At 38.8% G+C, this 135,573-nt stretch overlaps 4 protein-coding genes and 1 non-coding gene across 11 annotated transcripts; all 5 read right to left on the bottom strand.

The window, feature by feature from the left end:
* Positions 1-1,186: 1,186 nt before the first annotated feature.
* Positions 1,187-21,762, bottom strand: gpr155a (G protein-coupled receptor 155a). Of its 2 annotated transcripts, XM_088930305.1 has the most exons (16): positions 21,695-21,762; positions 18,274-18,787; positions 15,775-16,174; positions 14,564-14,729; positions 13,258-13,413; positions 12,278-12,361; positions 10,526-10,646; positions 9,613-9,697; positions 9,438-9,528; positions 8,874-9,075; positions 8,436-8,543; positions 6,273-6,403; positions 5,772-5,867; positions 5,596-5,660; positions 4,943-5,080; positions 1,187-4,182 (listed from the first exon to the last, which is right to left on the bottom strand). In XM_088930305.1, the coding sequence occupies exons 2-16, from the start codon at positions 18,695-18,697 to the stop codon at positions 3,987-3,989; spliced, it is 2,463 nt and encodes an 820-aa protein (XP_088786431.1). In that variant the 5' UTR covers positions 18,698-18,787; positions 21,695-21,762; the 3' UTR covers positions 1,187-3,986. The 2 variants fall into 2 exon arrangements, with proteins under 2 accessions (XP_088786431.1, XP_088786432.1); XM_088930306.1 differs by lacking the exon at positions 1,187-4,182 and having other exon boundaries at positions 4,982-5,080; positions 5,596-5,689.
* Positions 21,763-26,043: 4,281 nt separating this feature from the next.
* On the bottom strand, positions 26,044-50,227 carry LOC148821972 (WAS/WASL-interacting protein family member 1-like). 6 transcript variants are annotated; one of them, XM_088930300.1, is made up of 9 exons: positions 50,069-50,206; positions 48,985-49,055; positions 35,806-35,896; positions 33,419-33,548; positions 32,070-32,225; positions 30,904-31,677; positions 30,544-30,735; positions 29,134-29,247; positions 26,044-26,885 (listed from the first exon to the last, which is right to left on the bottom strand). In XM_088930300.1, exons 3-9 carry the CDS (start codon positions 35,857-35,859, stop codon positions 26,833-26,835), a joined length of 1,473 nt encoding a protein of 490 aa, XP_088786426.1. In that variant the 5' UTR covers positions 35,860-35,896; positions 48,985-49,055; positions 50,069-50,206; the 3' UTR covers positions 26,044-26,832. The 6 variants fall into 6 exon arrangements, with proteins under 6 accessions (XP_088786426.1, XP_088786429.1, XP_088786425.1 ...); XM_088930303.1 differs by lacking the exon at positions 50,069-50,206 and adding an exon at positions 49,680-49,781; XM_088930299.1 differs by lacking the exon at positions 48,985-49,055 and having other exon boundaries at positions 50,069-50,227.
* A 926-nt stretch (positions 50,228-51,153) lies between these two features.
* Positions 51,154-67,748, bottom strand: chrna1 (cholinergic receptor nicotinic alpha 1 subunit). Its single transcript, XM_088931166.1, has 9 exons — positions 67,529-67,748; positions 63,226-63,368; positions 63,092-63,136; positions 61,392-61,501; positions 60,345-60,540; positions 59,667-59,904; positions 55,456-55,679; positions 53,291-53,530; positions 51,154-52,013 (listed from the first exon to the last, which is right to left on the bottom strand). The coding sequence occupies exons 1-9, from the start codon at positions 67,581-67,583 to the stop codon at positions 51,882-51,884; spliced, it is 1,383 nt and encodes a 460-aa protein (XP_088787292.1). The 5' UTR covers positions 67,584-67,748; the 3' UTR covers positions 51,154-51,881.
* Positions 67,749-67,974: 226 nt separating this feature from the next.
* trnam-cau (transfer RNA methionine (anticodon CAU)) lies at positions 67,975-68,047 on the bottom strand. Its single transcript has one exon. It is a non-coding gene; the product is annotated as a tRNA-Met (tRNA).
* Positions 68,048-73,198: 5,151 nt separating this feature from the next.
* chn1 (chimerin 1) lies at positions 73,199-130,875 on the bottom strand. Its single transcript, XM_088930266.1, has 14 exons — positions 130,809-130,875; positions 130,417-130,543; positions 119,142-119,180; positions 118,890-118,945; positions 109,469-109,500; positions 109,219-109,332; positions 103,282-103,570; positions 85,751-85,828; positions 83,960-84,044; positions 78,008-78,181; positions 77,008-77,085; positions 75,917-76,054; positions 75,274-75,379; positions 73,199-74,062 (listed from the first exon to the last, which is right to left on the bottom strand). The coding sequence occupies exons 2-14, from the start codon at positions 130,433-130,435 to the stop codon at positions 73,891-73,893; spliced, it is 1,380 nt and encodes a 459-aa protein (XP_088786392.1). The 5' UTR covers positions 130,436-130,543; positions 130,809-130,875; the 3' UTR covers positions 73,199-73,890.
* Positions 130,876-135,573: the final 4,698 nt, after the last annotated feature.

The raw sequence follows: 135,573 nt of genomic DNA, 5'->3' as shown, positions 1-135,573 counted from the left end.
ACTGACCAAATTCCCAGATCTTTTTTTCCACAAGTCTGGGAGCACAACTACCAAACTTCTTTCAATTACACCCGATTGTAAATGACATTTCACACTAAATCACACATTGTACAAGTTGCAGGGGTTAAAATCTGCAGAGGCAATACATAACACAGCAATTTGGCAAGGGTTACCCATTATCTAAATCATCTTGTGATGTAACCATGTAAAATTGAGCAATTCTGCTTGCCAAAGCAGTACCAATGACTCATATCGGCATCATTTAGGTCCCAAGACCAGAAGGACAGAGACTGTTGTTTATAATAACATAGTCAGCAGCTTGTACAAAATCACTAGAATGTTGCACAATAAGAATTTTATATTAAACCATGTAGAAAGTCAACAAAAATTGTTCGTTTTTCTGGCGTTTTTTATATTTTACCAGGAAAATATCTGAATGGAATATTTTAAGCAAAACCATCTCACACATTCATCTTCTTTGAAGAGTATGCTCAACTAAAACAAAACAAAAGTTGAATGCCAAACAATGTAGGAATATAACATATTATCCATTTTCCATTAGGCAAAATCTAGTTATGTCTCGAGTACATATTGGGAAAGAAAGCTTTGAAAGTACAGTAGAAAACTTTCTACACCCCCAGTATGCCCCCATATTATTCTATATTGCCATACCAAAATATATGAGCTATTCTCTACATAAGTTAATTACCAGACATCAGGCCTTTTCCTCACTGCGCTGTGCTATGGAATATAAGTGACTTTACAAGGACATGATTGTTGGTCACATGCCTGTAGTCTCAAAGCCCCTATCCATCAGGTTTTATGTACGACATATAATAATTTAACAGTGGTCAGTTAATTTAGAGTTCTAGTCAGGGTGGGATGCGATTCAGAATATCCTTCAGCCCTCAAGGTCCATCGTTTCCTCAACTGAGAAATTTTCATGCTTAGATAATACATTTTAAAAAGTACACTTGAAGAAGGACTGCAAATGTAGGACTTAATGCCTTATGTAACACCTTATTTTTTGTTATGATTGAACTATTTCATAAATAGTTTAAGTATTTATTTGCAGTAAATATTTTTAATTAAAATGAATACTGTAAACTTAAAACAAAGCATTGTTTTCCCCTTTACTTCAAGTGAATTATAGCAATACTGTTATTATATTATAGTTTACACTGAGTTTGTTTTTTTCGTTATTAGTAGAATGCATTTTCTTTACTTTTCACATCCCATTTAAATTGCTATTAGAAGTGCAGCACTACTGTACCGCACTAAAGTTTATTACAGCCCAGTAATAACAGACTGGAAAGTAATTAAGCACGCTCGCTCAACCAACTCACTCTCCTGCAGTCTGTCTAATTCTCTTTCTTCGTCTCATTTCTTTTGTTATGCTTTTCTGCTAAGACACACAACAACCAAGACTGTGATGACCAAAGAGGTTTTGGTTTTGATATTTAACACTTCTTTTACTTTGCAGCACAACACTCCCATACAGGCAATTTAATCATAACAGGTCTACACACAACCTAATATACTGTAAGTCTAATGCTCTCATGATGAAACTCAATAACTAAAGCATAACCCATATTTAATACAAGTGCATCATGTTAGCTCTTTGTTAATCAAGCTGTGCTTTTACTATAGAGACCAGTGCAGGTCTTTAAAGTAAATCTGCATGAAGATGTGCCTGCATTTACCGTCCTACTGCACAGCCTGTGAATAAGCAAATTTGGTCAGCGAATGCAGATTAAGTGGTCACTAAAAATTTCGCGTGAATAGACAAAATCACGATTGGAGGACTCACAAAATATCAAGGCTGTATTGTATATCGGTGTTGAAGCTGTAATTGTTGCTGTAGGTGGATAAACCTGCCCTCAGTAATATTTTCTAATAGCCTGGTACTTTCTAAGTAGTATCATTTTAGAAAAGGGCCTCCTCAGTGGATAAACTACAACAAAAACATGAATCCAGCCTAAGTGTTGTCACTTTCCTTGTACAAAGGCTCTGTAGGCGATGTCGTTTAACTCATTCTTCAGGTAGCAGATGCTACAGGTTTCTGTGCTACAATGGGAGATTTTGCAGAGCTAAAGCACTTCCAGTTTCTGGTAGATGTACAGTTTTCTTTAAAATAATACAATTTCATTAAATGATTTTCACTATAAGAAAAATCTAGTTGGCTAACTCTACCACTTTTTGGTGGGAGAAGGCAAATGTTGAAAGTTATATTAAATACCCATTCACCATTAAAAATTAAAACTCATTTAAATGAAAAGCCATTACAAGACTTACTGTACAACAGCAGAAACTAAGCAGTGATACTTTATGTCTTGTAATTGCTGAATGTTAACTGAAGGAAATACAAACTACAGCTGGCAAAATCAAATCAAACTCCTAAGTTATATCAATGGATGTCACTTCCCCCTGGTCTTCAATACTGCAGTTCTCTTTGTGTCTACAGATGACTTTTACTCTAACAGCAAGAGATGAAAAACTAGACTAAAATCTGTAATTATAGATATTTAAATATAGCACTCTCCTGTCAAGACATCTCAAAACACTCTACAGTGGAGGTAACAAATAAGAGAGAGGAGAGAATATGTTGAGACAGAAGATAATGGAACACTTCTGTATTCAGAAGCACTAGGCTGAAGACATGTTACAAAATGGCTTTTTAAGACAGAAACCTACCCTGAAAAGCAGAAATATTAAAAAAATAATCGTTTTCAGCTTTAGTAATCCATTAACAAAATGACACTTGTTGGCTTTCACTTTCCCTCTTTATAACTAACCTTTAAGCACTCTGTCCCAGCTTAATTATTTATGACTGAACAAAAATAACACCCTGAAGACAAACAGACTTAAACAAAAACTACCAAAATGAAACAATCCAATACAAAACATCAGACATGTCAGTAGTAAAGCAAGTCAGTAAACCACTAAAGCTTTAAAAAGTACATATACCTGTTCACGTATCTGCCCTCATTTAATAACTACTGTCCGGTTTTAGTGAATTTAGAGAAGGAGCTCTGACTCCAGCTCCAAGTAGACCTTGAAAAGGCAAGGAAATCCCAAGGCATGTCCTCTACATTGGAGAGCGCTTTTCTAAGGATTAAGCAACTCGAATTCAAAATTCAAATACAACCCTTTTCTGAAGGCCCCCTCCGGGACCACGCACATTTACAGATCTTGTGGGAAAGAAGCAGGACTCATCAGAAAGGTTAACAGTGAGCGAGAACGTAACAGATCAGGGCATCATTTCCTCCCTCACCGCTTCTGGCTGATGAGGTCGAAAAGCGAGGTTGTTCTTTTTGCCTTAATATGTGGTATTGTCAAGATAAGTCCAGTTTTTAACAGAGGTTCTGGGAAGGGGGGGGGACTGGGAAAAACCCAGTAAAAAAAGGTATAAAGAAGGTACATTGAAATCCTAAGGACAATATGGGTCAGACCCTGTGTTTCAGTTGCTGACGAGTCGTGAAGGAGGATTGTTGGCTGAACCCGTCGACCAAAGAACGTGCGTATTGTAGCGCCCTTGAACAACACTGTACAGAACGACAGGTGACTGTCTGCTTCTCCGAGCAGCAAAGCTTCATCATCGTCCCCGCATCCGCCCAGTTGTGAAGGCAGCGCCGTTCAGACGGATCTCACTAAACAGTACGCTGCTTCCATCTTTTTGTTTTGCACATGACCTCAAAAAGGAGACGTAAAAAAAAAACAACACATTTTCTAAGGAGTATTCTCCTTGTCACTTGTCACTTTCTAGGCATTCAGTCCCAACTGTCAAAGGAGTAACAAAGGCAGCTAAGATGAAGTGAAAGTGCTGCGGCAAGTCTCAGTTCCAGCCCCTTTTGCTTTTCATGCAAAAAAAAAATATATATATATATTCCCGGAGGTTAATTTTGCAAGCAGTTTGGGCTGCAAGGGGCGGCTGAAACCAGAAGTGTCTCGGAAAGCTGGTCTTCACTACCGCCCCGGCCCTGCCCTCACTTCACGAAACGGTAGTGCAGGGTCTCGTCCCGGAACTCGTGCTCGCCGGTGATGTGCCGGAGCACCCCGCCCTGCAGCAGCTGCTCCCCGTACAGCACTGCCTCGCCGCGGTCGTGCGCCAGGCCCACGCGGAGGAGCCACTCCACCAGGTCGCTGCCGAAAAAGACGCCTGCCAAAGTCTTCTCTCCACACCTGTGTATCAAAGGAAGGATTCACCCACTTGTCCTGCTAAGCTTTCACCAGCACTGCTAGGCACAGAAGGGGAAAAGGCCGGGGGGGCAGGAGAGGTGGGAAAGACAGAAGATTAAAAGAAGCAAGAAGAGTTGCTCAACAAAGCCAGAGAATCAGCGGGTGTACAAAAACAACAACAGATCGTCGTTATCGTTTGCATGCACTGTCATTGCATCGTTCGTCGCAAAAGTACAACATTCTAAAATACAGAGAGAAATACCATACTGATTACATCATTAAAGTGCTTTGAAAAGTCTTTAATATTGTACATTTGCTCCAGATGCAAACGAGACCTCATTTAGAAGCAATGAGGGTGTGAAGACAGTCTGAAAAATTTGCACAATGCCCCAAGTCTGAGAGAAAAACAAAGTTTCTGTAGCTTTAGTTCATACAATACAGATACGTGAGGGCAGAAAAGCAAAACAGAGTTAGTTCAGTTTTGTGATTCAAAATGGAAAAGTTAAAAGGGCAGAACAAAGTATATGAGAAGATAAAACTACGCAATAAACAGTCAAGCTGATACAGTACATTTCTTGTTTGATCAATACCAATATTTTAATGCACCTGTCCACCTCAGAATTAATAAATAAACAAAAAATGAACTGCAGCATCAGAGATACAAAAGATGCTACTGCAGAAAGAATTTATGTTATGTATCGATCTCACCTCCAGTTAAATGGCAGGGAATTTCCCAAAACATACAATATGGAGGATTGGATACCTTCTCTTCTGTACAATGTCCTTGACACACTGGTCCTGATGATATCTGACAAACTGTGTGCAGGTCATCCTAATCTCCTCTGGAACATCAGAGTCCTGCTGTTCAACCCTGTCTCTACTTTGCCACAGGCTTGCAAGCCTGAAAAGAAAAAACAACAACAACAAATTCACCACCAAAACCACACAAACTCAAAATTGGTCACTTCTATGTGGTGCCACACGTCTGCATTTTAATTCAACGAGCGTACTTCCCTTTCAAGTATGTCTCTTCTCTCGGTACAATTAATGCTTGATACACATTCTTATTTAGCCAAATGTACTATGAATAAAGTTTTTAGTTCATGTTCAATAGTAGTTCAATAACGTAAATCTTCTCTTTTACTCAGATACTCCTTCCATTAGTGGTCAGGACTCCAAATTGTTGAGGAATGAACCTCCTGAAAAGGTAATTTAATTTTAGTCCACAGGAGATATGACTGTAGACACAGGCTGCAGGAAAATGTCTGAAGCATTCCCATTATTGTTCTTGCGCTGAGGCAGGAAAGATAGTTTGATTTTTTTTGTTTTTCCAACCTTTCTATTACAATGGGCCCTCAAGTTGAAATTTTATTCACAAAAAAAAAACAGTATTTTTTCTTTACACAACACACTCACCTCTTTTTGAAGGGTAAGATTATCAGATGCTTATCCAACCCAAAAATACCAAAAGAAATAAAGCCCTGGGAAGAGAGAAAAACAAAACCACAAACTTCCCCATTAGATGCATTTTTATTAGTTCTGCAAGTACGCTGAATGAGTTCTTTGAGAGGATTAGAGGACAACGGTAATACCTGTGCATAATTGAAAATGGCACAGAAGAACTGTAGCTCAACGTAAAGCCTTCCGGGTTCCTGGTTAACAAGCCACCACAGGCAACTGGACAAGTTCTGAAACACAATTCCATCAAATTAGGTAGGAAGCAAAATGGTTATTAAAGGCCACTCTCTAGAACGGATGTGAGCACTTTGCCTCAATTACAGGAACACTGGCTATACTGCGCACGCATTCCTGTGCCAATTAAAAATAATCATCCCAACGAGATGAAGAAGCTGGGAGTCTGGTGTGACTCAAGAGACAGAATTGATACCTGCTTTGAAACCGTTATGTTTGGCATTTACAAGAGTCTGCTGTCAATTACCGAGCTGTGCACCAGTCTTAAAACTGCAGCAGGTGTCATGTAATGATAAACAGGCTTTGTATGCAGGATTGCTCAATGCAAGCCAGCTGCCAGGAAAGCTACCCGCTAAAGGGCTTGTCTGCCTGTAAAAAAAAGTGCGATGACAGCCACTCACAGCAAGCAAGCCCACAATGAGGAGAAGGCACAGCAGCACATGTCTGGCCAGCTGGCGATCTGCGTTTTGCAGCAGCTGCTCCTCCTGCGCCAGTATGCAGCTGGCAGACTCACAGTGACTCACGCACTGACCTGGGGAAAACAAGCACACAGACGCAAAAGGTCAGACGCACAAAGACATCCTGTGTGTCTGTGCTGACGCACATGTGAGACCTCTTTAAAAACATGTTTAACATCATACAGTAACACAAAATAATAATACCTTCTAATTAGTCTGAAATCTACTTGTAAAACATGCTCCTTTTTCATTTACATTGTTCTTTCTCACCCAAAATATATATTGTCCTACTCCATTCTTATTTTCCATGTATTTTTATTTTTCTCTTTTATTAAGGTACTGAATGTTTCTTATGCATTTACAGTAGCTGTGGTTATTGGAGGAGCGCCACAGTGGTTATCACTGCTGCTTCATCGTGCCAGGGCCCTGGGTTCGATTCCAGACCTGGGCTGCTGTAAGTGTGGAGTTTGCATGTTCTCTCTGTGATCATTCTTCCTTGTGCTCTGGTTTCCTCCCACAGTCCAAAAACATACTGGTAGGATAACTGGCTTTTAGGAAAATGGGAAGCATGCACTATATGTTGTTACTACTTGGGGGGCGGTGCGGAGGCTCTGTGGCTAAGGATCTGCGCCTGTGGCTGGAAGGTTGCCGGTTTGTATCCCACAGCCAGCAGAGGAATCCGTTGGGCCCCTAAGCAAGGCCCTTAATCCCAACTGCTCCAGGGGCGCCGTATAAATGGCTGACCCTGCGCTCTGACCCCAAGCTTCTCTCCCTGTCCGTGTGTCTCATGGAGAGCAAGCTGGGGTATGCGAAAAAAGACAAATTCCCAATACAAGAAATTGTATATGGCTAATAAAGTGATGTTATCTTACCTACTTTAAAATGTTCTGTTTCTGACTAATTTTCCTATATTCTGTGTAATTCTTAAAAAAGCTTTCTGGCTGTGGCCTCTATACTGTTTTTTGAGTCTAAACAAGAAATTCATCTAAAAGGGGCAAAGTATCCTACAGAGTTAAATGTAAGTTTGACCCTCAACATATCAATAATATACTGTACAGCTGTAGAACAGAAAATCACATAATCAGAATTTTTATGGCCCTTGAGAAGCTTAACCCGTTTCTGAGAGCTGAGGATTTGCTTCAGTCCAGACCCTGATGGTTTATGTATGGACTAAGCCACTCGCAGGCCAGAATTCCTCACTCTGCGACACGTCATTAACCAGGTACTGCAAGGGGATCCTCAGCTCGGCATGCAGCAGTAACAGCAGAGGGCAGACTGATGCCAACCCTGCTGATGACACTGTGGGACTGTGCGGGTGAAACACTGCAGAGGGCTCGAACAGTGCGATTTTCAGAGGAAACATCCATGCTTCATATCCCTCCCATTTCAGTACACAATAAATCAGAGTTATTTAACAACTCAGGATTAGAGTTTAAAGGTGTTCAAGAAGAAACACAACTGTAGATTATAAAACTTCACAGACTGCAGGAGGAAATCAGAATGCTTCTATATACTAACAGGTGCCCCTCAAAATGAAGCATGAGAAATCTGCCACATGGATGTAAGCTCTGTACCATGAATACGTGTACCTTTGTCAAAAGAGCTGCCAATGATTGTTACTCAGCAGGTCATTAAGCCCATCAATATCCCACAGGCTAGATGGGTCAAAGGGCTTGCTCTCAATTGTAACCATTTTTATATTCATTACAGTAGAAAACAACAAACATGCACATCTAGATCGGAGATTTTACAAAAGAATAAAAGCCACATTGCAATTGGCTAATCCTTACATTAGCCTTTATAAAAACACTGTACTGGTTTACATGCAATGAACTACCACTGTTTGACATGAAATACTTGAAAAGAAGCAGCGTTCTCTAATTTACCTGGTTTAACAGAGGTGGCACACAAACATTTTAAAAGAGTGAGCTCTATTAAGAAATGAGGATCAGTATTTATCTTTTCACAAAATCATGCAAAATACATAGCAAGTGAAAACCTCAGCTACTGCCCACTGTTCTAATTGTAATATGTTAGCTTCCCAGAAACTTGGTACTTTTAATTACGCATTTATTAAACCACCTTTCCCCTGCCTTGAAACTGTACCTGATGGCACAGGGCGGGGTTCACTCTCCTGAGTGCTGGCAATCATGTCAGGCATGGGCTGCGCTGGGCAACAGTTCCCTCTCCTAGCCTGCTCACAAGCACAATAGTCTATTGGGGAACAAGGACACTGCAGGTCAAGATCTTCAGAATCAATCAATACAGTTAGGCGAATACAGGAAGATCCTTTGGATTTATCAAGTCAATTATAAAAATATTTCTTTCATATTTCCTAGCATCAAATTGATAAGCATTATACAGCACTAATGGCCAAACAGGCCAAGAAGAACTCTGACCCTTCAACTTTACTCCGGACGTGGTTATTTGGACAAAAAACTCCGAAAACCCTCCATTTCCAAAAGCTCCGTTTAGCACACTATCAGTCAGATATTCATCATTCTGTATTGCACTAGCAGGCCTTAGAGAGGTTTGCGCCCTTACTAATGCTGGCGTCTGTCTGGGCTGGGTGCTCGTTTGTCGTGCTCTCCTGACTGTTCTGGGTCCTCACGTCCTCCACGGTTCCCAGCATGGAGCTCTGGTCTAGAACCTCATAGCCAGGACTCTGTGTGCCTCGACTGAGGCCCATGAGTGAGGCTCCTGCAAGCAGGATGCTGCAGGAAAGGACCACGGTAGTGCTGATGATCTAGAACCGAGATGTACAATCAGCTCTCATCAGTTTTTGACAGACATCTTCGGTTTATCTCTGCCAAGGCCATTCATTTTCCAGGGACATCATTGTCAGGTCAAAGGAAAAAGTTAGCAGAGAAAGGAGAAGTTTTTTAAATAACCTTAAGGGAGTCAGAGGAGTCGGTTAATGGTTTTCATCAGCACCGTTGGCTTGATCTGACGGTTCAACAAAATCTAACCAAGGTAAAAAAAAAATCTGAAAAGGGACTCAACTCAAAACCAACAGTAATTACCGAAAACCCGTCTGAACTCCACCTGCACTTCCAGTCCAGTAGAGTTTGTCAAAATTATTTTTGTTGTTAGTGCTGTAGTTCTTACCTGCGCTCTTCCATAAAAGAAAGCCGAGTCAATGTTGTCGGGCATCTTCTCCCCAGCAATCAGAAGGATTCCAACTATGAACGCTGGAATTCTGTTGAATAATTGTACAGGGAATAAGCAGAGGAACAGAGTCTTCAGCTCAAAACATTACTGCCGGAAAATCAGACGGACTTACCCCCAGCCTGCTATCATGAAAATCGCTGGCTGAACCTTAAGTTCATCATCCTTTTTCATTAGCACCAGAGAAAGGGCAATAAGGCCTGGAATAAAAGAATCAATTCTGTTTTAAAAAATCTATTTTACGTTTTTACTATTAAAAAAAACAGAAATATCAGTGTGCATTAGTTCTCAAAATGAGATCCTGTATCCTTCTGTGCTTAACAAGTCAAATACCCAATCACTTTCTGGGTTAAAGAGCTACAGAATGCTTTATTTTTGACAGAGCTTTATCTTGGGGAAAATTAAACTTATTTAAAAGGGCTTGTTCAATATTCCCATGAGGCTGACATAGTGCCCTCGACCATGAAGATCAAAACATTCTCCCAAAACAAAGGTCACTGTTTAAGCCTGTCTAAAATTAAGAAATAAAAGTAACAGTCTGTTGTATTTAAATAGCATTTTCATCGAAAAGGATCTCAAAGCACTTTACCTTTTAGACGGGATTCAATTTGTCGACTACTGAAGCACCTACCAAGCCATGATGTGCCAGAAGCCGATCAGGTGGAGAAGAGAGAAGTTACTTCTCCAACAGAATCAAAATTGAAATCTAGGAAGGGCCTATAGTGCAAGCCAAAAGTGCCGCAAGATCTTCAACGGCCTTGCAGTCAGTTAAACTTCTCATCTGTAGGACCACCCTCCTACAGCACGGGGCACTGGTTAGGTGGAAGAGTGCCACATACTGGTCCACCAACACTAACAGGAGCCATAAGGCTTTCCTAGGAGGCTGCCCATTCCAAGACTAACTAGGCCCAGCCTTGTTTAGCTTCCGAGGTCTGACAAGACCAAGCAACAAGGTGGCGATGCAGCTGCCAAATGAATTCTAATTGGACTTCAAGGCATTATTGTGTGAGAAGTGGCAAACAACTCACCTGTCCACAGGTAAGTACTGTAGAGGGAGCTGTAGAGTAATATGAATGACAGGACATGGCCAATGGTATTGTCTTGCTTTATGATGAAATTCCACAAAATCATCCCAATGCAGACAAGAAACTGGAAAAGAGAGATGATGTTTCGTAGATTTGTTCTCAAACTTTAAGACAACTCAGGAAGAGCACAACAATCAATTCTTATTATGAATGAAGAGCTGCACCAAATAGATGTTTCTGTGCAGTCTTTTTCTAGAAAGATGTTTTTCCAATTCAAACTGTAATACGCTTTCAAACTGTGTAATTGGCCACCGATGTATCTACTATCGCAACCTTTTTAATTCAAAGTTGATTAAAATCGTCCCTATCATAACCAGCTGTGCGTAACCTCAGCCTAGTGCACAAAGACTTTTGAAGCAGACTGATGATAGCCTTTATCAGGAACTGGGAGAGAATTTGAACATTTTCATGATGCCGTAACAGATGAGTATTCTATTCAGAACATTTGTTACAAGACTCGACCACATAATTAGAAACATCATTAACCTGCTTGTGGTCATCACAAAATTAGCAAAATGCTACCCAGAATTCCTAGTGATGGCAACTAGAATCTCTATCAGTGTGTCGATTCGAAAGCTTCAGACAACAGACAAGCACGTTTTTTTGCTGGGATGTTTAATGGAATTTAACATTGACCAAATGTCAGGAGAGAACAGACATCAGTGCCTAATTACTCAGCTCAGAGTTTCCCACAGTTGTATACAGGACAGGCGTGCTGTCTGGACAAACAAATGCATGAGCATCGACCAAAATGTACACAAGAATCCATAATGAAATCCTGATTCCTAGTAATACACTCATTTATCATAATATCATTTTAACATGATACTCGTGTATCACTTGCCTGTCAGCAGCCGCGATGTACAGTACGTAATCGCACAGCTCTGACGTCTCATGCATTGGGACAAAATCTCGCGGTCTCGCGCCTTGGTCTGAAAATTTCACGTATCTGCACCAAGTCTAGGTTGATTACGAAAGAAGAAGTAATAAACGTAAAATGTTTAAATTAATTCCTGACACTTGTGATTCTGTTAATCAATCAATGTGTGGTTTGTATATGAACGAAATAAACTGTCGATACAAATAATAAGCAATCGCAATTTTTGACGGAGAGGGTTGACTTTGAGAGCTAAATTTGTAATTGGTGAAAAAAACGCTGGGTTTCCTTGCAGCTGAATCAACTGGTCACAGGCAAATACTGTGTCCCTTCGTTGCTTGCTACTTAATTTTCTAAGACTTACTGCCTCAATGAGCACAACATAATACGCAGCGCCTCAATAACAAAAAAAGATTAACATCATGAAGGTTTGACATAAAATCGCAATACGTTTCAAGCACAAAGCTCTTCCTCGGGTAGCATCATGGGTAACCTACAGTACATCTCTGATGACTAAATGTTGTGGTCAAATAACATCTTGCTCATGATATTGTTTAGTTACAATAATAGGATAGTGAGTCCGCATACTAGTACAGTAATCTAGCTGTGCGGGTTACCAGCTGACCTAAGCTTTTTCCTGCGGGCAATCCTGAAACGTAATGTCAGCGACAAAAACAATTACCAGAAATACAGCAGAGCCAGGATATCTGTTCAACACAGGGCTGTGGAAATATTTACAAAAAAAATCACAAGCTGTAGAAATATCAACAAGAAAACAAACTGGATTCATGAATCAGGACACCATTCCTCAGTTCTACCTGTGCCAGAAGCAGGTTCATCATGAAAAGATGTGGGAGCCTCTTAAATTTCTTACTGAGAAACATGACAGTCACAGTCCAAACCTGAAAATACACGGGCAAACAAGTGAGACCAGCTCCTGGTTTTTCATTCCTGAGATTACAGCCTCTCAAGGGAGATGCTGACACAGAATTCTTAGAAAGGGAGTTTTCAACTAAACAATAACTTACCCTTAAAATAGATGTATCTAAACTGAAGTTACTGAATAGTGCAGCCAAACATATGTAATGTAAAACAAATGGGGGGAGAATTTGCTTAATGCAAATTCAGAGTTTCAGGAACATGTCAACATTACAAAGTTTTGCAACTTTAAAACAGACATGAAAATGAAGTCTTAGTGGTGTGTCACCAGTGAGAACAAACTCATGACTGTTTACCACAGAAGAGTAAAAAGTTGTTATACCAGATTTTTAAGACTGTAATGTTGTCAGAAATAGCAACAGGGATCTTTCGTAAGCCTAAGATCCCTGTGCTGTATCCGTAATGATGTTTCAACACGTTCCTTCAGAAACTGAAATCAGTAATCTCCCCAGCTGCTGAAACCTTCACTTCAGTTTTTTTCTGACCAGCTCTCAGTACACTGGCAGTACAAACACTTTTCCCCCACATACTGAAACAAGTGTCTGGCATTGCTGGCTTTTCTCGTGAAGGGCTCAGACAAAATAGATTTGAACTAAATAAAAAAAAAACACAACTGTTGCCTCAAAATAAGGGTTACCCTTAATCAAGCAGCTTGCATTCTTCTTTAAAAATTCATTTAATTATGTAGTCTTTTTTTAAAAAAGTGAAGGATTATTTGGAAGAAAAACGAATTATCCAAAGCTGTAGAGAACACGTAAATACATACTGGTACACATAAAATAAAACCCCACAGCCATTTCCTGAGCAAGCTGATGGGAATGAATAACTTTTCTAGGAAAAGAAAAAAAAAAAGACTTACCAGAGCAATTAAACTGACTACGCTTATGTCAAAACTGACATTTTGAAGTGCAGCAGCTAATGGCTTTGAATCCATCCATGGTATTGTCAGTAACCAAGCAGAAACATACATAATTGGAGCAGACACAAATGTACTTATTACCATCCCTGAGGTAACCTACAAAAAAAACAACATCTATTAATATGAACTAAAGACAATGTGTTCAACATCAAAATACAGCATTTCACATGTTTATTTTTAATCCTTCAGTATTTAAATATGCTATTCTTGCAAGGGGAAGTGAACCTAAGACTCATTTAAGCTCAGATTAACTAAAAATAATGTATTAAATACACATGACATTTTTCATATATATGTACAGTATATACGGTAAGGCGTGGCTCAAAGGCAATGTGTTTAAAACTGACAAAATCACAAAGGAAAGACAGCTGCCCTTTGGTCCACTGTGCTCATGCAGATTTGTCTAAGAAGCTTGTCAAACGGCTTCTTGAATAACATCAAACATATTTTAAAAACCTTACCTGGCATGTTGTTTCATAATACCACAGTTCTGTGCATACAACTCTACCTCTTACTCCAAGTGCTGAAACTCCTTCCAGTTTAACTAAATTGGAAATTATTTTATAGAACGTACTGTACTGTATGTAGAAGGGGTTTCTCCAATTGAACAAATCTAAATCTCTTCAAGATTTTGTTCTTTTGTTTTATTAAACCCAGCTCCAGACAGACAGGGATCTGGTGTATGGAGCCATCACTGAATAAATATGATACAAGCTACAATCATATTAAGCAAGTGAGACTGGTATCTTTCTTTAATTGCCTCAACTTAAAGAGCAATTATTACTGTTCCAAAATGCTTTAGCCTGCGATTCCATTCATTGTACTCCTGTGATTCGTTAATTTTTCTACTAATTCCATTTGCTGGTTTAAGTAGCACTCCTGTGACATACACTTCTAGTTTGATCTGGAACTTGTTTCTTATTGCACACCTTACTTGTAGCACGTACAGTATATATGACATATACTTTCAATAATGATACTTTCGTTCTTTATGTAAGTGACATGAATTATGAAAGTGCAACTTTTCAACAAAAGGGAGATTTTCATTAATGTAGTGTTGTTGATGCTGTGATGTTTAATTGTAATTAAGGAATGAAAGTGTTTCTATTATCGGAAGTTTTAGTCCTGACATTAGTGCAATTTTAAACTCCATCTCTACTCAGAGCAGCACTCAGAATTCCAGCAGGAGAATTACAGTAAAACCCTGCACTGCTACTGAGCATCACGGAAGGGCTCTAGGACTTACAATTTCAAGTTCCATGTTGTATTGGGCTGCATAGATAGCTACACTTGGTGCAGTAGGGAAGACTCCATACAGAAATGCATAATTTGAGAGACTGGTATGATTCACTGAAACGTTGGTCTTGTCCAACAGTTCAACCATGCCTCTGCAGATCAGTGGCATCAACAACCTGTATAACAGAAAAGCATTAGGCCTATATTAACTAGTGGAAATAATTATTCTTTAACTGAAGTATCAGCCAGCAGAATGTGAAATACCCTACCCACACAACAAAAATGACTAAAGAGTAAAATAACTAAATAACTTTGTCACTGTGTCCTGACCAAATTTCCCCCTGGCCTTCACCAATCATAGCCTTCTAATAATCCCCATCTCCCTCTGAATTGGCTTCATCACTCTGTCCTCCTCCCCACTGAGAGCTGATGTGAGATGAGTATACTGGCGCACTTTGGCTGCCATCACATCATCCAGGTGGGGGGCTACACATTGGTGGCAGTGGAGGGGAGTCCCCATTATCTGTAAAGCACTCTGAGTGGAATTAATTCTGTCTGCAATTAAATTCAAAAGACAAGCATCGAAAAACATACCAGGAAAATGTCACTTTGCAATCATCCTTGCAAATGCAAAAGCTACTGGAAAGACCAGCAGCTCACAAAGTTATACACTGTTTGGTTATGCCAGAGAAAAAAAATATTTACTAATCAAAATTAAACAACATTTGAAGCCGTTTTACATTTGTCTTTTACCACTAAATTAGGGTGACTGCAGTTTTTCCAAATGAATCAAGTCCTTTTAGTCTTTTTTGTTGTGTGGGTAGGGTTTTCCACATTCTACTGGCTGATACTTCAGTTAAAGAATTATTATTTGCAATGTCGTAATCAGCTACGTGATTGCGTTTAGCTAATGTGTAGATATGACCAAGAGCAAGGTGAACAGCATTTCTTATTCAACCAAATGACAACTTAAACATTTTCTGAAGTCCTACTCTAAAAACAAACAGGAACATGAAAAGTGAAGTCTGGGTTTTCATACAGATGCCATTACATTCAACTCAAGACCCTGTCAAGGATGATTACACATGCACTGTAAGAGTTAGACTGCAGCCCTCAAAACAAAAGACGCGCTCCCACAGGCAGTGATTTCCGAATCAAGACGCCAACAGAATAAAGAAATACACGTTCCCATGGGTCCCGAGGAGCGACGGCTGTACTTACAGCTTGGCCGTTATGAGCAGAATTAGTGCGACAAAGGTGGACTTGGTGAGCTTCCTGAGCTGTCCGACCATGGAGAGGCCGAGGTAGAACAGAGCTGACCCACTGAAGGAGTTAGCCAGGCCGTCCAAAAATTGGGCCATGAAAACGGGGATCTGGCGGCTCAGGATGAAGTGCGAGGCGATGCCGATGACCACCATGAAAACGATGGGATTCTTCAGGACCTGAAGTATCACCGTCCCCACGATCTTCAGCTTGCTCTGCTGCGGGGAGGGGCTGTCCCTCCACTTCTGGACCTCGCAGAACACGAACCCTACCGGATTCAGGATCATGAGGGACACCGGGGCCACCAGGTAAATGTACTGCAGGTATTCTGGGTAAGTATTCTTGTACAAGGCGTCCACTGCAAGGCAAAGAGGGACAGCATAAAACACACACGCTTCAACGCCAAGCACATTGCTTTCAATCCCAATGAAACAACCTCCTGAAAGAAGGAACACAAAAAAATGCCTATACATTCTTCAAAAACAACAGTAACAGTAATAAGGAGACACAATGGACCCGACTAAATTTGGGAAATAATCTCTTTGCAAAAAACCATTGGTGTATACTGAAGTAATACTTGACAGACAGCTTGGGTGTCTTTGCATATATGGCCTCAGTTTGTTAAATTTTAAAATCACTGCAATTTCAACATAGAAAACCAATCCTTCATGCATTGAAATAATGTTGATGTTTTGACAAACCCAGCAATTTTGAGAACATCAGTACAGATTAATTCTGATTATGATTATTAACCTCAGAGACGACCAAATCTAATTTAATGAGTAGAGGAAGGGAAAGAGATCTTAACAGTCAGTGTACATTAAGCAGAATATTAATACCTCGAAAAAGGACCTGCTTCTATGGAACAATATTTCCATAGAAACATTATTTTAAAATACATTTGATAAATTATTAATTTAACAATGAAGATGATTTTTTTTTAACTTGGCCCAGTGCCTTTAACGGCTCCAATGAAAGAAATTGCAAAAAAAAAAACTATACACAAATTTGAAGTGTCCTGGCAAAATGAGAGCTAAATGAACAGAAACATTTCAGAGGCCATTACAAATGTGCTTCAATATTAGATTAAAGGTCAAGTTCAAAGTTTCTACTACAGTATATATTATCACTTGCATGTGATCTTTGATTACTTTCATGGTCTGCCTAAGGGCAAAGGTAAATAAGACTAAAAATGACTTAGATTTAATTGAAATGGTTAAATTACAAATCCTTACATTTTGCAAATAGAAATATACAAATATCCGCAGCACAAATTCTTCCAAATAAGTGGGTCATGGCAAGAAATGTGACAAACATTTTAATTGTAGTACAGTAAATCTCTCTGACAATCATATATTACTGAATAAAACCTGAAAGAAAATGTATTTTCTCCCTAACAAACCAAGGTTTCAGAAACTCAATCCATTTCATCCCGTTTAATTTACAGCATTATATGTACTTGCGTAAGAAGGTAAAATAGCTAAGGTTTTAAGCCCTTTATCATTAAAAAAAGGTACAAATGAAAGCAGAAGGACAGCCGGCCTAGACGACCAGATCTCGATACGAAAGTGTACAGTTTACGCTTCATTTGCTTATTCTGAGAAACTCTAGGTGGGCATTGAACCTCGGAAACAGATGTGCGAGAAAACTGGCCGTGCCTAAATGTTTGTAAGACTCACTTGACTGCATCTTTTGCTTTTGAAAGACCCATCTCCTAAAGCAATTAACAGAGCAGGGGTCTCCAATCCTGGTCCTGGAGAGCCCCAATCCAGTTATTATTGTAACCTACCCCAGATCACCTATTATTTAAAGATTGAAAGCTCTTGTTAAAGCATTTTATCAATTACCTTAGCAGCATTTCAATGAAGGAAATGCAGATCCCTTGAAGACTGAGGGATTTTCTGATTTTTGTTCCAAATGATCACTATATTACTTAATTAAACACCACCTGTGCATTATTATTACTTTTTCACAAGACGTATAATTTAAAATCAAAGGAACAAGTAATCGGTTTATTCCATGCTGAAAAGAGACGAAAGAAAACACGACGTTTCGGCTGCAGAGCCTTCTTCGGGTGTCAAACCAAATTTAAAATTAATGTCCCCTTTTTAAGAAACAAAGCCTTAACTTCGTTTCGAATCACTGCAGCACAATGAGAAAACCCATCTGAATTTTAGAAATAAATGTGCTATAAATGATTATTAACTTCACTATGTTATTATAAAATAACTAAAAATTACGGCACATGTCCTTTTAAGTAATCTGAGACTCCTTTTTACCAAGTATTATCAAAAGGGAAGCAGTGAAATTAAAACGTGAAATGGAAAAAGCAGAACAAACTAAAAATAACCTCCCATTCTTGCTTAGGATAAGCAGTTTAGAAACCAAATTGAGAACAGTTGCGTTGAGATTACAATCTGTCATATTAATGGAAATATAAGAGGTGACTGTACTCACCGATAGGGTACCCCAATGCAAAGTCGTTGCTCTGGGTAGCAAAAATGGAGAAGAGCCCCGCTTTGCTGAAACGGCTCTCTGGACTGGCAACCAGTAGTGTTAAAATGCAGACGACCGCAAACACCACCACTTTGGCAACTAGAACACTCCAAAGAAAGGACCAGATAACATTGGCAAAATCCAGCAACACCATGTTCTTAAACAGTAAGGCTGGCAGTGCAAATTTCGAGACAAAGTTCCCCAGGCCTTTGGCCTGAGAGGATGTTATAATGTTTCCCCTCCCAGCAATATATCCACACAGGATAATCCCAAAACATTCCAGTAAAGCCGGGAAAAGTTGATCTATAGACATAGAAGGCGAAGAAGGCGTGGAGGAGTTGTGGGACACGTTCAGCCCATATTGGTCCAGAGGAGAGCTCGTCATGTTTGCTGCGATAGTGATTCCAGACTCCTTTAAGTTGAACTTCAGGAGATCTTCGACCCACCTGCGGGTGTCAGTTTAGCTTACAAAATGCTGAAAAAAAAATTAATCAGAAAAACAGTAAATGAAAGCAAAAGGAAATGTTTTCTTCTGCCGTGGGTAAATCGGCTACAAGACCTATTGCCCAAATGAAGAACATTTTCAAAACCCATGGGACTTTTCCAACAATTCCTATCTACATATTTTTTTTTAAAAAAACTTTGTTTTTTTTTAAAAAAAACACAGGCTTAATTTCTCTTCAGCACAACTGCCCCATTGTTTCTTTTGAAAACAATACTGAGTAACTCGAGAACACAAAAAAACCTTTTACATAGGAAATAAGAATTTGTGTCTAGACAAGTGCAGGTCACTTAAGGCCAGTTCCAGACCGTCTGTGCCAAATCCCTCTAAAGGAAAGGATGACAATTGTTCAAGCTAAAACATACTTCACCCATCTCACACAGTTTTAATTCAGCCCTAAACAGCTGTAATCACTCTTTTGCAAAAGAGGTCTTATCACCATCTCTAACCTTCCGGTAAACAATTATTGACACGTATTTCTGCTTGCACTACTTCCTGTCCTCACTCTGAGAGTGCTGAAGTTGAGTATACACTGTATGTTAACTGTGTATGTTACATGTAATAACGCAGAATATACAAAGAACCAGGACAATCTGAGAAGACTCAAGAATATCTATATACATCATTGTTAGAGATGAACAGATAACTAAAAGTTTTTACATGTGCTTAGAATAATTTTGCATGCAATAAAACTTCTCAACAGTGCTTTCCTGTTGACTGACAGAAGATTAAGTTGTATTTGAAACCTCAAACTCCCCAAGCCTTTTAATCTTAAAAAAAAATGAAGCCAGGTATCTTTTTTATCAAGCTTTCCATACACTGTAGTACAGCTAATCTAAAAATTGCAGCTTGCAGAAGCCACCCTAAATATTGACCATCTTACACACCCACTAAGATGTCATGTTATAGCTAAAAGGAGAAAAGTGTCTGGGAATGTGAATGAATTTAGCGTCACAATGGTGTACCGTACTTTCTAAAACCTTAAAAAAAAGGCAGAGCAGTACTGTAAAAAAAATAAGCAGGATTTCGATTGTCCCTTTTCATTACTTCATCATAAATCACACAAGCCTACTGTACCTCTCTCTCAGCAATGCAGATCAGTGCCCTTCGCTCTGCTGATCCATTCTGAATCTGCCCGTGTAGCAAGCACATGGTACCTCCTGTGTGTTTGTGCGCCATTCTGTGGGCTGTGTGCCATACTGGATTAGACAAGCATCAGAGCCGCTTATTAATGTGTATTTGCATACAAAGACAATGGCTAATGTGTTCCTAGGAACAGGTAAAGATTTACTCCATGCTGTAAAGAGAAGAAAGGAAACTCAATGTTTCGGCTGTGGAGCCTTCTTCAGGTGTGGATTTGGTAACATTGTATTTATTTTTTCTCGTTTCAGCGTGGAATAAACCTTTAATTGTTGCTTTGCAGCCTACGCATGCTGACACAGCTACCTATTTGAACTGCGAATGTGTTCCTAGATCATTATCAGGATGAAGCACTCATGGTATGGAATGAAGGCCTCTTATGTGCACCTCAAAAACATCTATCGTTGCTTTAATGAGTGGACGCTATAACAATGAACTGTAAAGTACCTCAATTTAGAATAACAGATCTTGGCTCAATTTGTTCCGGTGAAGATTATAAGCACTGTTTTCGTGTATATGCATGAAAGCTCCTGGTGAACAGGCGCACCCAACACTGTTAGTTAAAAAAACTCAAAAAGTGAGTTAGTTTTACTCAGAAATTTTCTGTTTGGTTGCATTTTTTTAATGTGATATTATAAAATATGCTTCACTATTACCTAATGAACCACAGGAGCATTGTAACTACCTCACGTTGTACTGCCACAATCAAGAAGAGATTAAAAACATAAGAAAAACATTTTTTTTTTTCAGAATAAGTTAATTCTTTTTTACTTATTAGTGTATTCTGGGGGCACACTCTTTATTAAAACTAAAATATAATCAGATATCAAAGACTATAGTACAGAATACAGTTATTACACATTTAAAACTGCATAGTACTTTAGTTTATTTTGCAGATAACTTTTAATTGTTGATCGTTTGTCCTAGTATCGTTTCTAGTATTATGAAATGAAACTCCGTCCTCCGTTTTTGTACAGAATGTCTAGGTATTCATGGGCTTCAGAGACAGTGATACTGATTAGCAAGTTTTCATACAGTTCTAAAAGCTCTGCAATTGGTCAAAAATTAACTGTTGTTTACTGTATTATTCTGTGCACAATAAAATAATTGTTTGCGTTCGCTCCCTTCCCCAGTTTTGCTTCCTTTCAGTCTAAGCAATAATTACACATTCTAATAATCATGACGAGATGTTACGTACAAACTTGTACTTGAGGTTTTTATACTGTATATAAATCAAATATTTACAGCTAAAGTTTTGTCGTCGTGTTAGCTACAGCTACACTGACTCAGGTCATGAACTGTTAAACAGGCTCAAGAAAGTTGTTCAGTATCACGAAATGAAATGGAAAAAAACAGCAGTGCCACTCAGAATCGTGCATCAGCTCTGTTTAAAAAATCGCAATGTAATTTAGTTTCTGTGCAGAATGCAGCTTTACGTAAGTTTGAATTTTACAGCGAAGATCAGTGAACGGGGTAACAAGCAGAATCAGGTCACCTGACAAACGGATTTGAAATAAATAAGAAACGCTATTAAAAACGTTCATAGAAAAACGGCAGGGGTCTCAAGCTTGTACAGTCCGAGGCTGAATGACCGCATAAACAACACCAGATATGACAGGCTGAAACCGGAAGAAGAGCTTTACATTTATTTCATTCCCTGCGATTATGAGTAGACACCATTCCGGCAGCTAATCTCTACCTCACTTCGTATCCTTTGAACGACAGATAAAACGCACTCACCTTAACCCTCCTGCTATTACAGCGTTCATTCTCAACTTCCCCGTTTTCGCCTGCTGTGTACTTACAGCGGGGCCTACCCGTGCTCTGATTGACATTCACTCCAACCAATCGGTGGTGGCAACGCTATGAGGGCCGAGCACAATCCTTCCAATCAGTAGCGTTAGAGGGAAGAGGAAGGGGGGGGGGCTCGAAAATATTCACATGTTTTTTTCACGTGGTTTCATTCCACTCGGCTGCAATGGTTACTGTTTAAATCACGTCGCTCCTGTTACTCCCTTAGGAGTGTTTGACACCGTTTATATTTCCGCAAACAGTGTAGTTCAGCACTTGCAAAGACATCCAGTTACATCCAACTTTATACGTATTTGTACATACTTTTACAACCTAAATTGAGAATATGATACAGAATTGCATATAAGGAGCTATTTTATCTAGAATATCAAATTTAACACATCTTCGTCGAATCATGTATTTGTCAACGTTTCTCCTGCACATCGCCTTTGTGAGGGAATTCGACATTTCAGAAACGAAAGATCAGTTCAATAAAAAATAAATTACAAACAAAATGTGTGCTATATAGATTTTGTTTTGCTCAATGATATGGGCAGTTTAGTGTAACTGGTCTACTACCTGATAGGTTTCTGTCTGCCAATAAACAATCCCAAAAGTGAAGATTCTGTACTGCTGAAACTTCCATTTGACTTTGATCTTTTATTCACTTATTTGCTGTCAATGAATTGGCAGAAAACCCAGCCGCTAACGTCAAGCCCCATCTCGGGGTTCAGACTCCCTGTCTCCACAAGATTGGAGGCTTCTTATCTTGTCATATGATACGCTTTAAGAGGCATGTGATATATTCTGACCGAAGAAAAGTAACTTAATCACGTTGCCCAAAGTGACTTGACTGCGACAAGATTGCTGACCTTCAAATGGTTGTAGATCATCATTCATAAGCCTTTGAGATCTATAATGAAGACTTCAGATCCCCACTACTATGGAAAATACATCCTGTTTTTCTCCTCTTAATGCTATAAACACAACTTCTTTTCAATGCATTTTAATACAGCATTTTACATCTAGCAAGCTTCTGCGAGATAACTTACCCAAATATTCTTGGAATGACATATTTCAAAATATTGTTTCAGCGATTCAGTAAATTGATTATTGCACAAAGAAGTAACGGGATTTAAAAGTGTATGTCCTGAACTTTCCGGCCACATTATGTTTATGGATACGCTGCGTTTACACAGACAACACAGGCGTCACAGTTCAATAGTAGGTGCGACCTATAAAAAGCTGAAGCAGTGTCGCGTTGCGGTGCCTCTGTGCTCTAGTGCTGTGGTCTGAAGTGTGCAGATCTCACAGAATAGCGCTGAAAGCAACGGGAAATTATCTGAGAGGCTTAAAACGCTATAATACTTTTCAGCACCTAATGCGCAAAGTTTCTTCATTTTTAAAAGTGTTAATAAAACATCTGCTGGGAGGATAAAATCTGGAGTCCATATACGATACGTTTTTTTTATGGGAAGTCAAAATAAAAAAAATGAATTGTGGATGTGAGTTGAATGAGTTGAACTTAATGCCTGTGATTTGATGTACACACGAACCCACGAAGAACATTAATACTTTAAATCACTGAAATGTTCAACTTCAAATGTTTAAAACCACCGAATAAACCATACTGTACAGTATTAACGTCTCCTTTCTAAATACGTTCTCCATTCTTTACGCTTGTAGGGTTAACTTATTTTAACAGGGTCAGTATATACAGTATACGATAGGCTCAATGGAACTTACTGCTGTATGGTACAAAATAAATAATAAAAAATAATATTGATTAATATCGAATAAAATTCTGTGAAGCATCATATGATCTCTAAGGTAATTGTTTTAGCTTTATTTAAACTAGATCTTGTAGGGTACACTCAATAAGCTTGCACAGAGCGCTTGTCGAAAGCACTCAGGTGTCGTATCCAATTCAGTATCCCTTGGAAATCTGTATCCCCTTCATTTCCAGGGGATATTGAATTGGGTACGTCACGGTATGCTGTGTTTTCATTGCGTGGAAATGTCCCATACGTATTTACATCCATGTACGACCCATTTCATACATAATGTGACATATTCATGGTCCTTGAGCTCATGTTGCAGTTATAGAATAGCTTAACCTTAGGGCACCTACATAATGTATGTACTATATAAGCATGTTGTAATGCAGTCTGTACTGTATCTCCCCTAGTAATATATTTCTAAACCTTTTTAGTTATGCTTATTAAAGTAAGATTAACCAGTATGTGTTGAACTCTTAAGTTGCATACTTTACATATTAACATAAATTATGTTACATATACTGCGGATGTGTTTTGAATTGTCTGTGTCTATTCAGAATAAACTGCAGTGCATCAAATCCACAGATACTGTATCTATAAATCCATAGATCCAAAGAAATAACAGAGATTTATATGCGTAGCTGGGGAAAAGCTGAATTACTCAACCATATTAATTTGTTCTTCTTATGCACAGCAGTACAGCAGCAGCTATAAAAGAAACTATGCCAACTCAAATGTAACTCAGACAATGTACTTTAAACGATCCCCAAGATCTAGCTGCGGGTACCCCGAGTCAGAATAAAAGAAAAATGAGACCCTTCCCTTAACAACAGCTTTGCTCGGTACCTCATCAGCATACAATACGAAAGAATGCTGTTGGTGCTGTAGCTTTCCAGCTGTGAATTCGGAGATTTCTATAAGCACAATTACATAATACATTTTATACAAGCATTAGTGCAAGCCTGCTGTTAGCATTCACTACGGTCATTTGCAGCCTCTGTATTTCATGCAGTCTTTGCCAATTAAGACATAAGCTTGTGATTACACATTTTAGTGGTCAAGTGAGGATGATGTTTCCCATTAACAAAAAAACGTGTACAGGTGTAGTTTAATAATAATAACAATAATAATAATAATAATAATAATAATAATAATCACTCAAGCGCTTTACAGTTAACGGGGACTCCACTCCACCACCACCACCAATGTGTAGCCCCCACCTGGATGATGCGACGGCAGCCATAGTGCGCCAGTACGCTCACCGCACATCAGCTGTCAGTGGGGAGGAGAACAGAGTGATGGGAATTATTAGGAGGCCATCATTGGTAAATTTCCAATGGGAATTTTGGCCAGGACGCCGGGGTAACACCCCTATTTTTAAAACCTATTTAACGTTTCACATTTAAGAGTACCTGCTTCATCAACGCAGCGTGAAAAAACTTTCAAAAAGCTATTTTTTTAAAAACTAAACATGTAAAATCTCGTCGGGCAATACAGATTACTAAGAAAGCTTAACATAAACAATTAAGTTTAACGTTTAACTACATTGTGTATTAATTACTTCATAACAAATTACATTCACAAAACATAAAAGATGTCTAATTCCTGACTTTTCTCAGTTACATTGCAAATGTGCTGTCCTATACCTATTTTTATCTCCTAATTCTCTGTGAATATGTTTTTGCAGACAACTCTGATGTAGGTTGCAGCAAAGCCTATGTTCTTGCAGCAAAATCATGTCTTAAACACCTGCAATCATCTTGATTGTTAACTTGACGAGAATTGTTGTCATGTGTGCCAAGCTGGCAAAATAAAATGTCAAAATTCCTATACCTTAAAATTAATCTTTTCATAGGATTATGAATGTATTATCAGGTGACTGCCCAAGTTTGATGTTGTATAGCATGGTGTAGACCACTTTTTAAGGTACATAATAATACTATTCCAAATTATAATGCAGAAAGATCAGGCCTCCTAAATGGGGTGCTGTATTTCTATTGCAACTTAGGCCTGGATAAGATTTTGTTTTTACCTTTAATTTGATCTAAATGTACATAAAGTAACTAAAATACTGTTTGCTTGCTTTTTAACTAACTTTCTATTTAAATAAGTAGCGATTATAAACAAAGTTGTTTTTCTTTCAATCATTACAATATAATAATTTCCAAAAAAAGGAGTACTGTGCATTAAAACAGGAATTCTGTGTCATTAACGCCGAAAACCTCTGCATCTGCAACTTTGGCCATTTCAAAATGGAGAGGTCCATGATGCATGATCATTTTATTATACAGAATTAGTCTTAAACACTTAATGAAATAAAAATTACTGGTAAAGCATTTCTGTGTACAGCTTATAGACTGTAACGCATAAACAAATAAAAAAAATATTTTTTGAAGAACTTACTGGTTTTTGAAACTGTTTTTTACATAATCAATGCATTACAATACTTTGTGCTGAAAAACATTGTCTGATTATTTTTGGCTTAAATGGGTGCAATTAATTCAAATACTGACAAAGCTCAGCTGTAGCATTCTCATTTATTTGTCCATTTATTGCTACTTCTGACAAAATTGTTATTGGTATGCTTAATAATCCCAGGTTTTGTTTGTTTCATCCCATTTCAAATATCTAAAAAATTCAAGGACCTTTTTATAGATAAAATAAGTAGGACACTTACAGAGACACCATTAACTTTATATACTGTAAATATTTCTCCACCAGGGAGAGTTCACTAGCCGTTTATTCACATACAAAATAAAGGTAAGACATGAAAGAAAGGCCAAATTCAAAATGTAACACTGGCACTATTTAGGCTCCGAAGAATAAAGTCAGCTCCTTTAACGCTACGTTTTTTTAAGATTACATGAGAATAGACTGGCTGTATATTGCTTCATTGAAATCCTGTAAATTCTAGCGCAATGCTTTAAGGCACCGAAAACAACATCTTTCGATGTTTGGGGAATAAATTGTTCTTACAGAATTATCATGGCTGCTTAAAACGGTCTTCTCCTGATAGCGGAGCTCACCAGGACATTAGAAACCCCACCCACAAGGACCCCCAAGTCTTATAACTTTGTAAACAATATTAGAAATGTAAGGCACTCGTATTGGTAAGTCAAACATAATTAAAAATCGTGGGCTGTAGACCTGAGCATTGCACATCACTGTAGCACAAACGCGCTTTTCGTGTTCTCGCTGCAGAAAACTATGGAAGTATTAAGCCGAAAGAGATAACCGCAGACAGTGTCTTTGGGATGGAAACAGGAAGTGCTCCCAGGACGTTCAGTGCGGCTCACAGGAAGTCTTGTTTCACCTGGGGATGGGAGGAAGTGGGGGGGCCCCCCTTTCTTTTCGTCCTGAGCCTGTAAGAAACAAACACAAAACAATACATTGATGGTCTGCAGAAAAGGTACAGAAACCACTTCGTCCATTTTTTTTTTCATATTTTGTTAATTGCTGTAAAACTACTCCGGAGAATTAAAGCAAACTTCAAAACCTAACTCATGGCAACTTTATAAACACGTATTCTGACAGGAAAAGAGATGAAATAACTCTTGCTTCTCACAGTATTACTTCTTTTTTTAACTCTGGTATTATTCACACAAACTGTTGTACAGAGGGATGTTCTTCGTTGGCAGGCTTCCTGTGTGGTGTGCATCGATTCTCATTAACAAAGTAACGGAAATGTCTTCACCTTCATATAGACAATCATCAGATTTTGCTAAGATACCTTTAGCAAATCTTAAACAAAGGCTAAGGCTATAAATGTGGCTTTAGATACTGAAGGATGAAATAAACAAAGAGCTGCGTACTGTCAACACAAGTTACCACTGAAACATCGGCTTACATAAGGTTTAAAAAAAATCAGAAATGTTACAAATTAAACACTAAACAATACTGGATTTCGCTTTTATTCCAGGCTTAGCCTCTCAACCCTTGTTCTATTTTTTTACCACTTATAATACTTTTTGCTTTTACTGTATTTTCAAGAAAAAAAAAAGACGCAAGTGAAAAGTGAATTGCACAACAAATCTTATGCTTCTCAAGTAGCCAGTCAAATATACATTTAATTGTATTGACTGTTAATCCTAGCTGAGAAAACCACTCTGGCACTAACAGAAACTCTACAGGTACTGTACTATTTATCAATTAACACTCCAACAGCTGTTATCTCAGAAGTAATGTCAGAATATTATAGAGTAGGACATGCTGTTACCATTATATATAGTAATTAAAAATTAACTCCTTAGACTTATATAGCACTTTTCTGGACACTCCACTCAAAGCACTCCACCACCACCAATGTGCAGCACCCACTTGGATGATGCAACGGCAGCCATAGTGCACCAGTACGCTCACCACACATCAGCTATCAGTGGGGAGGAGAGCAGAGTGATGAAGCCAATCCATAGATGGGGATTATTAGGAGGCCATGATTGGTAAAGGCCAATGGGAAATTTGGACAGGATGCCGGGGTTACACCCCTACTCTTTTTACTCAGGGTTATACCCTGGGATTTTTAATGACCACAGAGAGTCAGGACCTTGGTTTTATATTTCATCTTTAGGACAGTGCCTTTTTACAGTATAATATCCCTGTCACTATACGGCAACATTGGGACCCACACCTCTTCCAGCAGCAACCTTAGTTTTCCTAGGAGGTCACCCATCCAGGTACTGACCAGGCTCACACCTGCTGAGCTTCACTGGGTTGCCATAAACCAATATATTGTACTATTGCATTTTATAGGAAGGATGCAATCTAGAGTTTATTCAATGTTTTGTTTTCTTTAACAACATGCTGCTCATGTACAGTAGCTCTGGAACATGAAGTCATCTCTCTCTCTGTTCTTTACTACAAACCATCTCATTGTGCCATCCTTCTGATTTCAGACATCGGAAAAACAATGTCAAAAACCACTTCAGTCTATTAATGTGCCTACTTTGATTCCATCCATCCACTTTAAAGCTGTGCTATCCAATACAGATTCTCTGGAGTGCCAGAGCCTATCCCAGCAAGCAACGAGTGCAAGGTGGGATACACTCTGGAAAGGATGCTAGTCCACAGGGCTAACACAGACACAAATACAAATACTCACAAACATTTTCCAAAAAGTAAATTAACCTACCAATAAGTCTCTGGACTGTGAGTGGAAACTGAATGACCCAGAGGAAACACATGACACAGGGAGAACATATAAACTCCACACAGATGGGAAACCATGAATTGAACCCATGGCCCCAATGCTGTGAGGATACAATGCTAACCACTATGCCACTGTGCCACCCTGATACCAAACCTCTATTTTTAATGCCTACAATAAGACATTGTATCTCAAAAAGGCCATTTCCCCAGGTTTCTGCACATGATAATTTTTTGTAACACGTGATATGGGAAATTTCTTTGCTGCTCTTTCCCAGGGAACACAAAAAAGACCCTTAAGAAAGCACGGTTCCTCATTTAAGACTCTGCCCTTAAATGTCATCCTATGGAGAATTTCAAACGGCAATACGAGGTTCAAAAAAGGAAGGAGGGAGGACGCAATGCAGCTCAGCCAGAGGAAAAGTGCTTCTCATATCCACTCCCAAGTTCTGGGCTGGTCAGTCTCACCTCTGGTCTCGCTCTTTGCCAGCTTGCTGGGGTAGGTCTTTGGGGAGGGCACATAGGGCTCAGGAGGGGGCAAATCTGACAGAGGGTGGAAGAAAAACCGGCCTTCCCAGTCATCTGTTGAAAACAGAAAAACTATTGCTAATGGTTGGAATATAAGAATTTCTTCTTTCCTTTTCAATTTTAACTTCAATCTTCTTGCACACATTCATAGTGCCCAGTTACAACATTCTGAACATTTTTTTTTTTAACGATGATGACTTTTCTCACACTCTGACTCCATCTTAAAGCAGTGGTGTTGAGATGGGTTCAGCAACACCAAAGCAACCCTTTCTCTTTTCTCGGAGCTCCAAAATATATTCAGGTGAATTCAAAATGCTTTCAAAGGTTCATCCAAAATATATTTTTGAACGGACCACCAGATGGCAGTGTGCTTACAAATGTACTAATGCCAAAGACTAAAAAAAGAATAGTCAACTAAATTGTATGTTAGAAAACACAAGTAATTTATACATACAAATTTGACAGAATTTAACTTAATCTCTAACATTTGTGATCTTGAGGCTGCCAGTTAAACACCAAAATTATACCTTAATTTGTGAAACTTGATTTTGTGTGGTGTCTGAACAGGGCTTGGTATCTATCTACAGTGAATATTTTTACAAATTAGAAAATTGTTCTTTGAGTTATTTGCAAGATATTGGAACCTAATTGGCAAAAACACAGAGTTGAAAAAAAAGGTTGTTCTTATTGTCAGCTATAACAGTGCTAATACTTTTGAAAGTTAAAAAAATAATGTGCTGCTCTTTTAATTAAAAATTAAAAATAGCAGGTTTAATTAAAAATAGTAATTAAATCCAGTGACTCTAAGAACATTAAAAACAAATGAGAGGAGGTAATTCAGTCCATTAAGCCTGTCTGGCAGCTAGTATGTAGTTAATTGATCCAAGGAACTCATTTTGAAAGTAGCCAAGGTATAGGCTTCAACTACACAGCTGGGTAGATTGTTCCACACTCCCACAACCCTCTGTGTAAAGAGGTGTCTCCCGTTCTCAGTCTAAACTTTAAGAACATTATAGGACATATACTATGCAGTATAAACCAACATTTTTTACTATTGGAAGGATGTCATCTAGAGTTTATTCAATGTTTTGTTTTCTTTAACAAAATGCTGTTCATGTAGCTTTGGAAAGAAGCCTTGGTACTGGCTTCAGATAAACAGCTGGGTAGCTTGTTCCACACACTCCCACAACCCTCTGTGTAAAGAGGTGCCTTCTGTTCTCAGTCTAGACTTTAAGGTAGTATGCTGTGAAAAAGTGAATGAATATTTTGAATGGATTTTTTCTAGGGAGGGTGTCTCCAGTCATTAATGTCAGCAGCCTCACTCCTCAGGAACGTCAGAAGTGGTAGTACCTCCACCCGCTGGATGTGGGGAGTCCTGGTAGCCATTCCTCATGGGTGGAAGGGGAGCCCCAGGCCTGTCAGGGGGCAGAGGTGGTCTGTGCCCTCCTCTGGGAGGCTCCGCTCCTGGTCTGTTGGGCGGCGGGGGGGCTGGCGATGACCTCATACTCCCTCCGTTTCTGCCTGGGGGAGGTGGCAGGGGTCCTGTGTGGAATTAGGAGGCCGCAAGGAACAGGCGACGTTAGAGTGTGTTTTCTGAAACAGGGCACTGCGCACACAGCACAGTTAATTCAGGCCAGGCCTTCAAGGTGATGGCCTTTCAAAATCTCGCCATCCCGACGCGCAAGGTGACTGCATTCCATCTCTTCCTACCTGTGCGTCCCGGCGGGTCTCGGACAGGAGGCGGGGGTCTCTCAATGGGAGGTGGTGGGAGGGGGCCGGTCCGGCCTGGTGGGGGTGCAGGAGCATGGGAATTCAAGGACAGGTTCCTCTGAGGGAGCCTGGGAGTTTCCTCGTCCGCGCCTGTTGTTGGAGGCAAGGGCGGCGGGCCCGGTCTGCCGGGCGGCAGTGGGGGCGCCCCGGAGGACAGGGGTGGACGAGGAGCCGAGGAGACGGGGGGCTTGTTGTTCTGAGAGGGGAGGGGAGGGGGTCCGTCCCTGTGCAGGGAGGGCCTGCTTCCCAGGGGCACAGCTGGGGGCCGGTCATCCGACAGCCTGCCAGGTGCAGGGGGCAGGGGGGGCCGGCCTGAGCTGGGCACAGGAGGGCTGGACAGAGATGGCTGCCGGGAGAAGGGGGAGCCTCCCGGCACAGGAGGAGGAGGCCCCTGGTTTCGGTTAGGCAACGCCGGTGGCGGAGGACCGGGGCTAGAGCCCGGGGGCCGGCCGCCTCCAGGCACGGGCAGGGGGCCCCTGTTCTGGAAGCCCCCCTGAGAGGGCCGAGGGGTGTTGGGCACAGGGGGCGGCCCACCGCCAGGCTCCGGCCGGGGCGGAGCCCCACGTCCTCTGGACAGCTCAGGACCGCTGCTCCTTGGGGCGGAGGGGGGTGCGCCAGGGAGCCTGGGGGGGGCGCCGGAGCTCCCTCCAAAGGGCTTGGGAGCAGCTGCTCGTCCTCCAGGGGGCAGCAATGGAGATCTGCCCCCGCCAGAGTCTGCGAGGAAAAATAAAAACAGAGATAAACTGCAGAGCAGAGCATTCAATTCATTATTTCAGGTATTTCTTCACAGTTTCAGACCGTCAACATTTTCTTCAGCAGCGTACACAAGCAGGCCTGTGTGACACATCTTTCTTCAGCTTCATCTTACTTTGCAAGGCTTCAATCCAAAACATCTACGATGCCTTCGGGGTGATTTCCTGCTTGTGACAGAGATATTTTGCTTCTGTCTGGTGGTCAGATTGCCAGATGAATGATATGAGTTTAGCACGGGTTTAAAGTACACGGCAACTAGAAATGCGTTGCCAAGACTTTTCTGGGAAAAAAAACAACACATTCCAGGCTGTTAAGTTCCTAGGCCTGAAAAACAATTTTCTAATTCCACTTACCGTTACTGTCTCTGTTTCCTGCAGACCTCAATTTCGGCATCCCTCCTTGGAACAGACCCCCGAGTCCTCCAGGGGCTCCTCCCCCAAATCCGCCCCCTCCTCCGCCGCCGCCGCCGCCTCCTCCTCCTCCTCCACCACCTCCTGACCCCTTGGGTTCTGAAAAAAAATACCAGGGCTTTACCTGGACAGATCACCACCACCGACTGATAACCACAGCATAGGCCTGCAATGGCCACCACTGTCCAAACTAGAACTCATTGTTATAAACAGGAGATTTCACTGTGCCTGCAACAAACGATTGAGAAACCAGTGTCGTTGCACTGGTATCCATCATCACACACACTTTGGCATTTGTTGCAGGATGATATTTACTGCTTCCTTACACAAGCCACCTACTCTTTCTGAAAAGAACATTTACAGATGGTGCTTGACAGATCTGGGCAGTAACTGGAATTCCTAATGTTAAGTATGCTTCCATAATTGCATGACAAATCTTTGATTTAATAGCAGGGAAGGAGTGGAATATTTTATCCAATAATTTGAAATAAATAGCAGTAATCATAGGACGACGCATTATTCAACCAAGAACACCTACAAATACTTTGCAGCATAAAATCATAGACTGGAGCTTTACTAATTACTAATTGGATTTATGTGACTGTGAAGTTTTTAAGGCACAGTACTTTTTTTTACACAATTCACCTTTTGGAAGTCACAATTAGAGTAGGGTCCTCAACTTATCTTCTGCAATTTGGGAACATTTTCCAATAACATCTCAGACAAGAATGAGTGTTACAGGAAGACGGTATAAAGACACACTGAGCTAGCTGACTTGGAGCAGTCGTGCAACCTTTGTAAACCTGTTTCCCAGCAGTTATAGCTATAATTGTCTGGAACTGCAGCAATAACTACAGAATTCACCATGAATGAATGGGTTTAAGAATTCTGAATGATGTCTGCTGGAGGTAAAAATGCAATTCTCCTCCTACGATTATCTTTCCAAATGCTGTGCTTGATTGTGCAAAAATAATTATTGACTACAGCTGGCCTCCTCAGGTATCACTGCATAATCATCTAAACAGGTTTCCTTCAGGGCAGGCCTTGCTTTTAAACCATTTAATCGGTTTTCTACACTTCACTGAGTGGTTTAAGGCCAAGTTGGCTCACACAGAAATTTGATGTAATAGGTGATAAATACTATGTACGGTAGGATGCCACTGTATCTGCATCTAAAAAGAAAAAGTATTTTAGCCAATGTCTTGCAAATTTATGCGGGAAATGTATTTTCTTTTCCTTTATTAATGCCATCACAGCCACACAGGGGCTTTCAACAGTATCATTTTACTTACTGTCAAATACTGGAGCACTTCGGTCATTAGTAACGGCCTTCTTTAATTTAGCTCCTTTTGTTATATCTGATAGGAGAGCATTTCTTCCTTGCTGTTCAGACCTGTTGAGAGCAGGCTTTTCTGTATTGGCCTAGGACACAAAATAAAAATGACTCTTGATTGTGAACACTAGCAGTATTAAATAAATTACATAGACATACTTCAGATAGAAACCTATAATCACCAGCTCTCTGATATTCACCTTAATTTTCCTCAGGCAAAAAAGAAAAGATTCAAAACTAGAAAGAAAGAGTACAGTTTTACCAGCCACAGCTGAAATTAAATATTTGAGCCAAACACTTACAATTGCAAGGTCTCTAATTTGTAAACTTCCAATACAATGAATGGCAACAGTAACCATTCCCTCACACACTCACTACTAGCTGGAAAAAAAAGAAAAATGTTATTCAGTGCTGCATTACGTATAAACCCATGTGTCTGCTGGATTAAGTTGGCAGTGATATGGAGCAGCAGGGAGTGGCGTTTTGGAAAGGTAGTAGCACAATTCGGAGGAAGAGCGTCTGTCGCTCTGTCAGAATTAAAGAGCGAATTCGGCCAGATCTACCACCAGATGGCGCTGTAAAGAAAAGGAGGAGTCTTTTTACCAACCAAGCACGCCATACACAAGTACAGTCGGTAGGAAAGTATATCACACAGAACAAAAAATTCTTTCTTCATTTTTAGGAAGAAAACAACTGCAAATCAAAATGTTCAAATCTATGCTTTGATGTCCTACATACATAGAAAGGATAAAATCTGGTACTATTTATGCTAACGTTTCTACTTAATGCTCAAATACTGAGTTATATCTACTCATTATGGGGTCCTAATTAAGAGGACTTCTTAAAGGATGACACATGGAATGAAGGAAAAAACTTGAATATAACTTTCACATATACAACCCAAAAGAAGTAACCAAATTAATTGATTAGGATAAATGCAGTTAAAATCAGTTTTAATACTGGGGTGCCAGCCATTCTGAATTTACACTTTTTGTTTGAGAATGAAGCTTGTATAAAGCTTAATTTTGCCCCTAAATGCTCTGATCCTTAGAAAGATTATGTCCGTGTTGAGAATACAAACGTTTCCTGAAATTCCAAACCAATAAACTGTGAAGAAGCAGTTTATGTGCAACAGTTTCTAAGTCCAAAGGCTCAGACCTGTATAGAGGCCATTGATTGTGCTGTGCCAAATAAATGCATATTCAAATGAATATGTATTTACATTTGATTTAAACATTTATTTTAACACTTTTTTATTTCTCAGGCTTAAATCACTTAATTGTCTTGGAGTGTTGGAGAACTTTCAGATTAAGAAATGTGTCATTCACATTACCGGAAACCTTGATACAGCTCGTTTGTCTTATAATTAAACTATTTCTTGCAAGTTGGACATCTTCAGCTGCCTTGCATTTCCTTAAAAAAAAATCAAGACAAGATTTTCCACTGGAACACAGCAGCTGTGTAAATACAGCCTGCAATTGTGGTGACCACAGCAACATTTTTAACTCGCAAACATAAATGCAAAGATAACCTAAAACTGGGATTTTGTTTCTTAGTTTTCAACATGTTAAAAAAAACAATAAGTGTGGGGTCGATGAGTGGTTTAATCTGCAAAAGCATTCAGACTGACCTCTATGGGTCAGATATCACAAAGCCAGACATGGGTCGTGTCACTTGCCAGCTGTAACTAAGATTTCCCAGGTGGCAGTATACACTGGACTCCACAACACGAGGGCAGAGCTGGCCAGAGGTTTCTCAGCTCCCCATACGATAACAGTTCCTGCAGGTCGTCAGGGACCCACAGGTGTGAGAGACAGATGCAGGAGCGCGGAGAAGTGGTTAGTGCTCTTAACCCATAGCTGGAAAGCTGTGACTTGGAACCCCAGGCAGTCGTGTTGTGCTGTACTCAAGGGCACTTCTCTCTGATGGTTTCAGTAAAATGCCCAGCTGTGTAAACTGGTACAAATATAAGTCACTTTGCATGAAAGCATCAGCCAAACATAAATAATAATGCCCCCCTCTTCCAGTAGGTACATGTCAAAGTTTGACTAGATCAGCAGGTTGGCGTGTTGGATGAACACGTCTAAGCGTTTTAATTCTCGCTGTTTCAGATACAGGGGTTGTTGCCATGGAGATAATGCTTAAATCAACTGGCAATGTCAGCCTGTAGTTCTGCAACATGAAAATGGTGATCGGCGGTTCTAAACGAGTAAAGCTTCAAAGTGAACAAATGAGGGGAGAGGCCAAGGAAAAAACAATCTACAAGAACAACAGTCCCATAGTTTTGTCTCATGACGATGCCCTAAAAAGCTTAATATCTGCATGTTGAATGTGACAACGTCTTACCACAGCAAATGTGGGGGGAGGGGGGGCGGCCGGTGGAGGGGGGGGGACAGGCATCTTCTCTCCTCAGTATTCCTTCTGAAGCTTCTTACACCTGCCAGGCAGAAAACACAAGGGTAACCTGTCCATTCCTCATCTGGGAAATTCGCACCTGCTGGAGCTGAGCTGTGGTCCCACTTTAGTTTTCATGGTGGGGGGGGAATCGGAATTTCTTACGGAAATCTTTTCCACAGGTATTAAGCAATCTGATTTATTCTTCTAAAAAAACCTAATTGTGTCATTTGGATTAATGAAAAAAATTCTAGTGTAGGTTACTTGTTCCTTTGGGAATAATGTTCTGATGACATCTGATGCATATTTTGGGGATATAATAAGCAAGCGTTGATCATTAGCAAATTTGAATAGCCTGATAAAGACTTGCAATATAAGAGAAGACAATTTGTCTACTCCTCTCGTCATTAACGGTGTTGCAGAAGCACGCAAAGACCTTTCATTTCTAAATTAAAATAAAGCCATTACAATCAATCTTGTTTTGTGATCCACTTCCTGAAAGTGGGCTCTTGCAATGGTGCCTGAAGTTCCGTAAGGTTCTGAATACTTTTTGTTGCATGCGTGTTAACAAACATTACTCGCGCTTTGAACTCTATAGTGTGTATTCACAAGGAAATGATAATGTAGCTACAGCCTTACAAAAACTGGTTTTTGAAAGAAAAATGAGAAATAAGCAACCAAAACCTCATTTCACTTGTTTGATCTTGCTCCTGTCCTGGATTTAACCATTATAAAAAGCCTACTATAAAACAGCCAAAAGAAGCCAAAGTTGTATACAAAAAAAATTCATATTTTGGCCTAGGGAAGGGACCTAGCCAGTACTGCCTCATGTAATTCTTAAATTATTTTCAACAGACAAATCAGGATTCCTGAAAGACTACTTTGCATAGAAATGAATTTAAATTGTACTGTTTTTGTAATTCCTGTCTGCAGTACAAGCATTAATAAGAGCTCACAAGACAAGAGTATTGGATTTGCATGTCAAACTGAAACGAATTAGACTGGTTTAACTTAGGCCTCTGACTTCCTGTGAAACTGGTCAACAGGAAGATCTGTGCTTCAACCAAACCCACAAGCCATCCTGCCGCTTAACGATTCTGCTTCGCAGCACTGCTGCTCTGTACTACAGAGAAATGCCTACTGCGAGTCGCTGTAGCACAAAAAAGCCAAACAAAAAACACCTCATAGTAACAATATTAAGTGTTTTAACCAATAGACGGAAATTGCATGCCTTCATCTTAAGAGGCATTAAACTCTTCCTTAAAATGACCATGTTTTTTAATGACAGTGTATGCCCACGTAGAGAATCCTGCATTTTATTTACATCTCCTACAAAAGTGTTCTGCCTTCAATATAAAAGAGGTTTGTGTTGACAAATGACATTTAAATATGGTGGATGTTTTCCCACCTTTCAGAATTAACACATCTCCTGCATTAGTGCACTTAGTTATTTTTACTTCACAAAGCTCTCTCTGTCCAGTCTTCAAACTTCCTCTGCCACCTAAGTAGAAGTAGCTGCCTGTACGGGTCCCTATCGTCCAGTGACAAATTGGCACTTGGCCAGAAAATTATGAAATATTTTAACTAAAATAAACCCTGGAGACAAAGAACCGGCATATGGGTGTAAGCATATATTGAAAAGATGGCAGAAAGATGAATTTTGAAGGTGGATACAATGTTTGCTTAAGTATTTTAAATATTTTATTGAAGACATTTTGAAAATGTTTAGCTAACATACAAAAGCACAAACAAAAAACAAACAGCAAAAAGGGAGCAACTTACTTGTCCCTTTTTACTGTTTTCTTGTTGAGATAAGAAAAAGTCCAAATCTGGGGATGTAAGTAATCACAAAATGAATGGATGTGTCAAACAACTAAAATTATGAACAGACCTCAGTCATTTTCAAAACATTCAAGAAACAGACCCCAGTACTTACAAAATCACTATAGAAATGAATCCTCTCCAATGTACTTGAGGAGATCATCTCATTAAACCAGCTCTCAGGGTACAGTGATTTCCATTCTTTAAGGCCACATCCATTCTGAACAACAGTACTAACTGTTCTGCCTTTGTTACAATCGAAGAGTGAAATTCTTCCCAAACACTTTTGAGTACCAAACAGAATTATTCTACCTACAATTCATTAAACCTCAGTTAAATTCAGAGTTCTCCACTATTATAACCTACTTACTATAATCAGCCTGGAATGTCTACATGTATCCATAGTAAAACACCACCCTGAACTCGGCTCCTCTCTCAGAACTGAGACAGCTGCAGTCAGTGAGCCACAGTTTGAAAGCTGCTCTCTTTTTACAAAAATAAACCTGCAACTGCTGCAACTGCTCTGGGATACCATTTGTCTCATTTGAATGTGTACTGAGCCCAGCCAGATAATTGGACATAACTATTTGCTAACCGCCTTTTGGAACTCTCCCAAGCTTCCTTTCAAAAAGTAGTGTGTGAAGAAGCCATGCCTACGACCACACATGACATACTGTATAAAAAAAGCTTGTTTTTCCATGTAGAGGCACTTTCTCACAAACCTCAACTGACACGTAACTAAATCAGGGGAGATACCAGAAAATGTCTACACCTGAATATCCAAAAGAACGAGAGGTCAGGAAAAACAAAGCAATGGTGTGCCTTCACCTTTTTAAAATCTCCTTTTATGTATTTTTCTGGAATAATCATTTCATATTGCAATACAGACAAGATTTTGAGACCCTTAGACCTGATGATCAACTACCCCTTTTTCCAGCAACATATTTATTTTTGTAGTGTTAATTGTCTGTGATATAAATCATACCAAGCTTCGACAGTGATGAAAAGAATCTGTCTCTAAATCCTGTGTGCTGACGTGGAAGGACTGTCTTGACTTCAATATTCTTGTCTGTCCGAGTCTTATTTTTAGCTCCTGAATGTCTTTCTTCAGAGCTGAAACTCAGTCCCTGAGGCCAGACTCCGCATGACATATCGAGTATTGTGAGGAACGCCTGCACTACTGACACACATGCTGCTTGCTAACATTAGCAGAATATCTAGAACAATAGGTCTTTTCATGCATTACCATGAAAGATGGTGCTCGATAATTCAGCAGAGTGGAGTCAATCTGGAGCCCATCCGTACTGTTTTCCTTCGTCAGATTTTCAATAAAAGTACTTGCAAGGCATGTTTTGCTGAATTTATTTTTAAAAAAGTCATCCAGGACTATCCACCACAAAGCCTGCATAGAAATTCCCTTACTTTGCGGAGATGCTAGAATTACACCGAATGCTCCAAATTTAGCGTAAAAGGCTACTTGCACTACTGAAGCACTTTCCCCCTATAATTGTTTCCTAATGTTCTTCAAGAAATGTGGCTCTGACAGAAAGTGCCTCAGCTGCTAAGGCTCTTGGTGTTGAATTAAGGGGAAAGTGTCTGAGCATCATGCTGGCACTGCCTTTCACGCTGAGCTGCCCTTTGAAGCATCTTGCTTGAGACTCTCAGACTGCAGTTTACACTCTCTTAAAATGTCTGCCTTTCATCTTCCTTTTCCACCCTCAAGGCAAACGGGAAGAGAGTAGCATTGCTCACAAACAACCAAACACATTGCAGGAGCAGACGAAGCCTCAATTAATATTATTTCAATTACTGTTAAAACAACTCGATGTGTTTATTTTTTTAACAGAACGCAATATTCCAGTGCAGCAAAAGATGATGCTTTCTTCAAATCTGTTGGTATCAAATTCAGTGAACTAAGCTGTGGATATCAGATCAAAAAGTTTCCAGACACCGTGACTGTATATGAGAGACAAGGAGAGCCATACAACAGATACATATTGTGTATATATTCTCAAAAAATAAAGGTGTACATAAATGACTCTCTATATTGCAAAAAGAACATGCAATATGCCCCCAGTAAAGATTCCAAATAGTTCTTAAATTTCTGTCTATTCAATACGTGTAATACAATTCCAGTAACCATACTATTTTCTGATTTTTATAGTTACTGATACATAATTTAATACTACAGAAATGTTGAAAATTTGAAGACAGGGACTTCCTTTGGATAAGAAGTAGATCTCTTAACTTCTCTTCTCTTTAGTTTTTCTCTCACCACAAGGCGACAGGCCGCTCAGCCCCAGGACAAGAGCTGTGATGACCTGCAGGCCATTTTACAGGTGTAAACATCAGCAAGACAGGTACTGCCTGTGTCGGAAACATCCAAACCCCTTTAGTACAAAAGAAAATTAGCCACCATACTAGTGGCATGACCACAAACCGGCTATTAATTCAAAAAGAAATTATGAAATGATGTTTTTGTGGGGAAAGAAGAACAGAACAAAAACCACAACAGAATCGTTCAGCAGGGTCTGTTTCATTATTGCTCTGACAGCTGTGCTCCTCATCTAACCAGCTGCCAGCGGCACCACTTGTTTTCAGGACTGCTGGACGTCTCCTCTGCATACTGTTCACGCAGCACTGTTAACGTCAAAACAAATCAGGTCAGCAATGCATGCAGGTCGGAATCTGTTTTTTTTTTTCGGGAAACATAGAATTCGTAGGCTAGAATGCTGGAGATAGAACTCGATTTAAAGAAAGAGAGATCAGAGCTCTTTGTCAGTTTTTTCAAGAATGGAGACTTTACAATCCACTTCTAAAGGGCAGATCACAGGGTCGAGGTAATGTTTCAGGTAATACCTTAAGTGTGTAGATGATCCTCTGTGATGCCACTCATGATGGGATAGCTGTACGACACCAGCCAATAATTCAAAATCTTGCCAATTACAAAAGTAAAAAATTCTATTCCCTCTTTTCTTGCTAACGATTTCATTAGCTGCTTTTAACAGGCTGAGTCATAATCCATCTGGACGCAGACCTTCTACTGCCAAAATACTGCACAAGCTGTTGCTAAGGGATACTTTTTGTATAATCATAAATCCAACACTAAGGTCAGTTTTTTTTTAGCTTGAAAAGGAAAGTTTTGCAATGATGTTCTGCGGGTGCATCACTATTTCCGAGCGATCGAGCATGCATTACAAACCTGCTCGCCTGAAGACTATAAATCAGAGCGAAAGAGAGCTGCTCAGTAGAATCTGTAAGCTCAGGGGAGGACTAGTATGCAAACTGTAAAAGGCTACCTCACCTACAAAGACTTGCACTTGCTATCGACAAACTGACACCGGAATATTTCAATCACCTTAACATCATTGCTCAGGTCATTATATATTGATCATTTTCATGTATTTCAGGAAATAGCTTATGTCAAGGGGGCAGTTCTTTAGCAATGCCACTGTTATTTCACTTCTTATTAGTATGCATCATGACACTATGTAAAAACAGCAGGTTCGTCTCAAACAAGAGCTACGGAGCACTAGCTGGGGTTTTAGAAAAGGCTTGTGGGCTGTGTGTAGTCGTGTGGAAGCATCACTGAGTAAACGTACAGGTAGTATCCCACATAGCTTGCTTTCACAAAAATAAGCCATTAAGATCAGTCTTAAAAATAGGATGTCACGAAGACAAACATGGTCTGAAGTTTTCTATTTTGGCGACATGCGGGTTCACAACATCTTGGGTGAGGGCTGTTGAGCACGTGCGAGATACTGGTGGAATGTGAAGTGCTGTGTATTGTCTTATACACTTGGTTTCCTCCATCGATTCGTCCGGCATATTTCTCAGATGCTTTTCAGAACTGCCCCAAATATCATTCGAAGACCATAAAAAGAACAAAGACGAGGTCCCGATAATAATCCCCTCCAGGCCTGGAAGAGGTTACACGACACAGCCTGCATGTGAAGTTACACTGGAGAAAGTGATGTTGCAGATGAAGGCTGATGCCATTCTCACAGAAACTCTCCTCATGTTACAGTAGCACCTTGCCCTTCTTCTGTTTGGTTTGAGTTATTTAATGGAAGCCGCAATGGTCTGAATTGACACCATTTTTTTCCCATTGTATTGCAGTTCTCAGGTGCAAAAAAATACGAAGCTTCAATTGCTCTGCCTCAAACGAATCTCGACGAAATCGTCTGTGGGTGGACGTGCAGTTTAAAGCCTTGGGTTTCTATTATGCTACGTTCCTTGCTAAGCGATGGATGGGATGCAGCGTGTCATATAGCTTTTTGTTTCCCCCCCGTACATGGCAGTTAGTCAGACAGCACGGTCAAAATCTTTGCTGACTGGTTCAAATAACATCCTGTATGAGAACAACCAAAAAAAAAAGCATTCCCTCGGATACAGCGCATTCAAAATGAAAAGGCATTCTCAGAGCTTACAGTCTGGGGGATGTGAATAAACATTTCTCTATTTTTCTGCCAACAAGAAAATGCTGGCAGTTTGTCTGGTTGTACATCTGTCTCCGATCTGCTGTCTCTAACGCAGGTACTCTGCAGGCCTTAGGCAGACTAAGGACGGTTTATTCCTGTCACCAGAGCAAAAAAACAGTCCCGTTCCAACCAAAGTGCAAGTTCTAAGTTCTAAATTGTGGAGCTTTTGCCCGACAGTTTTGAAATGATTCTTGTATCAAACGCTTAGATCTTATAAATTACATTACGGACATGTAGGTGACCAGGCTTACTCAAACTTTCCAGAGACTGAATACAAAGCCCCCCACCTATGTATGTGCAGCTTTCTCAGCTCGAAAGTTAGAATTTTGCCATTGTGGAATGGTTGTCTTTTTAAAGTATGTTTTTTTTATTTGAAATACTTCTGTAAAACAAAAACAAAAAACCATCAAGCAGTGGGACATACAGCAGAACTTCTGCAGATGGTCATGGAAACAGAACATGGGATTTCCCATAGGAGGTGCTTCCCCTTTGGGACATATTTAAGAAGTTTTTTCGTTCAATGGTCTGTTGCTTGCACACTTAAAATGAGTTAAATGGCAGCTGTTTAACATACATTACATAAAAATAAAGCAACATGGAAGCACTTTACTCCTATGGCAGAGTTTTACTAATCTATATCTATAAGGATTTACTGTACTAGAACTCACACATGCAACGCTTTATGTCAAATGTTTTTGCTTTTTTCACAATGCTATATATTAATAATAGTTTTCCTCTTAAATGAAATCACCTACTCATTTTCATATGAAAAGTCACAAAAAGAGCCTATTTTGTTCTATTCAATAAAATACTTTTATTATACTATATACTACATTACAGTTTCCTATCAAAAGGGCAAAACCGATATCTCTAGTTACAAATATTGTCTTGCCTTCACTAACCTATGACCAAACAAACCTGTTTCCCTTAAAACAAAGTTTTATTTTGTATAGGTCCTACAGTTAGCAAATGTATTAAATATTTCAAATGGTTATGTTTTTACACACTAATCAGGTAGAGATTAAAACTTTGAATTAAATTTTTGCTGTCCAATGTTACTGTATATTTGCTGAGGTGTGGCACACCAAAGCTGGTACTGTATGTCATTTTGTATCCCTGTCACCCCCTTTGTTACTGCAGAATCTGAGAAGTCTACAACATGACTGTTCCTGGCATATCCCTTATTATGTTTTGTGGGCGTTGTCGACCATTTAACCTGCTCGTTTAAAGATCCCATGGCAGTTCAAGGGCTCCCTAAGCAATGCAGTAGTGTCCAGCTAAATTCATTTTACAGCAGTTAGTACAGAATCTGCAAGTAATGCACCTGAGGATGTGCCTCTGAGATTTCACAATCCCTTTCAGTAATAAAACTGCATGAAACAGCAAAAGAGTTGTGTTTTCAAGCACAAAGGTATACTACTTAACATGCTTTAGTGGCCGTTCTGAAAAAAAAATCCTAATAACGCAAACAAATGAAATGATGCAAATCAGTGGGTCGAACAGTTTCACCATCCGTTTCAACCTCTTGGTCCTGCATGCTACCCCAGACCAAAAGGAATACGTTTTTATGGTTTGAAGACAGCGGAAGTTAACAAGCTGGCTGTTTATGTCTGTTGGTTTTCCCCACACCATGTTCGAACAAAAGAGACCGATTCGCAAAACAGTAGGTACTCCATAAACCAGGAAGCTAATCCAGTTTGGTCTAACGACACAAGAGTGTATTGGCAAACAATTAAATAAGGCAAATAACTAAGAATGCCTATAATTTATTATGTATTTAATATATATTCGAATATATTCAATCAATTAGCAATGAACTGCTGCATACTGCTCAAACAAAACCTTAAGAGTATTGGGATTCTTTTTGGTTCACCGATACTTTAGTTCACTGATGGCCAAACAGTTTTATTTCAGAATTCATTTTAAACTATAAAAATAAACAGCATGATTAAAGAGAACTAACTCACTATCTTGATACCGCTTTACATTTCCTTGTTCTCTTTCATAGTACAAGTCAAAGTTCCACTTTCTGGTGGACTGCTATATTTCAGTTCCTCCTGTGGTTAGGGTTCAAACACCATGACTGTGAGACAAAGAGTAACTAGCTATTAAATAAAAGAATCATGATAATATAAACTAAAATACTTGCGTTATTATAGGAGAGTCCAGTACCGGCCGCAGGAAAATTAAAAACAAGGCCTTTTCTTTTCTTTTTGCATGCTGATTATTCGCGTGACACACAAAAAAAAAAATCTTAGAAATGCTCACCTCAGTGCTCTCAGCAGCTTTCGCTAACATCAGTTCCTTCGTCGGTGAAGGCTTCCTGTAACCAGCAGACCTCGTGCCACACTTCCTCACTGTGCTCTCTTCTCTCGGAGCTCTGCTCACAGTCATGCGCCGCTTAGAATCACCTTCCCCTGCTACTGATCTCCAGCCAGTCTAGGGCATCCTTCTACACTTAAGATTCATGGCTAGATTTCTACTCCAGTTCACCACCGCTTGCACCTAGATGCTTCTGTGACCAGGAATCCTTATAGATCGGACCAAGGAGAACATAGAAACCCTTACAAGAAGCTCTTTGGTTTCTCTACAGGTTGCAAAAAATAATCAGATTTCTTTCTCCTTGAAGGTAAAACAACCCCACTAAACCAAGGCTAAGAAAATATTATAGAAGATTTCCAAGGACCTTTTGCAACCAGAATATTACCTTTTTAGATAGGATGGTAAAAGCACTTCCACTAGGTTTTCTATAGTTAATAGCCTCTGAGGATTGTAATCAAATTGCCATCAGCCACACATTCATTACCAGTGAAGTACAGAAGATTTTTTGTCTGGGAGAAGCTCCATCATATAGAGACCTTTTCATTACTATTTGTGCGCTTAATGGCTAAAAAGATGTTATTTTCTTCCTTGCAGTCAGTGAGTAAGCAATAATGAATTCAAGCACTACAATGGACCAGTCACAATTCACAGAAAGGACAGCCTACTTGGTTGCCTTCAGCATTACTATTGCCCTTTACCAGAACTGATTGTCTGACCCTGCCTCTTTTACAGTTCTACAGGAAGTTTGAACAAGATTTCACTCCGTTCACCGATAGTATCGTGTTCATAAAACTGGTGTGGCTTGCAGGTCATGGGACTAACAAAGAAAACAGAAAGCATGCTTTCAATGCTGGATCTCAATGTACTGTACAGAGCAAGGCAGAGGTTGGAGCTGACCTGGCAGGCAGTGCAATACATTTACCCAGATCTAGCAGAAAAATCAAACATGTACACAAAAAATATCAATATTCAAAAGTGTTTTTCTCCTCACAACGGCAAAAGCTAAAAAATTCATTCATTTTTACCCAAATTAAAATTCTGTTCTGACTGAGAGTCCCTCTCTGTATTAAAAGCAATATATTTAGGTTGTGCCAACAGGTGAAACTCTTTCTATTTAAAAAAGTGATAATCTTGAGGCAAACCTAGAATTCCCATTTGGTCCAAGAGGGATTGTAGACTGAAGTAGAGTAGTTTTATATTCGGTTGCAAAAATTGAGATCAGTTTTGGCTAAGAGGCACTTTTTTGTACCCTTGGCCTCTGACAATAAATACATATACATTTCCCAATTTATCAAAACACTGCTGTAGCACAAAGCTTAACTGCTTTCCTTTACACATTCCTGTACTTGTTAATAACCTCAGTAACCTTTAGTTAGTAAAAATACTATTATCATTCAGTGGCTTTAAGAGCACTTGGAATTCCATCATTAATAATTTTCGCACTTTTGATGTTACAAAATATTATTCGTTTCTTTAGCTTCTTATCTAAAGGAACTTGAATTTGTGTCATTTAGACCTTGGATTTGAACCCATAACCATCAAGTGGCAAGTCAAGAGCCCTGACCGCTACTACCTTAAAGTACTTCTGCAAAGCCAAAAGAGAAGTCCAAAGACAAAAAACTGCTTCTTTAAAGAACTCAAGGTAAAACCACGAAACATAGTTCTTATTTTTCAATCTGGGGTTAACATTAACACTATCCCAATATGTCCTTCATTATGACGCACCACAAAATTAACAAAGCAGCAATTTAGGGAACTCATCACTAAAGGACTTAATTCTGCAAGAGGAAGGTCTCTAGTAAGGTAACCCACTTCATTTCACTCTTGTCACAAATAAGAGGCGGTCTCTTCGAGATCAAATTACCAAGAGGTCCATTCGCTTATTAAATCCCAGATCTCACCCAGACTCTTCCTGAAGCACTCCAATCCAATAATTCTGCTTTCATTACATGGCTGGGAGGGGCATTCTAACTAAGAAGATCATAACCAACACATAATTGATGCCATTAACGTCCAATTACACATAGATGTGCAACTAAAAATTATTCTACAAACGCTCTACTAGTTTGCGGAGCAAAATACAGAGCAGCAAAAATTCTCTTTTTTTTTAACCTCTCAAATTATGACATAACTGAGAGGAAAAAAAAAAACTCTTTCAGTTCAGTCCACATAGATCAAGCACTTTTTGCATAACAATAACCAGTGAATTCAATCACCAGAATACACCGGTACAGGCCTTTCAGTATACCTCTCTTTAATCACACAAGCACACTGAAACAGAATCAAGATGGTCTACAGGATTTTAAAAATTCAGATGAATTGGTTCACTTACTATGTGTGTAGCGGTATGTTCTCTAATTACAAGACAGCGCAAGGTTATTGTCTTACCTAGTGTGATGAAATTGCACTTTTTACAGTTTTGCATAAAGACAGCTTCAGTAAAGAGAAGAGTGCATTCGGTGATTGGCAAGATCACAATTGGTTACCAACTGACACTATTATGTAACGGATTCAGATAGCAAGGGAATCCCATTGTTTTTAAAATTCTTTCAATATTAGCGGGCTCGGGTGAATTTTTAGAGCAGAATCAAGAGATCTTAATGTTTTTAGCCTTCCCATAACCAACCAATATTCCCTTAACCAACCAAAGACAGAAAATAGGCTGAAGAGAGCTTTTAGGTATGGAAGATCAATGCGTTCCACCCTTAGCTCAGGTGTCTCACACTTGGTTTTTGGAGGGTTTTGCATCTTCTAGGCTTCGTTACACCTGAGCTCTCAGTTACATAGTGGGCCCGGTTATTTAACTAATTATCTATTTCTAAGTAGACTCCGAAATGTTTGCATAGAAGTCTGCACTTCATAAAGATCTGCATAACTGTTCCTTTAATGAGATGAAGCAAATATTTTGAATAATCAACTGTGTAAGGCATGAAGAAAATCCTTTATATGTCTCACCAGGAAAATGATTAGGTAAACGGACCACTACTACCTGAAAGCATGTTTGCAAAGCTGACAGAGCAGTCAAAAGCTGGAAAATGTCAGAAACCGTAAACATGGTCTTCACTAAAGAAATCAAGGTAAAACCACTAACATTCTTACATAGTGTTTAGTTGACTACCCAGGCTTAAAGAAAAATAAAAAACAGAAGATGCTAACATTTCCTGGAACTGAATTTAAGACTCCTGCCCTAGTCTCTTTCACATTCTCTGCCTAAACTTACACTTTTGTAACTTCCTGTTTACTTCATAAAAGAAAAAAAAATTGAACAGTTTGGCCTGAACAATATTGCTCTGTGGGAAATGCCCACAGTACCTCTTTATCCCATTGAAGCTTCTTTATCTTTTACCAATTATACACTGATCAGCTGGAGCAGGTAAATTAACAACTTGCCTTGTACCTGTCAATCTAAGAAAGATAAAACATTGCTGATGAACAACCACTGTATGGCTAACAGCTATTACATCTTTTTCTCTTTTGATGCAATATACCGTGATAATAATCCTGTAATCCAAGTCACTGATTGAACCTGGACCAGCAGAGATAGTGTAGGCCTGTAATGTACTGTAGCCTGGTAAAAGCAGCAGAGAGATGTTAATGTGCTTAAACAGGACACACACACACACACAACACTGGTACAGACAGTATTTCCTTTGTGAGCATTTATAGTAACATTGTCATATTAGTACAGTAAAACAGACAAAGGGGAACAAAAATTAAAAAGTAAGTGAATATACTTATAATACGATATCTACAAGGCATCAGCAGAACTTTTACTGTTACACTGCTTTTGTAATCCTGTTTTAAGTGTGAAAGTCAAGAGGTGTAAGATTATACAAGGCAAATTCTAAGCCTATTTTTTTCCAATAGAAAATTTGTCTTATAAACACGTTTCAAAACATCAAATGAAACACTGAATTCTTGACTATGCGAGTTCAAGGACCTTGTGTTTCACATTCTGTATCTACAGGTATATAATATCATTCAGAAAAGGAGGCAAGGTTGTAACTCAGAACACTGCGCTACACGGCCTGTATCAAAACAGAAATACGCTATAGACTTTCTCCAGTCTTTCACTACACAACAGATGCAAATGATAAAAAAGACAAAGGTACCAATGGAGCAACATAACCACCAAACATCAAGACCTATTCAAATAAACATGGCTTTACAAACATTGCAAGGGTTATCATAGATGTTAAACTTGTCACCTATTGGACCTGCTACAAAATGAAACTTAATACAGTGATCAAACTCCTTCCTATATCCTTATTAAAAAGGAGAACACAAAGCATGAAGCTGTTTTACTGTGTAGGGAGATTGTGGCCAATGTCAGCTAACCAACTGGATTGAATATTTTGCTATAAACAGTCTCCACCCCTCCTGCTGTTCCCTAATTTAACTGAATTCCACAACATCATTACATTTAAAAACATTTATGTGCATCCTACAATTTGTTATGTCAGTGTTGGGAAAAGTTACATTTCCAAGAGTAATAGGTTATAGTTACAAGTAATTCAGGTGGGTAGCTGAGTCTGCATGGGTAGGCTGCAAAGGAACAGGTAATAGGTTTATTCCATGCTGAAAAGAGAAGAAAGAAAACACAACATTTCAGCCGTGGAGCCTTCTTCAGCTCACACCTGAAAAAGTCTCCACGGCCGAAACGTTGTGTTTTCTATAGTTACAAGTTACTGCCAAAAGGGTAAAATTGTGTAAAAATTAATAAGAATATGGAAGAACATGCATTCAGAAATAAACTCCTTTACAAAGTAACTACATTTTCCCAAAACTACACATTGTAGTATATTTTTGTCAAAGCTAACATGATCAGAATATAAAAAAATTACATTATTAGAATCATTAGACAGATGTATCAACTATAATCTGTAAACAATATACAACAAGATAGATGTAAACAACCATAATATCATTGCTCAGATATTTTTGTCATTTTTTAACTCATTCCGTTATATGTCGTATATAATATCAACAAATGCAAATAACTGTTTAAATCAGCTCTAATTACACTGAAATATGGCATCCTTGCAACAATCTACAAATTCCTAGATGCCAATTTAAAAAAGTGGTAACAAAAAAGCCGGTGAATTCCGAAGAAACGCTGAGGGGAGCCCAAAACGGCCGAATCCTACAGTTGTCACAGACATTAAGTCCTTTAACAGTTGCATTGCATCATTCAGAACTTACACGAAGGGAACAAAAACATTAAATTCGTGCAAAAATGGAATTTGGTAAAAATCCTACACATGTCTACTCCACTTCTCGCTTTGGTCTTTACAGTGAATATTTCCAACTTGTGTAGCGGTTTCTGCACACCGTGTGCCTCTTTTATTAATATACTTTTTTAATGCAAACAATGTCTCGGTTTTCATAACGTTCTGGATTCAGTTTTTTGAAATCATTTCCCGTTTTGGTACGACTATCTACAGGGTTACGACTTCACGTCTCTTTAAACTACTTCTGTTGCCACTCCTTTCACTATAAAAACACAAGTTATTTTTTATTTCCGTTCAACACGTTGCGTCCGTGAAAAGGAGAGATGCGTTTTGGAGTAGAAACTTTTGTCTTGTACCTACCTGTCACTTTCTTTTGTTTTCAGTTTTCTTACATCACTCTTTGTTGTTTAATTGTCTTTACAGATTCGGAAAACGGGGCATTTTGGTCGGAGCGAGCTATTTATAGTCTTCGTCTGCAGAGCAACTTCTGCTTCTCCCAAATCCGGGACATTTCACAGTGATGCAATGTTTCCAGATGTGACTCTTGTTCATTTTCTGAAAAAAAAACTTTTATTTTTAGAAAAGAAAGAGACAAGTGTATACTGAAAAGGGAAATATGAAACAAATATTTCTCAGTCTTGACCAAATCTATTGCATTTGGATTAACTTGTTACGTTAATAACTTGCATTTTCTACCACTATATAAGGTAAAATGAAGCAAATGCTAATGTAGGCTATTTTTCCACCAAAAAATAAAAATCGGAGCACAAGGGAAGACAGGGCAGTATTTTTGCACTGAAAATGACTTTATTTTTATATTTAAAACGTATTCTAAGTCGCATTCAGCTTTCTGTTTTATATGAAAACGCCTTTCTAATCACTCCTTGTGTTAATCGAACGGTGATTCGATTAACGGGAGATAATCTGCATACTCAAAGCAAGAGCTGTGACCTAGTATAGCGTGTTTTCACTCTACTCAGGGAAACACCAGGAGAATAAAAAGATTGCTTCACTAGAAGCCAGAGGACTGAAGTGCTAGAACCCTGATCTCATGGATTATGTATACAGCACTTTCATTTAGGCAAGTATGATGCATAATCATAATCAATATTTACTATTCCACTGCTGCTTCGTTGATTTTACTACTCGTCAGATTTTAAAATTCCTTTAAAATCTCATGTCCCCTGACAAGGGGAGGGGCTCACGTAAAATTGCCAAATGTATAGCATCTTACCGTGCAAAGAACTAAAATAATATACATACAAACGAAAAATTCAATTGTAGCATTTTTCAATAACCCCCTTTAATATTTTTGTATAGCCTTAAGATAAATGCTGGCCTGTGGAAAAAGTATCTCCCAGTGTGGACGGATAACAAACGCCGCGTATAATAATATGTCAAATTATGCGGAACATGAAAAGGATTTAGAAACCACCAAGGCATTGTAGAATTTTAAGTTTTTTATTAGTTATTCCAAACAATTCCGTAAATAAAAAGACGAAAAACAGAATCATGTATCAAAAATCTTGAACACTCTAGAACACTAGAGGGAGCTGACACACTGCGTTTGAAGGGGTTTTTTTAAAGTTAAAATGGCGAGATCATTCACACAGGCTCTAGTATTGTTCTTAATTTTAAACCCATGGAGTTCGTTATCCATACTTAGCAGCACAAAATAAATTGTTTAAGCCTTGAATAATCCAACAAAAATCCAACCCCTTCAGTTATCTCTCAACAAATAATTTCATCTTCACACTTTACTAGAAATGCACCTTAACCACACCTTATTTATTTTACTTGTTCTCCAGTCTCCATTCAAGATGACAATGCATACATCATCATTCACCTTTGCAAATCCCCGAAAATTGTCTTGCTCTATAACTGGTACTTACTGTACAGAAGTGTGAAACTTTCATTCCTTAGAAACAATCTAAATTATGTGATAACACGATTTCACACATAACGTTAGTTGCAGGACATAAAACAAAATAAACAGAGCAAAAACATCAGGTACACACATCATAAACTACTGCCACAAGGAAATAAGGTAGAATTTCTGTATGTGGTGAAAAGGTCAAAGGTTTGGGCATTCCATTATTTGTAAATAAATGTCTAGGCCTGGATGCTTGCAGTTCCCAAAGTATGATTCCAACTGCACTGCTGAGGATAGGGCCTATCCCTGCTGATTGAGTTCAATGAGACGGCCAGCAAAGACACTCAGCGTGCCGATGATACAAACGAGCATGAAGACGCAGAGCAAGACGTGATCAATCACCATGGCGACGAACTTCCATTCCTCGGCGGCCTGTTGAAAAAGGGAAGATGAAAAGAGAGAGTGGACAACAAATAAAGCACAGAAGAAACATCCCCAAATTCAAAACTATCCACAGAATCCAAGAATTAATTGTTTTTTGAAGGTAGCATGTAAAGACAGGAGGCACAGTGGCGCAGTGGTCAGCATTACTGCCTCATAGCGCTGGAGCCCTGGGTTCAATTCCGGACCTGGGGCACCATCTGCACCATTTGTACTGTTACGTGTCTTCATCTTGGGTTTCCTCCCACAGACTAAAGACATACTGATGGGTTTTTTGGCTTCTAGGAAACTTGGTCCGTGGTGTGAGTTTGTGTGTGTCTGTGCCTGTGTGTGCCCTGTGATGGACTGATGTCCCATCCAGGGTGTACCCTGCCTCTTGCCCATTGCTTGCTGAGATAGGCCCCAGCTCCCCCGTGACCCTGTATTGTGTAAAGTGGTTAGAAAACGGATATTTAAGAACGTTTCTCATAAAGAATGACAACGAACTTGCTAAACATGCTGCGTATGTCTTATATTTGTGATTGTAGAACCAAAATGGAGCGCAAAGACAGGGAAACTAAAATATCATAGCTGCTTATGTATAACATTATTACATAAGATTACTAAACTTAACCACGCCGTGGAGTGAAGCTGGTGATGCAGACATTTTCATTTTTATCTGAAGATGTTTCTGTGGTATTTCAGTCCAGTGGATATACAACGACAAACGTTTGTTTTTAAAATGGGTCTTAAATTATTGGGCCATGGCTCCCGTTCATTTAAAGTTACCTGTTAACTTCTTGTGACAATTTCTGTATCACCAGTTTCCAGAAATAAAAGCAACAAATAAAACTACTTAAAAATATGATGCGATGTTTAAGAACTGGGCGAGCCGGTGGCATAGTGGTTAGCATTGCTGCCTCACAGTGCTGGGGCCCTAGATTCAATTCTGGATCTGGGGTGCTATCTGTGTGGAGTTTGCATGCTCTGTCCATGTTTGCATGAGTTTCCTCCCACAGCCCAAAGTTATACTGATAGGTGAAGTGGCTTCTGGCCCTGGTTTGAGTGCATGTGTGCTTGTCTGTGTGTGCTCTGCAATGGACTGATGTCCCATCCAGAATGTATCCTGCATTGTGCCCATTGTTTACTGGGATAAGTTCCATTTCTCCTGCGACCCTCTACTGGATATAGCTATTAGAAAATGGAAGATGAAGAATGTTTCTAAAAAAAAAAGACAACATTAATTTGCTTAACATGCTGTCAATGTTGATGTCTTCGTGTACTCTTACGTTGTTGGATTCCTGGTCCGATTTCATGGTTTCTGCGATGTATTTGACTCCTTCAATGGCGGTCCTCACGTCAGGGTTTTTGGTGATGGGGGACTGGAAAGTGATGGATGCTGGAGTAGGTTTGCCAGAAATTTCAGAGATGTCCATGTCGGTGACAAAAATGCGCTTCTCTTGTTTCTCCCTTGAAGGCCGCTTCATCGTCGAGAAGAACATGATGTTGGGAATGGTGTCAATGAAAATCTGCAACGAAACACAGAGTACACCTGTGGCAACTTGTGTGTGTGGTGCAGGCATTGTGTAACTACATGGAAACAAAAGGAGACGTTTTCAGAAGTTTCCTATTTCTGCTCAAGAGGTTAAAGAAAAAACATCACCAATGAATTTGATCAAAAGGAAATAGAAATCACCAAACTAATGTACAATATAAAGTAATATTAAACAGATACAGTCCTTCGGTCAACAACTTTATCATTATAACTTCTCAGATTTAGCAACAAGTCAGCACAATTTAAACTTCAGAAAGTTGAAATCAAGTTAAAACAACTTCAGAAAAGGGCTAGGTGACTACAATACAATTAATGATTGTGATATTTAAAAACAATTTTTGATATACACCTGAGTTGGAATTGTACATTTGATAACTGTTTTCTGGCAAAAGCAGAAACAATAGAGTACATTCACAATGTACGCTCAATTTTGTGACATTGTTAAGCTGTTAATAACACTGTTATTCAGTTTTCAAGAAAACAGAGGGGAGACTACCCCTTTGTTGACAGTAGATGGCAATGCTGCTCCAGAAATCTCTTTTGCACTCTAGCATTAAAGGTGAATCTCCAGTTAAATTAAACTTTCCAATTTCACCTTATCAGTAAACTGAAAGCAGACTGGATTTGTATACCATAGTGTTGAAACTGAGGGAATATTTTCTTTTTGCCTTACACAGAGTGTTTTCACAGCATATCTTTATAAAGGTAAACCCGAGCTGTTCGAAGGGAGAACTCTTTATGTGTTGTTTTAACTCATTACTACAGCTAACTTGTCATTAATGATAATTATGCATAATACTGAAATAAACATGAAGCAGATTTTCTTGAATGCTTACTTCCTGTAATTTGCTAAACAAAATTTCCTTAAAGAACTTTATCAAAAGCCTTCTTAAAATCTAAATACAAATATAATGTATACTCTGTGTTCAAAGAGCTCTGAAAAGTTAAACAAGGCAACTAAGGCCTTTACTCTCTTTCAAAATACAGTAGGTGATCCTCTAGTTTAGCTCTAATAATTGTTTCCCTAACCTCAAATACTGTATAAAAGAAGACTTATTAGTCTATAATTACTTGTTCAATTTTGTCACTCTTTTTATGGATTGGTTAATTTATTCCTACTCCCGTCTTGAACAGCTGTTGAGTTTCATCAGCGACTTGGAAACCCATTTCTCATGGAAACCATCTAGCTTCCTTAAGTACAACTGATAGGATAACATCAGGCCCTGAAGATTTCTTAACGGTGAGTATTTCTAGAACCCGAAACACTTCTGCTTCTTCCATGTTAATACTGTTTAATAAGCATCTTTGTCCTTCCACTGCCCGAAGCGTGATGTGGCCTTTTGTTTTTGTGAACACCTGAGTGAAATACTTATTTACTTCACCAAACATTTCGCTTTCATTGTCTAGAGGTTTCCCATTTTCCCCCTGGACATACTTTATCTGTTACGGTTGCTTTGAAGTTGTAGAGTACCTTGCACAGCATCTAACAGCAGTGTAATACCCAAGATTTCTACCCACAACCTTCTAGTCTGGAGCCTAGAGCCCTAACCACTATGCCATACTGCTCTCGTGCACAGCCATCATACTAATCTCATCTGTATCACCTGAGTTTTAGTGTTCCGCCTGACAACTACTCAGTCATTCACACACTGTATTATTCTGTGCTTCACAACAAATTACAGCACCAAGGACTAAATATGTTCGGTTATATTATTGGATGTTGCAAAGTAGGTGATGGGGCCTAACATTATGTGTACTGCTACACAAAATGTGTTTGGAAATGCAGATAAGAAAGGAACAGATGTAGCTATTCCCTTTCTGACTGAATAAACCCTCAGAAAGAGGCATAAAAGGGCAAAACAAAAGGTGGCCAGCCAAGATCCAGCCAGCTGTACTCACCTTACGCACCCACTGTGGCATGGTGTGAGTACTTGGCGACCGGTGGTGGGTATTAATTACGATCACTGTAATTATGATGGATGTGATGACAAACACCATGGTGAACAGCATATATTTCCCAATTAAAGGCACAGCACTGGAGGTGGAAGGGATGAGCTCCACGATCACCAGCAGAAACACAGTCAGGGACAGCAAGACCGATATGCTCAGGGTCATCTTCTCACCTGTGGACAAGAAGCTCTGTAGCACTCAGCAGACAATACAACAGTGGCCCACAAGAGCCAGTAGGCGCCGTAATGAGCCTCATGCATCAACAAAATGAATACCTTTTCGGGTAATGACCAGCTAGTGCCTAAATACATCCATAATCACACCTAGCTGCTGGGTAGACCGCAGGACTAACAGTCCACCCCTCTCTAGATTGGAAGCCAAAGCAATTTAAAATTGCTGCATGAGAATTCATTTAAAAATAGCTAAAAGGTGAGAGGAGCAAGGCATACATTTAACCAGAGGGCTCTCATGTGTCAGGTAGGATGAAGAGGGACAGCTTGGACAGTTTTCTCTTTAATAGGCTCTCAGATAGCTGCCTTTTGGAGAAGGAATCACTGTGGCTTCAGAAAAGAGTTTGTTTTTCTTTACACTGAATGGTAATAAAAGCACATGGGAATATCAGACAAACAGAATCCACAGCATCAGCTTTAGCGATGATTATTGTTATAAGACATCAAAAGGCAGACATACATGTATTTGACAGACCTCTGTATTGTTGGCATTGAATGCAGTTTCTACAACTGAATTGAAACTCAGGCATTCAATGCTTTCGCAAAGACAAACCCAACCTATTAGACTTAATATGTGGACCGTATAACAAATATTGTTACATAATGGCTATTTCTATGCGTTTTTCGTCAAGGGGCATTATTCTTACAAATGCTGCAACTCACAGACATCATAAGAGGAAAAAAACAGACACATATAACAAAAGGAACTTACTCTGATCAAATAAAAGCATCTCTGTAAAGGTATGCACAGGTCTTGTCACGGTCGGCATCCCTCCCCTAGTGGGCGCTCTAATTGGCTAGCCTTCGGGCTCTATTATTATCTGCTGTGTCTTGTTTTTGTGCTGTTATTTAATTGTTTCTTTCTTTTTGTTCATTTCAGTCTCTTTGTAGTCATCCCAAACAAACACATACCCTCCCATACTAGTCTGGAAGTTGTCAAAGAGGCAGATTATGAGGTGTGATCAGAGTCCCACTGGAGACGAACCTGCCAGGTATTATAAACAGTCCTTTGGCCTTTCCGGAATTCATGAGAATGGAATTTAAAAAGAAGCATAAACTCTCTCTCAAAGTTACACTCCAGTCAGGTTGGCCTTGCTTGTCCTTTAGAAAACACTTTGTGATGCACGGCAGATTTTAATCCTTGGACAAATCCATGTGATCCCAGAGACAAGAATAAATTAAACGTTTCAGTAATGCTATTTATTGGATATTTTCTTCCGCGGTGCGGCGGGGAAGTCCCTGACCCAAGCACTGGATGAAAGCAGAGGCTCATCTGTACTTGACTGTCAAAGTTAATAGCTGATTGGATCGAGTGTATGTTCATTAGGGTAATGGAATTAAATGGTCTTTGAGGTCCTTCCAATACCCTTGCAGTCCCTAGATGAAAAGCAAGCTGGCTGATAGCATCACCTTGTACAAAACAGCAAACTTCCCCCACAAGCTCTCTTTGATCAGCTGCCATGTGTTTCATGCTTCATGCTTTCTGCTCATGCAACCCCAGATAAGCAGAGAAATCCCACAGAGGAGCTGGTCTCTTTTTAGGGGCACCCCCAAGAACAGCACAAGGAAGAGGTAGCCAGACATCTATTGTGCACCTCATAGTAGTAAAACTGGTTCACAACACACATGACAAGAAGGGCAAATGTTCCTCATTAATGAGATCCAAAACAGAATGAGAAAATCAGTACAGAATTTAGAACAGTCTTTCTTCATCAAGAAATGTCCATGCGACTGTCGTGAAAATACCAGAATAGACACCTCCAACCAAAACAGAGCAAAACACGGTATTTCTTGATGGAACAAAATGGGTGAATCTGACATTGTCAATATCTGCAATGACTTTCACTGCCATCAAAGCAGAATGTGCACTGAAAAAACATACGGTGCCTTTCTACAAGAAATCACCCTCTTCCAATGATGTCCCATTTTCTTGAATCCCAAATGATGTACCTGCATTTTTTTTAAATGAATGCTCTTACATCAAATCTCAATGCTCAAACTGAACAGTTCTATGGGCGAAAGGATTAATTGCCAGCAAAAAATACAAAGAAAAATCAAAAGCTAAAATATGTTGATTGGATAAGTATTGAGTCCCAGAGTTGACAGTATCAACACTTGGTGGAAGACCCATTGACAGTAATTACAGATGCACTCTTTGGATATGTATCTACCCACTTTAAGCACCAGGATGGTGTAATTTTCATCCCTTCTTTTTTGCACACTTGCTCAAACTCTGCTAATTTGGTTGTGGATTGTTGATGGGCAGCAATTTTCATTGCTGCCACCGATTTCTACACAATTTCATGTCAGGACTTTGACTGAGCCACTCAGAGACATTCATTTTCTTATTTTTAAGCAACTCCAGTGGCTAAGCTCTGGCCCTGTGCTTTGGGTTATGTTCATGCTGAATGATAAACATTCCTCCAGGTTTTGGGTTTTTAACAGCCTGCAGCAGGTTTTCCTCTAAAATCTGCTTATACTTTACTCTAGCCATTTTCCCCTAAGTACTGACAAATTTCCCAGTCACTGCTGATGAAAAGCATTCCCGTAAAATAATGCAGTCGTTACCATTCTCGACGGTAGAGATTCTGATGGCTGGTTGATACATTGGGTGTGCACCATATGTGATATTCTGCAGTTAGACTAAAAATGTGCTAATTTTCTCTTGTGTGATCACAAAACCTACATAAGGGATTTGAGATGGGTTTCTGTTTCAGTAAAAGCTTCCTTCCTGCCTCTGTGCCATTAAGGCAAGCTTTGTGGAGTGACCAGGAAATTATTGACTTATTGACATTTTCCCCTATCTCAGCCATTGAACTCTGTAACTCTTTCAAAATCACTATCGGCATTTGGAGGGACAGCCTGATCCAGGCAGTATCTGGGTGATACCCCTTCCACTACTCCTCGTTTTCAAAGTGCTCAAAGGAACATCTAGTATTTACGAACCTTTATACCCTATTCCTGATCTGTACCTTTTTACAACTTCATCTCAGAGTTGTTTTCAAAGCTCCTTGGCCTTCATGGCTCTGTATCGTTGTTTTAAATTCATTACCTGACCAAGGAAGTTGACAAAAATAGATAGTTATTCTTAAATCTTGTGAACCACTGTTAGGAAGTTGACAAAAATAGATAGTTATTCTTAAATCTTGTGAACCACTGTTATTGCACAAGGACACAGGCCAGTTGTGTGACGTGTCAAAGTAGTTTTGAAGATCTAAATTAATTTAGGTTTGCCCTAGCACAGGGGGTGAAGATTTACATTTAAGTTTGCGTTTTTTTTCCTTTGCAGTTTTCGCTGACATTTACAGTCCCTCTTTTCACCTACAACGTGTTCAAGCTGAGCAGCCAGGTTTTATTTAAAAATAGTTATTTAAAAAGATGTATGTACGTCATTTGTAATTTAATAAACTGGGATGATATTGGAAGAGGGTAAGAGGGACTGCACGTCCCCCAGTGCATAAAGGCTGCATATTGCAGCTGAGCACTGTCTTGCCAGGTGGTCTGGGACTTAAGGTTCAGAGATAACAAGTCTGCTTGCTGTGCCAGCGAATTGGGGCTTGACTGGCACCCCTTGCGCCTTCCCATCTAGCAGTGCTTGAGTTCTATTTTTAACTCTGCACCCGTCTTTGAACTACAGTCAATAATGAAGTTCATCAGTGCTATTTCAACAAAAGCAAGGGACCCACCGATTTGGACTGCCAAAAAGCACAAGCGCCTCCTTTGTTTGATGCTGAATCATTTGGAAATGATCACTGTCTAAACAGTCACGGACTTATCGATCCATTTTTAACACTTCGAGGGGGCTACCACTAAAATGCGTTAAAAAACACCAGCGCTTTGAGATTCTTTTACCCCATGAGCTTCGCGAGAGCTGTATTAAGCGCATCTCAAGTAATCTGGCTTTGCTTGCTTGTTTTGGAAAGTACGTACCCGAATCTGTGGGCAGGTAGAAGACCAGGCCTGTGAGGAAGGAAAAGAGCAGACAGGGGATGATGACGTTGACGATGAAGTACAGAGGCAGACGCAGCATGAGGAAATGGTAGGTGATGTCCAGATAGGGGGTGTCGGGACAGCAGGCATAATAGACCCAGTGTTTCCAGCCACGGTAATCCTTCATCACCCACTCCCCGCTCTCCATGAAGCTGCTCAGGTCCGGGCGATCGCTTTCCTGGAAAGAAGCCAATCAGAATTTGTTAAGGGCTCCCCTGAGCTTCAGGGTTGGGGGCACTGAATGAAAAATTAAATGGGGAAACATTGTCTCTAAACCGATCCCTGCGTTCTGAACTCCAAAGATTGCAAGTAACTGGCCAGCCAGGTTTGCCTGACATTGATCAGACTCGAAGATGTACCCTTCTAAATTTCTAAATGCAATAAACAAAACAGTTTACTGTATGTAGGAAGCAGCAGAATAAAGTGTAAACAGAAAAGACATCTCAAGACCAAAAAATAGATGTTGGCGACATTTTAAAGACCAAACCATACTTTAATTATCTGACTCTACCGTCTGTGTCCCCGTGAGACGTATGTTCTTTGTCTCTATGATACCTATGTGAACATTTACAGAGGAAACAATTCCTGATTCCCATTGCTTAATAAGTGTATCATTACCGGATTGATAATCACTGATGTGCCATCATATGTCCAGGTCCCCAGCTTCATGCTGCAATTTTGCAGGTCAAAGGGGAAGTATGTGACTATGATTTCACAGTAACTCTTGAATATGGCTGGAGGAGTCCACGTGATCATGCCTGTGTGTTCCAGCAGCACTTTGGTTTCGTGAACAATAGCGAAATCGCCATCAGCACTGCAAAGACAGCAATTAAAACCATGACTGGTGTACACGTTGATGAATATTTACAGCATGGCAAGCAGTGAGATTGCCCAGGGCCTAAAAGAGCCAGCCATCCAGTTTTTTTTCTGGAGATACAGGCTGTCAGGGAGAGATAGCATTGAGCTTGGCACAGCTAGCAGTCTTCAGAGAACCTGTGTTATCAAGGTTCACAAGTGTCAGAGAATACTTTTCAACCTGCTGCCTTTACACTAAAACTTTCGATTCCATTAAAAATTCCACTAGTCTGAAATTCCATTGATATTAGCAGTTCACAAAAATGTGACTTTTTATGGCCTCAACAGAAGATGAAAGAAACCTATGCTCCTTGAAAATACCTTGTCCCACCTCTCACTATTTACATATGACCTCAGCACTACAATGGATACACAAAGCATTTCTGAAAGTTCATAAATTCCCTGCGCTAACTTAGGGAGTTAAAAAAAGTTTGGAGAAATGGGTTTCATAGTAAAAAAAAATTTTTTTCATACCAGCATGGACATGTCCTATTTTCTTTGTTACAAATAGTGCAAAAATAAATATCAGCTTAGGCATTAACTGATAAGAGTTTAAAGGAAAGGTTTACTGAAGTCCTTCAATGGGAACTGCGTGATCGCATAACCGCGTCATTTACACGGTCGATAGAGTATTTTATCATTGTTTGAAGCAAATGCGAAAAATGTTCTCTGGCCCAACCTAAACAAAATGAGCTGAGAAACACAAATATTGTGGAGGATCTGATTCTTTTTTTTCCCCAACCATCACCATCCTTTAGAGTCTTCTTTCTTTTCACTTAATTGCTCCTTTATTTTCTCGTTGATTCTTACTTGTTGTAGAGAACAAGGTCGGGTCGCCAGATGTCAGCCGATGGAATTCTGATCTTTTTGATTCCACCATACGAGTCTGGTTCCCATTTTAAGTTGACATCTTTCCATTGCTGAAGAAGAGTAAGCAGTAAAAGATAGCAGAAACAGGAAGAATAGAAAACACCATGGAAACAACATTATGCTGACCTTAAACGTATAAGGGTTTCATTCTCATGCGGTGTCAACCAAAATAAAATTCGAGCATGAAAACAACAATAAATTTGTCACATAACAGCAAAGAAAATGTGCTGAATTTTTATCCAACATGTTTTTGAAGAACATTCTTAGCAAATAAAAATAATATAGCCTACAGTTTAAATAAAACATTAGTAATGGGATTCTATATCTGAAACAAGGCTATCCACAAATTTATGAGTATTATATATAAGAAATATTCTAAATACAATTTATTAAACTAAACTATTTTTCAGTGATACCTCTTGTATGTTTATGAAACAGTCATTCATTCTATCGTGCAGTGAACAAGATGTTCTAATAATTTTAGGTACCAGTTGCCCATATATATGTCTACATTATTAACTGCATCTTTTTTTTTCCCTGGTTCAGCCCACCTAATTAAATTAGGAAAACACAATTCTTAATCGACAGTTTAGGCTCTGAATAAGTGAGGTAAGACAGAGCATACCTCCTCATCTGCTAAGAGGCTTGCACTTGTCTGATCGCCCCCATCATATTTTCATTGTTATCCCAAGGAGATGACAGGAGCGCTAGGTCAGAGCTGCAGCTCCGACTGATAAAACTACAAACTCACAGGTGCACAGCACTCCAGTTGGGCTGCTGTTGTGCAGGAAGCTGAGGACACTTGGTCCATCTCTAACCCATCAGGTCCTATGGGTCTGTGAAGTGCTGCCACTTGGAGAATCTGAGCAAGGTTTGCTTAATTGAATGAATCAGACTGAAGTGGCAATGCCTAGACTGTGGGTCTGAGGCTGGGCTCTGACCTGATCGAGCCACTCTGTGGATTATGCCACATCAGAGCCCCATGTTGCCAACTACTCCACTGTCATTTCTTCACATTAAAGTTTTATAAACAGCAAGATCCACAGTACTCTGATCTGTCCACCAGTCTAGAGTACTGTACCGATGGGACAGGGTTCTTCTCCTGAGCCACTTAACAATCCTCTCTGAAATCAGGACAGTGAACAGCTCTGCTGCAGGAGGTGAGCTGGTCTTGTGCTGTGGTGGATTTATCTTCTATCTTGCTACTGGCGCTGTACGTGCTCCGAGCCTGCGAGCGACCGGGATCAAATTCCAGCAGGAACCGAGAGAGCTGCACTCATTATACTTACAGATTTTTGGAGCCCTTAAGAGAACTATGGTTTTTATCTGTCATGTAGGTTCCTTATCTAAGTACAGAACGGGAAAAGCAAAAGTGACAGCAGCTGGCATAACGTAGTCATTTTTGACCAGTTATGACTTTTGGGGAAATTCCAGTGGAAAAAGCTACAGTATTGTCTCTGGCCTAACCTGTCCTTGCCAGCTCTTCTTGAGGCTGTTCACAAAAACCTTTTGGGTTACTCTGTGATTCTTATTTATGAACCAATCAGTGCACACCTCAGACCTTCGGTGTCGTTCACCTATTACATTGTTTCTATTGTTCGTGTCTGATACCAAACATTACAGAACTGTAGATGATTTACCTGTTTCAGACGCACATTTGTCGTCACTATCTGATTGACTTCATCCTGTCAACAGAAGGATTTTGGAAGAGTTAAAAGAGATGTCTGCCGTAACAGCATTGTCCAATCTTTGGAAACTGCTGGAGATTACATACCACACTGATGAGCTGGATGAGCTGAAGGCCCACAGTGACCACTACAGGATCCTTGTAGTTCTCGACCGGTCGCACCACTTTATTATAGCCCTTGAAAAGGTCTTTGACTAGACGTGTTTCATGTTCTGAGCCCAGGGTAGACCCTACAAAAGACAGGGCAAAGCATCCTTTTAAAATACTGTATTAAATGAGTGGATTAATCTTTCACCTGCGATCATAATGGCTGCTGTGCTCTTTTACTTTTTTGCCTTCCAACATTACATTGTCTTCAACTGTTTCGAAAAGTTTTAAAAAACAGCCCATAATTCACAAAATAGCGGTGCAAACGAAGAGATTTTAAAAGCTGATTTCAGCTATTTTAACGACGTCACTTTTATCGTTCAAAACAGTATGTCATATGCCTATTTGTAATTTTTCGCACACGATGGTTTGCGCTGAGTTGAGCACGGCATGACCAATACGAACTATAAATTCTCTGAATGGTGACAGACAAGATTGCATTTTTACCAAAAACAGCCATTTGTATTTTTTCCGTCTTAAAGGCTCATCCGCTTGATCTGGGGGGAATAACCTCTAACCTGTACTAATCCAGGAATGTCCCGTTTTTATTTCCTAAATTTAAAAACATACCTACTACCTTACGAGATTTGCTTGGATATGTAAAACCAACAGAGCGCGCAGCTGAGACAGGCTAGACGTGCACGTGTTTAGCACATTTTTCGCGTCGCGTTTCAAGTTTGCCGTGATCAGATAACCGATGGCGAAGAGGTACTTTTTGTAACTGATTTTACACTTGGGCTGTTCTGTGTCAGTGTTTTAGTTATACACATGCCTTTGGACATAATAATGTAACGAATACGCCCCTGCGCATAACAGAGATCCTGGCCGCCTGGGCTGAGGAAGGTCTTCTTTAGCTCAGCTGGCAAGACCCCTGCTGGGCGACGCTGGAGACCTGAGTTTGCGCCTGTGTAGTGGAGGGACGAACTGGGGTGGGAGTGGCGAGGGCACAAGCCTGAGAACCCAAATCCGTTACAATAACATACAACATAATATTATTAACTTGTAATGTAAAAATGTATACAACCAGCAGTTTTCAGTTTCAGGCATAGTTGTGGCCCTTGTTAGGCCCCGTACTATGACACCACCAACGCTGAGCACATTAATAATAAACATAAGAGCAGAAAAGGCCAAGCTAATCTGAAATCTTTACCGCTGCTTTGTTTGCGGCATATATAACGCTCCAAACCCCCATGTACTGTATGTAAATATCTGAATTACCTTTTTGCGATTCTCGGGTAACTTGGTGAAAATGCGTTTTCAGCAAAACAAAGAGACGAAGCTCTAACACCTGGAACTCCATGAACCGATTGGGTGAAAGGGCCAATTCCAAAATGTAGAAGAATCGGAAAAAATCTTAGTTTGTGCGCATCAATTTTGACGGGCTTGCTTAACCCGATGGTCTCTGAGTTCAAGAAACTGCCTTATCACAGCTGACAAGATCGGTTTAGGCGAATTGGTTCAAAGACTGTTAATTTTGGTGTTAATCACTGGTTAATAACACTGTTCTGCACAAAGGGTTAAACTTTAAAGAAAAAAAAAGGTCCGGTTGTTGTTCGTGGTTTCAGAATTGGAAATTCAGTCCTTTCTAGAACACGAAAAAGAAAACCGAAATGGCACTGGAAAGCTGCACCCGAAAACCCCATCATTGCTGTTTATCTGAATTTGCAACTCAGAGCTCCACTGAAGTGTAACTGGGAAAAGCTAAACAAATAATGGGACAGGGACATCGAAGTTAACGTCTCTAAAACAGTGATTTCGCGCTGTAAATTGTTAGACCTTAGTCACCGGTTTTCTGAGAGAAAATGCATGTCCACTGACTGGCGTAATCAATTAATTGATTCACTCGCAATGCTTATTTTGCGAAGAAAACCGCTTTCATAGAAGCGTTACATGGGATTTTATCACTCTGCAACTCACAAATGGCAACCCAGTGAAGCTCAGCGGCTGTGAGCCTGGTCAGTACCTGGATGGGAGACCTCCTGGGAAAAACTAAAGGTTGCTGCTGGAAGAGGTGTTAGTGGGACAGCAGGGGGCGCTCACCCTGCAGGACCTGTGGGTCTTAATGCCCCAGTATAGTGATGGGGACACTATACTGTAAACAAGCGCAGTTCTTCGGATGAGACGTAAAACGTAAAACGCCCTGTGGTCATTAAAAATCCCAGGGCGTTTCTCGAAAAGAGTAGGGATGTAACCCCGGCGTCCTGGCCAAATTTCCCATTGGCCCTTGCCAATCATGGACTCCTAATAATCCCCATCTATGAATTGGCTTCATTACTCTGCTCTCCTCCCCACTGAGAGCTGATGTGTGGTAAGCATTCTGGCGCACTATGGCTGCCGTCGCGTCATCCAGGTGGATGCTGCACATTGGTGGTGGTGGAGAGGAGTCCCCATTACCTGTAAAGCGCTTTGAGTGGAGTATCCAGAAAGCGCTCTATAAGTGTAAGCAATTATTATTATTATTCTGTCCTCGGCATTGATCAAGAGAAAACCGCTGCTACGCAGTTAGGACAGTGACGTCACTGTTGGTCTTGCAATGCTGGAACTGCATGCTGGCGATTTTGAGTTTGAGCGCTTGCATACAATGGGAAATATTGCTGGACAGTAAGAGGATAACATAACGTACCCATAATTATAGCGATTATAGATAAATTGCAGTGCAAGGAGTGCGGTGCTCGTGGTGATTTCTTCCACAAACTAATATGTGCAGTATATCTGCTTCAACTTGCGGCAGCAACTCTCTGTCATCTGTAATGACGCAGAAGGGACTGACTTCATTTAAGTCTACTGTCACAAGGATAAACCAAACCCAGACGAAGAAGTGAAAAGATGGGGGAAGAATCTTCATTGGAAACCCTGACACCGATGGAAAATAAAAACAGAATTACGAGGTCTCGAGGAAAGCCATCTTTTGAATATTAGTAAAGTGTTGGTTTTTCTTTTGCAGTGTTTTCTCTGTGGCATTTCCGTCTGATTATTTTTTCTTTTCAAGGTCTAGATTTTTCTTTGGATATTGCTGTTGTCCTAATGGTTCCTTGTACGTCTTGTATATTGAATTTAAGTCATTTAAAGTATATGTGCGTAACGCTGAATCACACGCAGATGTGTGGGGGGTTGTGAGCTGCTGACGACGCATACATGTTGCCCCCCTCAGTGAGGGGAAAAAAACAACATTTCGTGACCTGTGGTTTTAGGGACAGTTCCGTTTTACTGTTCTGTAGCCGCAAGGTGCTATTCGTGCAATAATTTAAATATAATTGCAATAAGGAAAAGGTACAGGGAGGTGTAAGTGTTTGTCCTGTTCCACCGTCTTCCCAAGATTATAATCCAGTGTTTGGAAAGACGAATCAAGTGCATTTAAAACCGAGGATGAGTAGGAGGTACTAATGTACCCACTTTTACTCCAGTTTACCGTTTGTAACTTTTCCTTGCGTTTTCCTTCCACACGATTTTGATCAAAATAATAGCACGTGTTCTTATTACATTGGCCGGAGTCAAACTCGGGCCTCTTATGCTTGACAGGCGGAATGATGGCTGAGCCCAGCCAGCAATGTCAGGTATTGTAAAGCTATTTCCGCCGCACAGTGGACCGACGCCAAGGGTGTACAGTTGCGCTCTGTGGGTGACCTTGAAGCGGAAGTTTTACAGATTGCAGTTGCACAGTTTGCGAATTTTTCACAAGATAGGGCAAACTGTCAAGATACAATTATGAAAGGAACTGCATTTTGACATTATCACTGGATATGAATTCAATTGAGAAACCCCCCCCCACACACACACTAGCTTTCCTCACTCCAGTGTGTGGAACTGGAATTAGAAATTGTGCTTGGGTCCACATGCGCCTGTCAATCAGAATCCCAAGTGTATCCTCTTCGACATAGACATTAAAATCCTTTTGTTTGTAACGATCTTAGCATAGTTTTCTGTGCTGTCTTTATTTGTGCTTCAGAGGTTGTGTACTGTAGTAAGTACACACGTGTAAAAAAGTCAGTTAAATTCAGAATCAAAGAACGGTTTAGTGGTTTCAGGAATATTACAAGAACAACAGTCGTTTAATATGTTTCATATGCTGTAAATTAAATTTTAAAATACACGTTTATCACCTCGTGCAGGTCACTAGAATTAATTAACTAAAACATTATGTAATTTGTCTTTTAAGAAATAACGCTATCGCATGCAGTATAACCCAGTGGCAACATTTGGTTCAGTTTGAAAGCCAGCCCAGAAGGTGGAGATTTTAACTTACCCGTTAAAATGACAAAAAGCGGCACCAGTTTGGAAAAAGACCTTAAATGACTCATATTGACAGCTCAAGTTGAATCAGTCGTTATGGGAATATTATCAGATCATGGTTGATCACACAAACAAGGGAGAAAAACTATCCTGACTGCTCACTGCTTGCTTCTTCAACTTAGTAGGACTGGAGCTGAGCTATTGTTGTGTCCCATCTGTGTCAGGGGCCGACAGCTGATAGCTGTCAGTGGGAGATACAGTATTTCCCGACATCCGGTATCAAGTTAAAATGTCTTCATGTCTGCATCCAAGCTAATTAGCGGGGATTGTCTCGTTTCCTTAGAAAAAGCAAGAATATTACTTTAACATAAATGAAGTGTTAATGTATAAATGAAATAGTGATGGTATTATGTATTGATTAAAGCCGATAAAAGTAAACGGAGAGAAAAAAAAAAGCTCTGCCCCGTGTGAGGATCGAACTCACGACCTTCAGATTATGAGACTGACGCGCTACCTACTGCGCTAACGAGGCTCTGCATTGACTCCCCCAGAACGGTAATAAAAGATACATAAGAACTACAAAATCCTACTAATGAGTCAATATTTTTACGGCACCGCAGTGTGAGTCAGTGTCTGTGTTGGAAGAAGAGACTTGTTTCCTTTCGGCGATTTAAGGAATGAAATATCTTTGTAGAAACCGTCCAAGTACTGTAACAGCCTGCCCGTACGCTTCACAGGGCGACTCGGGCACAGTTGCTCCAAGTTAGAAAGGCTTGTCCCTCGTATTACAGCTCTTAATGCTCGATACTTCACAATCAAGAGATAACTTTTATTCTCGATTAAATTAATCTGATTAGCAAAAAACAAGAAATAAATCATTACAGAAACCACATAGAACAAATCAAGCCAGACTGGTAAATGTCGCCAAAAATCAAATAAAACTGGCCATTCTTGCGCGAAACTGGCTTCAGCCTGGATAAACATTGTTGAGCACAGGTCTGCAGAGGATTAACTAGGTTTTTCAAAGATAACCGATCATGTTATTTTTCGTTCGTCTGTTGAGGGGAAATTACGGTTCTTTAAAAGACGAGCATAATACTTCCGGAAACTAGTTAGTTCAGTGTAAACACTTTGATTCTGAACACAATACAAACAAACGAGCGGTCGAAAGGCGAGTTTATTGATGAAAAATGTAAGATTCATTTTCAATGAACTATTGGAGACTGTGCTTTATCCTGTAGACGAGAACCTTCAGTCTCGCAGTATCACATTTCACCAAACACTTGCACCATCGTAAATGCGTAACATCTAGATGTTCTGCTGTCGTAAAAAACAGCAGTGTGATTACTTGCAGTTAGAACACAAAGAATTTATCAGACCAGCTCAGGTTGCTCCCAGATGGAAAAAGAAGCTTAATTAGCGCTCTTCTTAAATTGTACAGCTGCTCTCTCTCAGTAGTGGCACAGACGGAACAAAGCGACTCGATTTCTCCGCCAGTTTCTAAGCCATCGGCTTCAGCCATTAGCGTCTGGCAGAAACTCCGGAGAATACAGAATTGAGTAGCATTTATTTTTCTATACGTGCACGTCCATTCCCAACCATCCGAATCCTAATCTTAAAAAAATACCAATATGTCTTACAAAATGGGGAAAACCTGCTGCTGTAAATCGTCAGAGGGAAACGCAACGTTTTTGGCACTCTCCACTGTGTTCCGCGTAATGCTGCTGGATGTCTGATCTTAATTGCTTCTGACCCCATATTAGTGTGGATTTGTTTATTTTCTTTCATTTTTTAAAATTAAAACCTATATATTTCTTTAAAAGAAAGCTCCCTAGTATCCTCATTGCACAACAGCAGCTTATTGCTCTCTGAAACCTGACAATGGCGATTAACAAAATCTTTGGATGCAGGGGATTTATATTAATAATATATAGTGTTCTACGCTATTTAAGGCTCCAAAATTGAAATACTGTCCTGGATCGTGAGGTTTATTGACCATGTGTGCCTGCAAAAGATCAAAAGCAATAAAAGAGCCCTTTTAAATGAACAGCTATTTAAGATTTCCTCCAGATTTTTCACTTCTTAATGAAATTTGGAATTTACATTTTACCCAAGGCCAAGGAGGAATTCGTACATTTCAAGGGTTAAAGAGGTGGAGGAAAATCCCTACTAGTAATTATAATCCTTTTTGCAGTTGAAGCTATAATAAATTTGCCTTTCAAGGATATTTTCAGCGTAGCCTGGTTACTGGGCTTTTACAACTTCTGTTGACTGAGTGGATTTTCACATTGTAAAATCATGAGACATAAAACCTGAAATTTCTTTAGGGATCAAGTTACGTCAGAAAACTTGGAGCTGAAGCCGGACCGGTTTTTTAAAAATGTTTTCCATAGATAAAAATGCAAAGTAAATCAAATGAATTTAAAAAAACCTGCAAAAAATGCCTCTTTGTTAATTTAATGTTCACAAATTCCATGTTTAAACTCTGAGAAAAGCTCACCAGAAAAGACTGAAGAATGTGCCAGTGCCCACTGAAGTATTATAAAAGTGAGTCATAACCCTCAAAGTAAGAAAACTGGATTGTTCTTCTAAGTGATCACGCCTGTAAAGAGACTGGAGCTGTGTGAAATAGTGTTAGCACCATGGAAACAGTCTGGACACTTACATATATTGATTTTAATGGTTCATCATCTTTTAAAAATAATGCGTAGAAAGTAGGTCAGCTTGCTGCATGTTGAATAAGCCCCTGTTCGTCAGACACAGTTGACGGTCCCTTAATTTTTGGTGGGAGAGAAATATATAATTAGGATTCATTAGTGTGGATAAATGAATGGAACCCATAATTAATTCATCAAACATCATTTGATGTGAATCAAAGTAGCTCCTGCGGTTGCAAACGGAACACGCTGTACAGCTATGCGTCAGTCTCATTTATTGTCCCGATTTCTTATTGCATGTCCTCTTGAGAATACACAGCGTTTCTGGTCTCACATACACCTGTTTAAAAAAAAAATACAACTAATCTTTTAAACTGCGAGGAAACTCGACTCTTTCCACTAACTGGCATTGTGGTCGAAGGTAAGATGTGAGATCCACTGTATTCCAGGATATACTGTACCAGGGGGCACTATGCCACGTCCTGCAAACCTGATTTGGTGCCTCTAAGCATAAAGAAAAGCTGTGCGTTTACCGCCAGAGAATTTGTCTTGTCCAAATCCACAGCACAGCAAAGAAAACAAAATGGACTTGGAAATTGGAACTCCCACCTGCACTATACACAAAAATAAAGCCCAAGAAGCAGAAACCAGAAGACTGCCAGTCTGCTTTCACAGTGCCCTCTTGTGGTGTGGAGGAGAGCTGTCCTCTCCTGCCATTCAAATACAGTTATATTTGTGCGACGAATGTTTGAGGAAATATAAAAATAAAATATATCTTTGAGAGCATTTGTAAGAAAAGAATGCTGTTCTTTATATATAATTTCACCAATACATATGTAAAGAATGTACCTCATGTATCATGTATGTATGCTTTACATAAAGTGTCTTCAAGGGGGAACTGTGGTCCGAAACTCTCAGACTGGTTACTAAAACTAGTAATAAAAAAAATTGATGGTATCTTTATATTTTACCAATTCTGAATTAAGCACAAAATTGTGAACTTTGTGAAAGTACTACATACTTGCTACGTTGTCGCAAAGCCCTGTTTTCGTCATTGATGGGCGAGAGAGGAAGTTCGCGTGAATTGTGACGTGAAGAGGCCCTTCCTGCTCACTAGTCACCGTAATGGCTAATGTCACGTGATGTCCAAGTGAAGAAGTACAGGTTGAGCAGCAGACATTTCACTGCAGAAATGTTCCATCCTGATCTGCGTACAGAGTTAAGAAGTAGTATTTGTCAGGAAAACCTTCTCAAAATCAAGAGCAATATTTCTATTGGATTAAAAGAGCTGTATCCACAAACCTGCTTGTTTACAGTGTACCAAAGCCGCTTCATGTCACCAGAAGTTTTACGTCCTTTTCTGAATCTCAGAACATGGCGCTACATATACCTAGAAATTTAATCTTTTGTGATATAAATTGGAGGTTTTACACATTACTGTGCACATTTGACTTTCATTGTGGTTTGAAATGCACTCATCAATGCTGATTCTTTCTAACCCCAAAATATAAAAATAGCATTGCACTTCCCCATTAAGAGGCTTGTGGGTGCTAACAAGGGGGGAGGAGCTTCAAATTAAAAAGCAGGCTCCCAGGCTAGTATTTTAGTTCTCCTGCAGAGCTTTGTGAAGGTAGAAGGAAGTCTTTCACTCCCTGCAATGTTGGGGACAATTTCTTGAACTTCTTTCCTGAAAATGAGGACTTTCAGGTGGAGATTGTAAAACATAAATGCATAGTACCTCGTGAAGGCTCTGTGGATAATGATGGCGGTAGTCCAGGATCTGCAGGGGAGATGTGGATGAGATCCAGCTAGCTTGCAATAGCATCTCCTGGTTCCTGGCTGCATGGCTGTGCAGGACCAGACTGCCCCCATAAGGGAACCTGAAAACAGCGATGTCTGAGATCTCTTGCGTCTCAAAGGAGGACATGGGGAGAGGAGATGAGCCCTGTTCTCCAGCCCAGAGGCAAGGAGAGAGCGGAAAGTTACCCAGCAAAGACAATCAGGATCATCCAATGATGGTGACATGTGAGGGTCTGGAATTCTAGTTTGTGTCTGCACCTTTATAGACCATACTTGGAGAGCAGGTTTTAGATTGGATGCAAAGTGCTAAACATGAAAACTGCCTTCCGATAGCATTGAATTTTTGAGCTGAAAACTGTTTCTAAATTCTTATAAAGGAAGAGCAAAAGATGGTTTTTACAGGTTTCAACATCACAAGGTTAAAAGTGGTCCTGAGTGTTATGCTTTATGAGAGATGTAATGCTGATATTAGTCACTAAATATGAAAAAAAATCAACTTACTGCATAAAAAGAAATTACACTAAAAAAATAATAGTGCTATTTACATTAACCCCCAAATTACAATAAATAGTTTTGGATTTTCCTGAATGTATTGCTTATTAAATAAATAAGGGTGAGACTGGTGTGGGTCTGTAGCTATAGCATGGAAAGGTGAGGTTAAGATTTGAGGTTGTTGGAGGGTGAAGTTACATCCAGAATTGCCACACAGCCCATCAAAAAATGTCAATTTTTCATGATACATCACCACAATCACCAAGGGCACTTACCTTACACTGATGCACTTTCCTTAATTCCTCCAATAAAGGTTCATCAGCAAATTTAATTTTGAAATCCATAATTAAACATTCAATAGATTTTGATACCGATAATTAGGTATGTGTGTGAAGAAGTCCAGACAGCAAGTGGAAGGCAGATCCCTTGTGTACACCCTGGTGTCCTGGCTGAATTTCGCCCTGGCCTTTACCAATCATGGCCTCCTAATAATCCCCATCTCTGAACTGGCTTCATCACTCTGCTCTCCTCCCCACTGAGAGCTAATGTGTGGTGAGCGTTCTGGCGCACTATGGCTTTCATCACATCATCCAGGTCGGGGGATACACATTGGTGGTGGTGGAGGGGAGTCCCCATTACCTGTAAATGGCTTTGAGTGGAGTGTCCACAAAAAGTGCTATACAAGTGTAAGCAATTATTATTACACCAAACAAATCTACACGAAATCCAGAAGATTTCCTGAAAGCAGTTTAATAAATTAATATACCCATGCGCAAATCAAATACAAAATATTACAACCAAAGCAGAAACTAAACATTTAAAGTTGCACGTTGAATTTTGAACGGCAGATTACTTCCATAAACATTTAGATTTTATTCCTGTTAGAGGTGTAAAAATTCACCTAAAATATATAAAAATCAACAAAACCAACTAAACGAAACAAAAAAAGCTCATCACTTTTTTTAAAAAATATTACTGTATCTATGTAACATCCAGATATAGTGTTTCACAAAATCTGCCCATTTTGGCATAATGAGCTACATCCACAGGACAATAGAAAAGCAGAGTAACAATGCTTCAGACTTCACGATCTTTAACACATGCCAGATTACTGCTAATGGCTATCCAAAATAAAGAAACTCCGCCACATTTGGTCCATCTCTGTTGTAACAACCCCCGACAAAAATGGGGAGTCAGACATGCAAATACATTTATCTTAAGGTAAAAAGAAAATAATCCACACCCATTAAAAGGGGAAGCAAAAGGTATATTTTATACAGATCCATTGGCGTGAAAAAAATTACTGTCGTAAAAAGGTTTCTTCGTATTCAAGTCTCTGCAAAAACAAAAGACTTAACAAGTCGGGCTCAAAGCCGAGTTAATCAAAACCCGATTCCTTCATCCATAGTGTTCAGCTGCTGCCATCTCAGAACAAGATGTCTTCGTTCTTGATCAGCGTCTCGACCACCTGCCGCTGATAGCGGATGTCGTTAAGAGCAGCCATGGCGTCCAGGTCTGGGGCCCGCATGAGGGTGGGCCCAAACACGATCCCCAGGTTCTCCGCGTTCATCAGATTGTCTTTTTCATTTAGGGTCACCCTGCAGGGGGCGACAGTGCACTTTTAATAGCAGCGAGGTGGCGGGACTGCGGCAAGTCTTCCCGCAACCCGATTTTTACCCTCGTCGGAAGAGACCCTTTCTTAACCACTGCATGAAAACGTATACAGAACCTGGCCTACCAGGAAGAACTGCTGGAAATAAACCACTGTAAAGAGTGCGGAATAAGAGGAAGAGACTTGCCTGGGCCAAAAAACACAGAAACTGGACCTTGGGGGCCAGCTTCACACAACCTCCTCTGAACAGTTGATGTTGAAACATCTGTACTTCTAGTTGCATAGAGCTCAGCTTGTATTTCAGGGGCAGTTAGTCGCTGGTTTCACAGACTTGTGACTCTAATGAAGGTATTCTCCGATTCTGAGGTCACCTTCGGACTGCCTGACCTTTTTCGTTCCTCATGAGGGCCAGTTTCTTCATATCATTTGATAGTCTTGGCCACAGCAGTTACTGACACTTGCAAAGATCTTGCAATTTGTCTTAAAGATTGACTTCATTTCTTAAAATAATTATAGCCTGTCTTTTTCCCCTGCTTGGTGAGCATTCAGGAATTACAAACTTTTGCCCATGCTCCCTATATTTATAGTCATCGTAGACCCTCGCCTGTTTACCGATAATTGGTGACAAAATGAGGTAACATGCTAGTTAACTGTGAGAACATCTAACAAAGACAATTTTAAACTTCTTTTAGTGTTCTAACACCATGTTATACACATTTCTGACTTTTAACTAACCTGGGCTTCAGACTGAAATCTGCTTGCTTTGGGTGTTCATTTTATTGAAAATGAAAAATTAACATTTTCAATGCTGTTTCTCTTAAGATTATAAGTGGACATATCATGTAATTAAATATTAAGTGTTTATAGACACCTTTATACAGTTAAAAGCACAGATAATCATGGAAAAACCTGGTTTCAAGCAGGTGTTACCACTCAAATAGAAAAAAAGCATATATCTGTATAAATAAAAAATACTTTACTGCATGAAAAAAACACATTTTAAAACCTTATAATTAAAATAAGTAAACACCAAATAGAATAAAGGGAGACCAAGTGTAAAACTAGATTACTAGACTAGATAATTCAAGTAAAGGGAGCAGCAGTTCCACCCAGTCAGCAAGACGGATCTGGAGTTTTGAACACAGTGACAGAGCACGGCGAGCTGAGCATGAAAGGCAGAGGCCTTGGGCGGCTCACCTCTTCAAGTGTGCCATGAGATACCTCAGCGTTTCACAGTGTGCAGGTGGCAACAGCTTCAGCGCTTCATGCAGCGCCTCTAACTGTTCATCAGGGTCTGTGAGCTCTGCAATACAATCATTCCAACAAGTTCAATTAGGCGTTCAAGCAGAAGGGCTGAATGTACTGTATGGTGCTCCTCGTGGCAGTTCTAAACAAGCCACGTGATAAACAGAATGTGATTGGGATACTAGCGTTTCATATTTCATACAGGAATAGGAAGGAAGACAGGACACTGAGCATCAGATATCAAAATGAATGTTACTAAAGCAATTTCTACCAACTTCTATTAAGTTATGATCTCATCCTGCTGTTTTGAAGAGGTGGCTAAATTCCGTACTTTAATTTATGAAGAATACAAGGGTGAAGAGGGCATGGTATATTTTAAGTAAATCTCATTTTCAAGCATAATATTTAGGGTTTGATTTTTCTTATAACTTAATCAGAAAAATACCACTGGATCGTGACATTTTTAATTCCCCTAATGCCTACAGATATTGGGTTACCTAATATTTTACTAGTGTTTTAACAATATAGATTTTGAAACTCATATTTCCCACCTGATGTGCATGTAAGAAAGACATCTTATTTATTTTACACTTACTTGCAGCCTCAATGAACCTGGGGTAGGCATCATATGTGATCACAGGAATGGGCAAATCCCTGAAGTACAGTTTAAGTGCACCAGTGATAATATTGATATCTTCATACACATTCACGGAAATGTCTGCCTTTTCACCATCTGTGAAGAGAAACCATACATATTGCTTGTTCCATGTTTAAAAAAAAGACAAAGATTCAGAAAAATTGATGAAACTGTACTGACACTGTATGAAAGCAATTGTGATCTGCCACAAACGGAAATCTGCTTTGAGTGGAATTGGAAAATGAAAAGAGGCAAGAAATCAGATTTTACAAGTGCTGTAAGCTGTCAGCTATTTCAGTTTGACTAACAGGTTTGGAAAATAAAAAGTCTGATCTGCTTCTTAATCACAATCAACAGCGCACTCAAGACAGCCCACACAGAGGCACAATCAGAATCACAGACAAAAAAACATTTTTTTGATTTAAGTTTGTTGTTTCACCGCCAACCTGTAATTTAGAAACAAATGTCTTATTTAAACTTAAGAATAAAACTTTCTGATTTCATTTGTTTCTGAGAGATTTAAAGATGCTTGCAATCTCAGAGCCCAGTAAACTTCAAGCTGATAGATTTAAGCTGTTAAGTGAAAGCAGCTGTGCCTTCTCTTCTCTTAAGGCAGGAATGTTACAGTTTCTAAGAGCGTGCTTGCGCTTGTGACAGGACTGTATTAACTTCAAATAATGTCACTGGGCCCAATAGACTCTTCATGAATACCATTTGATGGTGACTGATCAAGTCTTGCATTTGAAGCAAAATCTGAGAACATTTCTTTGGAATAGTTTACAAAACAACTTTTTTGGAAGGAGCTTAGAAGAAGTTTTTAATAACCAGCAGATAACCTGTGACATTCCTGTTTCCACTGGAGGGTTTTATTACCTAAAAGCTAATATAATATTTTTCAGTCTGGGATACAATTGCACATACCACTATTAAAGCACCAATATTTCTTCCTATCTTCCCATTAGGATGTAACCCAATTTGGCACTTCAGTGTAAAGCACACATGGGATCTGTTTAAGAGCTGATATTGCAGTATTTTAAGTAAAAACATACCTCTGTCAAATGCCAGCTTGACATCTTCAATTAAATCACTGAATCCTGATACTCTGTACAGGCCTTCGGACTTCAGACCTTTAAGGAAACAAATGCCACAAGGTGAAAATGTATATTACATATGCAATTATAAGGAGCCATCAAAACCCATCTAATAGTCATGCTTGTATGTCTAACAGTAAAGCTTTTGTTTGAAACCTGTAATAGATTGTTCTGGGTCTGAAACTGTACAAAGCAATGTCAGATTATTCTTGACTAGGAAATGAAACTGGAAAATGTCTAAGAATGGAAAGCTTAAAATAAGCACAGCATCACATATAGAGATAGCCCACATATTCAAGAAACATGAGATGCTTCATCCAATAATGCCAGAAAATTGCCTTTGCAAGATGTCATACCACAATATACCTAAAATGTTTTAATTACTTATTCAGACGTATCTGTAAAATATATTTCCCTGTAGAAAAATAGATAAAAACATTAACTCCACAACAGTGGAGTACAGATGACCTTATCTACCTGGAACAGCTCAGAGAATAATTATTTATTCCCAGTTATGTTTAATTAACCGCACTGAGACTCAATTTCTCAAAATAATTTCTCTGGGATTTCTTTAAAAAATGCCTGCACTGCTAGCAAAGAAAAGGAGGGGAAAAAAGTCCTTTTCTCTTGATTTTTTTTCAAACCTGTTGCACTGCAGGCTCGTTGCTGTCAGGAGCTGTGTCGGCCAGTTTAAAATGTCCTTGGTAAGGGCTTTAAAGTGGTTATAGTGGGAAAGTGCAGGGGGAGGGGAAGTGGATGAAAAAATGTTGTAAATCAATAAAACACAGATGCTAATGACACTAAACAGCTGTTACACATAAATTAGTCCATCTAGTATGGATTTTCGTGGAAGAAGCAAGTGTCCCCAGATACTCCTTAATCTCAGAGCTCTGTTCATATCCTTATCCATAAAGACTGGGTAATGAAAGCTTGATGTTGGGGTAGGTCTTTCTCTCACCTCTTGATTCTATCTCCCGTATGCACATGTCCACCACCATGGGCCTCTTGGTATTGTGGGCTTTCACCAGCGTTGTGAGATCGCAGCTGTAGACTTTTTTCACGTGCTTCAGGTCTGGCTTGCAGTCATTGGGAACCACCTTGGAGCACTGCTTGTGGACATTTAAACCGCAGTCTAAGACACAACAAGGGGAAGAGTGAGATGAGAGCGAAATGCAGTGTTAACATAAGCAAGAAACATCTTGCGTTACCTACACAACTGAAGAGCTTCAGCAATACCAATAGGTGAAACTATTTTACACTGATTCTTGTTTGTGTTACACAGAAGCAGTCACACCTAGTTGCTCACTACTTGCCCTAGACATGGCATTGAATTCTACACCCTCCTCTGATAGCAAATGGCACCATTTCCTGGATGCTGCCAGGGCTGTTTGGATAACCTTGAACACTCAATGTATTTTGATGGAGAAGTAGCAAATACAAAAGCAGGTTAACAAACACTGATTAAGACAACATTTGAAAGGCTAGTTAATCTTAACTGCCAATTCTCTGTTCCTTTTTTACTCCTGTCCAAATCACTCTAAAAGGCGGATTTGTTGCCCATGAGATTAATATTAAATCTGCGGTTCATCCTCTCTCCCAGAGATAATGACATAAGTGTGCTCACTGAAGAACGAATATCTGACTAGTCTAGTCTAGGGTAAGCTAACCCTCTTAGCTGAGCATAAGCAGCTTTTGCAGTTACTAACAGTAATCTTAGAGTGAAATAAAGTCAATGTGATTTTTAGATGTTTGAAATGTGTAGTGTATAAATTTATCTACAGAGCCTACGCAACACCCTGAAGGTGTTTGTTATGAAAATGACACCTCGCATGTCTTACAATATTTGTAATCTTAGTGTACCTTGTGTTTTTCTGCACATGTTCTGGGACTGTCCGTTTAATGCAGCATTCTGGAAACAAGAAGCTAGTGTACATCCATATTGGTACATTCTGAACTGATGCCTCAATGTAGCTAACAGCAAGATTAAATGTTACACATTGGGAGACACTAGAAACATTAGACCTAGTTTCCAGCTTCATAGTTAGGCCCCTGCTATAGTGAATTATTAACCATCAGCATTATCATTTATTAATCTCCTGAATCACACTATGAGCAATTTGTATATAATTCTTTATGTGCTCTGTATTTTGATAAAATCATGGTAGTTCATCACAAAATTTAGATGACACATTATATAGCTTTAGGTCTCTTTCTACAATTTTCTGTCCTCAAAATTAATGAGGAACTAAAAGTAATTCTTTTAGATGTGTGCACTTCCCTTTAGTGGCTTAAAGTATAATAAATGATGAAAATTTCCTGTATACATAGCTCCACCACAGAAGTTTACAACAAATGAATAAATATCCCCGCACCTGGAACACATTTTCTACTGGGAATTTTTCCAGTATTCAATCGGGGATAAAGTACTATAGCCAATGTCAATATGGACACAAGCCAGGTAACGGTAATCAAGAATATATTAAGATATAAGCTATTTTAGATGTAGATTTAAAGTCCTCATTTTAGAACTTCACTATAGTTTCCCCAAACTGTGAAAGGCATTATTGCATGCAATATTTTTATTAATATTATTTTTAATCTTTCACATAAACCATTTCATTCATTTTCAGAAAAAGCATAAACAATGTCTTACTGTTGCAGCATTTAGAAAGCCCCACAGGAAAGACAAAATGTTAGAAAATACTGTTGCCAACTTTCAGTTTCTTATGAAACAAAAGAGAGATTTGGATCCTGTCGTTTGTTCATCAAAGTGGTTATACAGAAAAAACTGTGTAATTAATGAAAACAAAAGACCTTTTATAAAGCGTTTTTTTAATCCCGTTCAAAAAACTTTGTATATATACCGAAGTGCAACAGCTTTAAAAATATATTTGGAGACAGGAAAAAGAGGAACTATTTTAATATATTAATTTCACCCATCTGCCCATCCACTATCAGAAAGCTGCTTAATCTCAGTAAGGGTCACAGTAATTCAGAGCCAAGACACACAGGCACAACCACAAAGGGATGGTTCGGAGACAACAGAGACCATAGGGAGGATATCACAAACGCCCAGAGAGCCACACACAGATGGAGCCCCAACCTGGGATCAAACCCTGGACCCCAGATCTGTGAGGGAGCAGTGCAATCTACCATGTGACTGCACCACCTCCGTTCATTTCGATAGAGCAGTCCTAGTGTAAAATTCAGATTTGCGTGAACCGATTACCTCATCTGCTTAGCAGAGACAAACTCGGTATTCTTTATTCTTCTGCCCTGCCAGAGCAAACAATTCACAGAAGGTACGGGTTTCACTTCTTTTGAGTTCAATGTTTCAGCTGTAAGTCCATTCCTTATCCGGCATAAATTATTAAAACAGTTTTTCCCAGCACTTGTCTTAGACATTCTTAGTTCAACTGAAAATTAGGTTACCTTCAAAATTGTGTTCCAGTGTAGAGGTTAGCACTGAGCACATGAATTCAGACGTACACTTTTAGTAGCATGGGAAACTGCATGGTTGCAATGAGTGGTCTTTCTGTGGATTAACAGCTATGCTATGAAAACAATGTTTCCCATGAGAGAGAAGCATGTTAATCACCAGGAGGCATAATACATGAAAAGTACTGCCTTTCTATTAGGCACATTGAAGCAGATTTCTATTTTCTCTTAAATCCCGAGATCCCTATAATAGCAAGCAGCAGCAACGTTACTGCTGCAGGCAATACAAGACCTATTTTACCAACATTAAATAGGACATTTCCTCCGAGATTCAGAAAGAAAGCACACATTTCAAAAACTTTTAAATGTCTTGACAGCAATGCATTTCACCCTCTTAACCCCCAATGTCAATAAACATATAAACATCTTTTAAAGCATAAAATGCTATTATTAATCTAATAGAGAAATTCGTTGAAACCTTCTCATCAGAGGAAAAGAAACGTCAAATTTAAGCTTACCAACAAGACAATGACAATTATAAAAGGCAACACATAAACAGAAACATAATCTGGAGAATGGTTTGCTACCAGTAGGAAGCATTACCCAACAGACTCTCATTTCTGACCTTTCCAAAGTTCCTAAACTGCTTTAATTTGGGAGTACACAAATCTTAAAACAGGCGCATTAAAAATTCCCCTAAAAACAGATCTTATCAAAGAAGTTGAATAATTCAGCAAGTAACAAAATAAGATACAGCTATCTAAATAAGTGCCTTTACAATTCCGGGATCAGAATTTCAAGCTTCAGGAACAATGCTTTCCTGTGCATGCTGACTGCTTTTTTAAAAGATATACCCTGGAGGAGTCTGGAAGCCTTTATTTATATTCAGTGATGCAGAAATGTAATTACCTTAGGAGATATGAATCTTTCAAGTGCTCACGAAAGCTGTTTTAATAGACTGTCCTATTTTAAAAAAAAATGTCATTATAAGCACTATACTCTACAAGTTTATTATACCTAGGTGTCAGTGTTCTGATCTCTAATTCAGTCAGATACGTTTAGTTTAATGCATTTTGAAAATATTTAATACACAAAAGACTCTTCAAACAGATAAACCATAATGTTGGGTTATGTCTCAAAGCAAGGATGCTCCAGTTAAGAAATGTAGATTTGTCTCTAAGCCTGATACTGAGGTTCAGTTAACATAAGAGAAGGATTAATCAAAAATAAAATCATGCTGTTAAACGCATGTGAGAGACTGTTTATGAAAGCTCAATATACCCATTAACTGATACATCTGCTTATTGGGTGAACATACTAAATAGTGTATAAAACCTTTAAAATGTATTCAGATTTTTTTCTGTTTCTATTCAAAATAGAATACAATATTTAACAATTTCGCAGCTAGTTTTCTGCTTTGACCTAGCTACTGTTTTTGTTCTTGAATTTTAATGCTTATGGAAATAGCCATCTTTCAAACTGCTTCGAGCTGCTCTCATCATTAAAAAGAAATGCCAGCTTTGTTTTCCTTCACAGGCTTGATGATATTAGGCTGAAGGCAGCCTTTGATGAGGAAATGTGGCACAACACGCACCGACAGTGCCTTGTACTTTGGCACCCAACCAAACAGTGGCAGAGATAAAAAAAGATTTATATTTTTCAGATATAAATCTGAAAAGAATAATATTCATTAACATTATGGCTAATGTGGATCAACAGGAAAAAAATAAACTTATGTTTCGACATATAAAGCCTCAGTAAAAAGTAAATGTTTAGCATAATGTATTCCGCTTTACAAACCCATAAATAATTGATCACTATGCTCTCTTGAACATATGTGTAGTACAATTTGTCACATTAATAATATATGAAATACATAAATCAGCCTCTATTTTGTTTGCATAATGAGCTGGTCAGACTACATACTGTATATAAAAAACCTTATAGCAAATCAAACAAGAAAACATTGCACTAAAACTATTCAAAGGACAAGCTGATCGAGTTCCACTACACATTTGCTAACATTTTCACCTGAATTTCTTGACATTTCGACTGAAATACAAATTTTGTTGAAGAAAATACCTTATATGTATATGATGTAAATACCTAGAAGTGCCAAGTTACTGTCAAATGATTCTTACTAAGTTTTACAGCTCTCGGTAAGAATACGCTACAATAGATCTCTGCATCCAAAACTGTAGAATGCAGTCTAATCAATTTGAAAAGGCATGCAGTGTGGATTTTCATGAGAGTATTTCACATCTGGACTGTTCACTAAATTATGCCAACACTTTACACTGTGAAGCAGATTTTCCAATGCTAAAATATGTACTGGTATTGAATCCCCAACCGCAGTGATTAACTGCTAATAAATTACAAAAACTTAGTGTGCAAAATAAGACAGCCAACTCAGAACTAAATGCACATTTCATATAATTATCCTGACCCTCAGACCATGAGGAATACTGAAAAACACCATGGCTTTAAGCACACTACAGTTTAGTGAAGGACAGGTCCCAAGAGCAAATCCATAATGCAGCATATTAATATACATTAAGTAGCATGTTATAATGCCAATATTTAAAAATAGTTAATTGAAACTTTAATTAAATCTATCTACTGTACATTAATAACATATGTGGCTTGGGAAAAAATTCAGTTATGCGCTACAGCCGTAGTTTTCCTGAGAACCTTATTCTTCATTTAATTGAGCAAGTGACTTGGGCTTTACATGCACTGTAGTACATGCTGTGTACATGCTTTAATTTATCACATCAAATGCTTATAAGGGAAAGTGATTTCACCACATCATGTCAAAAGGGTATGTATCAGACTAAGATTTACCTTTAAATGTACAGAGGCATTTCTATTGTGTTTCACACCATAAAATTCCAGTTTATAAGTCCTCTGAGGGCTGTTTAATTGAGTGATTTACAGGATTACAGTTAAAAACCTGGTTAGCTGTGTTTACTTTAGCTATCCGGTTGGGTAGCACAATATAGCACTTAACATTTTAGTGCATCACAGCAACTGGGGTCCATTTTTTCCCCTGCTGTTATAAAACGTGCATTAAGTAAAGTTTTGAGAAAAATAAATTAAAAAATAAATCTCAATGTTAAATATACTGCACATTAAAAAATCTAAAGTTTTAACACGCAGAACAGTATCTCTTCTTACAAAAAATAGATAACAGCATTGGCTAAGACCCATTGTAAAATAGTATCTACACTAACTAAAGTCTACAATTGTCACTTTGCCTTCTCTGTGGTATAAAACACTGTCCTCTCTATCACAAAAGACAGCTAAGAGATACACACATTTGCATTAAAGAAATCAACAGAACAGAATGACAGAACAAATGAAGAGTAACAAATACCTTAAAAACAGAACTAGAGCTTTTTTGAGATAGTCCCCTAAGAGCTTATTAAAGCGTCAAAAATGTTAGGCAAAAGGAAAATATACATAAGTGTACCTGCACATTTAACTCCCTGAGCAATCAGACCCCACATGAAGTTAGCACAGTATTCACACCAGTGTGGTCCTCGGAATGTATGGACCTACAAAAAAACACAAAATATGCACATTTAGTAATATTCCAGGTTTGGGGGTGGTTTCACAGCCTTTTTGTGATGGCAGGTTCACATACAGAAACAGAAACATAAAATGTAACAATTTGTGAAGCTTATATTGACATTGGTTTCCAGACAGAAAGAAAAAAGTTGAAACAATTTGATTCAATTTTATTCTTATATAGTGCCTTTCAACCCAGAGCATTCTCAAGGCATTTTATATAAATGATGCATATAAAAAAGTAGAGTAACCAAACATATACAATAAAACCATGTATAAATGTGAAATTCAAAGAAAGAAAGAGATGATGAATTGAAGGCCTTGGAAAACAAGCACGTTTTAAGGCAAGGTTGGACAAGGGTTAAAAAATAACTAAACACGAATCATCTCGCACATTTATTAAAGAGTGAAAAGTGGCAATCAGGTGGGGGAGGCAGGACGTCTTTTCAGTGACGTGCTGGACTCTGAGGGGGCGAGTTGTCATGGCAATGAGCAATAACGCTGCTGCAGCAGCAACATCAAAGGAAGCCTCCGCATGCAGCCAGGTAACCAACCCACCAATGAGGTGAACACTCTGGGCTGATTCCTGAGTCTCTGAACAGCCCTGTGAGCACGGGAATACTCAACCCTCTCCCTCAATTAGGGAAATACGCCGCTTACGCACAGAGCCTCTTCAAAGCCTGTGTGACCCAGGCATACGGTACATGCTATTAGAAGATGCACTGTACAAGCTAAAAACAAAAACTTGTAATACTTCCGCAAATAAAAGAAATTTCACATGTAAGCCACTGATTTGAGATTCATAAAGGACGAAGAACACCAACAGAACTTTGGTTCCTGTGAATGCTTGTTCAGTTGGTGCACAAATTTCTCAAAACCGATCAAACCAATTATAAATTCAAGATAAGATTATTCATTTTGGAAAACAAGCCCTCACTTCTGCTTGCCTAGCTCACAGAACACAAGTCTGTCTCCATGCCCAAAACATGGCATGAAGCTCTATTTATTTTTTTGTATAAAACACTACCACAGAAATGGAATTTTTAAATATTTGTCACATTTAGTCTATCATTTGTGCTGATCAAGCCTCAAGTTCTTGAATGTTTCAGCTGACCTGTGAAGTGTGGATGGAAACATCAGCAAAATGGTGCATTTTTTTCTGCAGGAGTGAATTATCTTCAAACCTAACGCTACATTTAAACATAAATCTGTCTGCAACCCTTAAAAATGTGAAATGAAGCGTACAGTTTAAGTGGCAAAAAAAAAAACAGTTGTGCAAATGTCAGCAGTTTCTCTGCCTTTCAGTGCAACCTGCTCCATCTCCTAGTCGTTTCATTAGCAGATCTGAATAGGCAAGCAGGAGCACCATTTGCTGATAGAAGCCGAACAAGGATACAGCCCTCAACTGTTCCCCTGAAATCTCCTAATCTCTCCATCTGTTTCCCAAAACGAATGAGCGACAGTCTAGAGAAGTCTGGATAGCCTCCCTTTTCACACTGGCTTTCCTCAACAGCCAAAACACTTTGATCGTTCAGGCATCATATCCCCTATTCAAACACATATCTTGAGTGTTTCTGTAATATTTAAAAAAACAGTGCAGTACATATGTAACACAGCACCGTAAAAAGAGTTCAAGCATCAATGCGCGATCTACTAAACCAGTCAACAAGAAGAGACAGAAGGCATAACCTACCTTAAAATTATGGACCTTTTCATATCTGGGGGTCCGGTCGTTCTCCTTCAGGGTGGCTCTTCGGACCAGTGAAGTGAGCTGTGAATAAGCGAACAGTTTGAGAGGTTGCCACAGAGTTGCAGGTGGTTTCTGAGGTCCCATTCTCATCCCCAGTGCAGCGGCCAGTATATCCTGCTGATGGGTCTCTTGTTTTGGCTTGTGAACCAGAGACTTGTTACCTTTCGTGCCAGAGCACGATTCTCTGGACGGCATTTTGATATTCAGCCTTCAAGTTCCACAACTGAACAAAATCGAAAACCGAGCTGAACCTCCACAGCGTCTTTTATGTCAAACTTTCGGAATCCACTCTTCAGCAGATGTATTCAAGGCACGTTAGCGCACAAGTCTAGCCCACACGTTGCAGAACAAATGGTGTTTCTTACATTGTTTCTGTAAGAGCAGATTGCCGACGTCAAGTTAGAAAACAACAAAAAAAAAACTTGTTTGAATTTCAAAAGACCTTTTAACAATCTTCCTCCTGGCAGAGAGGTGACAAATACCAATCTCAGAGTAAAAGCAGATTAAACACTGAACTGTTTAAAGGTAAAGATACCAAAATCCATTAATCATCATCCTTTGTCTTCTTTTGCAGCTGGGAACAGTAGAAACAAATGTTTGGAAGTCAATGTTGTTAATCTCACATTGCTGGACTGATATTTGCACTGAAGCACAAGCAGTGCTGTTGGTGGATGCAGCCAGTCTCTAGCTACAGGACTGCTGCCAAGCTCAGTGTAAAGGAGAAGGGGGCTGGGCTACAGCAGTCACGCTGGATTAGTCAGGTCACATTAAGGAAGCAGCTAGCCAATAACAAGAGCCTTATCGCTTCTGAACCCCCCACTCCACTTGCACGGAGGCTCAGGGAAGAAGGGAAAAAAAAAATGTGGGATGATAATGAACGATGAATGACTCACACATCATCACTGAATTCTGTACATCTCTCTTGTAACAACAACAACAACAACAACAACACACAGTCATTTAATTAGACCATCTCCTTTCTGGAGATGGTCACTGGCTTCGTTGTCTTTATACTGCAAAAGCTCTCTGAGAGGATTTTTCTTCCATCTTCTCCCAAAATATTTAGTGCAGTTTAAAGAGATTTAAATATATAAGCGATATCTAGCCTAAATGTAATGCAACATCATGAAAATGAGGAAATTAATCAAGAGAGAATAAAAGGCCCAATTTTAATTCCACTTGCGGGAAATCTCTAGCCCTTCCATTATTCAAATGTATTTTTCTCAGCGAATTGCGAACCTTTGAAGTCTTCCAGACAGGCACATCTATCAATGTGACCAGTGCATTACAGTAAAACAAAGAATGAAGGATTATGCAAAAGAACTCTGTTGTCATGCAAAAGTGCTTACCGATTTCACTCATTAACAAGCCCAAAAGAAGGGAAATCCATATATTTTTCCAGATACTTGGTACTTTCAGATGAGATTTTAGAGGATGGGAGTAAAAAAGTAAATCTGACAAAGAATTAGGGATAGAACACTGAAGCAAGTAACCACAACAGCAAAGAACTAGCATTTTCTGTGTCAAAACAGTTCTTCTGTCTTAATGCCAACATGACATTTACTGTGCACAAGACACACACATTTAATCTTTTTTTCTACAAAATACAGGAATAAAAATTTTAGCAAAGCTGCAATCCACCTTCTAATGTGTTTTTTTTAGAAAGAAAAAGGATAAACAGCTAAATTAATCGGTTTAATGAACCATACAACTTTTTGAAGAGTGCTCTTTTGAGCACTGAATCATGATTATTTCAATAAATGAATAAACCTTAGATACCAATTTGAATTTTAACACAAGGCTACAATTCAAAAGAGATACTCCAAAGACAAAGTGGCAACCACAGTTCGTGGAACGAACACACCATTATCTACACCTATATGAAAATAGGCACCACTATTCATTTGAATGTAACTTCCCTTATATTCTTGGGTTGGTGTTGACCCTGAAAATTAGCATTGGCTATTCAATAATGAACACAGGTCAGTGAAACAAGATTCTTTCTGAAACACATGAACACCGCTAGAAATGATTTCGAGATGCTAACACATTCCCGTATTAGAGAAGCATGGCTCAGCTGGCAGCGCCTTGTGTTGGCGCAATGCCCCTGGGATGGAATCGGCAACAAAACCAAGTCAGTCTGCCGACTCCTGCACTCTTCTCGAATTAGTAATTATTAAATTACTTAAGACCTGAGCTTATTTACATTGGTCTTAGCTGGCTCCTGAGAGGCAGCCCCCGTGCACAAAGAGAACGCAGAGAAACCGTTTCCACATGTTTAGAAAGCGATTTCAACACCTATCCCTGTGCACAGTCTTTTTGGATATCTGAGTCTGGTTTTATTTCTACAACAAAAATTGCAGTGCAGAGACATTACATGAAACCAGCCTACTCAAACCCATGAAAATGAGTTATACCATTAAAACTGTACCATTAAGACATACCATTAAAATTATAAAGAAAATAAAAGTACTGATCTTTCTATATTCGGCATATATCTTCACGACTCAAAATGCTGGTGGTGGCAATTTTCTCGTAATTACATTGCCTGCTGTTAAGCAGAAGACTGGCAACTGACTCTCGGGCTGTGAGTTTCTTTAAACGTTCTCTTAATTGACACTGATTGATTTCACTGTTCCTAAAACCATCCCAGGTTGAGTTTTTTTTCACAAAAAAGACGGATGCAAAGCACCTTAATTCAATCTTTTTCTTTTATAACACATCAATCTGCAAAAGGACAGAGAGGAATACAAGCCCCTAATTACTTTCTTTAGAGTTCCATATGTTCTCTCCAGTAGCGCCTTCCTCAAAATAGCCAGGTTTAAATCACAGTAATAATGCCGCCTTTGACATTTGTTTTGAAACCGGTTACCCGCTACTGCACATCTGAAGAATAGCTTTACCTGGAGTGATTTGAAACAGAGCAACGACGTGTTTTTTTAGCGTGCTGCACTAGCTGTTCCTTTGCTGACCTTGGAAAAGATCAGTCTACATGATGCTATGTAGAATGATTTTCACTGAATGAGCTATTTGTAAAAAAGATGGATGCAAACATCCTTTTGAGATAAATATAAGGGGAAATGCAGCATCTACAGGGGTAAAATCGGTTTCCCATGTTTTCAAAGTCTTGCCTGGAATGAGGGGGTTCATTTCTTTTGAGGTCCTGCTTGTTATTAGGACTACAAACATGATTGGTCAGGAGTTTACCATTTAGCTATTAATCAACTTGGCTCTCTTAGAAATGACAAATGGGAACCACAGCCTAGCAAAATCCACAGCGACCTTCTATCTCAATATCTCAGCAAAACAGGCTTAACCATTTATGTGCCAGAAAGAAAGGTAAATTGAGCACGTTCCCTACAGAGAGGACGGCAGGAAAGGGACTGACTTTGTGTTAGCTGATGTTCATTTACACGCTTCACTGACTCTCTCATCACAATAGAGCCGCTAAACAGGACAGTTCTTTTTCACTGAGCTACTGCTTGGAAGTGAAATTTAATTACGAAGAAGCACTGGGTTTCAATTTGACTAAACATTGATTAAATGGAACAACTAATATCAGACATTCTTTTATCTTTACCCGGTTTATATTTAAAGTGACTAACATTGCCGCATTACAATGTGAGCCTATTTACAAGGATAATAAGGTGGATTAATAATGGGCTATAGCCTCTTTAGAACTTCTGTAAGGTCAGCAAGAAAATATAATTAGCTTCATGTCTCTGGTCTAACATGAGAAAAGATCAGTGTATTTATTACGCTGGAGAAATACAAAGACAAATTGAAGAACATTTGTTTGGTTCATGCTAACAGGCAACACTTTTTTTTTCTTTTAACAATGTAGGCGGCATTGCTTACATAACATTATGTAACACAAAATGATGTATAATTACAACAATATCAGAAAATTGGGGTGCTGCTTCTTCCACTCGACTCATTAGAGTAACCTTTCTGGACAACGCTAGTTTCATGTGGGAAACAGGGCCTTTGCTTCTGTTCCTAGAAGCAGGTTACTGCTTGTGGGGTAGACTGACACATTATGAGCACCCCTTCATGTGAAGATCTGCGTTTCAACGCAGATACATCTTGAAGGGTCAGATGCAGAAATGCCTTTGGGAAAGTGCTATTCTGAGGTCACTGCGTGCAGCTGAAGGAGTACAGAAAGCACGCGGTCTGTACAGCAGTGCCTTAATGCTCAAGTTGTTACATAAGGCTGACAGAAGACGGAGAGAGAAAAAAAATTGGAAGTGATAAATAGCAGGGCCCTTCACGAGCGATCCTTTATCATCAGGGTGGACCCAGTGCTCAAGAGAGGAAAGCTGTCACAACATCCCAGAACATCAAAAACGTCCCCGAAAAAGAACATTTTCAGAAGACGTTGCATAACAGGCTACGATAAAAACGTTTTAGGCCTAAACTTTCTAAGCCATTTCAAGCACAGGGGCACAGACTGTAGAGAACGAGTGCTCTTCACACATACATAATGAGTTATACTTTTTTTTTTTCCTGACTGTGCTCCTTTAGTTTAATGATTATCATTAGTCACTCAAGCAGCTCGGCACAACAGAACACGTGCAGCTCTACGCAGACAGATGTGTGGCGCTGGGAAACGAACAGACCTGGGCATTCAGGAAAAAAAAAAAAGAGTGGAATCCATATCCAAACAGTCATGTCAATATTTAAGAAACAGATTTTGAAACCTAAGAGCTCTGAATCTGCATAATACTAAAGTCAATAATAAGAGATCTGGGAATTAAGACACGTTTTAGAACATGAAGCACTGAAAAAAAAAGCCTCTCTGAGACAAAAGGCCAAGAACAGCATCATAAATTATGTAACTTCAATTTCAGTATGAAACATCTAGATCATGAAAAGCACTTCATACCGCCTACACCCCATCCTGCTTTCACCTTTACACATTATCAGAGGAGCTGCCAGTTTGCTGTGTGGCAAAAGCGCCATAAACTTTTTACAGTGACTTTCCTGCAGCAGTTGAGCGCTGAATTCCTTTTCTGTATCAACTACCGGGTGCCTACATAAGTTGCTGTTCTTGCTTACTTTGCAAAAGCTTGAAAAACAAATTATACAGTATTTCAAGACAAATAAATTATCCCACTCAGCCCCCCCCCCAAGGTCTAGACATTGATTTATGGAGCCTGTTCACACACACATCAAGGTCATGGGAGGAAGTGAGGCAGGCATGGCACTCTACGTTTGGATACAGCAAGGCACAAAAGAAAAGGATGCATGATTTGTCCCCGCAAGGAGGGCTGGTTCTTTGTTCTCCCCTGTAAAAGCGCAGTTCTTTCAATCGTAAGTTAGTCACCCAGAATGTTTGATCAAATTATACCTCCTCACACACTAAAATTCAGACTATGCTACCTGGGCGCTTTTTTTTTTCCATGCTTTTTGCAGAGAGTCTCATCATATTTACATGCCACAGACCTCACTGCAGCTTCTCCTGAATCTTCTTCCCCCTGCTCAGGGATGAATGCCAGCTCGCACGGGCTTGCCCACAACACAACTGCCAAAGCCCTCTTTACCGAATCTCTTCGTTTGCGCGTGCCTGCACAGATGCCGCCTCACATTCATTTGGAACGCAATTCACTCATTTGTGGTAACCACAGATGTTCGCTCTGCCGCCATACAGCTAAAAGGAAAAGCACAAAATGTATTTAAATATTACCTTAATTATCATAATGGAGAATCACTAATTGCTGAATATTTAACTCGTCCTGTGAGCGCACCAGATGTGAAGTGGTTAAGCCCACACTTGGTTAGGAAAACAGCACAGACTGAAATCCATGAATCTGACACAACCCCTTTACCAGTGCTGAGTTTTCATCAGAACTTCAAAATGATCGATTCTGTTATACAACTGTACTGCATTGTACAGACTCCCCCGGATGAGCTTGGCGCAGAAGTCTTCACTCTCCTCTAGGCCCACTGCGATGAATCAGATCATCATTTTAGCAGCTACTGTATAATGATGGATGCCCTTCTCTGCTGTGGCTTCATTTTCCTTCCACAGTAGATAGTTGTGTATGGGCCGCATCCAGCTGCAAAAAACTTTTTCTTGCAAATGCATGTGAATTTTCAACTCTCCTCCTTTCTCAATTTGGAAAGCTTCCACACAAAGAAGGAGACATTCTTGCTGTTCTTCTTTTAGTATAACATTCAAGACAATACATCTAATCAGTAGCTATTTCCATACCATATACATAAAAAACCAAGAACATCAGAATTACCCTGGAGCATCTTTGTCCAGCTATAGTGAAGAAATCTGAAGTAAAAAACAACAACTTTTCAACTACTTATGCCACAAATCACAAGACAAAGTAATGACCAGTAGTTTGAGGTGAGTACCAGCCATGACCCCTGCATCAGCAGAGGTTACTTCAAAATCAGCTCATCTCTCCTCTTTCCACTCACACAAACACCATGGCCAACGCAGAAACATCACATGGATTGGCAATAAAACTGTAAGCAGGCCTGGGACTGTGGGACTGCTGATTGCTTGGACACAGCTCATCTTACAGATCACACAGTGTGCTGCTCTCGTGAAAACGCTCAGATATAAACCCATTAGCAGCTCCAGCTAATTGCATATTAAAAAATGTCATCTTTCCATGGACATTTTGTGCAGGCATTCAACACATCTGTCATTCCCAAACTGATTAAACATCTTCTGCATCAAATGATCAGGGGACATAAATGACTATTAATTCACTGACACAAATTATCCCTTGTTGTAATAGTGCATGTCAGTAGGGATTACTAAGGCCACATTTACAGCATTAAATGAATCATGCAAAATAAATAGGTTGCACATTTGGAATTACAGATTGAACGAGCATCTACAAATTTAGAATAATTTAGAGAAGTATTAGTTTTCACTCAGCTAAACACAGAACCCACAGCTTTAAACGTAAAAGCTGAAAGGATACAGTTTATTCTTACAAAGCAATTAGTTTGTATACAATATTACAATAAATACTTTCTAAAACCAATAAATCTAAAGTTAATTATTTCTTTAATGTTCAGGGTAACCTTCAGATCAATCATTATGTTTGTTAAATGTAGTTTTGGTACTGTTTCATATTTATTGCCCTGGCTGGAAACATAACTGATGTTATGAAATGGAAATGGAAATGGAGATGATACCATGTTTATCTAGTCTGGGCGAGTGTTATTACATCTGCACTAAAGTACACTGTTGCCATAGGAACAGTGTACACTCCACACTTCCTGTGTATGCCAATGGTTATTTTCCTGGGCTTATCTTCAGAGAAGGCAGTATGCTTTTCCTTGGTAGCCAGAGTATTTGAACAATTACATTTTAGTACTGTAAAAGTTATTTTCATTAGGAGGTTCTCTTTTTTTTACAGAGGGGATCAATATGTCCCACATGTCCTGGGCAAAGCACTTACTGTCACTTAACAATTAGGTTTACAACTACCTTTAGAACACAAGAAGAGGTGCAAAATAAACACTAATATTATGGTTGTATAAAATATCCCAAATTAGCAAAAGGAGGGAGTAGCTGTATAAATAACTTGTTTTTATTATGGAAGATACTGCTTTTGTTGTTCGTGACTGACTTGAATTACGTTAGGACAACAACAAATAAATCTCATCTATTTATATACAAACTCTTTTGCTGCTACTGTTTCAGATGACAGTCATTCTATATACTGTGTATATATATATATGTTAGTTTGCAAGTGTTGTTTTTGTTTTTAAAGTAGAACTGTAGTAGAGATGATCTCACCAGGCAACCCATTCATTTTCTTGCTTGGGGAGGTCATTAAAATAAGGGGCATTTTGCCATAATTAGCAAATAACTCAAACTGACAGTAAACCAATTGGTTTGAGGGCATCTGGTCATGTTGTGAAGAAAATGTCTTAATTTGGCTGCTTAGTAGCATTAGAACAATCAATCTGAGAAGAGCTCTTCACTTCTGTATTTACAGGCGAACACAGGTTGCTCTCCATATTTGTTCAGCTTCCTCTGCAAGAAACACTGCACAAATTTTCGTTTCTAATCGCAACAAATTAATAAAACTGGTTCTGAATCCAAAGCCACAGCCCATCTTGGCTGCCGCAACACAAACTCCCACTAAGCAGACAACCACTCTGGCAGCCCACAATTCAGCTCATCAGGTGGAAACACCAACTGCCTTGATGTTGAGATCAGATAGCACTCCAGAATTTTTCATCCTGTTCCTTTATAAGAGCAGGACACGCTGTAATAGGTGGAAATATACATGGGCTTTCCAGCACAACACAGGAGAACATGTGGTGAAAATGCATGGTAAGATGTAGTCATCTAAATTGTTTTCCAGGAAAAGCTAACCCTACAGCACAAACATAGCAACAATATTATGGAAATGTTCACTGTTATATACACAGTATAAACTGAATACCATCTGTGAAAACACAAGGTACTTTAAGGTCTCCTAGTATTGCTTTTTTCTTTTCTTTTTTAGTCTCTTCACCTCAAAAGTTGCAATGTTCCCCCATTTCAACCTACCCGAATAACAGGTTACAGAGCTTTTGTACTGTTTCAGAAATGATCTACCACCAAGAAACACATTACCTTGCATTACAAAATACAGGAAAAACAATTAAGTAACATATTCAGTGGAATGTATTTAGAAAGGAAAGTAATTCAAATAATTACATGTACAGTTAAAGGAAAAATGTTAGAGTGCATTAGGCAAAAATGAATCATACCAATTTTTCTTAGATATGTGGTATTCTTATCTACAGCACCAAATGCTTTATAGTACTCTGGTCACAAAATAATTAGAGCTACATTGAGATATAATGCTATTGTTTCTTTATTATTTGATTGCCTTTTTAGAAAAGCAAACTGAAAACAGAAAATAACAGCAAACCAGTTACACAGGACTGTCTGATTCTAAAAAAGTGGTATTTAACTCTAAACGTTCAAAATAAAAACATTTTCTTCCGAAATTTTTAGATTCATTCAGGAAACCTTATTCATATGTAAACTATTACTTGAACTCTTCTCAACAGAACAATTTCCTCAGAGGAGCTGTTGAGCCCGAAGGTGTGTCTTTTGACATGCAAGGTTTGTAGATGCTTCACATATGCAGTATGTCTATTCACTGTGGGCAGACAGATGTAACTCATCTGAATGCTGCCCCTGTCAGTCTTGTTCAGTTAATCAGACCTAGGGCATTAACTGTACCTCCTGGAACAAAAGGAACAATGGCTTAGGCGCACCATGTGTTTTAACCTACAGAAAAACCTTGCTGCATTTTCCAGAAATAAATGTTGTTTAATAACTTTGGAGGCCCATTTCTGCACAGCATTATCTAGGGCAGTTACATCAGGACAATTTATCCACTGTATAATTCTATTCAGTTGGTTTCTCTGGCAAAAAACCAATTGGAAAATGAATAGTGTGTTCCCCTCTACCAGCCAGAAACTGCCTAATCTGGAATCTGGTCTCAATTGTGTGTCTTGTCTGCACTCAATGAATATAAAACTGACCGTACAGTCTGGCAGGGAGTTTATTGACTTGGGTCTAACAATTATCTAATTAAAGAAATACTAGAGTAAATACAATCAAGTCACTGTTGTGCAGAGCAAATGCATGCGTTTGTGTACACTCGCTTTATGTTGCTGTTTCATGACCATGAGCATGAGCATACAGTATAATGTATACAAAAGTACCGGGTTAAAAAACCTACCCAAAATTATGACATCTTGTTTTTTTTAATATTAATATAGTGGTGGTGAAAAAAAAAACAATTCAATATCATATTGTGGCCAATCAATAGTGAATTTGGTAGCACCAGAGAAAATGAGCCTGAACTGACCTTTTCTGCATGGACAATGTTTCATAGATATAAAACAGACCTACAGTAGACGGTTGCCAGAGGATACATTCAATATCAAATTGAGAAGAAAAAGTTAACCATTTCATGCATGAATTGCTGAAAAGAGAAGAATACCATTTAAGTGACTTTCATTGAATTGAAAATATACATACACAAATAACATCCAATAAATTTGGTGGTAATGTAATGACTACCTTTAACCTATTATAAAAGTGTTGCAAATTCAACCCATGCCTGCTGAAACCTCATGATTATGTAAGAACACGTGATAACTGCTAGCAGTTTTGAGGTCTATCACAGAAGCCCCAGCCTCTTCTTCAGAAAAAGCCAGTGAGGGCAGAAGGAAAGGTATTGTTGCAACAGGTGAGGTGTGAGTATCAGTGCAATCTGCATAGCTTTTCCCATGACAGGGCACTGTGACATCACACTGGAAAATGGTAGCATGGCAGTGACATGCTGGTTTTCACAGGAACTATTACATATTTCAACCGCAGTATTTCAATGGTATAGTCAGAAAAATGACACCTACCAAGTTAGCAGTTAATTGACCAAATAGGTTTTACACAATAGCAGTTTGTGGTACTGGAAACCATCAACAAGAGAATAAAATGGCAGCCAGATAGGAATCTCATTTCAACTAGGAACTCCATTTAGATACGTTAACTGTACCGTCACTAGAAGGATACCACTCAGGTTTGATATTAATTGGCCTGTTGGCTTTGTCCTGGAACAGGAGCAGTTTGCAGTACAGGTTGAGTATTGAGAGTAAAGCAACGGACAGGTAGCCTTTCTGGCTCATGCTGACACCCAGTCTTTAGCATGACACCAAGCAGGTTTGGAATGAACTGGCCCAACAATTAAGGAAGGAGAGTGACATAACATGACAAGAGAGTTCTATTACAGTATGTACTGCAAAGCATGTGATGACTCACGTAAAAAGATTTATGAGGTACAGGTGGGAAAACAGGTTTGAATGTGATGTAACACATGTAACACAATGTGATGTGATGTCCATTGGTGCAGTGTTTCTCAAGACAGAGGCAGAGTTTGCGATGCCAGAACAGCATGGAACTCAGGTGGCTTTTTTTTAATGTAGGAGCCATATTTCATCTTATTTTAACTGTACTCCCAGTAGAATAATATTTAAAACGTTTTAAGTTAAATGACTAATGGGTTTTGAAGAAAGCAGTTACCACAACAGTATGCCTAGCAGGTGACTTGTTTAGAGGTTTATGTTTTAAAGTAGCAACTTGTCATATAAATGCTGCCCTAGTAAACATTTACAGTATAAACCCACTTCCACGCTGAATGAAAACTATAGGCTTCTTAATAGTGGTACCTAATTAACACAGATTGAATGCTACAAGTGTTACAAATTGCTTTTGATTAGGTTTCTTTAGGTACCACTGCAAGTGCTAAATTTACCTACCACTGTCATTTGTTTTGAATGTACCACAGAAAGTACTGTTTTGTGAGCGCGCACACACAAAGCTGTTCTGTGTTTTTCACTTATATAAGTCTGTCAAAACAAATCTCATGCTCCAATAATGAACTTCTATTCATTAAATCGCTGCTGCCCTTAATAATACAAACCAATTTGCATTTAAATCAATTTTGCACTATTTTTAAACACTTCTAATAATGACCCTTTCCACCTAAAAACTCATCAGCGATTCATTTGGCAGTTTTATCTTTCTTTAAAGCTGACATTTACAGATCAAAGCTCTAAAACAAATACAGAAAAGGAATTTACATATTCCTGAAATGTCTGCCTTACTTGGTCAGCATTACATAGTTATTTTAGATCTGAGAAGAAGGAATAAACATGACATTTAAGTTGTAGAATACACAGAAGCACTTTTATTACTGCCATGAAATCAACTCTCCTCTTCTGCTCTCACAAGTTCCAGTAAAATCATTTCCATTTACACACCATGACAAATGGAATTCTAGTAAATGCACTTACTTCAATTTGTAATGGCTATATGTGTTTTTTTTTCTCACAACAGTCTCATTACTTGCTGCAGTGCTGGCTATTTTGGCAACTCCATAAAAACAACACCAAAGGAAATTAATGCCATTCAGACTCCCAACATTCCCTACGTGGGAAGAGAGATGTTTTTTGAAGTGAACAAAATAATTGGTGGCTTTCCCTCATTCTCTCCCGTACTACACCGAGACTACTGATAACAGATGTTATACCATTTGCTATCAGATTTAAGGATGGATCCACAGACCATGAGTTTTCCTAATTATTACATACATTATGATTCTTTAGGAAATGCTGTCACAAAGAGATACAAACCAAGGTCTCCAAAATCAGCTGGTAGATTATCTTCACTACAGACACACTTCTGTTACCAGTATGCTAAGCATTGTTGCTTGTACAAGTGCTAAAAAAATAACTACGTGCTAAATTTTGCACCAGTCTAGTGCACAGTATTTCACTTCAGAAAATACAAACATTGTCACCTTTAAATGCAGTATTAATTAAGAAATACTGATTAGTTACAATCTGATTGAACAGAATTTTGTAAAAGGCTGGGATACAGGGTTCCCTAGCACAGGATAAGCTCTGTGATTCAGACAACATGGGTTTGAGCCTGGGTATCTCACTAGCTGACTGTGAGCAAAAGGCATACAACTGGCTAACGCCTTCAAAGGTTGGGTTGTGGTAAGTCGGCCTGGTCTCTCTTGGTGCTCAGTGACATAAGTATCCCTGTAACTTCCCAGCTGCATGAAAGCTTATGGGGTGGTTGTTGAGGTACCTGCCTCTCCTCCAGCCAGCGCTGGGCTTCTTATGCAGGCTTGCTGTGCCTGTGATGTATTCAAAAATGAGTGACTTACAGGTGGTTGGGTGGGTCAGTGAACTTCTTCATTCTCTGTGTGTGGGGATGTAAGGGTGGGAGCTGAGACATGAAGACGCATAACCAGAGCTATTATATTGGATGGATATATGTAACATATTGTATAGAACAAAATATATAATGTATAACATACAGTACATTCTATAGATACATATATCACCTATATAAGAAAAATAAAAAACACGCTCAAGTCCCCGTTTTGCTCTCCTCATTGCCACCTGAATGTGCAGTTATAAAACTGGGAGTTTTATAACTGATGTACGACTGTGACATGAGGAAGCATAAAAGGCACACAGGCTTACTTGTTTTAATCACACTGCAATGACGCCTAAGGCTTCTGGCTGGATGCAAGAGAGTGAACACTTTTTGGAATGTAGTTGGCAGGGTTCTCATGGGATGAAGTCACTGTGGTACTCGGGGTCAGTGCATCCAGCATTACTGGACTGCAGCAGTGCTAACTGAAGGCACAAATGCTATACCCAGTCCTGGTGCTCCATAGTTGAAGAGCCACACACAGCAGTGTATGATACAGGAAGACAACACATGAAATCAATGTTGTTCAGCAGGATGGCTGCTTCCACAATGGGACATCATTTGATGATGATTACAGTCACCAGGCACACCAACAGTTGTAAGGTCATAATTTTTTTAGTCTTGTTTTGTGAGACGAAAATAGTACTCATCTATACAGGTACTAGGAATTTAAAATTTCCATCATTTCAGCCCCTTGCTGCCAATGACAGAGAATAACAGAAAAAAATGGTAGATATCCAACAATATCTACGTCTAGCAGGAATTTCTAGCAGGACTAACTTATTCAGCTTATCATTTCTACCCTGTCATTGTCTACATAAGTCCAAGCTAAATCTTAACACAACACTATTCCACTCAAGCAAGTGATACACAAAAGATGTCACCCTGAAGACCCCTTCCTGTGAAGAACCCCATCAACTCCAGCAGTGCACCAAAAAGATTGCAGTACTTTCTTTTCCATTGTGACTGAAAGATGTAAACATTATGAGACCTAAGGTGCTTCAATTTATGTTTGTTATGCATGTTCAAATTATGGCAGCCATGAATTATGGTGTTAACACCACTCCAGGTTTATTATTTGGAATTCTAGAAGCTAAGGCACAAGACAGGAATATTTATACTCTTCAGGCAGTGCTAGTGTATTAATGTGTACCCATCTGGGTAATCACATATGTGTCCAGATGGGACATGTAGCTGGAATTTTATCTTCTCATTAATATTTCTTTGGATTCCCTTTTGGAATTCCCTTTTATAAAGGAAATTTATAAAAAGAACACTCACTGTCCTTTTTTGTTCAAGGGAGACTCTTCTTCCTGAGCTCCAAACAGAGCTGCCCATCCATCCATTTACCAACTGCTTCATTCAATTAATGGCCGCGGGGGAGCTGGCAACCAGTGGGTACAAAGCAGGGGACTGGGTGCCAGTCCACCGCAGGGCAGACACACAGTCACACACATGCTGGCACCAATTTTCCTAGGAGACATTTTTAACCTGCCATTATGTCTTAGGACTATGGAAAGAAGCACACGTGAACATACAAACTCTACAGAGAATGCACCTTGGGTATGGAATTGAACCCAGGGTCCCAGCGAGGCAGCAATGCTAACCACTGTGCCACCGTGCTGCCCTAACAGAGCTGTCATTTACTCCTATTCTTTCTTCTTCCCAGTCATCAGGGAACTGCAAGTAATTATGGAGCAGTAAGTCTGACTGATTATCGAAACAAAACTAGAGGATCGCCTGTGTGGAAATAATACCCTAGAAAATAGTCAAGACAGATTTAGAAAAGGTAGATATCCCCTAATACTAATTAGAGTTCCTTGAACAAGCAAAAACACTAATGGATTCACACAGGGCAGGTGATACAGTGTATTCAGATTTTCAGAAGGCTTTTGATAAAGTTCCTCATAAATTCTCAAATACTGGTGGTAGGCATTCAGAGAAACAGGTTTCTGAGGTGAGAACTGGCTCAAACAGAAAACAAAGGGTATCTGTACAAGGACCTCTACTCTTACATTAATGATCTAGATTCTGGTATATAGTAAACTCTGTATTCTAGACTAGTACACTAGTCAAGTTTGCAGATAATACCAAGTTAGGAGGATTAACAAAAGCACACAATTAAATTCAAAAAGATTTTGAAAGAATGTATGACTGGAAAAACATCTGGATTTTTATGCAGCTAAAATAACATGAACTATAACATCAAAAAAGGAACTGTGAGCAAGCAGAGGCTTCTTATGAAAAAGAAGTTCTTATGATGGCACATCATTTACAACTCCTAAGCAATGTGGAGAAGCAATTAAAAAAATAGAAAAAATGCTAGGATATATAGTTAAAAGTGTAGAATTTAATCAAGGGATGTTATGTTAAAGTTGTATAATGCACAAGTAAAGCCTCACTTAGAATACTATGGACAATTTTGCTCACTATGTCATAGAAAAGATATTGCTGCTCTGGATTCAGTCCAGAGAAGAGCAACCAAATAGGTTCTAGGTCTTAAGGGAATGTCCTACACTGACAGGCTGAAGGAGCTGAACACTTTCAATCCTGAACACAAAAGACAAAAGGCACCGACAAAATCAACCCAGTGGATTTCTTCAGAATGGACAGTGAAACACAGACCACAGGGCACAAGTGGAACCTCTCCGGACGTGCATTTAAAACTGAGAGCTGGAGACACTTCTTTACACAAAAGATGTTCTGGGAGTATGGAATGAGCTACTCAGCACTGATGTTGAAGCCGATACCATGGCTTATTTCAAGAAGAGGCTGGAGGAGATTCTTGGATCAGTTAACTGCTAACTATCAAGTGTGGTAAATGGGCCTCCTCTCATTTATGAGCATTCTTATGTTCTTAAACTCAACAAACGTTTTTTTTGCATTAATTACAAAACAGATGTCTTGCCATTTGTAAGTGTATAAATTTGAAGGAGATGTTTTTTTAAGGGAGTGCACACAACCTTTTTACATGACATTTACATTAAGTTTATAAAAGAATGTCTAGTCAAAAAAAGCAATGCAGTTTGTTTTATTTTCATAACTTTCCATTACTTGTCAAGAGTCTAAAAGTCCTATACTACTTTTAATTTGTAAGTCGTGACGTTCTTTAAGACTTTTCATTTTCAAGCATTCTTTTTCGACATTATTGATTTTTTTAGCAAAATAGCTACATTTTCAACAACAAAATTAACTGTCGATATCACTGAAGTTAGAACTGGCAAGCCCAAGCAGGGAATGTCTGAGTTTTTCTACCATTCTTTTTTAATTAAATGAGACAGTATTACTTTTTTAAAGAAAAAACACTAATAAGGTTAACCTTCCTGCACATGCGTACCTTGGCTATTGGCAGGAACTCTTTAGAGATGCCAATGTAATTTACAGAAAAGTATTAAACGATTCTGTGCAAACATTACCAAGAAACACGAGGATTGCTTTTCATCCAAGTAACATTAAATGCACTCTGTAACAAAAACCATATGAGAAATTCTTCAGATCATCCCCTAAGATTTTCTTTGAACTAGTGATCTTCAGACACACACAAAAATCTTCCAGACATTAAACAGGGTAAGAAAGCTCATGCTGCTATTCTTAGAAAACTTTGAATCACATGAAACCTTTAGAATAAAGCTTTTTTTAAATAATAAAGGCAAATCTATAGGCTTTCACAGTTAGAGATTTATACAAAAATATTGAAAATTCAGTTTTATAAGAATGACAGTGGTCATAAAGGAAACTAACAGCTAAAAATAATAAATGAACATTATTGTCTTGTAACCATAAGTGGAATAGTAATAAAACCACCACCAAATGTTTTAAATATTTTTAGAACACGTTTTGAAATGGAAATGCATCAGCCAATAATCACAATAAAAAGGTGGAAAAAACAGTTATTCCATGCAAAAGAAAGAACTATTTATCACTTAAACTGTTCACTCATAGGGAATAAATAAATGTTATACAAATACTGTACACTAACACCCTGTTCTAAAATCACGTCTGGTCCAGATTATTTTAATTCAGTCACCATATACAGTAAAACTCAGTACTGTATACAGCAAATTAAGTGCATTCTAATTAAGTCCACACGCATGAGTGATATCAATCATTCGCACTGCACAGAAAATAAATTTTACTTTGTCAACATGCTGAGAATATTTACATTTGGCATTTTGTGTACGTAATTTGGATCTTTTGATTGACCTCAGGGATTTGAAGCACACCAGTAATGCAATGCTCGTTTTCAATTAGCATGGATTTGCTGCTATCTGTCGTAAAAGCAATCACCACAGGGATGGATATAAGAAACACTTTTTTGGAATATGAAATATTTTAGGAGCTTTGGGTTCTCGTATAAATCCCGTTAAGGAAAGCCTTCATTTGTCAAGCAAGTAAAGTGTGTCTGATTTTCTCAGATTAAAGAAAAGAATGTAAAACATCCAGCCCATTTTCTAGTTTTACATGCAGATCTGCAGCTTGTAAAACCTGAAACGGCTCTAAAACTGCTTCACAGAGGGAAGTCTAATTCCCAGCCTTGAGTACTATAACAAATAAAAGAGTGAACTATTAGTGTATGCATGCACATATTATGCACAAATTCTATATGTATATGTATAAAAGCATTTGTCTTTCAACTACTTTTCATCCGGGTGACAGATACGAGGTTTGCATTAATGATCGAAGGTTTAAACTGTTTTCTTACCCTCTCTTCCAGGTTTCCATCTTCTCCCACTGGCTCTTTCCCGTCGGGGGCGTCTTTGAGGGCAGGCACATGCTTCTTGTGTGCAGGCTCGCGGTTGAGTGTGGTGTACCCTATGTGCTCGTAGATCGGGTTGATTGTCATCTTCGCGATGTACTCTGCTGCCTTGGTTTCGATATACAGGGTGATCAGTCCATCGGTCACCAGGTCGTGAATGGACTCGAAGCGTTTTTCCCCCACGAAGTGTTTCCCATCATAGTAGAGGCGGAAATTTCTTGTTTGGTTTCCAAATCTGTCTCAAAAGAGAAAGAAAAAGGGGATGAAGACAGAGAGGCCAAAACGGCTTGCCTGCATTGGATTCATCTGTGTAACATTTCACTCCTGGGTACTCTGCAGAGAAACCACAAAGCCAAAAAAAAAAGCACTACTGAGCGGAGTAAGGAAAGGCACAACCCTGAGAGAGGAAAAAAAAGACCAGCTTGCCCTAAAAGGACTGACTTGTTCTCTTCCAGCCTTTTCAGTTTCTATGCTACAGCTGTGAGGGGCGAAAAAAAACTGGAATAAAAGGCACCATACTCCACCCAAGGTCCTACTACACTATCTCTGTTTCAAACTGCTGAGTTATTGCACTCAATGGTTGCAAATAACAGAGTCCTCTATTTCCAGTGATCAATACCAAAGTCTGATATTAGTATTAGACCTTTTTATCCCGAGTCATCACAAAGGCAGAAAAAAAGGTCATTCTGGATTTAGTGTAGAAATAGAGCCAACAAATACACTAACGCAGCTGAGTTGCCAAAACCATAGCAGTGCGCTACATAAACGGAACAACGGCAATCATTCTTTCTTTCTGGGTCAACGCCAAAGGCCAATTCTTTGACTCAGTGTACAAAGTGCCTATGTGTTACACTTGTTAAGACTATGATTCAAGCAGAGCTCCATCTGCAAGAATCAAAAAGTGACAGATTCAGGAAGTCTTACAAACCTTCTTAAGGTATTAGCTTGAGATTTCAAGCAACATATATTTTGGTTTCATTACAACCAACCTACCAATACCAATTACACCAACCAATTTCCGAACTAAAAAAGTGCTATATAAGGCAACTGAGACTTCTCTATTCTATCAGAAGGCAAACCTATTTATGGAAGGCAATTAGAGAAAACACTGACAAGGGAAAAATGTTTCTACATAAAGGAAACCACAGTCTGTCTTTTTATACTACTATATTAACAGAGGAAACGTAGATTTGCATTTCAAAACCTTGTGCATGTTTGAAAGAACACGCATTTCAATGAAACAAAACTACGGAGGTTCATAAATACAGACATATTTAAAAACTATCATTGCATACTACGGCGAAGTATGTTGAAAGAAATTACTGTTTGGGCCACCAGCTTCGATTCTATGTTTTGTCACATGAGAGACAATTAATAGAAATAACTGGATAAGCTGCATTTTCACCCAAACCACTTAAAAATGTGATGCAAAAATAGAATGACAGATTTGCCAATATCTATATTTTTATTAGAAAATTAGGAATAAAGAAAGAAATTCTCTCTTAAGCCCTGCATCAGTAACACCCAGACTAGGAGTGTCTTTCATTAAAACAGGTTTATTTTGCTGAGCCCAGTAAACACATTAAATGAAACATTAACCCTGCTGCAGAAGCAAAATTTGTAGAATAAATAATTCAACTTACCACAGCCCATGCATAACCAATACTGCATTTATATGTCAGCATAGATATCACTTCTACATAAACGGCACACATTTCTCCCTCATTGAAATTCCATTTGATCTTTACTGATTAACTTCTTCCTATATACATTTTAGATACTTTTTAGAGCTGACATTCATTCCTTGGAGAAATCTTCTCCAACCAGAATGTTGCTAGATATTTGTCCATTTAAGTATTTAAAGGATGGCATAAAGCACACAAAAAAAAATGTCGCAAATGAAGAAGATTTCCCAAATTCTTTTTGTAAAAGAACTTTTCCATCAGCATTCTTGCACTTTTTACTTTTTCTTGATTTGATTTAATTTCCTGCGTTAGCAATTTTCCAGCCACAAATGGAAGAAAAAAATCACAACATGTGGTAAGAAGTTACTCGTGGCACTCTGGGTCTCTTTCAAGCCAACACCAGAGGCTTTGTGTACCATTTGTTTCCTGTTTACATCACGGAATGTGCTACAGACCGAAATGAATTCCATCAGTTTCAGAAACATTATTGTCAAAAGATGCTCTTGAAGACAAGCTTACATGAGGTTGTGCACCAAAATTATGATTAATGTTGAAAGAAACAAATTTAACAGTGTGAACATGAAAACTATATGTTATTACAGATTAAGCCATAATATACAAAGTTTTTGCCTTTTCTTTTGCAACACCAAAACGGATGAAGAACTTTATGGGTCAAAAATGCAAAATGAGAAGCAAACTGTAAACAGCCTCAGGAAAAGATTATTCAACGCTTTAAAGTCTATTCTCGTTTTTTCATCTAATGGTAAGCAACATGCCATCTCTACAGAACTGTCAAATCCAGTCTTTCAAAGACAAATATACAAAGCTATTAGAAAAACCCAGGAGAACAAGAATGATCTCTCACTGGGCCTAACCAGCTACTGTACATGAAAACCTATTATTCAAAGCAAACAAGGTGGAGGACATGTCTGGGGTAATGGAGTTCAAAACTAGTTTAAACAGAATTCAAAATCCAATGCCCAGCACTGACCTCAACTGAACTGAGTGTCTTCACCCACAACTAAGGGTGTTAAAAATATTTCAGTTGCCTTGACATGACAACATATTCAGGCATATGTCAGGTTTTACCTAACATGGCTACTGCCTTTAGAAAACGGTATGGGCAGCAGAAGGCTTGTTGTGACATCAATAAGAGATGTGCCTCTTCTCCACTCTGTGGTGAACTTCCTGTACGTCACTGAAGAGCTTGTAACATTTTCGAAGATGAAAGGTTTTAAGTTGGCAGGCCAGGGGAGCTCGTGTGCTCTCACTCACGTCATTGTGAGCCAAGATGTAAAGGGACAATGGGAGCTTCCAAACTGGACAGGTACACAATTGTTTTTTCAAACTGAAAGAAAGAGGCCATATTTGCATCTTTACATCATAATGAAAACATGTATGGCTGTTTCATTTTACTTAGAATATCTACATTCTACTTAGTTTCAAAGTATGATTCAGCCAGTAAGGTTAACTTGATGTCTGGGGTGGTGCTTTCTGCACCAAATTTATTTCAATTTTAAAAAGAAAACAATAAACATGTCTGTGTATTTTTCGGTCACCCAGTTTCACTTGCTCCTTTACCATTTCTTAATCACATAAAAGAACGTACCAGTGAGAATGCACAATTGTACATCTCCCAAAAAAGCCAAAGGGATCGAAGAGTTTTCTATTACTCCGCCATTTTCTGTAGTAGACATTGGAATCAGCTCTTTAATACGCTAACCTTTCAGTTCGCCTGACCCCCTGTGGAGTTCGTGAAGGCAGCACAGCCGAAATGTCACCATTATATGAGCAACTTGTTTACAGCAGCAAAGAGGATGATTTATAAGCAGAGGAAGGTTGGTGGTGTGCAAATCACTGGAAGATGTGTGGCTCATGGTTAACACCCAAATGTGTCCACAAACAGTTCACCCTCAGTTTCCTTGTGCTAATAATCTTGTATTCTATACATTACACTGATATTTCACAACACTGCTGAAAAAAAATCACACTGTCGTAAAAAAACACCTGATTTTTGTATTAAACATAAACCAATGAAAAGATAAGGCCATATTTACTTCACAGCACTTCCCATTCTAAACGCATCATTGCCTTAGCTTAAAGGCTGTTAGATTACCAGAATGACAGTTACATTTCCATTCACAGTGACTTCCTTTTCACCCACAAATGGCATTTGTCTACCAATGAATCCATACTGTAGGTTATATTAATCCTAAAAACACAATGTGATAAGTAAACCATACCATTAAAAGGCAGGAAAAGGGGTACAATGTAAAATCGTTTTATAGTCTTATTAAAGTGCAAAGGATCTGCACAGTCACAATGCATGGTTTTAACCAAACATAGCATTACATTACAATGTTCTGAAGCAAAAAAAAAAAACCAGAAGAGTGCAATCTATCATTACTTAATACAGAAACAGCCATAGCACTGAGGTGACCATTTCAATGTGTGGCCAGGGGCTATGAATGGAGTAGCAGCAAGGAGGGTGGCTGTGCTCAGCAGTCAGTTCTCCTTGCCAACGCATTTTAAAGGTCAATATCACCAGACGTCCCACAAGGTCACTGGCGCAGTCTGAATGGCTTTTACCTCAGATTCCCACCCAGCTCAGCTCTCCAATCAAACCAGTTTGCAGGACTCGGTTCAGCCTGAATGCTAAGTCAGTGTTTTGGAAAATGCTGAATATCTGGGTGTCTTTAGCCAAGGGATAGGAGTGTTGTGTGGTGAGAAGATGAGCTTTCCAAGCTACAAGCAGAAGCTACAAAGTTATCTTTAGGCACTGTCATTTTATGAAGGACAAGCTAATGGCAAAGTATAGTCTCCAATCTTTCATTTTTCTGCACCTTTTTCATAACAATGGGCTCAATCTCTTCCTGTGTGTCAAATGTGGGGAGGCAAAGTCTACTGTACCCCCTTCATTAACTCCATTTACATTTAATAATTAAATTTAAGGTAAGCAGTCTCTTCTGTAATCCAATTTTACACTCCAAGAGGCAACTTCAGCTTAATTGTAGGAGATACAGCTTTGAGAAACCAGTGACTTTACCATAAAGAGCAAATTGCATTAGATGATACAGCTCTCAAAGAAATTAAAATATATAGGAATAAAGTGGTATTTTAATCTGCTTTAATCCAGTTACCCTCTACTTAATGCAGTTAAAATTTGAGAGAATATCTAGCAAAGAAGGGAAGTTAAATTGGAAGTGATTCAGCAGCTGAAATGTTACAAACTTATTTCAACAAAGAAGAGGCTTGAAAAGTTTTCATTTTTCTTAATTTTCCGTTAAGCACAAAAACAGTCATGAGTGCTGGGAACATCCTTATATAGAAGCAAGCTAATCATTTTAAATATGGCAGCATATGTTGTCAAGACAACCAATTTTCTTTTACGTCTGCCATCTTATTCATAGTATACTTAATCCAAAATGATTCATATCACTAATTCTAATAAATGCACATTTTAAGTACTCTAGAAAATCAATATTTTTTCCATAGGTGCACAATTTTATAAGCTAATTGTAAACAGTTCTAAATAGCAATGCATCTGCAGTGATACTTCACAGATATTTTAGACTTTTTCCAGAACCATGAATTTAAAGAAAATGTTCAAAACAAATGCAGACAAACTTGAAAGATTTCGCAAAGATGTGCAAGCATTAGACAGACCACATGGGGATACCCGAGTTCAAATACGCCCAAAGACAAGAACATCTCCACTGCCAATGAAAAGAAGCCACAACTTGACAATTTTAGATAAGCTAATTCATTTTATCCTGCGCCATCTAACTTATAACAACGCTGATATTTATGTACTTGCCACCTGAGAGACTACATTTAAACAACAGAATGAATTAAATAATGTATTTAAATAGAACCATTTCAAATTCAATACATAAATTAAGTTTGAGGCATCCTTTACTTTGGATTGCATTAATACATCACATAATTATGTTCAAAGATAGGGATAGCTACTGTGTGACAACTACAGAGTCACCTCTGTAAAAATATCTACATATACTTGTAATTGTAATCTATGTTATTGTCACACAATAAAAGTTTCATATACAGTATCTGGGCTTTAGATGAATGTGTGACGTATGGAATATAACTCTGCAGTATAATGGTTCTAAGACAGCTGCTACTAAAATCGAACATTCATGTACAAATCAAATCAAAGACAGACTGTGGTTACACTGACCGTAAGGCTAATGTGTAGGTCCCAGGCTGCCTCTGGCTTTCACGAATGAGATAACATCCTTCTGCAACACTTAGCAGCTGATCAGCCTCTTCCCTTGAAATCATGCCATGGTACCTTTTGGATAGTAAAAATAATGCACTGTTTATACCAAACCAGAAGTTTTCTTTGATTGATTTTATTTTCATAATCCTCCTAAAAAAAGATGACTCTTAAGAGGGCCATGAGGGTAGCGGGAGATAAGATTACTCACTCTCTTCCATAGTATTTGGGCCTGTTTTCCACCTGAAAAGAGATAGAACAGGAAATACGTTCAGTACAGCACTTTTAAAAAGAACCTGCAATCTTATTCTTCAAATCAGAAAATATCAAGATGGATGTGGAGTTCCTGTTGCAAAGGACACTAGAAAGGATGCTTGTAAAAGTGTTGCAAAACGGGTATTTGTCAGGTTATTTGGACACATTTGTGGATTCCTTCCTTCCGGAAGTCTAATTTCCTCCATTGCGGAATCCATCAACACAGCTGAAAGATCAAATTACTTTAAGAGCCGGCAGTAACGCAGACCACAGGCATCAGCTGGTGCTAATAGGAAATCTATTTAATGTGGAGCTGAGCACAAGAAAGCAGAATTAGTCTACAGGATTAGAACTTTAAGAGAAAAGACCATATCCCCGCCTCCGTCTTATTTGATGGCTCTTTATGGCTTACAAGATGGGAATGTTTTTGCAATTTTGCTCCAGCAGTGCGTGTTCGGATCAAGAGCACTAATATGATCAACAACCCGCTGAGGAAACAAACCCTGTGGTCCAGATATTTAACCTTCTTGCTGGCTGGCGGTGTGAACATTAATAATCAACCTGAGCTGTGGGTCGTTGCAGAGGCAGACTGAAAGCTGCTTGCTTAGCACTTTATCATCCAAGATCCCCCTCCTACTCCTGGGCTGTATGTGGTAGATTAAATTGAAGATTGAAGAAACAAAAGGCAAGGTGGGGGTTGTTTACTTTGCAGCGCACAATTTCCGGAGATATCATATGAATTTTAATGGGAAAACCTTTTGACGTACTACTGTATATAGAGTTACCAAAGCTGAACATACTGGTGCACATTAACCCCAGAACGTGCAGAGCTTCATCATCTACTGTGCTTCAAGCATTCCCAACATAGCCAGTCTACTGATGATGCTTCAACTGCATAATAATAATTGGTTAATTCTGTTTTTAAGATACAGTATACAAAATGTGGATTTAACAGATTAGGATACATAAATAACAGAAAGTCATCTGGTTGCAGAACGTAAAAGGACTTCACCTTATTTTGTCACACAGGAGAATATTAAAGCTAACATTTTCACTAAGGCTGTTCTTTAAGCAGAGCCCAAAATTCTTGAATCCTTAAAGTGAACAATTTATTCAAACCTCGACGTCATTCTGGAGGCAGAATATAACAGGAAGTGAAATTAATGCGAGAGTAATGAACAAGATAATGAATTAAATCAAGAGGGCTGCAAAGCCAATAAATCAAAACAACTGTTTTCAAGAGCACAACAGAATTCGATAACCGTGCGAGGCGCAAACTACACTATCACCAGGTGGTACATTGTTATTCATAAAGCATTACCTATGGGTATTTTCATACAACCTTTACCTATTTTTCACTGCTACACCAAAACAGAATCCCTTTCTTGATTACACAGTACACTATCCCTATATATTAAGCCACGTATGAGCTCATAGCTGTGTGGAAAAATGTAAGTAAAACGTTTCTAATTCCAACACCTAAAAATTAACTTAACTGTCACTGACTATAAGAATTGGTAAAAGAATTGAGAAAATTGCCTATTTTCTTAATTCGCATACCTAAGCCTATAACAAAGTCTGTCTTTATGTAGAGCCCTTGAAATGATTTCACACAAGGACAGTGTGCACTAGATATTCAGGCAGTTGGAATATGATATTTGCAGCATGCTCCTCAATGGATATTTTCTATTGATTCATTCCTACATTAACCTTGACTGTCATTCCCAATAGGTATTAATTTATCCAAACTAAAGAATGCCGGTGCATTACCAATTAGTTATATTAGCAGTAAAATCTGAAATTCACTCTTTAAATACAGCAGAAAATTCTTGAAAATAATAAAATTAAAAGTTCCTATTACATTGTTAAGATGAGATCAAGGAATAAAGGGAATGTAAAGTAACACTTAGGTTATTTTAGTCTGTCAAAAAATTAACAGTTAGCTTTTGGGATTAGGTGAACCTTGTCTGTTAGTTTTTTTATTGACCTAAGGTATCTGTTTTCCCTCTAAAGGACAACATGTTTTAACAGAGAATAATTAGCTTCAACTCAACAAGAAGCCCCTGGGCTACCAATGAAAATAGATGATTTTCACAGATGCCGAGTCCATCAGTTTCAGTGTACTGGCTAATTTATAGGGGCATTTTATCAAATTGGGCGCTCTTGACAGTAAACAGCTTACCGAAACAATGCAGGGAGGCACTGCGCATGCAGTAGCTTTGAAATTCAATCATTTGTAAACTGGGTCAAAAACCTAACCTCACCAAGCACCACGTTTATAGATGTGAAGGCCTCTACCTCCCCAAGGGACAACCTGGATGAAGTCTTGAAGAATTTTTATTACCAAATAGTGTGAAACACAAAAGAGAGGCTGGAATTTCAAAACAAGCTCTCTCTCAGTATTGCGTTGGCAGGTTCCTTCACATGTAAATAAACAATAAGCATGAACCTAGTGGCCGAACAGCTTTCTTTTATACAGCAAGTGCTCACTACCTAATTGTGGTTGATACTGAAGTGCTGAAAGCAACGGTGGACAGTGTGAGATATGTTGAATCAATTATAATAATTAATGTCTACAATGATCGATATCGACATTTCTTCTATTTGGCAAAGCTTACGGAATTTCAGCAGTGTTAAAATTCATCAGTAGTGAGAACTCTAGGCCTCCTAAGCACCTAATTATTATCGGTGAGAATGCTAACTATTGCTGGATGCAATTTATTTTAAAACTCAGGCCTGTGCTCTTCAGTTCCTGGAATCTGATATCTTTCGTGCCACATGTGATTCTTGTTAGTTTTATACCCTTAGAATTTTCAAATGTATGCTTTTAATATGCAAAAACACAAGCCTCATAAGCATCACAAGAAGGATGATGAGATAAGCCAGTTATTGCCACGATTCTGCTAGTTTATCATTTCAGCCATTATTAAACAGAAACAACATCTTACTTTGTAGACCTTTACCTATTTTTAACATGCAGCTACATAGCAGCTTAAAAATAGCACTGTATCTCTCTTCACTGAATAATAATGGACAAAAATACCTGCAGATGTTTTTCCAAATCATTAAGACAACAGGAAATGTTGCTAAGACATACTTAGAATAACCAAGATATATAGTACCTAAAACAACTCCTTTGCATCACAACCTTGGCTGACTGAGCTCGGCTGAGAGCTGATCAGGTTCATAGCGTGATCGCTGACAACTGCCAGTGTTCCAATGTCCAGGCGGTTTTTGGCTTTAAAGGTCTTGCAAAAAATGTTTATCTTATGGAAAGCAGTTCCTTGGTATAACGTTTCTGAAGTCTTACATGAAAAACAGGTTTTACAAGAGAAACATGAATAATATCTACATTTGGACCAAATATACATTAAAACACAGATCCAGAAAAGTATGCTAAATGACAATACTGTCCTTGCCATCAACACAGAATCTTACACCCTTTTCCTATTTGCTTTAGACCAACTTTTATACGGACACTGGATCTCACAGACTATGTTCATCAAACCATAGGGTTCCATCAATTATACCCTTCACCTACGTGTTTCCCCAATTCTGATTTAATCAGTTAATCCATGTTACCGGCGCTGATTATTTTGAAAGTTATTATATTTTCATCACTACACAGTTTTATTTTTTAATCATCTGCATGCTCCCTCTTTAAACCCATAACCCTGTGAAGGTAAGGTTAATGAAGACTAATATGTTAAGCCTTCTCACCATATTCAATTATGCCCTTTTATAATGCATGCCGCATTGTACAAGAACGGCAATTTATAATTGTTTTGATGATAATCTGATTTTGTGTCTGTAGTGTTCTTCAGAGCAATAGGTTAGTATTTTTGGATATGAAAATGAGCATGCCCAAAAGCGTTGTATCTAAACGGTCTGATTATCTTGGCCTTTACCATTAAGATAGGTTTACCTATTTTAAAGATAAACAAGATTATTTTTCTTCCAAGACATGAAATCAAAAGTTCAATTGCCATTACTATTTTATTTTGTAGTGTTTCTTTGCTTGTTCTTGCACAATAGGATTGTTACATTTTAGAATGTGAAATAATATACAGAAGCATGTACAAATCAAGAAACATTTACAGTTAACTCATACTTATATGTCCAGTCATAAAACAATGCAAGTCAAGACTGAAGACTCATTCCAGGTAAAATAAATCTTGATCTAAAGGCAGAGCTTGTTTAAAGACAGGGTACTGAAAGTTTAATAAAGGACAGCCTTTATTTAAATTCAATAACATCATCCAAAGAGTTCAAATTTCTCCACAGCCGAAAAAGATTTTACTACTTTATACTGTCGAACAAAAATCACATTTGTGTTACAATGAAATAGGCATTTAAGTCCACAACACTGTGCTAATATGTTGTGCATTGCCTATAATTAATCACAATTTAAATTAGGTAGCATAAATACTGGATGGCTTGAATTAAGAGAGTAAAACATACAAAACAAGTTAAAGCAAAGGTCTTTCATTATTAGCTACATTATCAGTCTCATGGGCAACAATTTAGCAACTGCACTTTGTTTCATTATTCAAAGCGATTTTTTAATGCTTTTTAAAAAATGATCAACCCCACGTTTTGACACGCAATTCACATAAATTAGCGTGCATCAGACTTAATAAATTGTCTAATTAAGTGAAAAAGCAATCTGCAGAGACTCACAGCTGAGGGCTATAAAAATCATACCTCACACATTAATAAAGCAATGGGTGCTACAGTCTGTCTGCTTCACATTGAAGGTTCTATTAACATTCTAATATTTCAGCCTTGGTGATGGTACAGAAATCACCTAAAATACCCCCCAAAAGATTTGGCTCTCCTCTTTTTAAGCACTAAGATATTCACATTAAATACCTGGTATACTGTAAGCTTCCATCCTGTACTGCAGGGTGGTAGCCATCAAAATATCTGACAACAAACAAGCTGTTCTGTCTGGATTCATGTCAGACTGACAAATAGCATTGCCAGATACATTTCTTTCCCTTTACCACACCAAAAAGAAACATTCAGTTTTAATAGATAAGGGCCTTCCTACACACATTTCTGCAAAGCCATGACAAGTGATTGACAGTCACACACTCTAAGCTCACTGGTACACCGTCAAGCTCATCCTATTTCACATAGCTGATAAGAAATGTAAATGAAGAACACACAACCATTACCTTAAGGTTTGAATTATTCTGAATAATTACTTGATAAAAATCAAAAACTTTTGCATATGTTAATTAATGTATCCCATTAATTCTGGATTTGCTAGAATGCGTCCTGCATTTCGTCACTGAACAGAAAGCTCCCCAAAAAAGCTTTCATTTAGCAACCTCTGTAAGTGTAGGCTAATTAGTGACTATAGAAAGAAAAACAAAGGTAGGAAGAAGAAAAGGCATTCTGCTATTCATTCTAGCTGCATGTCCAGCTTATCACAACTGTTGCAATTCTGGTTAGCTTTCCTCAATAATGTTGCAATGCATAAATGCTCAAGCAATAAAAGAACCTCCATATTGGTTTAATCAATACAAGACTCTCTCATTGGAGTTCTGCGTTTTTCATATTTATTGTTGCATCAACATCAATTAGCATGATATACATGCTGAAGCTATTCTATAAAAATCATATTTAAGATTGGGCATTTTAACAGAGTGATATTTCAAAAAGTTGCCATCTATCAGTAATTATTACGGTGCTTTTCACCAAATCACTTCAAAGCGACAGAGACAAAAATGATAAAAATGCCAAATAAAAGGAATTTCTAAACTGTAATAATTATCCATTTCTAAATACAGGATGCTTAAATAAAAGTCATATGTACAGAAGCAAAGTGTAACAGCAGTTACTTACCAGTTAGGAGAAATGCTGAGAGCTCTAAAACCAAATTGTAAAAGTACATCCTTTACTTTCAGGGAGTCTCCGCTATAAATGGTGACCAATAATTCCTAAGTGTAGATACAATTTAGGCTATATAAGAGACTGTTAAACTGGCTTTACTGCCCACACCCTTGTAACACTAAGCATGGCAGTGTTCTGTGAGGAGCATCAAGTGATGAATACCATCTTTAACAAGACCTACATCCATCGCTTTGGCCCTTGTTGGACAGAAACCTACCAGGTTTTTGCACTGTAGACACTAACCTTAAATTTAGGAAGAGGGGCTGTGTTTTTACACAAGTAATGGGAATATTTATTTCATTTGTGTGGTACCCACCAGGCAAAAGAAACTTGGACGTACTTTATATCTTGGTACATAATTTGGTATACAGAGTTTCCTTCCTGTTTGTCATCAGTTTTGCCCTGACTGTATAAGAAACATAGACCTCCCCATAACTTTGTCTCTCCTTCAGACTGAGTTAGGGTTTATTTCTCTAAATTCTGACAAAAGCAGAATGCCAACAAGCAACGCAGATACAACCACATATAGATTAAGCATCTATTAATGAGTATATACAAGTATAACTTTAGTTACCTAGAATTTAACTAGGAATTTGTAGAGAAGGCTGCACATTTCAGATCATTAAACTTTATTATTAAAACATTAACAATGTTATGCATAATTAGCATTATTTTCTCATGAAATATGCATACTTACATTTTTTTACATGCTTACAATTTCACACAAATCAATAATCATTGGAAACAACTTTTCCCATCGCGCTTGTGCACTTTTGTCTTATGTATCTGGGGACCAAATTTCTCTGAGAGACCAGGTTACTTAGTTTTTTGTTTCCATGAAAGGCAGAACTCCAGGTATTCACTCATACTGTAAACGTCTGCAAACAGTTTTTTTAAGTTGTTGTTTATTTGCTGAAACCACACTGAGGAACAAAGAAGGCACGTCACCATGTATTCCTGATAATCGACCATGATATTCACTTTTATTAATTTGCTTGCTAAGTAAACTTGTATCAGGACCTTCCTTCTAGCTAAGATTTTACCTAATTAATTATTTAAACATAAAAAACTACTAACTACTACTTTTCTATATTATGTATTTCAAACTGATTAAAAACCAGTTTCTGTTTCTCTAAAAAAGGTATGGGAAGCTAGAAACAAATCTAAAAATGTATATTTTACAACAGCAGGATATAATACTTTACTTTAAGTTAATGGTTCATTGTTGTCTGGAAATGGTCCCAGCTCTCTTTAACCACTGCTGTAATAATTACAGTACACCGACTGCTCAAGGATCAATTTCCTAAATTCTAAATTGATAAGAATCGAACACGCATGAAGGTATTCATAACTACAGTAGATCCAGCAGAATTACCTCAGAAAATAAATAATATTTTTGTTTAAACTTTGTAATATCTGTTTTTGTTCTACATACTCCCGTTTGTAAACACATCATCTTTAAGACAACTATATAAAATCAGTGTGAATATCAGATTTGCAAAATTTCATTAAATCAAAAGTAAAGTTGGGATATTCAAGTCACTGTTGATAAAACTTGAGTATTTTGCTGCTGATCATTCTGAAAAAAAATACCCTTTAACTTTTGAACATTATCCATCTACGCAAGATAATGTACTTGTAATGTGAAACACCAAATGTGACAAAGACATTTAAATCACGTTATGTTTTCATTAAGAAGAGTCTTTTAGAAGAGATTTTTTTTAATGAATTACACTACCAAGTCCAAAGCACGAGTAAGAGTATCAATACAATTATCAACCCACATTTAACATTAACTGGTGCGAGACAATAGAAGCAAACAAAGTTTCTAAAAACATTTTATTAGTTGATGAATTTCAAGACCAACTATTTATATAATGAGCAGTGTGCCTCATAGAAGCATGTACTCATTACTCAGAAAGAACAGGATAATTATAGAACAGGGTTAAACCTGCAATTAAAACATTCTGCATATCAAAACCAGGGGGAATTATCAAGTCCAGGGTAGGAGTGGGTAGTATGGCCTATAACTTTTTGCATAAATCTCGCTAACTAACAGAGATTGGAGAGTTAAAGCATGAGAATCATGACTCATGTCAGCATTCATACTAAGGTCCTCTACACAGGACATGGAAAAAGACGTCATGTTTAAGGAGTTATGCTGATAGACACCACTGATTTCAGAAAGAAAAGAGGAGAGGGTTTGGAGATCCATAGATTATAATGAAACATTCTGGCGGTGCACTAGAGACAGCAGGGGGTACAATCTCAAATGAAGAGTCCTGTTTGATCCTCTGATTATTTCAAATCAGCTCCTGCAAGCTTCTTCCTCGCTCTGCTGAGCAGAACTTCTGTTGGTAGGCAAAACCTGAGGAATAATCCTCTACCATAAGTACATTCTCGTTGCGGCTCAGCCAGGTCTCTAGTATTGATCAAATGTATGTTAGAGTCCAAAAAATATCACTGATTAAGACAACTTGCATTAAAAAGTGCCAATTAGAAGGAAAATAGGCATCGCATTTATTAGGCTTCTAAAATTCATTGGCATTGGTACTGGTAGGGTCATTAAAAAAATAACTTATTGGATCCAAAAGGTTTTGGAAGCATAAACATTCCACAAGTGGGGGTTTCATGGTCTTAAGCTCTAAACCACATGAGCAGAGTTTATAAAATGAGTTGGAGTAATTTGCCATCCTTTCAAGCTATTCACCCTTGGATTACGGGGTTCACAACCAGCTTAAGTGACAAGTGCAGCAAGTTTGTTGCTCTCAAATGAATCCTCAGTGGAGGCCATTAGGTACAGTCTGGGCCCCTTTGGAGACGTTCGCAAAACGAGAAGCTGAAGCTTCCGCAGGCCGAGAGATAGATCTGCTCTTTTCCTGCAGTGTGTGGGCTCTACTGTGAGAGGCTGAGGCATGCTGACAGGGCACTAGCAAAAGCCTGTCCTGCAGCTAACCAAGCAACACAGCTCCGAGTCCTCTTTGAAAGCTGTCTAGAGCACTACAATTACAACAGCCACTAAAAAAAAAAGATCCTCAATTTTCGCTTCCATTTTTTTATTTTTTAAAAAGGCAAAAGCAACCCCAGCTGTACATCTTGTTCCTCTGCTGAGGCTACTGTCATGCCAACAATCTGCTAATCCACAGTGAAACACTAGGATCATGAGAGGTCCTAGCTTGACTGATGTGTCCTATTTTGTGGGGGAGATGATAATTACGAGAAGACCCTTTAAATGTACAGGCCTAAAGGGGGGGGGAAGGGAACATGGTACAATGATAAATGGCAGCTGAATTATTCCAATGCATTGTGGAATTCAAGAGGTGGACTCGGCCTGCCTAATCTTTCAGGTTTATACAGACAGAAGAGGAGTCGGAAGGCGAGTGACTGGCAACAGCACTCTTACTGTACACGTAAAGCTCAGAACAGGGATGAAAGCTGAATAATTGGACCAGTGGCCATACTCCTCACATACTCACCTCACAGATGCACGTGACCCGCCTGGGATGCGGTGCTTCTTGCTGCAACTGGTACACTGCCGTACAAAAAGGATAAAACGGTCAGTAATTGAGCCAGGAGGTTTTCTTCTGTGCTCTCAAGTACAGAAGAAAAACTCTCTGAACAGAGTTCAGAACACAACTCCTCCCTCCTTGAACACTGCCGTGCACATTACTTCACAATGGAAAAGAAAGCAATAACAAAACCATGAAATTAAATTAAGCGATACTTACAGTAAGACTTCCACACAGGTGGTCTATATTCATCGTTATCTAGAATAAAGACATACAAATTACAAAAAAGGATTTTGCATAGATGAATGATGTAGTGCTGCAAAACAAACTGTTTGGCACTGGGATTGAACAAAATTCACTAAATGTGTCAAACTACATCAGACAAGTTTTATACAAGACAATGTTTTATACTTGATTTCAAGATATTTGTAGGTTGTGTGGTCCATTAAATAAAGAACAGCCAAGATCTGTTTACTTGCAGAAAACACAAGTCCAAGTACTGCCCAGTATGGATTATAATATGATTAGCATTTAACTTTTTAAGTCTTTCCAAGTTTTACAGCCTTTATATTGCATCCCAAATATCCTGCCAGTTATGCTTTTGTTTATAGATTGCAGGAACCCATCAACATGATCGAAGACCTGTGAGCATCAAATGTATGTCACCATTTGTTGGACACACACATAGACCAGATGGAAAACGTACCCAAAAATCTTTTTCAAACTGACTGACTGCAATGCAGATTGCAATTTACTTTTTGTAAACGTTATACATCAAGGAAATGTCTCCTCCTGAAAAGCCCCTATTGTTAGAAGTTTGAAAACGCCAGTGCTCTCATGACATCAGCTCCAGATCTAGCCCACAAACACTGAAAGAGCTGGTTCCCTTAGCAACAGAATGAATCAAGGAAAACTGTAAAACAAAAAGCTACAGTTTGATGCACAAATGACCCCAATATTACACAACAACAAGCATTTAACTCAGAGGTGGAGTTATTAAATTCCACTGGTTAATCAGATTTTCCAAATTATGATGGATGCACAGCACAAATAATTTACTTCCAACATGTCTACAAAAGGTCTAAAAAGCCGGAGATCGCCAATATTCACTTCAAAGAAAGGTTTCAAATGAGAGGAGGCCATTTGACCCATCTGGCCAAATATCTCCTACTCCTGGGACTCAGTGTCGTCTGATTCTCATTCCATCCTGGACTTAATTACCTTATTTGAACCAATATTTCACCTAAATGGGCAAGATTACTATATGTTTCTATGCTTTTGCTCATTAGGAATCCTAATAAGTTCTATAAAACCAGGTGGACTGCATGCTCAACGCACTTAGCTCAGTTTATCATGTTTTATCGTGCTCTTTTTATGAGCAATTAAGAGTTTCATATACCCTGTCTATGGCCGTCCATTAACACTGCTAAAAAAAGACTAGTTCAAACAGAGGTATGTGTCAATGTATCAGAAATCCTAAAAATCTTTTCAATTACATGTAAATTATTCACTTATCTCATTGACTAGCCTCCCTCCCTGGTCTCGCTTCTAAAGCCCCTTCCTTTAATACTACCCTTCTCTGGGGGCGTGACTTGCTTATAGAGGTCAGAACTACGAAGTCCCTGACCACCTTACAAGGCCTCCTCCACGCTCATCTGTGATGGTCTTCTGTTTAAAGTGCACTTACCTTTTCCCCTTACTCCCACTACAATCCTATTCCCAGCATGTTTCACAATAACTGTAGCCCTACACACCACTGTTCCCGTGTCAGCACACTGCCTGCATGTCACTTTTGTTTTGCGCAATTTAAGCGCTCTGTCATCATCTTCCTGTCACCCTGCATGAATCCTGGATCTACACCTTGATCCCCTTTCGAGGTAGACTGTACAGTCCTCTTCCTTTCCAGCTGCTCTTCACTTGGATCTATTCACACAGGTTGCCATCTCATCCTTAACTCTTCGCTCTGTGCCTTCATTAATCACCAGACATTGATCACTATTATGTATTATGTAACCTTATTTTGTAACTTTAATTTTGTGATTTATACCCCCCAGTGAGCTCGCAGAAAAGACATTTCATTGCCAGCAATTACTGCTGCACGCTGTATTGTTGTGCATTTGATAAATAAACTGATTTAATTGACTGATTGATTGAACTGGAGCATGCTTGAGATTTGTATTCTGTCACGTCAGGCCAGCAGGCCAGCAGATTCCAAGACAAACTTGGAAGCCGAAGGCACCGTTTAATTCATGTATTTTTATCTTGGGTGACAAGTTATGAAACTTGTCTCTTGTATTAAAAACTAAAGTTTTGATATAGTTTTTAAAGATTCCAAGACAAACTTGGAAGCCGAGGGCACCCTTTTATTAATGTATTTTTATCTTGGGTGACAAGTTATGAAACTTTAGTTATGAAACTAAAGTTTTTAATATTCATCAGTGTACAACTGTGGAATACAAGCATGAACTATACACACACTTACAAAAACCAACAATTATTTTCTGGAAAATAAGATGCTTCTGAAAACCATTTTGAGAAATTACATTCTAAAAATAATGGCAAAAATGGTACCTGGCAGAACTAATGGCATTACATACAGTCCATGTATTATACCAACTTAAATAACTTAATTCAAATACTTAGTTGATTACATCTTAATGCAACCACTTACAATCGTTCTAATCGTTATTACTATTATTGCACAGCAAACAGCTGAATAAGGCACATTTATAAAATTAAGTCGCCACCTGGTGGCGTTCAGTATAAATTACACTCAATCAACTGTGGCAACTTTAGCTCTTCTATTTAACATTTCATTTTCCAGGTATAACATAATTAAAACGCGTGATCTACAGCACATGGGCCAATTAAATAAATCAAAAATCAATTCAGTATTCTAAGTGTTTGGAAGATAGAAGGTTTGTAATGGTATTGTCTAGAAAAAACAATAGTTCTGGTGGGTAGCTGCGTCAGCATGCGTAGGCTGCAAAGGAACAAGTAATAGGTTTATTCCATGCTGAAAAGAGAAGAAAGAAAACTCAACGTTTCGGCTGTGGAGCTGCCTTCTTCACCCAAAGAAGGCTCCACAGCTGAAACGTTGCGTTTTCTTTCTTCTCTTTTCAGCATGGAATAAACCCGATTTCTTGTTCCTTAGATAAACCAATGTTGCCTACCCCTGGTAGCAGACGTTTGCAAAAAGCATTTGTCCATCAGTAACCATCTTTTCCGTTGAAGCCTGTGATGAGCTGGAGCCTAATCCAGCAGGCACAGGGAACAAGGTGTGATTTCACCCTAGAAGAGACTCCAGTCCATTGCAGAGCATATGTACAGTACATTCAGTACTTTCACACTGTAAGGCAATTTGGAGATGCCAATTAACCTGGACAAGATGTCTTTAGACTACAGGATGAAATCAAATCAACCACAGAGAAGCCACACTGACCCAGGGGAGAATATACAAACCCCATACAGAGGGCTGTGAAGCAGCACTAATCACAACAGTAGAAGCTTCTAATACTTCAAGTAAAAAAACAGTCAAGAACTGTAAGCAGACTAATAACGTTTAAAATAAGAGAGCAAATGTACTAAATTGTCTTACATTTCACATGCAGCCATGAAAGTGAATTAGCAGTGAGCAGCATTTTCAGTGAAGATGAAAAACAAAGCATTGTAGTTACTGAATGGACTATGAGAGCAGTAGCCAGCCAGTCCAGAGTTTGTATCAAAGCATTTCCTGACAGCAAGACTACAATTCACAGGTACACTGCTCACTGCGTGTTCAAAGTTTCAATATTACTGCTCTCAGCTGTCAACAATGTTTATCTGTTGGAGCATACAAGGTGGCCTTCCCGCAATGTGCAAGCACCAATCTCATTACAATAAAACTCTAGGAGTCTTCTTTTGATAAAAGTACTAATGATACAGAAAAAAGACTTACAGTTCTGAGCAGAAAACGAATGGTTACTCTTTTTATTTACCAGTAGATGTAAAGGTTTTCCTTGCACTAAAACAGTGTCTCCTGGTGGCAAAACAATCGGTTTCATTATTGAAACCCTTCAAAGTCACAAAAACTCCAATTTGCTCCACTGTATTAATTCCTAGAATGTTCTTGTCTGTTAATTATTTATACAAGAAAAATTAATTTCATCTTTAACTGGGTGTTTTGTGATCTTTATCATTGAATTATTAACTCAAATTAAAGGGTTACAGTTACTATTACTAGTTACAGTACTAGTAATTCCTTGCATTTGTACTGTAGTTTCTATCCCAAAGTAGCACAGCAGACCAGGCGGAGAAGTGGGAATTTACTTAACCAAATAAAATGAATTAAGGAGAAAACATTGGGCCGGACAGTACCAATCAAAACGGAACTGAGCCAGGACATCAGGGTAAAACCACTACACTTATGATATGTCACGGGATCTTCCTATGACCTCAGTTTAACATCTCTTCCAAAACACAGCATCTCTTAAAGCACACTGTTCATAGTCAGCATACCAGAGAAATGGACAGGAAATTCTGGTGTTGAAGGCAGATCGCCACCTACTGGTCCACTAACCACTAACCAGTAACCTAGTTTTCCTCAGTCTCCCATCCCAGCACGTATGAGATCCAGCCTCTCTTAGTTTCTGAAACCCGTTGAGTTCAGGTTACAAGGTGGTCGCTGTCGATCCAAAAGAAACTGATCAATACCTTTTTGGTGATTTGTGACTGAGATGTTAAGGGTCTTGTACCACAGAACCAAATCTAAATTGCAAAGGAAAAAGAGTAAAGGTTTATTCCCTGCTGAAAGGAGAAGAAAAGAAACACATTTCAGCTGTGGAGAATGCTCTTTTCAGCATGGAATAAACCTTTACTTGTTCCTTAGGAGCCTATGCATGCCAACGCAGCCTCCTACTTCAAATGTAAACTGTATTTATTTTTTCAAATGTCAATGGTTTAGGAAAAAGTAAGAATAATGAGGTTTAAAAAAAAAACTTTAAAAGCGATCTTTCTGTTCTTCCCAACGGATCACACATATGACTATCTAAAAATACCAAAACCAGCATTCCATCACATTTAAGCTTTCATACTTTGCCTCTGGAGATACACATACTGCCCATTTTAGTACTGAAGTCTATGTGATTTCTACACGTATTGTGAACTACAATAAAGGAAAAAAAATGACAGTGTGGAAGATTTTTAATTTGCACATCTCAGCAGGATAACAGAGAGGCAGTTATGTTTGACTTTCTTAAATCTGTCTGCTGGAAAGGATAGTTAAAACCCCTGTGTATAAACAGAGCATAAAAAATGCAAACAAGGTAATAAGGCCATGAACTGCATGTCAACATTATATGACGCACAGAGACTCCTGACAGAAGCCACAAAGCATTTTGTGTTTCTTACCAATGTTCCTGTTTCTAAGGAAATATGGTTAATGATGTAAAACTAACATTTAGGAACTTCTGCTATACATCTATTTAAACCAACACTGTGCTATTCCCCTTTCTTTTTCTGAATTTATACTGATGACCCAATAAAAACTGCTGACATGGCTCTATGGAGCAGCATTTTAACCAGTATTTGCAATGGGAGATTTTAAATTTTCTTTGAACATTTTCATGCAATCAGCTCATTCTTTGCAACTTGTGCTTTTTCTGGTGTCCTGATACAGTGTTCATACAGTACATCTTCCTGTTCTTGGGAAAAGGTGTATCTGTACTTTTTACTATTTTGGAAGGATTCTATTCACCAATTCTGGATGCTATATTTTAGTGTTTTCAATTCCTTAGTGTAAAAATGGGAATTGTTTATGCAACCCCTGCATTTTATCACAGCACATTTAAAGAAATCAAATTAATTACACAATACAACATCACCAAAATCTGAAAAATCTCTACTGAATATTCGTCATCCTATATTCCCAGAATGCTATGTAAAGGAATTATTGGTTAAACAGTAACATAACACTCCTACACACTTAGTCATGTTCCTCCAAAACTGCGCCTTAAAAATAATTATCACCATAAAGATTCCACATTCTGTTGCTATTTGAGCTAACAATCATGGAATTTTCATATAGGATTTTTATTTAGAATTTACGCAACCTATTCCAAACAGATAAAGCTAAAAATAAGCTTCAAAGTATTTTAAAAGAAAATCAGAAAATTCTCAGTGGGATACATATTCAGCTCTTTTACTATGGTAAATCTAAATTGGAAGCAAATGATTCTTTCAAAGGTCACAAAATTCCTATAACAGCCTCTGTTTATGTATCTTCGAAGCCAACATTAAAGAGAACTGTAGTCCCAATCCCTGTAACAAAATAAATTGACAGTATCACAAAATTTTACAAATTCCAAATGAAACAAAAAAAATCGTGAACTTTGTGAAATGTTGTCGTGAGTTTGTGAAAATTGCGACGTGATGCAGTCCTTCCTGCTCACGATAATCTAATATATGATATTATAAGTACAGACTGTGCAGCAGACATTTCACTGCAGAAATGTTCCAATGTGATCTGCAGCAGAGGTAACAAGTAGTATTTGTCAAGGAAACCGTAATATTTCTATTGGATTTAGAGATGTATTCACAAACCTGGGTAAGCAAAACAGATACCACTTTGAAGCCAACATTAACATCAAAATAATTTACACAATGATGTCTGAGATGAGAGTCATGCTCATAGATTAACAATATCCCAGTCCCTGCATAAAGCTAGCTGGTATGTATAAGTGACAGGAGCTGAAAAAAAACTCCTTTTGGACCTTTTATGGAGCTTGCAACAAAGTATGTCGAGTGCAGACTGTACAAACATGGTGAGTTTGTTGTTTTTACACACTGCAAAAATTGAACTTTTTGGTTAAAGTAATAAAACTACAATCAAAGGTGTTTCAATCAAATCAAGACTTAACAGGCTGAATGTTTCAGCCTGCAATCAGTACATTTCATTTTGTATATTTCCACTGCGGGTTTTGCCAGATTCAGACTGCTTCACACATACCAGTGTTCAGTTTGTATAATCACTGTAGTCGTGAACACAAAACGTTCATTTTAAATAAACTGCGAACATCTGTAATCCATCAACATGAGACATTATTAGGGTGGGGTGAATACTTTTGTGAGGCAATCTAACTATCTCTAAAAACAGACCAGCAAGAAGTTAAGAGGCACTCTTTCACTGTCGATACGTAAACATTTCTTAGAGACAGGTTTATCTAATAAAATGCTTTCGGCAAAATTCTCCCGAGTGGCTCAACCAAAACAAGTGCAAGCACAGGCTGAGCTCTATGTTCACAGGTTCGAGCCTGGGTCTTGTTGTTACCCTGCCGTAATTAGGATGCAGAACTGCTGAGTGCTGCAGAGAGCAGAGCGAGATTAATTAGACAGGGCTCTCATCTCTCAGAAACACAGTGCTCCCAGTGACCTCCTGGGCACTTGCAGGCATGTGGTGCTGTCCAGGAGGAATGCGCCTCTCCTCTAATCGGTGCAGAATCTCTAGTAGGGCTCTGGGGTACCCGTCACATGTTAAAAGGTGAGTGGCTTAAATACAGGCCAGTCAGAGGCGTCTGCCTACACTTCCTCATTCTCCCGAGTACAGATCACTGGGTACACTGTGAAAAAACAACTGCCTATTGCAAATCAGGGGGAGTATAGCAAAAACAGCTGGCAACACGAACGTTTAAAAACATATCACTTATAACTGCAACAAATTCACCATGGTATGAGGTTTTTTGTTGCAGATCCAGAGATTGTATTGAACAAACATGACATAGTCAACTTAATGAACTGGCATGTGTCCTCAACAAGCTTGATCAACAGGGGGTTTACTGTGAAAGTCACAAGTCAGTAACATGTGCAGCCGGCCACCCTGGGAAGCAATGCAAACTGTTTTGCACAAGGTTGCAGATGCTGCTTTGTGAGCTTTTGTGCCATTGCTCCAGCCTGGACGAGCACAACCACAACCCTGTTCTAGGGTTGCTACCTCTGCCTTCAAAAAATGAACACCAAAAAGAATTCCCAGTGAAAAACTGTCTTTCCTTACTGCAACAGGTCTTATCTATAATTAAACAGATGTCCTAGATTTCATTTCAGAGACTACTGCACTTTTAAAAAATAAATAAAAATAAATGTAACCTTGTGAAAATGATGTTTTTATTTTTTAATGCTACATGAATGCCTTTTTTTTTGTGGTTGGAGAGAATTTTTAGGAAAGCATTTAGCAAGCATTTCATCTTCATCTGTTTTTCCAGCCATTTCTTCATTTGTGTACAGGCTCCATCCGAATCTATCAGAATTCTACCCCACTGTGCGCCTTCGTATTCTGAAAGTATTCTAAAAGGGAGAGTGTAGATGATTCCGATATCGCCTGTTTCCTCTGTACATTACATCTAATCGAATGCGAGAACTAACCGTGTTTGGTAATAATGTGTGAGTATGCTAACAAAAGAGTCTGCAAGACCTCATGGGGAGCAGGATAGCTCACCATTCAAGAAGATGTGAAAAGGACATGTACAACGTTAATGAGGGATGCTAAAGTTCATATCAGGGATCCAACAGAAATAAGGAACATTTAATGTCCAAGGCAGTATTACAGATTTCCTGGGAAGGATGCTTCAGAAAGAGAAATAATCCTGGGAAAACCAGGACATGTGACAACCCTACCCTGTTCAATGGTCTGTGAACCCTTGATCACATGCTTCATCCCTGATCGTCACACAAAGGTTCAATGGGGCTCACGTCTGGCAAGTAGGGCATCCGTGGCGTTAACTCAGATTTCTCAAAGACAGTCGTTGCTATAGGAGCAGCATTAGGACATGCGCTATCATTCTGGCATTTTGTCACATCAGGCACAGCCTGCAGGAAGGGCTGCTAGTGCAGTTCCAGAACTTGATCAATGTAGGTTTGTGCAGTCAGAACACCATCAATCACTCTCTGCAGAGAAGTGTACCAGCTAGACACTCCTTCCCAAACACTTGAACCTCCAATCAATAGGCCTGTTGTACTGAACAGCTTACATATTATTCTGCATGTCTGCACTACACTTACTGATGTCCATCAGGGTGATCAATGTAAGATGTTCAAAAGAGCAAAAGAGGACCTGGGTCCAACTGACGTGTTGCTCCTATATATCGATGGCACAAATGTTTTGTTCTGTTGATGTGCAGGTCATACTAGTTCCTTTGTGTCTTTTTTTTTAAACTTCATCAGCCCTGGCATTCAACAGGTTAACCACATCATCTGCGCCCAATCAACTCTCTCAAGAGTGATCTAGTGCTTACGCAACAGTCACTCAAGTGTATCGCGATCTGTCATGACCAATTAATCAAGATGATCTAGATACAAAACCGTTGAATGACATACAATACAAAGTGATAGTTTATTTGTGATACTCGATACATCTGAGGGCGTACCTAAGTTGCTACAATAGAAAAGTATTTGCTTTGATGAGTTGTGAATGTCACACGTCTTTACAATCTCAGCTAAGCTAATGGCACAATTTTCATTGAAATGTTTTCCAAAGTTGGAACTTAGATATAAACATCTGATACCATTGTCAGCAGCTCTGGGTTTCCTGTCATACAGACAGCTTGGCTACAACAAATGACCTTAACTTTTAACTTGGATTAACCTTCATTTCCTGCTCTCATCCTCCCCACCCCAACCCCCAATTCTGAGCTCTTCCTATGATCTAGTTACTTGTTAGTTGGGACAAGATGGCTGCCGTCTGCTACCCCCCGAGAAGCAGCTCACTGAACAATTATCTTAGACGGACTACAGTGAAGTCCTCTACTTTGTGACTCATGCAAAGTTTTGTAATATTTTCTCTGAATTCCTGTACCAGCACTGAGTATCCCTCTTTTTATAAACTTCAAATACTTATAGGATATTCATTTGACATGTTTGTCTAGTGTGTGTCACGTGTGTCTAGTTGAAAGCATTTGAACAGTCCTTCTTCTGGATGCGTTTAGGTTGCAGTACCAAAGGTAGCCAAAGATACCACTCAGGTTTTTCCATATCCCAAAATGCCTATTTTACAAGGCTTGTCAATACAGGCAAAAGTCTGTGCAAATGGCGATAGTTTTCAAATTGTAGGTGGTACTTTCCCTATGTATAAACTGCAAAAACTAGACTTGCATATATTATTAGCATTCCTTGTTCTGGCTTGTGCTTGATAAGGAGAAAAAATTACACAATGCAGGTAAGAAAACAGTTGGTGATTTTTGGGTGCAGAGTATGACAACATATACAAGGTTAAGGGTGTCTTAACCTTCTTAAACTTGTTTCAGCCTGTGACTAATGATAGCAAGTCTCCTCACAAATGTAAAAGCAAGTAGAGTACTGCATAGTACATAAATAATGAAGAGATAGTTGGAGCAGAAAGTAGACACAGAGCTATTTTACTACAACCCTGTTTTTGCATTCACATGTACATTTGTTTCAGCTTTTACTAAAAATGCTAACAAAACAGAACATCAAAGTCTCCTGCAAGACTGATACCTGCATCGGTACCTAATCGGTATTATTTAGACAATATCTTTACTTTTTTTATGAAGTTGCACAAACCTTCAAATGTTATACCAATTATCTGACTTGCACTGTTTGCTTAATCCTGAGATTTCAGAATATATACTTCCAAGACATTGAATCATTTATTGCTGTAGTCTCATACCAGATATTTCATGAACTATCTCATTAGAAGAAAAATGAAAAAGGTCTTCTTAGTCTTCAAACATAAAATATTGGGACAAAGACATGTTTAATTATTATATTTAGGTCTGATATTTCAAAGCCAAATTTAAACATTTCTGATGTCTTTATTATTTTTGCATGGCAAATTCTGCACGTTTTCTTTTATTGCCATATAATTTAAACTAGGGCATGTCAAACTTTTCAAATTTGAAGAGAATAAGGAGTATAGACTTGTTTTATATTTCACAAACTTCAGATAAAAAACAATTTGCAATCCAGTGATTTTGAATAAAAAGGTTCAAGATAACACATTCTTATCTTGTTCTTACTAAGCATTTAAAGTTATTGTCCTGTTACATAGTATTGAAAGTAAGCTTGTAAGTAAGCTGACTGGTAAGCTTGCGTGACTTAGCATTTTCGTGATAACTAATGTGCCACTGCTTTAATATATGGTGAGCAATCGATAACAAAAGCTGCCCCCCAATTAATTCAAAGATTAAAGTACAAAGCACGCTATTTTCAATTAAACCATTCCCCTGCATTAGCGCATTACGATCTTCGTACACTGCGGAGAAACATATTAGCACTATAACTTCTACAAAGGAGCTGCTGTCACACTACACACTGATACGAATTTGCGAGAAACACGCCCAGAAAGCAGACTTCTGCACAGTATAACAGCGTAATTCCAAATAAAGCCATGCATTTTCAAGTGTAGTAGCAACACATTCACTTAGTTCGTGCAAAAGGAAAAGGTAACGTTTTCCGAAAAATTCCTAATGTTTATAGCCGGAGGCTGGAAAGACAGCAATTAACTTACCAAACACTGTTAGAGCCATTTTATTGCTACGATTCCGATGGTATGGACAAAGCCTCTCACCGCAAACACATTGATAACTTCCCAGCCTCACGTCCTTCACGAGACCTTGTACAAGTAAACTGATCTTCTACAAAAAAAGACAACATCAAAAGGCACTGACGTGACAAAACTAATTTTCCAATAAAAACGTGCAAATCTTATTTCATATTTTTAAAAGGGCATTTCACAATGGAAACATCTTATATTTAACGCAAAATGAAGATAAAATACATGAAAAGTTTGATAAGATCTTTAAAGATGTAATGCACAAATGCACAATACATTAACTAGGATAAACCACAAATAAGGAGCAAAGACTACCGCTACTGGGTACTAATAAATGCAGTACTTACTCACACTGTATCCATCAGGTTTAGAGACGCCATCTTGTTTTACCACATGACCAGCTTCATCTCCACCGGGACTGCAGGCTTTCCAGGTCTTGTTACCATGGAAACAAAAATATTCCTTGTGGTGACGGTCCTCCCAAAGATGAGATCAAACCGCTCCTAACCCATACGCAATTGAGAGCGGGTAACAACAAGCAATGCATTAGGCAATAAGTTACATTTCTTCCATTTCCTTTTAAGTCTATTAACGATTCCAACTCAGTAGTAATTCTAAATTAGATTTTAAAACCACTTATATTAATTAAAGATCTAACAAATGGTTTAATCCGCATGAATCATTCGTGTGGTCTTTACCTCTTGTTCGTTTTGGTTTCTTTCTAACCAAAAGAGTAAGTACATGTGATTGTACTTCGATGTATTGTATCTGACCTATAAAGTCCGAACTGTTTTTTTTTTTTGTTCGTATTCTGCAAACAGAATATGTGCAGTCATCTATGCATTACATGCTGCAGGCATTGGTCACTGTCCTACCCTTAAACCTTCGTGTAGCGCAAACAATTCGAGAAAAATCAAGAGTAGCTAGTGTAACATTTTGGATCAACACTTTAACGAAATGAATAGAAAAATGTTTTTCATTAACTATTTGTTTCTGTATTTGTTGTACTATTTTGAGTGGTTGCTTGATATTTACACCTAATATTTAATATCACAGATTAAATGACATATATAAAAGATTCAATACATATAAAAGCCATTAAAACACAAAGTCAGAAAAAAGATGGCACTAAGTCTTAATAATCGTAATTGAAAGTATATTTTAAGTGTGTTTCATACCAGGCTTTCACTTTAAAGTGCCACACAACCCCAGCCAGGTAGCAAACTTTTCTGTCCAGGTAAAAGCCCCTTAAGACAAACCTTTGAATTTGGACATCATATTTAAATTGATAATTAACCAAAAACAAAAGCAAAATAAATACACAACAATTATGTCAGAGAAATCCCCTTGATTCCCATTTGAGGACAGATTATTGAGTAAGAATGCTGACTTTCCTTAATTTGCTTCACAGATGGACTTTACCACGTCCCCTGAGTGCCTTTACTTCTACTTTATCCATACAAAACCAGTAAGACGGTTTTCTGTTTCATTTCATCTTTCAATCTTATGCTTAAAAAGGTATCTGATCATAGGTACAAAGATACCCAGACCCAAAGACCCAGATCTGACCCAAAAAACTCAGATAGGTCCCATAGAAATATAGTACCATATGAATCATTTTGTAGGCACTGACACCTTAACTTGCACGAAAAATGTGACGATTTTATATTCTGACATGATGCATCTAAAAAAAATAATTGTTATCCTTTATGTACATAGATGTGGGAGGCCTGCAAAAAACACAGGTAATCCTTTCATTATCCTGTCAGCTATATTGTATTATATCAGTTTCTTAATGTTTAAACATTAATAACTATAATTTTTTATATATAAGGGCATACAGTATACTGTATTTGTATAAATAAGGTAACTACCTCATTTGCTGAATACAAAAGTACATAAAACACAGTCAAGAGAAGTAATCCCAGTGGGGGTGCATAAGTACAGTACTATAACACCAGTGTCTGCTTTTTTTCATGAGCCTATGAGAACATGTCATCTGACTGGGATGCCAAGTATCAATTTAAGCAGAGTTGGCACTGAGCAAATACTGGCAAATGCTGAGGTATGCAACATAACTGAATTCCTGTGTGAAACGGGCCCACATCCAGCTGAAGTCATGTCATGGCAATGGGTGTAGGCGTGCTGTGATGAGTTAAAACATGTTGACTGTATTTAATACATTAGACTTTTAAAGAAAACCAGAAGCTCCTTTCAAATGGATAAGTATTCAGTCCCTTTGCTACAGCAACCCCAAAGCGGTTCAGGTGCAAAAGATAGTTATACAAAACGCAAACAAATTTTAGGTTGGTCTCCTTCTGTGTTTAACTTGACTTTGGAGTAAAAGGATCTGTCTCAAGAAATGCCCTCAGAAAGAATATCATGCAATTGAATTTCAAGCAACAAGCCACAGCTCACATAGTGACATACTTGTAGTGATATGACAAACGAACCTGGAAGACCTAGGAGCTTTTGAAACAAGTCAAGAATAAAGTGGCAGAGAAGCACAGGGGAAGATTACTTATTCCTTTGGGTTAAAGTAAAAAGTGGTGTGTACATCATACCACCCAGACATTAACTAGATCAGGCTGCCCTTCCAAGTGAGCAGAGAAGGAAGCAGGAAACTGATTATAGATGCCATGGTGAAGCCAACCGTGTTGAGGAAACATTTGAAAAGTTCTACAGTATGTCACAAATGGGAGTCTGTAAACAACAATCCTGGTCCCTGCTGTGGAAAATGGGGAATGCTCACAGAGGTGTTTAGTATCTACCCAGGATATCTACCCTCTGGAACTTTCCCTATTTAATTTTCTGCTACAAATTCTGTAGGTCCAGGACTCAAAAAAGGAATGTAAAACCCTCTTTTCCCAGGTGCCCACAGCTTATTAAGGCCACTGGGATGTTTGCCCTGAGCTAATTAGCAAAGAAGGCCTGTGCTCCGGAAATACAAGGGTGGGGCACACCGGAGCTACAGTAGGTGGCTTTTTCACAGAGACAGGGTGGTAAGACAAGGACCGGTCTGTCAAACTTTGGTGAAATAATAAAAAATGAATTCTAGAAGGAAATCTTGTTGGTTTAAAAAGAAACAAGTAGCTGAGAGGATAACTTTTTATGTAAATGCTGGTAATCGGATTATCCACCTAACATTCCACATATAGTGGGGTAAAGTATTGGTTGAACGGTAAGAAGCAAGCCTTCTTTTGTTTTGTATGGGCTGAATTTGGAGAGTTATTCTGTAAACTATAAAACCCTGCTAATAAGTAAAGACAACACAGAGCATTGATGTGCTTTTAATTCTGTGTATTAGAGAAGTGGTTCCCTACTCTGGTCCTGGAGGAACACTGTTATCCGTTATTTTCCAGGCTAATTGATTTGTTTTATTTTTGGGATGTGATTGTAAATTTGCTTTCAGCTCTTAAAATTTCAACTCCATCCTTCCATCCATTTTCTAACCACTTTTTCCAATACAGGGTCAGGGAGCTAGAGCCTATCCTGGCAAGCAGCAGGCAGAAGGCAGGATACACCCTGAATGGTGTATGGCCAGCAGCCATATCACCCTGCAACTCACAACTGGCAGCCCATTGAAGCTAAGCAGGTGTGAGCCTGGTCAGTACCCTGGATGGGAGACTCCTGGGAAAAACTAAAGGTTGCTGCTGGAAGAGGTGTTAGTGGGGCCAGCAGGGGGTGCTCCCCCTGCGGTCCATGTGGGTCCTAATGCCCCAGTATACTGACGGGGACTCTATACTGTAAACAGGCGCTGTCCTTCGGATGAGACATAAAACCGAGGTCCTGACTCTCTGTGGTCATTAAAAATTTCTTGAAAAGAGTAGGGGTGTAACCCCGGCATCCTGGTCAAATTTCCCATTGGCCCTTACCAGTCATGGCCTCCTAATAATCCCCATCTATGAATTGGCTTCATTACTCTGCTCTCCTCCCCACTAAAAGCTGATGTGTGGTGAGCGTTCTGGCACACTATGGCTGTCGTCGCATCATCCAGGTGGGGCTGCACATTGGTGGTGGTGGAGGGGAGTTCCCATTACCTGTAAAGTGCTTTGAATGGAGTGCCCAGAAAAGCGCTATATAAGTGAAAGCAATTATTATTATTATTAATGGAATGCTAGTCCATCGCAGGGCACACACAGACACAGACACGCACACACTCAACAACTTCAGCATGCATGATTTTACAGTCCCCTCAACTTGCCTGCTGTTATTTCTGACTAAACAACTCTTACTAGATGATTGACTTCTGATGAACAAAGGTGGCCTTGACAATGTATCAGCCACTCCTACAGTGACCATTTTATAATATTCTACAGAGGTCCCATCAAGGTACATTTTAAAACAACACACCAGAATGAGAGCAGTGGTGAAACTCTGAAACTGATACTTGGGTTGATAGCAATTACACATTTCATCTGGCCTTTTATGACAGTATGGTGGCACTAAGGTTAGCACTCCTTCTTCACAGCACTGGGATGCTATCAATCTGAAGCAAAGTCTTATGGTCACACGAAATTAAATTTTAGTTTTTTGGACATGTTCATCTGAGTTATGTTTGGGATAAAAAAGGTGAAAATAATTTTGAGAAAAAACACATATCCCCACTGTAACATATTGTGGGGGGGTCTATTATGTTTTGAGGTTGTTTTGTATCTACAGCTGATGGAGTCCTGTCAAAGACTTGATAATCATGATCTCCAACACGTAACAGGATATTTTGGCCAAGCATTTGTTTTTTTCTGCCAAGACACTCAAGCTTGGTTGTAATGGACATTCCAACATGACAATGTTTCAAACCATACATCCACATCAACAAAGGAGTAGTTAAATGCACACATAAATACATATTTTTAATGGGCTATCCCAATCCCTATGCTTTAATCTGATTGAACATTTCTGATTATAATTCAAGATGGCAGTTCACTACGGGAAACCAAAGGGTCTGAAGAGCAAAGCAATTCTGCAAGGAAGAATGTTCAGACATTCCACCTCTGGAGTGTCATAACCTCCATATTTGTTCATATTGCCAATGAAATAGGAACAATAAACATTAAATAACACAGATTTAAAGATTGGATAATCTTGCCTAAATTGCCATTTCTTGCTTAA

Source organism: Atractosteus spatula, chromosome 13 (genome assembly GCF_055471065.1).
Source record: "Atractosteus spatula isolate fAtrSpa1 chromosome 13, fAtrSpa1.hap1, whole genome shotgun sequence".
In the NCBI taxonomy this organism is placed as follows: Eukaryota; Metazoa; Chordata; class Actinopteri; order Semionotiformes; family Lepisosteidae; genus Atractosteus; species Atractosteus spatula.
This window is presented reverse-complemented; position numbering and strand designations above follow the sequence as displayed.

Bases quoted from the DNA above. Each gene is read 5' to 3' on its own strand.
- gpr155a (XM_088930305.1), bottom strand. From the start codon at position 18,697: ATGACGAGCTCTCCTCTGGACCAATATGGGCTGAACGTGTCCCACAAC. The intron at 16,175-18,273 runs GTGAGTACAGTC...TTTGCCTTGCAG, and splicing joins TGCATTGGGGTACCCTATCG to TGGACGCCTTGTACAAGAAT. The intron at 6,404-8,435 runs GTACAGTTTCAA...TGTTTTCCCCAG, and splicing joins ACCCCGCCCTGTGCCATCAG to GTCAGTGCGTGAGTCACTGT.
- LOC148821972 (XM_088930299.1), bottom strand. From the start codon at position 35,859: ATGCCTGTCCCCCCCCCTCCACCGGCCGCCCCCCCTCCCCCCACATTT. The intron at 31,678-32,069 runs GTAAGTGGAATT...TTTTCCTCGCAG, and splicing joins AGGAAACAGAGACAGTAACG to ACTCTGGCGGGGGCAGATCT. The intron at 29,248-30,543 runs GTACTACCACTT...TGTTTTCAACAG, and splicing joins CCCACATCCAGCGGGTGGAG to ATGACTGGGAAGGCCGGTTT.
- chrna1 (XM_088931166.1), bottom strand. From the start codon at position 67,583: ATGAGTCATTTAAGGTCTTTTTCCAAACTGGTGCCGCTTTTTGTCATT. The intron at 59,905-60,344 runs GTAATGATACAC...GCTTCTTTCCAG, and splicing joins CATCAGTGATTATCAATCCG to GAAAGCGATCGCCCGGACCT. The intron at 55,680-59,666 runs GTACGTACTTTC...TCTTGTCCACAG, and splicing joins CTACCTGCCCACAGATTCGG to GTGAGAAGATGACCCTGAGC.
- chn1 (XM_088930266.1), bottom strand. The intron at 103,571-109,218 runs GTCAGTGTAACC...CTTTTGAGACAG, and splicing joins ACCTACACATTAGCCTTACG to ATTTGGAAACCAAACAAGAA. The intron at 76,055-77,007 runs GTATGTTTTTAC...TTCTCTTCACAG, and splicing joins CAAGCTGGCATTTGACAGAG to ATGGTGAAAAGGCAGACATT.